Consider the following 144,179-nt stretch of genomic DNA (forward strand, 5'->3'; position numbering starts at 1 on the left):
GTTACAGTATTTGTATTCTTCTATAGTACTGTTTGGTGCAGTTTTAAGTAAAAACAGTGATTGATTGAGTTGCCTTATTAATGATTTTTAAAGTGGTAAAAAAAAAAAACAAAACACTTACCTGTGGCTTTGCGCTAAGATTTTTGTATTTGCTCCCAAAAATACTGCAGCTTCAGGCTTACTAACATTATGATTTAATAATATTCTGATAAGAATATCTTACATTGTATTTATTTCTTTTTTTGTAATTAATGATTATAGCAATGCACATACAATATGTTTATATTTCTTTAATAAAGGATTTTTTGTACCACTAATAACAGCAAATGTTTGTGCTCTTGAGCTTCACACATGCTAAGGAAGCATAGCCTTTTGAAATTATATTGTAAAATTCTGGCTTGTATTTACTTGGCCCTTTTGTCTTGGAAATTGGCAAACAGTTTGCCTATTGTCTTGGCTTCTGGGATGTTGCCTCTACCTGGAGTGAGTTGTTGATTTTTTTTTTTTTTTTTGTAGTCATTTTTATATTGAAGTTGTTTGCTCTTTAGATAGCTCCTGTTTAATACCACTCATTTTTGGCTTTGATGCATGCCTAAAGAGTAAATAAAGAGTAATAATTTGTATATCCTTAAGATTTTTTATGAAACCCAAAGAAATTAGAAACCAGTCAGTCATCGTCCAACCCGCTATATCCTAACACAGGGTCACAGGGGTCTGCTGGAGCCAATCCCAGCCAGCACAGGGTGCAAGGCAGGAACAAATCCTGGGCAGGGTGCCAGCCCACTGCAGGAAATCAGAAACCATTTAGATGATATAACTTTAAAGAATTTTCTGCTATACTATAGTATGTAGAAGATGCTTTTACTTAATGCAAGTTACACAATGTTTGCTTGCTTAGAATCCAGCAGTCAGGATAATTAAAACATGGTTGTCAAAGGTAATGTGAAAATAGCACTCTTTGGTAGATTGCTGCAGTGCTTGTAATAGATGATAAAGGGAATAAAATAGCACAGCTAGAATTAAAAAAAAAAAAACTGCTAAAAACTAGAGAAGACTTACAGAAAGTGCTTAAAGTAATTTTCTCAGACCCATTAAATCCAACTCAGAGTAGCAAGGAGAAAGAGGTATCTAAAAGGCAGCAAACGCAGAGATGCAGTGTAAAGGGAGCATCTGGTTTTACACCAAGTGCTCATTTTCTAACTACTTTTATACAAGTCAATGCATAGAGAGCTTTTTTTAATTTTTTTTTAGATTTTAGTCAATATTTTGTAAAATCCGCATTCCTAGTATATTCATGTTTTTTGCAAACTTAGATGACATTTTAAACTAGAAGAATTTAAAATTCAGTCTTACAGCCTGTGATTGTCTTCTAATCACCTTCTACCCCACACCCTTTTTCCACTTGTAAGATCACCTAGAGACCCAGCAGGAGCAGACATACAAGGATGAGAGTGATGCAGCCACATTGAGACAGACTCTGCCTGACCTGACTCCCGACGAGCCCTCAGAAGCCCTCGCCTTCCCAGTTTCAGTGGGGGAAGAGACAGAATGTCACCCAGAAGAGTCCGCCCAGAGTCAGACAGAGCAGCAGCTTCACGTTGACCCAAATGTTGAAGACAATGATTCCCACCCTCCACCTGCTGAACATGCCAGCTCCCCAACCACTGACGATCCAGCAGCGGCAGCCACTACTGCTGACCCAGGCAGTGATGAATCACCCAGCAAATCCCCTTCAAAGAAGAAGAAGAAGTTTCGTACCCCATCTTTCCTGAAAAAAAACAAGAAAAAGTCTGAATCTTAAAGGTCTCCTTATATACTTAATATTATACTGTTTTTTAAATACATAAACTATATATATTATTAAACAATAACATATTAACTTCATTTAGCCACTAAGAATGTATTGGATTATATTGACTTCGTCTTTAAAAAAAAAAAAAGTAGAAAGAAATGCAAAATAAACAAACGTTTCATTACATCATAACTGTTAATTCTTGTATCTCATGTGAAGAATTTTAAAAACAAAACGGTGCTATTCTGTTTTATTTGATAGCAGCTAACTATCTGTGTCATGTTGCTGAAAGCTTATTAATTATTCACCGCAATCAGTTTTCTTTTAATGATCATCTTTTTAAGAATTTATTATGATCCTGAAATATAGCTTACGCACAGTATAGTCGTAAATACCCTAACATTTTGACACTTCTCTCTACAATGTTTTTGCCGCAGGTAAGCATTCTCTACAATATATTACAATGTGAAGTTTTCCCGATGTAACAGTGTTAAGTTACAGTCATTATTATACATGAACGGTATATTTCATATTTAAATGAGCATGCATTTTAATTACCATCCTTTTTTCCATATTTACAATAATTATCACTGAAATTCCAAGTTTGAAAGTATAATTTATTTTTTAATGTGCAGGAAAAAACAAGCTTAATTACGCAGTGAACAAAATAGAGCCTGTGTTAGACGGTGGGGGGAAATCAAGAAAACCATACAAAGAAAAAACAATGTGTGTGTGCATGCATAACCGCATGTCAAAATGTATGTAACTATTACAATTTCTGGCGTATTGATTTAAAAAAGTGAACAATTAAGGTGCAAATGTATCTGAATGACAGGAGGTTTTGTTTGACCAGCTTACAGAAAAGCGTTTTGATTGCTTTGTTTTAATCACATGATCTCGAAAGGTGAGTTAAATCCACCTGTCGTAACTACAGAGGGCTTCTCATCAGCTGTCTTGTTATGTCGTGTATTTTGCTGGGATTATGAAGTTCATGTGCCAGAGATAAGCTGCTGTGGGTAGATGGTTGGATGTGGACATGCTCACTTTTATTACTTGTAAATTGGTATTTTGATTTAAACTGTTTGACATTAAAATTTGCCCAAACAAGTTATTTAAGTTTTATTTTGTTTCTCAGTAAATAAGTAAATGTTATAGACATGGTTAGCTAAAATATGATTTACTAAAAAATTGCAATAAGAGGCTCTTTGTATTTTTTAGTTACAACATTTTTATGAATTGCTCATTTTTTCACTGTTATTTTATGATCTAGCTCTTGACAAATTGTATCTTAAATAACATACTGGTCATTTTCCAGGTTAAAAATTGATTTAGTTAATCTGCTCTACACAATGTATATGGTGCAGATTTGATCTGAATGGCTTAGACATTTTAAGTGCGCTCACATTTTTACTGGGGAGGTAAAGGTGTGAAAGTGTAATATCATGTTCTTTATTTTTGGAGTAAGGTACCATTAGTCTTCATAAATCTGATGCTAAAAATTCTGAGAAGCTAGCTATATAAACTACAGTAAATCAGAAATAACCTGACGTACTAATTTCTTAAGTAAAAACCTAACTGAATAAAAAAACTAAAAAGTGGGACATTGTTCTGTGGACCACTTTTTAAACACGGCACAACTAGCTTAGGACTGTATGTGCAAAATCTTAGTAAAAACAACAATAATCACTATAAAGATATGTTTGATGGCCTGCATGCCATTTTATACATCTCCTTAAACTTTAATTTTCATTTTATTTCATTGGATTTCATTAGCCTTTGCATAGTGAAGTTGCTAAGCCATTACTGCATTTTATTTTATTTTTTATTAACTTTTGTCTAGGCTTGTACAGGTACATATGCAACAATTTGTAACTTCTCATTTGTACCTCTTCTATGAATTCTTTCTATGTGTTCAATATAGCTGTGTAATTTTGCACAATTTCAAAACAGAATTGTGGGATTTTATCATTATTTGTTTCACCTACCAATAAATATTTTCCTTTAAATATTTCTGTTATTCTTTTCTTTGTCTGTTTGTTGTCTTTTAATAAGAGGTGACCACACATTTTAGTTCTCCAGTTTAGCGCTTTGTTTTTAACCAAGTCACCGTACTGTCTTGTGCCACTTTTATGCTTTTCATGCAGCTTTTACACTCTTTATTTTTATTCTCATATACAGTAAATGGGAACTAAAAGGACTGATGTCTGATAATAGTATTGCAAATATTCTTTGAATCCAAGTAACTTAATTCTTGGGATTAATACTGTAGGTAGGATGCAGGTGCAAATCAGTTTATTCTGCAAACTAGAAGATAAGGCCATCACTATGGAGTTCATGGTGACTTGATGAACTTTTCTAAGGGTACTCTTTGAGTGAAATCCTGTAGTGCTGGATTTTTCTTCTTGTATTCTGTTTGTCTGGCCATCCCTTGAGATTAGGGTGTAATCAAAAGAAACCTTTGCTTTCGGAATAAATTCTGATTGTAACAGTTAAAACCTTTTTTATTTTATTTTTGTACAACACATTTTATATTGTAAAAATTAACAGCTCAACCCTTTTTACTACATGTTGCCTTAGGCCAGCATATTCAATAAAGAGGCTGGTTGAGGGAAAAAATACTACAGGCTGGGGCAAGTTTACAACCAAAGAATTGTAATATTTATAGTCTCACACAAGCTAGTAGTAATCCTTTTTTTTTATGCATTGGATCACACAATTAATAGAATTCTGTACTAATGATGTACTTGCGAACTGCACTGGTAATTTTAAACTCCCAATCAAGATGTGAAATAACAAAACAATGCAGGATAAAGAGTGACAGTGATCATTCTGAATTTTGTTTTTTAAGGGACATTGGTAAAGTAATCAGTTTAAATTATGAGATACAGATCAGGGAAACTGTAAGACAATAAAAGATGTTATACTAACAGACAATAAAATTGCATTAAATAAATGTAAATTTTATTGGATAACAACTGAAATAACGAGTAAAGGGTATTAATGTCTTTAACTTTCAAAACAATGTGGGACAATGTTCTTTAAAAAAAGAATTTTATAGCATGTTTTTCTATTATTAATGTAACTTGCATAGTGTTGATGATAATCTCTCTACAAATATTTTTGTGTACAAAACAATCATTTTTAAACAAGATGAAGGCAGAGCTCTAACCACTATACTGCAGACTTGCTGTGGCGTAAGCTTCTATCCGTTCTACATTGCAACCACGATAATGAGATTCAAATCATTGTGTTTTTTTTTTTTTTATTTAAATAAACTTTTCAGGGAGGTTGAATTTTTCTGGTCCTCAGTTTCATGAAACTGTTCCATCAGTGAACATTACTTTTCCCCTGGTTGTCTGCAGATAGACAAGAATTTTCAGTCAGTCAATCAGAGACATGTAGTTTTGTGTAAAGGTCGATATTGTTGGCACCCAAGCATTTTAGGTACCCCGCCAAATTATGAGTTTCAGCCATACACCTTGTTAACTTTTGCAAAAAAAATCTAACACATAGCGATATAATTTCCATTGGCAGCAGAATGGGTTGTACTCAGGAGCTCAGTGACTTTAAACTTGGCACTGTTGTAGGATGACACCTTTGCCACAAGTCATTCTGTTAATTCCTGCTCTGCTAGGTGTTCCCAGTCACCTTTAAGTGCTATTATTGTGAAGTGGGTTGTCTAGCAGGATCAATAGCTGAGCCACAAAGTGCAGATTCGGCGTGAGTGGGGCCACTGAATGCTGAAGCCCATAGTGAGTAAATATGACATATAATCTTTTATATTACTCAGTGCTGATTTGCAAAATGGGCCCAGAAACAACATCAGCACAAGAACTGTGTGTTAGCAGCTTAATAAAATGGGGATCCATGGCCAAGCAGCTGCACACTAACCTAAGATCAATATATATGCAATACCAAGTGCCAGCTGGAGAAGTGGAAATGTGTTCTCCGGATTGACAAATCACATTTCGTTATTTGGCAGTCTGATGAATGAATCTGGGCTTAATGGATGCCAGGAGGATGCTACCGTACGTAGTGCCTATTGTGATGTTTGAAGGAGGGAATGATGGTATGGGACTGTTTTTCAGGTGTAGGTTAGGCTCCTTGGTTTCTATTGAAGGGTATTATTAATGCTTACAAAGATATTTTAGACTGTTGTGTGCTTCCAAATTTGTGGCAACAATTTAAGGAAGGCCCTTTTCTGTTTCAGCATGACTGTGTCCCTGTACACAAAGCCATGTCCATAAAGAAAAGGACTCTAGTGGCCTGCACAGAGCCCTGACCTCAGACCTGCTGAACACCTTTGTGATGAACTCAAAATTCTGATTGTGAGTTAGGTCATCCAACCAACGTCAGTACCTCGCCTCATAAATGCTCTTTTTTCCATAGACGCACACTAAAAGCTTGTGGACAAGGTTTCCAGAAGAGTGATGTCTGCTATTGCTGCAAAGGGTTGACAGAGAACTCCATATTAATGCAGTTGGTTTTCAAATGTAGATCTCCAACAAGCTGATATAAGTGTGACTGTCTGGTATCCTCAAACTTTTGGCCAGTTTTCTGGTACTGGTAACATACTCTGCTTTAAAATGACCAGGTAGTCCTCTGATTTCACTATTTTAATATGTTCAAGATCTCCAGCACCAGAGGCAGAAAAACAGCCCCACAGCATTCTGGAACCTACACTATATTTAACTGACGGCATACAAGCTTAATTTCTGAGCATATAAACTAATCTCTGGTCTGCATTGTCAAAGAGTTTTACATTGGTATTATTCCACAGAACATTTTCCCAGATGGATTTGTGTCTCTCTAGGCAGGTTTGGGAAAAGTTCAACCACGATTTTTATGTTTGTCTTTCAACGGTGGGGTTCTTTTTAGCCTTCACTAAAACGGCCTTTCTTGGTTTAATGTTTGGTGCATATTGAAGCCATTGTTCCAGATTAGGTGTAAGAGCCCTTTGAGGGCTTTAATCAATTTTTCTCTTCCCAGCATCTCCTTGGAGGTGTGTGCCTGTTCCTTGAGCAGAAATCTTCTTAATAACTTGGTGAACTGTTAAAGTGGGCATGCCGTTTTCAGTGACGATAGTTTTCAGCACTGTCAATATGGAGTGTGAAATGAAAGTGACCCCTTTTTTAATGGATTAATCTCGTCATTCATTGGCGAATTGCTGACATGTAAGCACTGGCAGTTTATTGCAGGTGAGTCTAATTTTCCTATAGTGAGACCAGTTCTTCCAATCAAATTGATCTGAAGTGCCAATAATTGCCAGTTTTTACAACACTTCCAAATATTTCCTTTTTTTAACGCTATTATTTAATCCTTTGTTGCTCTGTGCCAAACAAATGAGTATAAAATATGCACACACATGCAGTATATTTGTAGAGTATATTTAAGATTAGGGGGCTTCACTCACCAACCCCCTGGCCTGCATACGTACCAGCCACTTCACGTCTCTGCCGCTCACAAAAGTGGATTTCACTTTCACCAAACAACAAATCTTTTAATTCTCGTGGAAACGCCTCTTCATTGGGAAGAAACACTACTTTTCCCTGATGACAACATGAATTAGATGATCTACAAGTCTTCCGACTTAAAGTTTAAATCCGAACAATATCTACATACTTCTGTCATATCACCGATGTCCATTTATTCGATCTGTTTTCACTGTTCCGTTATTTCACCGAGTAGTTTTTGTTTGTGCTAATATGGTCTGTACTATCTTTTTTTTTTTTTTTGTTGATACTTTCAAATTTTAGTACTTTCATTATCTCTTACTGGCTCTGCATGTGTATCATACCAACATTTTTGAATTTTTTATGACGTTCTACTTTGACATTTACTCTTTTTGTCTTATTTCTGGCCCTGGACGGGGTTAAATCTCTTGGCACAAAGTCTTGTCTCGCGGGACATTAAATTATCTCTCTGAAAAAGTCTTGCCTTGTCTTAGGATTTTTTTATATAATAGAGAGACCGGACAATGCAGGACAATTCAGACAGGCATGCCATTGTGATCTCCTGAGTTGGAACATTGGTTAGTTCAGTAATAGTACTTCAGAGCCTATCAGTCATTCCCAAAAAGACGGTAACTTTTAAATGAATATTTTCACTTCATAAGCTTTCACAGCACTTCAGTACAAATTAAACCATATATTAAAATCAAATACTTTAGTATTTCATATGTTCCCAAAGCTAACATTTGGAATGGAAAATGCCAAATCTTGCATTGCTCTTTATCAGCACAGGCTCTCAGATTGCATGATTGCTTGCAGAGTAACAGTAGCCAAGTTCAGCTTCGGTCCATCTGAGTGTTCCCAAAATATCTTCAGTATTACCTGAACATTTGTAAAATAAAGATATGGATAACAAAAAAATCATTATTTAGTAATCTATAATTTGAAAGGCCATGATACACTTTAAGAATACTGTATGAGATCTTTATATAGACAACGTCTTTGCATCCTATGAACAATTACAGTCCAAATTTAACATTCCAGCTACAAATTTCTTTCACTATCTTCAAATCAGGAACTTTGTTAAACAGAACCTTCCAGATTTTCCTCATCTTGCACCCTCATCCACGCTGGAAAAAGTATTGCTCAATTTCAAGGAGTTAGACTCCATCTCTACAATATATAAAATCCTTTTACAATCCCTTCCTTTCAAAGATCCAAGAGGAGACTGGGAAAATGACCTCTCAATTAATATATCAGAAAAGGAGTGGAAAGTAGCAATGCAGAGAATTCACTCAAGCTCCATATGCGCAAAGCATACAATTATACAACTCAAAATTATATATCGAGCACAACTGTCTCGACTAAAACTCTCCAAAATGTTTCCAGGGCATGATCCAACCTGCGAACGTTGCAACCAAGCCCCAGCCTCACTGGGTCACATGTTCTGGGCCTGCACCAAATTAACATTATTCTGGACAAAAATTTTTAATTACCTCTCAGACAGTCTTGGACTCACAATCCCTCCTAACCCATTAACAGCTGTGTTTGGGGTTCTTCCAGAGGGTCTTAAGGTGGAGAAAGACAAACAAATTGTGATTGCATTCACTACACTGTTGGCACGCAGACTTATTCTGATAAACTGGAAGAACCCAAACTCTCCTCTTTAAGTCAGTGGGAAACCGATGTGTTATACTATTTGAAATTGGAAAAAATCAAATACTCAGTTAGAGGATCTGTGCAGACTTTTTTCAAAACATGGCAGGATCTAATCAGTAATATTTTGAAATGATTTTATAAAGCACAGAGAATTTGTTGATTTAGGTATTTTTAAAAGCCTTAAATTTTACACCGTTTGGCTTGCTCTCTCTCTCAAGGGTGGGGATCGATCTGTTCTTAGCATAATTCTTTTTTTTTTTTTTGTAAAAACTTGATTGCTATGTATTGATTATAATAAAATTAATAAATAAAAAAAAAAAAGATTACTGTATGCTGTCATGGAAAACATTTCTGTTAATCAAAAACCCTTCCGATTATACCAACCAAAGAACAGCCAGGTCATTTATCAGAAATTGTTTAGGTTCACCCAACCTCCAGTTCACAAAAATGTTTTCTTTGTCTAAGCATAAAGATTTCCAACACTATTACATAAGCACCAAGGCTTCCAACATGCTAGACATTTTAAAAATATGGGCAGGTCAGGTAATCAACCCTTAATTCTAAGTAAAAACACCCAGAAGGTCAATCTAGCCAATCGTATCCAGAAATTAAAACTTCAGTCAATGAATATTCACACTGTTGTCCATCAGGCCGACAAACTGGAAACTAAAGATAAGTAACTATCACATTTCATTAAGACATTACATAATCGATATGAATACACACTCTGAAACGGGTATTCACAATAAAGTCTTACCACAGATAGACATTTTTGATAAATTACCTGGCTGTTTGTTTTTTGGTTTGTATCTTTATTTAAGAAACTTCAACAGAAGTATTAGTCTTTGACAGAGGTATAAAAGCAGCTTTGCTTAAAAATTACAGCACCTAAGTTCTATTTTTTGTGTTACTCACCCCATGTTGTTTGATGTGATTGCAGATGAAAATGTTAATCCTGTTTTCATTGAGAATGAGCATAACATTTCTGATAAAACGAGAGCCTGTAGTGACCCAACTTGAAGAACAAAATACAATTTCAATGATCTTTAATGAAATTTGAAGTTACTTGGGTCACACATCCAATTGTATGCTAACAATGCCTTACCCGCAGATTGGATAAAAATTGTTAAATAAACCACTTCCAGAAAATGCTTCTGTGCAGGACATAGAGGTGTGTTCTTACTTGGCCAACACTACAAACAAAATAGGGTAAGCAGCAGATACAAAATCTTGATTTTTTTTTTTTTTTTTGCATAGCATATTCCTTTAATGATTCAGAAGATATATACAGTATAAAAAAAAATACATGTCACTGAATATCACTTGAAATGTGTAAGCCCATTGGGGAGAAATTAAAAGAACTTCTAGGCCTTCGATCATCTGATCTGGCTTTATAAGTGTTGTCTGCTTGTATGAATACACTCTGTATACAAATAATCCTTGGTTTTGTGTAAGTGTATTTGGCACTCTGGAATTGGCGATAGGACCCTGCGCTGTTACTTGGACCTTTTTGAGCTTAGTTTAGTGAAAGGATGCAATGTATCTTTTTAAAATGTGACACTGGAGTTTAATTCAAGTGTTTGAGGAAAAAAGTGGCTTTCATTTCCTAATCTGGAGATTCTGATATGGAAAAATACAATTTATAGTTTTAATGGAGATCAAAGGTGTATGTCATTAAATGATATACCTATTTGTTAATTTAAAGAGCATTTTAAAAAGCCAAATTTTCCTATGGGGACAAATAAAGGTCTATTCTGTCTGTCTGTCTGTCTGTATATCTAAACAACATATGAAGTCATTAGTTACTACCATGTAGAAGCAGACTATCTTGGACTGAGCTGCAACAAGGCATGGAATTTTTTTTTTTTTGTAGCAACTCAAATTTTTCTGTGTTATCAAAATTGTTTTTTAATTGGGATTCTGGATGTTGTTTTCTTCTTCAGGGTTCTATTGATGAGGTCTTTGTATTCTGCCTTCTTGATACACCTCTTACACTCTCCATCTCAAAGTATTTGAAAATTGTTCAATTCACATAAAATGGCATGGCGGTATGCAGAGTGCCCGGCAGAACAGCTGTGGATTCCTTGTCCCTCGCTGTGAATGTTCAAGCCTATTTTTAGTCACAAAGAGCCCGTTGCAAACATGAAGTTCAAACAAAGCTGCCTTCAGCTACTCGCACAAATTCAGTGTTGCTCAGGTGCCCTTGTCTTATGAGCAAACCCCATGGCAGCCAGCAAAGGCCCTGTAAATCTGTCCAACAAAGCCAGTAGTCTACATTGTTACTCAGAATAGGCTAAAATTGTGTTCGAGGTGTTCCTAGATATATAATTTAAAAGTCTGCATAGTGAATTTCTACTTTCATTTCTGCAAGGGTTTATTTTGGTATATACTGTACAGTTTAATAAGGTCTTGGGCCATCAGTCCAGGACTAACACCCTATACACAGGTACAGTGGACAACAAGGAGGTAGTTTTGGTATTCCCATTATTATGGACCATTCCCCATACCAAAACTTTACTTGGTGTAACATAAGCTACAGTGTGTAATGTAAGTAGTCACACTGGGTAGCCAGACCTGAACTGGATGAATTGCCATAAAAAATAGATTGGTGAAAGCTGATCTTTATTTTTCAACAGTGGAATATTCATTTGGTCATATGTGATACAAAATAAAAAAAAGACAATAAAAAAGTGTCTTTTTTTTCAGCATTGTACTTCCCTGGCACAGCTGCTTGATAAACTAGACTTCTAGTAATAGATATTTAATTTGTATGTATGAGGTTTCTTTGTCAACAAAAGGCACTATATTCTGAAAACACATGAGAGTCAAGTTTTAAACCCCAAACGAGCTTGTATTCAAGTGACTCCGGTTGGCACCACCCTGGCATAGAATTCATCAAAGTGTGATATGAAGGCGTTGTTTTCCACCACAGGAAAGCAAGACATAGATGAGTGCCACAGGTCCAAGTAAAGAAACCCCAATGAGCTGCCCTTGCATGCTGCCATCATGGGTTGTATGTTAGGGCAGTGAATTCTCATTTAACCTGAGGAAAAAAGTAAATTTCAATTAATGTTCACAATGGGTTCATTTACAATACAAAAGGAACAAATTAGTAAGTTTTTCCTGTCACACTGGTTAACAAAATCAGTTTAATGTTATTTTACACTATGTGCAAACCATAGATTTTGTGTAAAGTAAGTTCTCACTTAGACGTACCGTTTTCTTTGATGCCTGATAACACTGAAGCCTCACTTCATTTTAGTCTGTTTGACATGCCTCAGTAGTAAAAGAGGAGCAACAAATAAGACGGAGCTGGTGAGGAAGCACACCTCTGCGCCCAACAGCCAGTACACTGCAAAGGTATTCAAAGAATAAATATGTTAATTATCAAGAGAAATATAAACAACAGAGTAAAGCTTATGACACCTTTTGTAAGCAACCATTTTCGCTTTAGCTGGAAATACGTTGCTACCGGCAGTCGTCTTCCACTATATTTATATCTACTAACAATGGCAGAACCCCAATTTCTGCCAATAAGACAGACAGAGGCAGTTTTTTCTTTTTTTTTATTAATTCCCCAAAAATAACACTGATCTGCTATGTGTTGTTAAATCCAAAAAGTACAAGAAAATTAAACTGTGATGGAGGGGCACCGTGTCTGAGCTTGAAAGCGTTTAGGCCTGGTATGAGTTAATGTCCCCTAGTCCTAGTATGAATATCTGCACCGTCCAGGAATGGTTCATGTCTTGTTCCCTGTTTAATCAGAACTCTAATAATGTCCCTCTTAACAGAAATTGCAAGTTCAGGAAACAGATGGCTCCTGGGCCTGTCTAACTATGCTTACCAAAATTATAATTTGTGAAAGTGTATGATATATGAGCTGTGCCCATCAGGCTTGTTGCACAGCAAGCATCAACAATTGGAGAGACTCACAATTTCTGGTGGAGTTGTGCTATATGCTGCTAGATATCCTGTGGCTATTAAGTCTGGGTAATCAGTCCAGCCAGTGCCATTAGGCCGAGTTGTTCAAGTGCGTATCTGTGGCATTTATTTAACAATCACACGGGTGACTTTGCTGATTTTTTTTTTTCCCCTCATCCAAGCCACCAGGGCAGATTTTCAAGAGACAATGATGATCTGACATTGATGGATGTTCGTAAAGAGTTTGACTGTTAATAAAGGACATTACATTGAACTGCTGAGGTGTCTTTGGGAAAGCATAAAAAAAATACCTCAGGAGCAGTGGCACATGCAGAACTGCATTTTGCACCATGACAGCGGACCTGCACACACCATGTAGTCTGTCAAAGAGTTTTAGACCAAAAACAATGTGTGGTGGTGGCCACGCGGCCCCTGTACTCGCCAGAGCTCACTCTCTGTGACTTCTTTTAGTTCCCAAAGTTTAAATTGAGATTGAAGTGAAAGGGAAGATTTGCTACCAAAGAAGTAATCCAGGAAAAAAAAAACTCTGGAGGCTGTAGACAAGATAATAAAAGAGGAGTACAGGAAATATTTTTGCAACAAGTTTTATAATAAAGGTGTTTTTTTTTTTTTTTTTTAAATATCAATTCCAGGAACTTTTGGGTCTCTTCTCGTACTTGTTTATGAAGCTGTGCCCAAAGTTAAACTACCCCTGAAGCATCAATGCCTTTGAAATACTGCTGATTTGATCTCTTTTGTGCACTATATAAAAAAAAGTAAAGTTTGACTCCATTTATTATGTGAATAGTAATTTATGTCATACTCTCCTTGAGCTAAGGTATCAGAAGAATTCTGTATATATGATTTGATTTTGTAAGTCGCCTTAAATTAAGAAAAAAAAAAATAGTAATGGTAATGAGTGACATACACTGTCTACTACAATCATCATAGCTGGACATGGCCATCTATTACATTATGGGTGTTTTATTACAATACTAACCTTTAAAAAAAATTGTAATAAAATTGTCTGAAAGTGCTTTTGGGGTGCTATAAAAGTCTGCTGAAATTTAAAAGTGTTGAAAACGCCCCAATCAAGCCGAACCTAAACCCAATATAATGTGACAGTAAAGCCAATCATCAATAACTTTTATTACATCCATGAAGCCGTTACTCGGTGGTAAAAAGATCATTCTCAGAGACCATGTAATGCTAAGGTTAAAAAAAAAAAAAAGGCCTAACTCTGACAGGCTGAAAGTACTCGCCCTCCCATTTTCTGGACATTTTCTACGAGATGAGATACAAAAATAACCAGACTGGGCATGGGGATTTCCTGGAAAACCGCCTGGAGGTCAGCCGGACGTGAATCATAGACTTACTGTATATCCCCTCCTACACGCTCTCTCAAACCGCCGAATGGCTAGGTATATCCTGTGAACAGCCCAGTCAATACTTGCACAACAATCGCTACACGAGTTGCCACGATAATGTCGGTTGAAAATCAACGAATCAACGTCGTGTTTCTCACTAATTTTCTTGTTTTCCGTCAAGCAGTTTTTGACTGACAAAAACATTCCTCTCCTTGATGATCCTCACTATTTGCCAGATTTAGCTCCCTGTGATTTTTTACTTGTTCCCAAAAATCAAAAGTGACCTGAAGGGAACATATTTTTCTTCAATGGATGAAGTGAAGATGGAAACAGCATGCCTGTTGAAGAGCCTCAAGCAAGAAGACTTCCAGCACTGTTTCAATCAATGGAAGAAATAAATGGAGCGGTGTAGAGATCGGCAGGGGGAGTATATAGAAGATGACAATGTTTAGAATGCTGTAATTCATCGATAAATATGTTTTTTTCTACCAATCTGGATATATTTAAGTCTCGCCTTGTATATTGTGTTGAGGAGTTTGGAAGTTTATTAAAGTGTTGCACTCTGGGCAGAAGAGCAATCTTGGCCGAGAAAACGCTTCAAGCATACAGCAGGCCAATATCAGCTTTTGTACCTTCAGTACTTGTAGCAAAGCAAACATTATTAGAGCCCTCTAGACATGAAATAACACCCTTTAGTCACCAATACACTCGTATTACCCAATATATTAGACAAAATAAGAGAAAATAAGACATATTAGACGTTACAAATATCATATTACTAGGCGCACTCGCCTTTTAAGGCGACCGACTTTTATCTTCAATTATTGTACGCTCCATGTGTACATCAGGCATGTAAGTGTAGAGAATGAGAACATCAAAGTGTCCATTCATAACATCTTTTTTTTTTATTCCCTCAAGTGCCTGTCCAAAGTCGTACAATGTCAGCCCGAATCTGTACCGCTAAAGACGGAGTTTCATGCACTAAATAAGCTATAGATGAGAATAAGCAAGCACCATCTCCCCTGATATTTACTACGCGGTGAGGCATTTGTACTCCATCAACATTAATTATTTCCAGAGACATAATTTTTTCTATTTTTCCAGCGCATCGCGCACAAAAGCAAGGGAACGATGAGAGCACCAGAACTCTGCTCACATCGCGTCACTTCGTACCTCAAGTCGCAAGTAGTGAGTCTGTAATAAGCGGAATACCACTACGCTTTGCACTCATGGGACGGAAGGACAATCCCGAACGCTTTTCTATAGTAGATTATTGTACTGTACATTTAATTGCACACAACCACTAACCTATGAAGGCACGACCTCCGTAGGAGAGTCTTCAGAGGTGGTGCAGTATCTTCAGCAGGTGCGTTGTTGTCTTCTTCTGCTAAAGAAGTACTAGGAGTAGGCAGTGGGTGTCTGGGTGCGCGGCTGAAGAACATCTTGATAGGCAGTTTCTGGCGCTGTCTTTTCACATGCGTGAGGAGGCTTTTGTAGGGTATTGCCATTTTTAATCATATACAAGAGTTTCACCTTCTTCTGGATAGTAAGCATCTTCCTCCGGCACTTAGTTTTATTCTCAGAAGGCTTAGAAAAAGCAGCACGTTTAGGAGCCATCATAGGGCTTAGATAAAAATTCTCAGAAAGCACATGCGTAGTGACGTAAGCGTGTATGAGAAAAAAATCGCGATAGAGTGAAGCCGCAAAAGTCGAAGCGTGAAATAGCGAGGGATCACTGTACAGCACTTCCATGTTGTGCCACATAAACTCGCACCTGTCTATCTTGCTGCAAACCTCACTTTCACTTTTGAATTTTCCAGCACGACGAAAGCTGTGAAGTTGCATCGTTGAATTTCCAGCACGTCAAGAAGTGGAGGACCAAACCACTGAGCACATCGTCTTTTAAACGTACTATTTATTTCCGGTATCAAAAGTACTGAACTACTGCTGCCATACCATTTTAAAAATTGGGTTTTTGATACTTTTATTAGTACCGGTATCATGCACACTCCTATTTTATACAAATTATTATTTACTTAGTTTTAAGAGTTTAAGTGTAGGTATTTGAAACCATCCTAATGCACAAGGTGGAGTCAAGTCTCAAATCTTCTTAATCTAGATCAGGAGCACTGTGTGCTATCCGCCACAAGACAAGGATCAACTTTGGATGTGCCATTCCACTGCTGGACATGCTCACACTGGACCAATTTAGAATGACCAGTTAATCTAAAACACGTGGGTACGCCACAGTAATGCTGCTGCAAGGCTTAAAATATCCATCCACCCATTTTCTGAACAACATTTACCAGACTGTAATCACACATTTTTGAGATAAAACTTCTCTCTCCGCCAAATATGGGAAGTGACAGCAAAAATACTCCACCTGTGCCTTTGCAATATGAGGGCCTACAGTACTTACTACACTTCACTGTGTAATATTGTAAGCAATACTGTACTGAACAAACTTTTAACGTTTCCTCACAAAGCTAGCTCAAAGGGTCTTCCTGTTTCTTCTTCTTTCTCTTCTATATGCCAACAAGATGTCAAGATAATGTTGAGTTCAGTCCCGCAGTTGCTTCTCATTTATCTTTATCACATTTACATTTATCACTTTACCACAGTAAGTTTTAGGTTTTTTTTCTGACCCTACACCTTTCTCTGGAAAACTTAATCTAAACTAATACCTAGTAGAAAAGAAAGCAATCTGATCCAAGAAAGATCCCAGACCCAAAGAAGACCTAATATGGTATTGTAACAGTTGCTTTGGTACATATAACAACTGTCTCTTTATTTTCTTGCTTAGTCGCCTGTACTGAGCATAGAAACTTCTTACAAAGGTAATAGTCTCAGACAATTATTTTGCTGAATTCTTTTTATGTCTACTGTAATTTCAAACAAACATTTACTGGTTGGGTTGGTCTCAAAATTCGAATGCTAATAAACCTGGTCTGGAACATCCAAGCAGGGAATTGCTGGTAAGCAAGCCGCTTTTCAGAATTGCTCATTCACCAGTCTGTGATTTCTTTTTTCTCCAACTGCTGGAGGTTGGCTCCAAAATGGAAAACTGATCACACAATGTTGAAGATCTTTAATATTTCAATTCTTAGAACACCAGGGCATTCTGCACTTGAGAAGTTGTGAAGCACAAGTCAAGTCAACAGATACAGTAAGTTATTAAGCTGACTTCAGACTCCTGCCCAGCAAAACCTGAACATTAAAATATGTCCTGGACTCTTGTGGTAGTAGGTCCCAATGGTTAGTTGTGTTTTGATACATCAAGACAGATTTTGTCAATTGATGTGCTTACTTTTCAGGTGAATACGTGTATATCCTTATCCACACATGTGGACAAATTCATTGGTACCCCAACACAAAAAAAGAAGAACCCAGAATTGTCTCTAAAGTAGCTTGAAACTGACCAAACTAATTGGCACCCATCATTGTTTATTCCATATTTAACAAAAGTCAGACTTTGCTTTAGAGTTCTGATTCAACACAATGTCAAATGAAAATGGCATGAACAAAAATGATGCAACCCATGCCTTAATATTTGGTTGCACAACTTTTATAGGCAATCGCTGCAAACAAAAGATTCCTGGAGCTCTCAATGAAATTTCTGCAGCTGTCAACAGGTAGTTTGGCCCACTCTTCTTGATCAAACTGCTCCAGCTATGTCAGGTTTGACGTTCACCTTCTAAAGACTGCATGGTTCAGTTCTTTCCATAGATGTTCGATGTTAACTGTGTATTTTGGGTGAAGAATCCTTTATCTGCAGCTGAAACAGCTTTCGGACACTGGGTAGTACAGTTTGCTTCAGAATGTCTGGATAGTTTTGGACTCAATGCACCCCATGTCAGTTGCAGCAAAGGAGACCCAAAATCACTGAGACTCCTCCATGTTTCACAGTAGGTATGGTGTTCTTTTATTTGAAAAGTTCATTTTTTTGTTTGTGGGCATACAACTGATCTGACTTGCCGTAAAGCTCCTGCTTTCCCCCATCTGTCCAAAGGACATTCTCCCAGAAGCATTGTGGCTTGTTCATATGCATTTTAGCAAATTTCAAGCTGGCATTTTTTGTTTTTCTTTCAATAGTTGAGTCCTCCTGGGTCTTCTTCCATTGAGCCTGCAATGAATTGTGCAATCAGACACTGACGGATCTCATCTGAGGAGTTCAGCTTGTATCTCTGGAAGTTTTCCTTAGATTTTTGTCTACCATTCTACCTTCTACCCATTCTGGGGTCGATTTTCCTCTTAAGGCTGTGTTCATTGAACCTGGCTACAGTCTTATGGGCTTTAAACTTAATAATATTCTGATATCCTTTGACAACTCTCTCCTTTGCTTTCTCTGATTCATGTTCAGTGTAGGACACACGATAATACCAAACAGCAGGGTGACTACTTTTCTCCATTTAAACAGGCTGAATGACTGATGGCAGAATTGGAGACCCTAATTAAAGAAAACAGCTAGTTTGAAAAATCACTTTAATCCAATTATTTATGATCTTTTCTAGGTGTACCAAGAAATGTGTCCAGGCCATTTCGAATATCTTTGTAGAATAAGCCATAATGTTATCTCTTTTCACACTTTTTCAATGAGCTGTAAGGGTTCCAACACATTTGTCCACATCTGCAGTTCATATGCACAGGATTAATAAAGTATCTATCTATCTATTGTTTTATGATACTGTGATATGCATTACTACTATTTGACATAATAACAGAAAATAGTAAATAAAATCATGAATGTCAATATCCATACCACTGGATGCTATAATTGGGCCAAAAACTCTTGCAAGTGCTCCCAAGCTTCGGAGGATGCCCATCAATGTGCCCTTCTGGCTGACATTTCCTGAAAAAAAAAACATAAAATAGCATGTGGGACAACTTTATTAAGATTTGTGGGGTTTTTTTTTTTGGTTAAATTGCTGAAATGAAATGATTTCAGCACAAAGACACCCAAATCAACAAATGAAAATGTGTAAGCCAAATTTTATTTATAATCACTATAAAGATTTCTACTATCAAATAATAGCATACCACCATGTGATGAAGAAACATAAGAAATGTCCTGGAACTTAATTTGAAAGATTTAAATCCAACACCAGGCCGAGGTGGTGCGGTCCCACTGCCAAAACCCTCACTAAACTGTGCTATTCCTTAAAGTCACTGTGGGTTTTCATTTTTATTTGTTTTTCTTTAGCTACTTATTTTTTGAACAGGGTTTCCTCCCACAGTCCAAAGACATGCAGGTTTGGTGCATTGGTGATCCTAAATTGTCCCTAGTGTCTGCTTGGTGTGTGGGGGGGTGTGTCCTGCCCGGGATTTGTTCCTGCCATGTGCCCTGTGTTGGCTAGGATTGGCTCCAGCAGACCCCCATGACCCTGTGTTAGCGGGTTAGAAAATGACTGACTGCCATGCAGGGCTGGATTAAGACCCTTAGATGCACTAAGTAATTTTGGTGCCCCTTACACTATTAATTCAAAATAGTAAAACAATAACAAACTAGAAAATAAAATTTTATTATCGAAAATTTGAAATTAAACAAAACATTCTGACATGAAAACCGTAGATTTACCATTTTGATTATTTAATTTATTTATGGTTTTTGTGTCAATTTAGCAAATCTATTTACACATATTCTTACTACAAGATTTGAAGAATATTTTGTGAAAATTTTGTTAATCTTTATTAGTAAAAAAGTTATAAAAAATTTTGTCCAATAGTAATCAGCTGTACGATTTTCACTTTTACGTAATGTAAATGAATTTTAAAATATCCAAGAACAGAATTAAATAGACTTACCAGAATATTTTTTCCTCAAACTGGGACAATTTTTTGTTTTGGTTTAAAACAGAAAATAACACTTTCTACGCACTACAAATTTATTTTAAGTTAAATAACAGATAATTCATGAAACACAACAATTACGTGATAATAATTTTTAATCAACTATTAACTAAAAATATATTGTTTTGAATCGAATTATTTTCACAATATTTTGACATAACATGGCGTTTAAGGGAATCACCATGAAACGGGAATTCCCCATCGTAGATGGCACCAGTATGCAGAACGCACTGTGTAAGGCGCCATCTACGAACAGTGACGGCATAGGGAGGTACAGGGAGGCATTATTCATTTTTCATTAAATTCTGAAAATGGTTATAAATTTTATTAATTTAATAATGCGATAAATTCGGCCATGAAAAATTTTTGTGGTGCCCCCTTTACCCTTGATGCCCTAAGCATGTGCTTACTTTGTTTATATAGTTAATCCAGCAGTGCTGACATGACTGAACTCCATTTCGTCTCCGAGTATACCATTCAAACTTACTAGTTATGTTGTGCCATGCAAATAATTTTGTATTAATTGTGGATTGTGCCTGCACAAATGGCATCTATGTATTTATGGAGCCGTGCGAAAATGTTGTGCATCTCAAGCTTGCAAGCCAATTAAAAAAAAAAGAAAAAACACTTTGTAGAGTTCAGGTTTAGAACTGAATAAAAATAAAGATTGCTAAGCAGCATTACAAATGGATGCACCAGTCTAATGTGTATTCCATGAAATTTAAAAGAGCCACTTCTTGAACCATTAAGTGGTACTTAAGTAGCCTTAATTCAGTTATTCTCTGGATCATCTCAAACAAAATATGTCAAAAGATATTTAGTATGTTCTACTTGCTATGGGCACAAAAAAGAATTCTGTCACATGAAAACATTTTCATGAAGCATGCATGCGGTATTGTGATAGTACAATGCTTGCTTTGCCATTTATGACGGTAATCATGGGAACTTCAATTTTAAAGATGAGTCAGAGACACTAATGTTATTGGGTATAGTCCTCCACCGTGTCTGGGCAGGTGAGTGCCAGGCGTCATCTGTAGGAAAGCAGAAAGGGCAGTTGATAAGGAACAGCAGGAGTTGGGCTTCCAGTGTAGTACAAAAATGCACTTGTGCACATTCCTGTACATTCAAAGTGTGGAAAATATGCAGCATATCACGTTTTATAAAAATGTGCTGTGCTGCTCCCCAGACCTATGAAGGTGGCCATAAAATATAATTCGAATTTGCTGCTGCACTGTGGATTACTTGTGTTGTGTATGCAGAAATACGAACACAAGGAGGACTGAACATGACCTGAGGGCAGTGAGAAGCAATGCGGATTTCACATTAACTTTGGAACAGTAGATGAATTATTGGTCTTTCCACACATATTCAAGGCGGCACCTGAGTTTGACAATTGTTTCTGCTTGTCATTTATTAAATTTGAAAAATCCCATGACATTATACTCTTGGTGTCTTTGTGGAAGGTTCTTTTTTTATCTCATCCATTTATAGATCATATTTACCTCATTAAACTGTGATCTATACAGTACACAATTTAACGGTTCCATCTGAATTTGTTATAAGCAGTCAAATCACAACCTCTAAATCTGGGGTTATGTTTCTATCTATAAAATATTTGCTTGCATTCTATAGAATAAAGAATGGAAGAGTCTGATTAACTTGCAGCTCAGTTCATGAGTGAAAATGGAGGTGATTATGAGGATGACCAAAGTATAGATGAAGCAGCAGTAAAGGTCTTGTTAAAGTGGGAGCCAAGTTCTTGCACAGAACTTTAGTTTACTGGACAGCAATGATGAATGAGAACTACAAGAAATAAGGTTCTTGCTCAGGGATTTTATGCTCATTTGCCGTGATAGGCGAGGATTTTAATAATGCAGTGGGACTCCATTTAACTCAAGTAAAACCATTGAGCCTATTAAAGGGACTTGGAAGAAGACTCAAAACACACTAGAGCCATTCATAGGCAGGTATCAGGTTATGACAGTCTTAACTTACAGCAGTTATCATGAACGAGCACATAGAACTCAAAAAATGTTTCTTTTTGTTATGAGCGCTCAACGTCTGTAACTTCCGAAAATGCTCACTTTGGAGAGTATATAGAGCACAGAGTACACACTCCTTGGGAATGGGTTAGTTAATGATTGCAGCATGGTACTAACCTAAGTCTATATAGATATAAATTAAATGGCGAGATCCCTCCGCAGTGATACGACGGTCATGTTAACTGATAATCAGTTTAGCGGAATACACTTAGCTTGAGTTTAATGCTGCCTTACATTGCAGATAGTACAAGGATGAATGAAGCCAGTGACAAAACGAGGATTGGAGTCTGTTGGTATCGTCTTCAATGCAGGTGCCGAAGGCATCCTTAGGAATAGGTGACAACGTCATCCATCCATCCATCGGCTTCAAGGTGTGCTGGGCAATTTTCCAAGGTTTTGTAATGTTTTTCCAAGTCCAGGGCCCCCTCAGACAAACATGCAAGTCCATAAAAGGCCACAATGCTCTCCAAACAAGGACACAGGTTTGTGCTAACTGAACACACATAGAAAGTAGCACATGGTTACAGCATCCCACAGTCTGAATGAATGGTTTCCAGTTGTCCCAGTTCATCTTTTTATCACATTGCTTGCATGGCAGTTCTCTGTGTCAACTTGTGTGCTTAATCTGGCTATGTGTCTGCTGTACCGCATCAATCCATCCATCCATTTTCCAACCCGCTGAATCCGAACACAGGGTCACGGGGGTCTGCTGGAGCCAATCCTAGCCAACACAGGGCACAAGGCAGGAGCCAATCCTGGGCAGGGTGCCAACTCACTGCAGGACACACACAAACACATCCACACACCAAGCACACAGTAGGGCCAATTTAGAATCGCATGTGAGTCAAAATTAGGTGCTATAAGATCACAATGATATATTATGCCTGCAGGGAGACACAGTCAAAAAATACCCTTGCTAGACACAAAAAGAGCCTGAAAGAATTTTTATAAAATAAAAGATTAATTTTTAACAAAAAAAAAGCCTAAACAATAAGGCAACACACAGCAAACAAAATCTTAAAGCAGTTCATCCAAAGCGAAGTCAAAAAACAGCACAGCGTCAACAATCCAGTAATTACATTTTAAGACAGAAGAATCACAAATTTCACCGAACACTCCCAACAGCATTCAAAATGAACCACCAGGATCTGTGGGAGACCCGGCAGATTTATAGCGCGGATGGCGGTGATTGACAGGTAGCCCCACCCATTGGGGCTCCCCCACAAATCACACTGTAAAAAAACACATAATAAATGAATGTAACATTAACACAAAACAATGTCCCAAAAGTGAACACAAAAGATAGATTAAACATGGATATGAAATCAGCTAGGAGAGGAACCCTGGCCTAAATATAACCTTTGACAACTGAATTTCACTTTTTATCAGAAGACTTCCATTTTTTGTTTATGAAGGAAGAAAACAAGTTTTAATTCAGATAAATATGCACAAGCCATCACTACCACTGAGGTACACTGTCTGCTTTGTCACCATTTTCAGTCACTTAATGCTTTGCGCACACGTCACTGAATGTCACTGTCATGCTGGCTGCCTAACTCAGTAGTAGAACACCTTGCTTGTGATTCCCGGCATACGGAGCACACATTCTACCTGTGCCATCTCCCAGTATGTTAGCTGCTGGGACAGGGAATCCAGTTCATCTGGACCAAGAGTATGTGAGCATTTTGAATTACTTCTATTGCATAAAGCTGTTTTCTTTATTAATATACATGTACACAGTAAGTATAATCCTCCGTGGAGTAAGGACTTGTATAAACCAGATGACAGAGGTGTTTTAAATTTATTTGAACCTATTTGTATATTTTTTTTATTACTGCAGTCAAAATAAAAAATGGAAAAACAGAAGGTGCCTTGATGATATTCACATTGTGTTAGTGAAGTCTTACCATAAGCAGACACAAGTGTAGATAAGCAGGGGACAACTATAGCAGCAGCTGCAACACAACAAACAGAATAACGTTAATCCTACATTCAGTTCAATGTATTCAGATAGAGTTCTCTTACACTTATAAGCTGTTCACAATATTGTATCCTCCATTTGCCTTTCTCAATCATCAGCAGTCCCCCAGACAAAGTAACCTGCTCCACTCGATCACTTCCTGAGGCCACTTAACTCCAATACAGAGACGTGTGGAGCCCCTGGCAGCACTGAGCACAAGGCAGCAGCCATTCCTAGGTAGAATGCCTGTCCATAGCAGAGCAAATTTACAGGCACACCTAAACTCTTTCTGAAGTTGGGCTGAATTACATGTGTCTGTCAAATCAAGCCTGCATATCTTTGAGATGCAAGGTGAAATTTTTAGACACCAAAGATAACAACTTTCCAGCTCCCCACAGTCCATGAGTGTGTGTTTACATTCACACACATAACCGGATTAAGCTGAAGGCATGAAGTTGGTTTCTTAATAATCCATGTTTAGAATTGGCAAGTAGTCTTCTGGAATTCTCCTGTGTTAAAATGATCCAATGTCATTAAAGTGCACAAAAAAAAAAAAGTTAAACGTCATCAGGTACCGTGAATCTGAAAATAAGTATGACGCCTGTGATAAATTTCTTGTGTTTTTTAAAATAATTTTAGTCAAATTAATACTTTATTTATAGGTTTCTGTTACCTTGATTGCAAGCAGCCTCTTTTGACTGTGCAATGGAGCCTTGTGAAGGGCCGGAGTACTGATATGTGTCCTAAAATAATTTTGTTGTTCGGTTATTCGTTATTTTAAAAAGTAATTGGACTACTCAACACTTGTTACTTTTAATGTGTTACCCTGCAGATCTCAAGATTGTGTTGCTAGGTTTAACACTGTACTTTCAGCACATTAACAAGTTTAGCTATTTCTAAAATATTGAGACAGATTATTTCAGCCAGGAGAAGGAGTAATGCGATCACCCGAGCATTTGCCTCTGGCCAATTCTTTACCATACAATTTTTAATTGTCTTTATTCTGATACAGTTCATCATTTTGATGATTGATACTTGAGGCTTTTGATTGAGCTCCATAAATTAAATATAAACTCATATTGTGCTGAAATTAATGCACAATTGTTGTTTAATGTCCAGCAGCTTTAAATATTGAAAATGAACTCCAAAGAGAAAGCCAGTTGTGTTCTGTTGCAGTAGAATTGTTCTTGCCCCAACATTTAACTTCATTCTGCTTATTAATGTGCTCATTCTTAATGTTGTATGTGCTGTTCATTCTTTTAAGACTTCATTCCTACCACATCTTTCACAAGGTTTAAAAAAATATCAGACATTTAATGGCATTTTATGGAAAAGCACAGATGGCGACATATGCCCAGAAAAGTAATGACGATGAAAACTTATTTTCAGTTTGTTGTAATATACATACAGCTGAACCACACAAAAATGTCCTTTTATAATTCTGAAGTTCTGTGTTTTGTAAAATACAATAACTTAATGGAGTTACACTAAAGGAACTTTGAACTTGTATTTTTATTAATTACATGTATGCATTTTGTTGCATATGCCACAGTGTGTTACCATCACTATTAATACAAAATGCTGTATGTGTCATAGTGTAGCTGCAGCTTAACGTCCACCATTTCTTCTTATCACAGCATAGTAACTCCCATCCATTTACAGAGAAGCCTAGTCTAGACAGACAAGATCAAGCGGTGGTCCCCGGAGCTGAGAGTCCCCTCCATGTAACCTGTGCTGTGCTTGTACCCATGCACTATCCCCTAGTCTTGAGTAGCACACAAGACCACTCATACACACTCACAGACTGCCTTAATTTACCCATCCAAATAAATACAGAGCCTCCAAGTGGAACAAAGCATTGTTTTAACTGGACTGCCGCAAATTTTTACCTACAGATTTAAAAAATACAACATTTAATCTCTGAACTCTTACCAAAGGAGTACAGGAGCAAGCCAACATACAGCATAGTCACACTCCACGCCAAGCCAATTAAAACAAATGCAGGGATCAAAAGGATTATTGCCTAAAAAAGGAAAGAATGACTTAAGAATCTTATAGTTAAAAATTAGCACAAAGATTTCTCAATCTGTATCCACTATACCCCAGTCTTTCCCTCCAACTGTGATTGTTAATCGGTCTTCTGTGGTACTGAAAATATACCGACATGTTCAAAATGCTGTATCACCCTAAATATGCCAAGAAGCGAGTCTTTACAGAATGTAATAAAATCTATAAAATGTCTACACAAGAAAAAGCCATTCATCTCTTGGTGCTGTTACATTGTACTTCTTCAGGGTGTTATAATGTATATTACAGTCCTCTGTGTAGAGAAATACTTCCCAACATCTGTATGATATTTGCTCTTAATCTGCTTCTATTGCTGCTCATTGTGTTCTTCTAAACAACAAATTAAACTGACAGGTAGTGGGCATCTCTGTCTGTGTAAGGTAAAAAAATGCAACTTTTTAAATCTTTCCTCAGCTCATTTCATGTAATTCTGAAGACTACACAAGAACACTGTATTCCAAAAAAAAAAAAACCTTGTAAGTATTTTTGATGCAAATTAGGAATGACTTGTAATTTGCCCACACCTAACATCTTACTTGGTTTTCTATTTGCTCGTGCAATTTTTCTCGGTGTGCACCATTTTTAATTGGGCATACTATATAGCTGCAAAGTCCATACTGCAACATTGTGTCTAATATTTATAGGTGCTTTACCACAGCAAGAACTTTTTTCAGGAATCTCAGGAACTTTGTAGCATTCCCACCACAAGATTTTAGACCATTTGTAATTCCTGGTACTCTTCAAATCTGCCACTATGGTGCGTTGCGCCATGCACCACACAGAATCAATAATCTCAACTATGAACTTCAGAACGTGGTTCACTTCATACACCATCACTCCTCATAGCTGGCTCTTCACCATGCATGTCACAGAAACAAAGAGATTGTGACCCCATGAAGTCATAATCACTTCAAAGCAATGGTGGAGAGGTCCCCTGTGCAGTCCCAATCTCATCGCTCTTCTAAGCCACTTCCCTGTTGTGCCATGCTATGCAACGCATTGAAGTAATAATCCCTCTCATGAAGTCTTGATCTATTCAAAGCAACGAGGTGGGGGTGTCCCTTGTAAACTCCCAAACGCACCTCACTTCATAACACGTCACTCTTCTTTGCATGTCACATGTTCTACAAAATGGTTTTCAATTGTTGTTGTGCAGTGGGAATGCAACACATGAATGTGGCCAGGGATTGCAAGTGGCCCAGGGCCTGTCTCATACAGGAACAAAGTTCCTGTGGTGGGAAAACACCATATAACCTTACCTTTTTTTTTTTCTAAAATATCTTTTGTCACCTATCTACCCAAATCCTAAGTTTGTCTAAATCAGGGGTGCCCACACTTTTTTGGCTTGCAAGCTACTTTTAAAATGACCAGGTTGAAATGATCTACATGTACCTACATTAAAAATTATATATATATATATATATACTGCTCAAAAGAATTAAAGGAACACTTTTAATCAGAGTATAGCATAAAGTCAATGAAACTTATGGGATATTAATCTGGTCAGTTAAGTAGCAGAGGGGTTGTTAATCAGTTTCAGCTGCTGTGGTGTTAATGAAATTAACAACAGATGCACTAGAGGGCAACAATGAGATGACCCCCAAAACAGGAATGGTTTAACAGGTGGAGGCCACTGACATTTTTCCCTCCTCATCTTTTCTGACTGTTTCTTCACTAGTTTTGCATTTGGCTACAGTCAGTGTCACTACTGGTAGTATGAGGTGATACCTGGACCCTACAGAGGTTGCACAGGTAGTCCAACTTCTCCAGGATGGCACATCAATACGTGTCATTGCCAGAAGGTTTGCTGTGTCTCCCTGCACAGTCTCAAGGGCATGGAGGAGATTCTAGGAGACAAGCAGTTACTCTAGGAGAGCTGGAGAGGGCCATAGAAGGTCCATAACCCATCAGCAGGACCAGTATCTGCTCCTTTGGGCAAGGAGGAACAGGATGAGCACTGCCAGAGCCCTACAAAATGACCTCCAGCAGGCCACTGGTGTGAATATCTCTGACCAAACAACCAGAAAGACTTCATGAGTGTGATCCAAGGGCCCCATGTCCTCTAATGGGCCCTGAGCTCACTGCCCAGCAGCATGCAGCTCGATTGGCATTCGCCATAGAATACCAGAATTGGCAGATGCACCACTTATGCCCTGTGCTTTTTACAGATGAGAGCAGGTTCACCCTGAGCACGTGACAGAAGTGAAAGGGTCTGGAGAAGCCATGGAGAACATTATGGTGCCTGTAACATCATTCAGCATGAGCAGTTCGGTGGTGGGTTAATGATTGTCTGGGGAGGCATATCCATGGAGGGTCACACAGACCGTATGCAGGCAGTTCCTGGAGGATGAAGGAATTGATACCATTGACTGGCCACCACACTTTCCTGACCTAAATCCAATAGAACACCTCTGGGACATTATGTTTTGGTCCATCCAATGCCACCAGGTTGCACCTCAGACTGTCCAGAAGCTCAGTGATGCCCTGGTCCAGATCTGGGAGGAGATCCCCACAACACCATCTGTCATCTCATTAGAAGCATGCACCGATGTTGTCAGGCATGTATATAAGAACACAGGGGCCATACAAAGTGCTGCGTACAATTTTGAGTTGCTGCAATTAAATTTTGGCAAAATGGACTAGCCTGCCACATAATTTTTCACTCTGATTTTTGGGGCATCTTTGAATTCAGGGCTCTGTAGGTTGATCATTTTCATTTCCATCAAACGATGTGGCATCCTTTCGTTCCTAACACATTACCCAGTCTATATCAGTATAGATATCCAGGAGGATTTCTTTTCCCATTGAGATCTGATGTGTTTTCAAAGTGTTCCTTTAATTTTTTTGAGCAGTTTATATATATATATATATATATATAGTGGGTACGGAAAGTATTCAGACCCCCTTCAATTTTTCACTCTGTGTTATATTGCAGCCAATTGCTAAAATCATTTAAATAATTTTTTTTCCTCATTAATGTACACACAGCACCCCATATTAACAGACAAAAAAAATAATTTTTGAAATTGTTGCAGATTTATTAAAAAAGAAAAACTGAAATATCACATGGTCCTAAGTATTCAGACCCTTTGCTCAGTATTTAGAAGCAGCACCCTTTTGAGCTAATACAGCCATGAGTCTTCTTGGGAAAGATGCAACAAGTTTTTCACACCTGGATTTGGGGATCCTCTGCCATTCCTTCTTGCAGATCCTCTCCAGTTCTGTCAGGTTGGATGGTAAACGTTGGTGGACAGCCATTTTTAGGTCTCTCCAGAGATGCTCAATTGGGTTTAAGTCAGGGCTCTGGCTGGGCCATTCAAGAACAGTCACAGAGTTGTTGTGAAGCCATTCCTTCGTTATTTTAGCTGTGTGCTTAGTGTCATTGTCTTGTTGGAAGGTAAACCTTCGGCCCAGTCTGAGGTCCTTAGCACTCTGGAGAAGGTTTTTGTCCAGGATATCCCTGTACTTGGCTGCATTATCCTTTCCCTCGATTGCAACCTGTCGTCCTGTCCGTGCAGCTGAAAAGCACCCCCACAGCATGATGCTGCCACCGCCATGCTTCACTGTGGGAACTGTATTGAACAAGTGATGAGCAGTACCTGGTTGTCTCCACACACTGAGGAGAGGCAATACACATGACAGCCCGCATGGAGTTTGCTAAAAGACACCTGAAGGACTCTGAAACGGTGAGAAATAAGATTCTCTGGTCTGATGAGACCAAGATAGAACTTTTTGGCCTTAATTCTAAGTTGTATGTGTGGCATACCGGTATGACTTTCAATATGGGGTGCTGTGTGTACATTAATGAGGAAAAAATTAATTTAAATGATTTTAGCAAATGGCTGCAATATAACAAAGAGTGAAAAATTGAAGGAGGTCTGAATACTTTCCGTACCCACTGTATATAATATAGTGAGTATACCTTATACATAAAATATATGTTGTCGTATCTTGCATAACTGAATAACCTTTATGGCACAATAACAATTCAATACATTTATGGTCACTACAGTATTTGGATTTAATAATCTTCATGTGGGAAAAGGCTGACTCGCATAAATAAGTAGAGCTGAATAATGCAGTCAAGGAGCTTTTGAATTCAGCCGAGTCAAAAATGATGGCTATCTGATTAACTGTGATTTTAGTTCCCTCTCCTTTCTCTTTCCCAGATCACTTTTCAGAAGGAAGTCAGTATCTTAGTTTTTATGAACACTTTGAAAGTGCCTTTCCACATTTTCCTTCTTTGGCATAGCAATGATAGATTGACAGATCAGACAAACGCACTTTGATTGTGACATTGTGAGAAAAAAAATCCTCTTCCAATTCCACATCCAGCCCATACCCTCCCCAAACAAAATTTTTTTTAAAATCCCTTCTTTAGTCGATATAAATTGGAAGGCTAACTAGATCACAGGCGGAGTTTTGCAGTAGCTTGCACGTTTCATTGTGCGAGCGAGATGACCAGTGTGTTAGAAAAAAAGAGATCTCAGACTGGCCGCCCTGTATGTCAATCAAGTGGCAAATGCCATAGGGAGGATATATGATAGACTAACGTTTAAAAAAATTATTTTTGGAATGAAGCGCGATCTACCTGCACTACCTTTGTGATCTACAGGTCGATCACGATCAACGAATTGGGCACCCCTGGTCTAAATCTATCTATGGAAAGTTTGCCATCTCAAGGGTATTTACCAATCTACTTGTATTCAACCTATTTTTTACATCATTACACAAATGATTTCTGTTGATTGCAAAGAATAGAAGCCTCAATATACAGTAGATGCCCAGATGACACCATAATTTGTTTAACTGATTCATAACGATGGTGAGGCCGTAACTTATTTTCTCAGCTTATGAAGTTAATGTGCACCCCGTTGCACAAATTCCTAATGCTATCAGTTGGATGATTAGCGTGTCATATGGCACACCTCCTATGGTACTGCACGCTTTGTTTTTTAAAAGTCAAAGTGAACAATATGTTTCAATGTTAAACTCCAGTATATTAGTTAAACACAATCTCTCCTGTATAAACCCATGCTGACTGTTCACTGTATTGCACAAATATGTCTCTATAAGTTGCTAGGAATTACCTACACTGGCCTTTTTTACACTATATGACAATGTTGACTAATCTACTCCTCAGTTGTTTCCCGGAATTATGGTATCCTCAGAAAAAAAGATGTTAAATGCATGTTGTGAATACTGTCTGATTCTAGTGAATTACTTTTTTTTTTTTTTAGTCTTTTTAAACTCCTTGGTCTTTGGAATTTGTATATTGTTTGAAATTATCTGAATATTCCATGTAGCCTGTGTCATGTTACTTCACTAGTTAAAGCTTCATTAAACATTAATAATAAAGTGCACCAGCTACTTTGTTTTCTAAATATTTGATATTCTTCTCACTGCCTTTAATATTAGTAGAAGACAGTGGCAGTGTTTCACAGTATTCATTCAATCAATCAATCAATCAATCAACATTTATTTATATAGCACATATTCATACAACAAAATGTAGCTCAAAGTGCTTTACAAAATGAATAGAAAAATAGAAGACACAATAAAAAATAAACATAAGTCAACATTAATTAACATAGAATAAGTAATGTCGGACTGGGTTTAGATTCCTATATATTCTCCTGTGTTTGTTTAGGTATTCTATGCTGCATTCCAGTTTTGCCATCACATCCATATTTCACCATGCGTTTTTAACACAAAACTTTGGGATGAAGGTTACGCAGAATCAGAAAATGAAGTGGCAATGGTGAGACTGATGAAGTGTGACTAAAACTGAGAAGTGGTCAATTCTGTGTAGCTCAGTGGCTAAGGTGCTGAACTGTAAACAACAAGATCCACCATTCAAGCCAGACATCTTGGTCAGTGGGATCCCAAGCAAGTCATTTAACTATTTGTGTAAAGTATAATGAAACACAGTTCTGCAAAAGTATGCACCACATAAAATAAATAATTCTAATGTTTTGATGAATGTTTTGTTACTTAGAACTTTCAGTAATAGAACTGAAAGCTAAAAAATGGCTACTGGTATATCTGGGCCTCATCCAGATCTGTTCACTTCAGGCAGCCAGGTGCAACATGTGCTGCTGTGCTGTATGGACAACTGCTGCCTGCTCCAATTTTAACTAGCAAATAAATATTTTTCTAATCTTTAAACTGCATTTTCACTTACTTGTTTGATGGCTTTTATTTCTCTCCCAGGCTCAATTCTTCTAGCATAACCTCCTTGGATGACAGCCATTGTAATGCCAATGAAGAAAAACATCTTTCCTTGCTGCATGCTGGTAACAACAGAAAGAAATTGGCTTAGTGGTGTTAGAAATGGAGACATAAAGCATATTCCTCAATCTTAATATTCTATGAATATTGTATTAATATGTTTCAATGTATAGCAAGACAGAGAAGTTTAAAGGCTAAAAGCATTCATCCCAAATGACACGTTTGGTATTTTTCAAGTCTAAGTTATTTCTTCACAAACATACTACATATGCATTGTCTACACAAAATTGTGTTCCAAAGTCTGGTGTTTTCTATAATTAAAAAAATATATCTGTTGTCCACACTGATGCTTTGCAATGGTTGCAATGGGGCACAAAGTACCACCTGAAAATAAATGCCTAAAACATCAAATTCATCTTCTTCAAGTTTTGATTAAAGAAAACATGCCTTCTGAGTTTCCAGCGTATGTTTCTGACAACAAAAGCGGTTTAGAAATTATCGTTTTGCAGCATATTTCTGGCACAGTTTTACTAGAGATAAGGATACAACTTCTGTTTGCTAGTGTGAGTTCTCACATAAATACAGAAGTAAATCAAAACGAAGCCAACCAGGTGGCACAAACACTTTACTGTGATTTGGTCTGTCAAGAGGAAACCACGCCCCCAAGGGGGGAGGGGGTGACATGTTATTGCAGAAGATTAAATGCTGAGCTATCACACACAGCAGCTAGTCTTTTAAAATGTCTAAATCTCAAAATACTGGTGATTTGTTGTTTAGAAATAACATGTATAAGCTATTTTACAATGTTTTTGTAATCACAAGACATGGATCAGTACTTGACAACTTTGTTGGCTTGAAAAAAAATGAACATATTTGATGGCTTTTGTTTTCCAGCTTTACCCATGCCCAAGTAATTCCAATCTGAAATGCCAGTGCAGGCAAGATAGATGTTTTTTTTATTATTTATAGAACGAGCTTAACTTTAGGAAACAAATTCACGTGGGAAAGGCATTTCTACCATGTTTGTGAAGAAATAACTTTAAATTGAAAAATACGAAACTTTTCCTTTCCTGTTGTTTAAACATTTGGTCATTACCTACTTTAATACTAATAATAATACATTTTATTTATTTGTAGGCGCCTTTCTAAATACTCAAGGACACCGAACAATAGACAAAACACAGATTATAAAAAAAAAAGTAAAATACAGAAATTACAGTCAGACATAGCAATTGTAATCAAAGAGAAAAAGAAGAACTTTACTGTCAAAGTCTATAAAAAAAATGTCAAACTGAATTGTAATGCATTTTTAAATATTGTAAAAAGAGTGCAGTGTCTCAATTATTTATATACAACTTTTTAAACATTTTAAAGAGCTAGATGACAGTGGAATGTGGTAACTTATGTGATAGTTCTCAAATGCAAATGATAATATGTTACATTAGTTTGCATCCAATGTATTACATTACATGTCAGTTAAATCCAAAAAGATTCATCTTAATTTCAAAGGTAAATCTCCGATATTCAACTACAACGGTTTTTTTAGTGTTTTTAAACCAGCAATCCAGGTGGATATTCTTCTTTAGCTGTTTCAATTTTGTAATTTTCTAAGAAAAAAAATGTTTTTATTATGAAACTAAAGTATTTAAGAAGAACTACGAGCAATTTTACAAAAGTAAGTATTTACTTATTCCTATGATTGTCATCATGAAAGGACAGATGCATTCAATTCAAATAATTAACAAACTGTCAAACATCATAGTTAAGAACCTGTAAATTTTCAGTGAAACAGTTCATACTGAAATGTGACAAAATGGATGCACTTCTCTCATTGCTGGACATTCTTAGATTTCCAGAACACTATTTCATTTATTAGAAAATGTTTTAGAGGATTATGGTTGTCCTGTGTTACTTTTTTACTACACAGAGGAGATTATTTTGTGATTGCAGAAAGCCGTTTTGCATTCTGGGATATCCGTCCTTTGACTTCCAGGTACCACCCTGAAATGCAATTATCTGCTTTACTAAATATCTCAATTTCAAGACAGATTGAGTCATTTGTTGCCCGTAGAAGAGAATTGAAGAAAAAATGCATTAGAATTAACTGGTACTGGAATTTTCTTAATTTGAATGTCTATGAATGCTTATAAACCATTCTATCAGTAACATTCAAGTTTTTGTTTTTTTGGTAATGCATGAAAACGTTAATATACAAAAAATGTTTAGCAGATCATAGTTTTATATATCACAAGTGTAAACCTGAAGGAGACAGCTTTGGGAGAAAGAACTTTTAGGATTCAAAAATGTTGCAAATGACAATGTAAATGGTTTGGCTCTCCGTAGGGAATTTCAAATTGTGTGCACCATAATGAAAGCTTGGCAAGTCTTCCTCTTTCATTGGCATAAGCAGTGTCACTTAGTAGGTCTAACCAGCAGGTTAGAGTACCTCATTCTAGTTTTCTCCGAGTCCAACTGCTCTTTCATTTCTCCTTCCTGAAGCTTGTGGTTTTTAGTGCCTTGCCACCCTGCACTCCTGCTCCCCTCATTATAAGGGACAGTTCTCACCAAATGGAGAGAAGCACATGTCATTTGGTGCGCAGACGCAGGCACAATGCTGACAAAAAAAAAATCTTGTCTATCTGACTGTGTCTTCTATGCAGCATGGCCTTGTTAAGTGGCTTCTGTAAACCAGAAGGAGACTGTTTTTGGAGAAAGAACTTTTAGGATTCAATGATGTGGAAATCAGTATGCATAACACATAATAGATTCTAATTATTCAAATTAATCTTGCACTTATTTAAAGCCTCCATGTAAACATGTATAGTTGCATCCTTGACGTGATGTCATGTCAGCTGCTTTGGCAACAGCAACAAGCTTACAACCTTTGCTGCAAAATAAAAGCACAAGTATGCATTTTAGTTTTTGTTATTGAAAGAATGGATGCAATTTTGGACTGCTCGGCTATGAATTTTGATATAGTAATACTGGGCCGTGTACAGAAAAAACAGCCCTGTATGTAGTAAGGTGTTTCACACCAAATGTAGCAATACTGTATAATCCTGGTGAGGTTACTGTGCACATTATCTTTTATTATGTATTATGGGTGCATGCCCAGGGGCCCGTGATGGTAAGCCTTTTAACCAAACAAACATTTGATGAACAGATCCAGTATCCACACGCTGAAATGACAGAAGTAGGTAAAACTTGATGAAATGATTATCTGCCTGCCAAAATAATCAAGGAGGAGTCCCCCCCAACCCGTACTAGGGGTGAGTCAAGCGCAGAAATCACAAGTGAAAAATAACACGTGCAGTAAATGATGTGTGTCTCCGCCTGCTACATTTTTAAAAGTATGATCAAGAGTCTGTTCAGAGGCAAAAGTCACTGGGGAGCCTGTGTGGGGCTTAATTTCATTATCCGGAATTGTCATCATGTTAATTCTGTTGTGTTTGAGAGAAGATGTGCCTTACTCTTTGAGACAATTTATGAAGCTATGGCCTTGGTCAAACTGAGCAGTATCCTGTTGAGAATGTTTCTGCAAAATGGACAATTCAGTAACTGGCAACAAAAGAGTCATACTTGTGGTTCGGTGATCAATGCACCAAAACTAAAAAAAACCTTTTATCTGTACCCCAGTGTTATATACCGATATTTTGGATCATATGTAAAGATTATCACAACACACGTGTGTAATGAAGGTCAGCTCAGCATGAGCTCAATGGTCTGTAGGCTACTTATTCACACAACACTCAAGAGAAGCTCCATCTTCTGCTACTTGGAATTCAAACTTTGAGGTATTGGAGAGATGTTTTTAGTTTTATTGTGAATTACGTTTCCAGAACAGGAAAGGGAGTGCAATCTGCAGTAGTCATGATTCAAACGAGAATTTCAATAAAATCTAATGGTAGTTTTTTTTGAGTGCACAGCAGTGCTATTATTGTCTTTGCCATAAGGCAAATTTATATCTCAGCTGGTTTATTTGTCTGGAAGATCTTGGGGTAATTTTAAGTAGTGATTTGTAATTTTATGGAAAAAGCATTAAAATGTAAAAAATATATTTTATTCTTGTACTAAGATTCTGTTGGTCATATGTGACTAAAAGTAAAATTGTGGGGTGCCCATAAAATAATCCATTTAATTCAATTAAAATGCATAGATTCCTTAAGCGATTCCAAAGAATAACTCTTACAATTTCAGAATGTCTCCAATTATAACCATTATCATCCTACATACTTTAATCACCTTTTATATGATGTGTCATTTTCTTTCCATTGTTAAGCTGGTTATACATTTCAGTTTAAGAATGCAAATTTTCATATATACGTGTGTTGGCTAAAAGCACTATATATGTGTAATTGCTAAAATTATAATATAAGGAAAAGAGAAATTTAAATTTGATGCAATTAATGTACAGATCCTGGGTCAAAACTGATGAAATATTACATTGTCACCGGAGACCAATATGCATGCAAAGTTTGAAGGAAATCGGTTTAGTAAAAGTGGGTAAAAAAAACTGATTGCAAAATTTGACCCAGACAAACAGAGAGGACAAGTTGAATTAAACTGTGTAAATAATAATAATAATAATAATAATAATAATATAGCAGAGACACAGCATCTAAACACAAAAGTTAAAAACATCAATAGAGATGTTCTCCAAACATAATACTTTGGAAAGTACAAAAACAATAAAGAGGCACTGTGGCCAAAAGGCTTCCCAAGAAAAGAAGTTTGAAGCTTTAACCTGGATTTCACAGAGAGTCACAATCCATCTGTTTCACCAACCAATTGCTTCTTAATAATTTTTATGGTTCTCCACAAGTTTGAAGGGCTCTAACTCGAATGATTTGGGAGAAGCTAATGAAAATAGTGTTGGATGTAATCTTGGTAATAAATCTTCTACTATATAATGAAACACTAAGGCCTGTGTGTCCAGTCCCTTGGAGCAATATGATTGGTCAGTCTGGCTTCGGTGACACAATGAAAGAGGAAGTGCAAGTGTGAGAAGCATGAGGAGGAGTAAAGACACAAGCGGGGAGAGTCACCTTTAAAGACAGAAAGTATAAAACCAGATCAGAGGAAAGAAAGGCGCTTTAAAAAATAATGACAGAGCCTGAGAGGCATGCTTTATGGGAACATGCTCGAGAAAAGGAGCGCCAGTGAAGAGACATTGAAACACATTCCTCAAGATGCCACTAGGTTGCTCTGCAGTCTCCGATGAATGGGCACCAAGCTACGGCTCTTTAAAACTCCGATATTCTTTTTGGGACACCCGTATATAAAAATAAAATGTCAATCAAGAAGCCTTATAAATTCATGTGTATTAATGCATTATTAAAACTATGTACTGTATTATTTTATTCCCATCTGCATTTTTGTGAATTACCTGTTAAACTGGAAGCGCTGATGAGTAAGGAAGCTGAGGGTATATTCAAGTCCAGAAAACAAAAACAAGTATAAGAAATACACAAGTCCCAAGATCTTAAGGTTCTGTAGACCTAAATAACATATTAAAAGAAAAAACATTAGTGTAATTGGCAAATTTTGTATTGATTCCATTTTCTGGCTTTTTTTCCTGAACGAAACTAGAAAACGCTAGAGAAAAAAATGCAAACAGTTTGTAGAAGCAAGTATGTAGATGATCTCTGAAGTAAATAGTTTTAATCACTGCAATATTAGAAAGAAACAATAACCCTAGGAGGACTTTTTTGCAATTAATGCAAATTACGTGATGCAAGAACTTTTTATAATGTCCATACATTAAATTATTAATCCTTCTTTCTTTTTTTTAAACCCGTTTAATACACAAGAGAAAGGTTTACCTCAATGTACCAGCCACTTGGCCTAGCGCACAGTAAGCTGCAGGCATCCATATTCTGATCAAGAATTTCCTGAATTGTCGGCTTCCACGTGTCTTTTATGCTGTGTTTACATGAAACTGATTCTGAATTTTTTCACTTACGACGTTGATCAGATTTTGGCGTAAACACCCAAAACCACATAATCAATGATTATTAGAGATCAGATACAAGTCACTTTTGTAAGTGGTACTGAATTCTGATTCAATTCAGATCACTCTATCAGACGTCATGTCAGAATATATTTTGTTTTAAAATAAAAAAGGTGCACTTAAGACACAGCAAAAAACACTGATAATGCAAGACAAATAAAATTAATTCTAAAAAAAAAACTACTGCTATGAAAATTAGATATGGAATATGGCATAAATATTATATGCTATAATATAAACATCTGAGCATAATAATTATAAGCATATAACTTGTCATGCGTATAATAAAATACAAAAATAACATCGGCTGAAGACACAGAAAAAAAAAGATAATGTAAGATAATTAAAATGAATATAAAAAACTACTGCTATGAAAATTAGACAGGTAACATGACCAAAATATTATTTTTGCTATTATATAAACATCTGAACAAAATAATATAAGCCTGTAACTCATCCATGCTATTCACAACACTGCCGTTCTACAAGGCTGCTCCCACAGCCCACTGCTATACAGTGTGTCCACCTCTGTGTCCAAAGCACGAAGGCCACACTACTGTGATTGGCCTCATGAGTGACAGGTGTGAGGTAAAAGACTTGACTGTATGATGTCATAACAACAGCCTCCACCTAAATGTCAACAAAACAAAGGGGATCATTGTTGACTTCAGAAGGAACAGAGGCAGGCAGACTTCCATGGTCATTCAACACCACCTGCATACTCAAAAAGACTCACCAAAGGCTAAAGGGCTTTACCAAAACACTAGTGAACTTTTACTGCTGCGCTACTGAAAGTATGCTGACCACAGACATCACAGTGTTGTTTGTTAACCTGACTTGCAAGAACTGCAAAAACTTCTCCAAAAGACTGTATGTACAGCTTCTAAAATATGCTTCATACCATCTACCCAATCACATATTTGAGGAGAGATGAATGAATCCATCATCTCTGATGACAGCCACTTGGTCTTTCTGTGAAGCACTCCTAAAGTCTCACCACTCACTCCACCAGCCTCAACAACAGCTTCTTCCTGAAGGTCACAAAGTCATTGCACTCTCATTAACCTGATCCTCCTTGCCCTGCACTGTGTACTGTACCCACCTGCTGGTTTATGTGTAATGGTTCATTTTATTTTTTGAACTGTCATTTCACCAACACAACAGTAGCACAAGAACGTCACTATGTTCTCACAGTATAGAAACCACAAAGATCTCTATTATAATGTAATCTAATTTAAAATAAATATTTACTCCTCCTTTAATAGCCCTCTGTTTTTAGAATCCCCTTAAACTTGTCATCATAATCTTACATTGTCACCCTCATTGTCAGGTTATTTCCATGTTAGAAAGCACATATGCCTGTGCTAAACGCGTAGCTATAACCCTTTCAAACATGCAATATCCTACATTTTGTTTCTTTGTATTGCAAGGATAGCTATTAGAAAAAATGTATACAAACTGAAATGACTTTGAAAAAGGGGGACTCTGTCTACCTGTCCATACCAAGGAAGAAACTGTTGAACCTGATTACCCCCAAATGCTGTCATATGTCATCTACTTCCCAGCCACTTGCATTGTGACAAACTGAGAAAGGACTTCACCAGTACAGTATATGAAGGAACACACCTGGGCAGTAATAATGAAACAGTAAAAATGGAGCAGCTAGTGTTTTCAGATTTTTGGTGCTTTGGGTTGGCCGTCAGATTTTTCAGTTTCTCATTCACGCCTTTGCATGTTTATGAATGGATTTTGATCATTTGAGTACTTGAGTAAAACTGTAGTAGACCAAATATAGCACTTCTCTCTTCCTACTCATCAATTTGTTTTTAATTAAACAAAAACACAATTAGCTGTGATAACAACAGATTTAGATATTTAGCACACTTCATTTTTTAAATGGGATCATCATCTGTCAATACTCAGCAAGTCAACAGTTAAACGGCGTTACATTTCTGGAATGGTTTAAAAAATATTTTGCATTTTCTATGGGTGGAAGAGGATACTAAAACAGAATATAAACTAAGGATTGTTTTTCTAAGTATATTTGGAAAATAATTTTAAAACAATTGTCATTTCAAGAAATTTCCCTTTCGTGGTAAGAAATTTTTGGAAGTGTGTGTACTGTTTTCACAATTATGAAGGTTTATTTTTCATTCAAAGATTGTACATCTTATTGTCCAGGTAAATATGTGCTCCTAATATGTGTAATACTTACTTTCTTTGTGATGAGCATCCTTTTTTGAATTTAAAGCAGAGAACTGAAACAAGGATAATGGGCTCAGGAGATTGAGAGACTGCTGAAAACCAGAAGTTACTGAAGCCACCTATAATGAAGAAAAAAGGTGAGTTTGAAGAGTGATGAATAAAGGAAATGTCAGAAACTAAGTGCCAAAGAAACCTGAGGAAACTATTCATCCATCTACAGCCATTCATTTCCCACTGACCTTGGCCAGAGGCAGCAGGTACCTACAGTACACAACTACTAAACTATACTGGAATATTGAAACACTTAGTAAATTAGCAAGTACAAGTAGGGCTGGGCATTATGGACTTAAACTGATACTGCAATAAATCTGACCCAAAAATGCGATATTTGATATTGTATGTTCTCAAATCGCCTTGCAGACTGAAGAGCAGCTCCATATAGACATAGTATTTTTAGAAATCTTCCATTTAGAGACCAAAACAATACAATACAATACAATAATATTCACAGATAGTAGAGAAGGAAACGTTTATTTTTCAACATGTAACAATTTCATTTATACTGTAGCTGTGCCTAAAGAGAACATATTTTTTCCAACCATTTTTGTTTTACTAGCTGTGCTACCCATCTAAGACAGGGTGAAATCTAATCATCATAGACCCCAGTGTTAACGTTTGCAGTGCATCATGCTATGCATCCGTCTCTGTTTTACGCCATTTGCTATGGGATTCATAAAGGCAGTGTTAATGTTTGTGATGTGCCATCTATTCGAATGATATATTACTAAATTCTAATCAAAAAAAGCAACATGGTTTTTTATTTAATTTTCCTTCAATTTACAATAACCTTAATAGACTAATAAATCACTAGGGTTTCCATCCATCCATTATCCAACCCATTATATGCTAACTACAGGGTCACGGGGGTCTGCTGGAGCCAATCCCAGCCCACAGGGCGCAAGGCAGGAAACAAACCCCGGGCAGGGTGCCATCCCTCCGCAGGGCACGCACACACACACACACACCACACTAAGGACAATTTTTAGAATCACCAATGCACCTAACCGAACCCGGATCTCCTAACTGTGAGGCAGCAGCGCTACCACTGCGCCACTGTGCCGCCCACTCACTAGGATTTATACTAGTAATTATAAATGTTAATGTAATGTGCTATATATGGAATATCCACAACTGTTGCAATTTGGAAACATGGCTCACGTGCTAAATGAAAAATCCAACTCAAAATGAAAGTAAAATGACTGGTAAAGCAGTTCACCCCATGAATGACACATGAACACCGAATTATAAACACAAAAGACAATATGAAAGCTGTTTTCATACCTCCTTCTAATGTTCCAGTACAGAGCGGAAGCCACAAGCTAACAATGCATGGATGTGTCACTTTTTGTGTGAATTACTGGTTAGTGTAGTTATCTGACCATTCACAAAGTACAAGTATTTTTAGTGTGCAAGTTAATGTGACAGTCCGGGTCAGCTCCACCCTCCCTGGTCACTTCCAGGAGCCTCTTGAACCTGGAACTGTCGATAGTTGTAAACCGACATGAGTCGGGCAAATTAGGACACACACGGTCAGCAAGGGGTTGGTGCAAAGTGATAGAGTGCTTTTTTTTTTTAAAAAAAAGCAAGTGTTCCAAAGTGCAGTGCAAATTCTGCAAATAGTCCATCAATAAATAAATAATCAATAAATCCAGAGTTTTCAGGTGAAGGTTAAAATCACTCAATAACTAATTCCATTAAAATGAGGTTAAAATTCTAGGCAGGTTTCTCTGTTGAAACAGTTAGGGGCCCCAGTGCGTCTTTCTAAAATCTGGTATCTCCTCAGCTTATCCCATCAGGTCCTTGCAGCATGATGAGACGTCCACTGACAAGTGCAGTCAATCAATTGATTCCGTGGTCGGGTTCCTACCGCCTGTCCATCGGTGTCCGTAGGACTCCCCACTGATCCCCACTCGCATCTCCCTCAGCCAGTCCGTCTGCGTCAAAAGGAAGACAGCATTCAACAGGGCCATTCCTACCCCTCTGCACTGCTGTAAAAAGCACCTCTTCTCCAGCCTCCACACTCAAGTGCAGGCCTGCCGTTCGCTTCCACGGGGCATACTCCCAACCACCTGCCTCCATTCTTTACTGTACAGGCTCTCCCCTTGTTTCTTTCTCATGTTTCTTTTTGATTCTCCTTTTTGTTTTGATCTGACCTGATCTGCATTCTACCATGCAGGCATCTTTTATACTGCCCATTTACTATACAGTACTTTTATACTGAATTGGTTTCAGTCTTACTTAGCAGACAGAAAATTCTTTGTGAGTTGTAGCGATTGTACTTTGGAGACCCATGATATTGTGTATGGTGTACCACAAGGATCTATTCTGGGTCCATTGCTTTTTTTTCAAGCAATATGCTTTCATTAGGTCAGATTATCTCAAAGCACAAGATGGGCTACCACAGCTATGCAGATGATACACAGCTTTATTTATCTATAACGCCTGATGACCCTGATGCTCTTGGCTCTCTGATCCAATGTCTTAGCTGTATTTCCAAATTGGATGACTAGAAACTTCCTCAAATTAAATAAGGAAAAAACAGAAAATTTAGTGATTGGAAAACATGGAAATAGCAAAGGTATTAGAAATGTCCTCACAGGTGGCGCAGTGGTAGTGCTGCTGCTTTGCAGTAAGGAGACTGTGGAAGATTGTGGTTCGCTTCCCGGTTCCTCTCTGTGTGGATAGCGCTTTGAGTACTGAGAAAAGCACTATATAAATGTAATGAATTATTATTATTATTATAAACTTGATCCCTTAGGTTTAAAAGCCAAGGCGGGGGTAAAGAATTTGGGATAATCATTGACTCTGACCTAAACTTTAAATCACGCTTTGTGTTTAGTCGGTTAGGTTACTGTAATGCACTACTAAGAGGACTACTTAAGACAGATAATCAATTAGTTAGTGCAAAATAAAGCAGCCAGAATCTCACCTAGAAAAAGAAAATTTGAGGACATCTCACCAGTTTTACTGTCATTACATCGGTTGCCTGTGTCATTAAGAATTAACTTTAAAAAATTATTAATGGTTTATAAAGCCATAAATAATCTTGCTCTGTCCTATATTTTAGAATGCCTGTCCCCGTACACTCCAAGTCGTAACCTTAGATCTTCGAATGGAGGTCTTCTTATAATTCCAAGAGCCAAGCTTTAAAGAAATGGTGAGGCGGCCTTTTGCTGTTATGCATCTAAACTCTGGAATAATTTACCAACAGAAATTCACCAGCCTAATACTGTAACATTCTAAACATTCGAAAAACTACTGAAAACCCATTATTTTCATTTGGATTTAAAAGCATTAAAAACATGCAGAAAAATAACTAAAATCCACAAAGATGAATCTGCTGATACTGTACTGGGGAGAAGATCCAAATTTTATTCACAGAATTCTCTTTGAAGATGTACATTGCAGTATGTACAGATACATACCCTGTTTTTTTCAGGCAGTGTCTCTGGAAGCATGAGGAAGATGAATGCCAAGTCAGCGGTGGAAAACAGGACAGCCAAGAGTGCGGGGCCCACATAGAAAATTTCTCCTTGCGTGGCTCTGATGGCAAAGTAGGCGCCAATCATTGGTCCAAAAGTAAAACCAAGTGAAAAGGCAACACCAATCATTGCCTGCAACAAAATAAAAAAACAGGAGGTCGTACCTAGTAATTTTGGAACCTAAAAACAACTTAACAGTAATTTTCTACAAACAGTTGGGTTAAAACGAGAAAAAGAGGTCTGGTTTTGATGGTCGATATGAAATACAAGGAGTCAGCAAATCAGGTAGAAGTTACCTGTACTCTGCATCATCCTTGACATAAAACTGGAACCATCTCAACATGTTCAACACTGGTGAGCTACAAGATTCCGCCATCTGAAAAGCCTGCTGCTCCAGCTGTGGAACGGATATGCGCACACTTTTCCCTTTGCAAGCCTTTCCAAAATGGTGATTGGTCAGTCCTTCGTTGACTAGGGGAATTGCTAATTCTGAGTTTTTTGGAAAGAACCTGTTTTACCAAAGAAAAGTTCCCTCTAGCTGTCATCTTTTTTGTCTGCTTGCTGTATCGCCCCATTTAAAGGGCTTCTGGATGTACCAAAAACCACTGTCCATAGCAACCCCTGAAGTCCGCCCAGGAACAATCACGGTAAGGACTATTGTTATACGTTTCCCATATTGAAACAAAAAAAAACTAAATGACAGGAGAAAAAGAAAACAAAATGCACTGCATGGCAGTGCTACCCTCTCTCCTGTCTGTGACCCCCAACTCACCTTTATACCACTAAAAATTATAAACGAGGTCACCCTGGACCTCACCATGTCAGTGGGCCTCTGTATGAGTTTATTGCAGCACCGTTGGGCATGGTCACAAGGTCCACCCAAATCTGCACCAACACATGTGCCTCAGGTTGCCTCCCGTGACATCCCCTCTACCCATACATCACCACAGAGCCAAAAGCAGCAAAGCTCACTGCCACCACACTGGGAAACCAGGTCATTTGTTTTTACCTATTTTTATGGTCCTACCAACTAATTACAGAGGACTTGGTGCTTTTTATTATCCTTTCAACAGAGTGCCAAATATGAAAAAGGCCTATTGTGAAAAAATGTCTCAACTAGAGCTTCTTGTAGAAAACATATCCAACATAAAGAACTTACCATTCCTTTACTTCGCTGGCTAGGAGAGGGCAAATCTGCAATGATAGCTGTACAAAGACTAACATTCCCTTTGCAGATTCCACCAATCACTCGTGAAAGGAGAAAAATACTGAAGCTCCTGGAAACTGCCCATAGTGCATAGGAAGCCATCAGTCCTATCTGCAAATATAACATTGGAAAACATGCCAGGAAAGGTCAAAACTTATTAAAAGACCTAATAAAAGATACAACAGTAAACCCTTGCCCTTGTCAAGGCTTGGATGTGTTCCTGGGGTGCCCCAAAAAAAACAAAAAACACATCCCCATTTTAGATCAGTGAGAATCTGAGAAAAACAAAAAATGTCTAGTAAGTTATACTGCATAAAATATATGTAAATGTAATCAATTTTAGTATTCACTACCATAAATACACACACAAATTTATTATAAGTTAAATTTTGTAAAACATTACAGTTCACTAAAGAACTGCAAAGCCTCACACACGTGATTTGCTTGCGCAGTGATTGTTTTATTTTGTGTTGAGTTTTTGCATCTAATTTAGTGCAGTAAACTTAAAATTTAAGTTGACATTCACGGATATTTGCATTTGATGGTTTGCTTTTTTTTAAAGTCACATTGAACAAAGGTGTCTGGTCGATTAAATAAATATTAATGATAAAAATGAATCATAATTAAATGATCTACTTTTTCATTATTTGTAACTTTAAACTCATTGGGGATCACACTTCAATTCAGTAACTTTCTGGAAGTTCACTGTAGAAGTGTAATAACTTAAAAATGTACATAATTAAGGTCTTGTTTTAATTACCGAAATCTTACCGTTAAAGCCGTCATTACAAGCCTTCGTCCAAAATAGTCTGAAGCTGCGCCTGTGAGTGGTGAGGAAAGGAACTGCAGCAGTGAGAATAAGGATCCAATCAGGCCTAGGGTTCAAGGAAAACAAAAGATACCACAGAGGACACAACATGAAAGCTTGCATATGGCTTAAGTGTTCATTTTACAGTATAAATGAGGGGAAACCAAGTCACTTATCAGTAGTAGTTGTAAACGTAAAGTAGGGAAGTAAACGGTTTGGTAATGAGCGTGCTTCACAATAAACTGTTATTCCATTCGGTTATATCCTAGATCCTGGTGATTCGTATCACGAAAAACCCTTCATCCACTTAAGTCAAATTTAGTCCATTTTCACTCACTCATATCGATGACTTGTATGTCTGTCTGAAGTAAGCTGAAAGAGTTCCTGGAAAAAAACTGCCATGCAAACCTTATTGCAAAAGTGGCCGAGCTGTGAAATGAACCGAAATCCTGAAGACTGTGAGAGCCAACCACTGTTTCACCCTGAGTGAGTGGACGCTAGTTCCTAGCGGTGATTGTCAGGTGGTCCTACCTTTTGGAGGACCACTCGCAAAATACATGCAACATAATCCAGATAGACAGACTCGGACATGATGAAAAGCAAGGAATAATGCATATAATCAGCAAAAGTAGCATTAACAGAAACAAAAGAATAAAAAATGAACAAAACAGACCTAAAAGATGACGTGGAACCCCAGCTGGAGGGGAAATCTGGCTGAAATACAACGTTAAGTATGGAGTGGAGAACGAAAAAGAGAGAGAATGTTTTTGGTCATTTTAAAGGCTGTCCTGAAAAAATGGTATCCACTGGCAGTAATAGAAACATGTTTATGCTGATATGACTATCGTGACACATCAATCTGTTCTAACAATCCTTGTGTTTACTTATGAGGTCTTCTTTCCTTAAAATCTATAATTCTGGTACCAACCTCTAGGGTTGAGATGGAAGGGATTTTTGGCGTTGGTACATTGTTCACAGAACCAGGAATACACAACTTTCTTGTTTTACCAGTTGACAGGTTGTGCATTTCACGGCCGCACTTGCAAGGGGAAATTGTTTTAAGGGTCCTTTACATTGTACCGCTCCCCGAGCTGGCACAATTACAATATGCCCTGCCGTCCTAGAGTGACCAACACTACTCCCTTACTAAACCACCACAAGTACAGAAGCACACGAGTGGAAGCAAAAGTTGAGTTAAATGAGAATTGTTAGTATACAGTAAAATAAGGAATTATACAAAACAAACAAACAAACCCCCACTATACACAGTCCAGCGCTGCAGCCCTTCGACCCCCATACGAATCACGAAACAAAACACTCAACAAAATACACCACTAATACACAAATGTGAGAAAAAAAATGAATGAAATCAGAGTCCTTTAAATATCCCTTGTTATGCATAATCTTCTACAGTCCATAATGGTAAAGGATGCACCGAGTGGTACCTCATGTCCTGGGAATCATAAACATACACAGTCCCATACGATGGCTGTCAGGTCCTCTCCCGAATAACTCCACCTCATCCAAAAGACAAGGAAGACGATACATACTAAAATGAACCCGGGTTAGGGTTCTAGCGAGTTGAGTAGCTTTCCCTCTTGCCTTTTTTTGTGGCGTCTGATTTCTTCTTCTGGTCTGGCTCTCTCTTCTCCTCCTTCACCTTTCTCTCGCCACAGATTGACATATGGCCGGCTCCTCCCCTTACAGTTTGTTTGGCCCTCCGAGCCAGGTGCTCCCTTCCCCAAGAACCACTGGCTGGCACAGCACATTCTGCAATTCCGCCATTAACAGGAAGATGGAAAGGTGCCAGTGACACCCACACATATCCAAGACAACCGTTACAACATGTCAACCTGACAATTGCTCAAACATACGGCTCCTCAGTTAAATTAAACTCTTTCAATGAAAATGTTTTATTCTTTCCTGGCAGGCTGACAGATAACAGAACTAACTAATGCAATGCTGTGCTTGGGGACTTGCCGTTAGCTTTACCTGACAATGTCTGCTGCAGGTAAAACCAGGGCCTGACTCCTTACCATATGCGGGGCTTCTGTTTTTGCATGCCACCCTGTAATTTCACCTTGAGGTGCCCAACTACATTGTCATCCTTAATGGAGCCAAAAGATAGTCATCCATCCATCATCCAACCCGCTATATCCTAACTACAGGGTCACGGGGGTCTGCTGGAGCCAATCCCAGCCAACACAGGGCTTCACCAATGTCAGATCTTGGATTTCATTTCATGGCTTGTTAGTCTTTTAATATTATTATGTTAGTTCTTTCTTAAATCATCGATTTTTTTTTCCTTTTTAATGATACACGTATCATCCAAGTAATTTGAAGCCTAAAACTGTGTAATTTTCAGTTCTTCAACTTCTCTTCAGTTTCCTTCCGAGTACTTAATTAAGCCAAATATTGAATGATGAATACACACGAGTGGAAATGGAGACAAGCTAGATATAGAAGTGCTGGTTATTGCTAAAAATGACCATTTAAAACAATGAATGTATCCATTTAAGACTAAAATAAGCAATTCAAGGTTCAAAATCTTAACAAGCGAGACAACTAAAATGACTTGAGCAAGAAGTGCCTCATCAACAATGAATGACTTCTCATGAAGTAAATGAGTTAGAAGAAAGACCTGAAGCCACTGTGGCCCTCCAGGACCGACACTGCTCAGCCATGATTTAAAGGGTCTAAGTCTTAAATAGCAAATAAATTAAATGAAGTTAATTAGTAGCCAAACTAGTCACTAATTAAGAAAATAGAATGGAAACCTGTAGCCACTGTGGCTCCAGGATTGTAGTTGGCCAAATTAACATTTGACTCTGTTTAGATTTTTTTCCACTTCTTAATGCTTCCCCTTTCTGTATGTAAAGCACTCTTTAAACTCTCTTGCAAAATAATCAGTACAGGTAGTCCCCAGGTTATGGACATCCGACCTATGACTTACGAACAGGCTGCAGCTGCGACGCATGCACCTCAGTAACTGCCGCTCCGTCATCTTTGGCCTGGGGATGCTGCAAGCGGTGGCTGGACGGAGGCTGGAGGGGGGCGATTTTGCTGCCTACTCAGTGTAGTGTACCTCGGGCGGCTCCCGACAGCAAGCGGTTTCACTGCCCGCCCACTACACATGACTGCCCCGTTCCTTCTCGGTGGGCAGCAGGTAATACTGCAAGCGGTGACCCAGTTGTGGCTGAACAGAGGCCATTGAGGGTGAACAAGGTGGCTTAGCATTGTAGTGTGCATCGGATGGCTGCCTATTGAATGGGGGCGATTCACTACCCGCCTTTGGCCGCACCATGTTCGTTCTTGATGGCCGGACACTGCAGGCAGCATACTGTAGTGGAGGTGACTGTGAGGTGGGCTGGTGATGAACCGTCTGTCGATGCCCCCATTCATCTTCAATAGCAAGTCTGCTGGTACTGTTACGCACATAGCAGGAAGTTGTCTCTTGTTCAGTATGCCAGACGTGTTGACGACTGGTGCCTTCCTGCTGTGATAGCGTGTATAGCGCTGTACAGAAGAGCTCATCTTAACCTTTTGTCTTCACCCTTCAAGGATGTCTCTGAAACACAAATCTGATGCAAGTGCTGGTGATGCAGTAAAGAAGAGAAAAACCAGCACCATTGAAAATAAAGTAGAAATAATAAAAAGGTCAGAGAGAGGTGAAACTCCATCATTCATTGGCAGAGCACTTGGTTACAGTCGGTCAACAATAGCATTTATTAAATTTATGTACTTGTTCCGAGTTACATACAAATTCAACTTAAGTACAAACCTACAGTCCCTGTCTCGTACGTAACCCGGGGACTGCCTGTATTTTAAAGCCCTCTTGTTACAGTACTCTATATAAAAGGTCCACTCATGTATTTTCTGATCTGTTTTCCATTATAGCATCATGGGAAGCTAGAGTCTTTCCAAGGAGCAACAAGCAAAAGGAAAGAACCATTCCTAGACCATACATCAGTCCACAGCAGGGCACACACACTCTCACTTATACCTGGGGGTCCTTTCTCACACCGCACACACCCACTCACATCGCAGAGTCAACAAATGACCGAACCTGCAAGTATATGAAATGTGGAAGGTAAACGGAAGTACCCAGAGAAAAATTCACAAACATGGAAAGAACACAGAAACTTCACACTGGTAGTGCCCAGGATGGGAGTGTAGTAACAGAACAAAATATGCTAACAATATACAGTAGCAAAAGCCAGTGTCACACTAGATGAGTTCTCCATCTAATTCAGCTTCATTTAACTAATCTCACAGTGATTCAAGGACAGTCACAGTGTACGCTTGTGAGTGTCAGTTGAGCAGAATGGCCAGCAAACACAATCCTACTGTGTGCAGATGGAGTATAAAATGGATGATACCTAGCATATAAGTTGATAAATATTTTTTATGCCTTAATTTGTAAAGTAAAACAGTCAAGAAGCTGGACAAACTAAATGTAATATTAAATAGTGTTTCAGTAAGCATGTTTTACTTTACTGGTAAGAAAATCTGTATTTTGATGTTTACCTAACCAACACCAACCAAAACCCCATCACCCCCCCGATGCCTGCAACAGTACTTCAGGTGATAATATTAAGTACGGACTTGGGATGTGGAATTTATGGCAGGAGGGATGGGAGAATGCATGAAACTGGTTTGGATATTACCTGATATCCCTTATGAAGGCCATAAACTGCCTAGCTGCCAGGGACAGGCTACACCTAAACAAAGCATGTGAGAGATGGGCTGTGTCTGAGTTTTTCCATTGGTGAATGGCCCAGGAAGGTGTGTGTTTGTCCGGAGCTGCAGGGAGACAATAAACAGGGTGGCTTACAAAGATATGCCCTATCTCTCTCTCTCGCCATTCCTTAATGAAGAGAAGACAATTCAGTCTCAGCAGCCATTTTGAGACAGGCCTGTACAGATGATGAGCTGACCAGAAAGAATCAAATGCAACTAGAAGCTTTTGGGCTGCCTGAAAACTGCACATCTAGCATTATCAGGTTGTATGGTTTTGATTTGCAAAGCCACATTCTACTTGCTTATATGGCACTAGTTTTAATAACATTTATTATCTATAATACATAGTTACAAGTGTAACTCTTTCTCCCACTTGTTCCATTACTCAGTCTAACTGCCTGAAGTTACAGACATAGAAGGGAAAGAGGAGAAATGCTGAACTGTTGTGAAGAATGGAATGAGGAGAAGTGTTGAACTGGTGTAAGTGAGCAAGAGTAGTAAATGTATGGGATTTGTGGCAATCTGATAATATCTACATAATAAAGAATATAAATGGGAAAACCATAGGACACTAAAAGCAAAATACTACTCAACAATTCACTCCAAAAAAAATCTTTCTGGTTTGATTTGCTCCTAGCAAGTCACCAGTCATCAGAGTGGTCTCTTGTGTGAGCAACAGCTGATAGTCAATGAACATTCAGTAGAAAGTGCAATGCATACAAAGACTACAAACAGGGAAAGTGAAGAGCATTTTCCGCAGAAGAAGGAAGCAAGTGTTCTGAGCTGCACACACAGAAGAGAGGCTCATCAAACTTTGGAGCCTGTACATATGACTGTTTGTTCAAAGTTAGAGACACACCTTGCAATTCCTAATTGTACAGTTTGCCCTCCTCAAAGGCCACACCACCTTAATATAAGCATAATGAGAAGGAAGGCAAACTCCTATTCCCCAGTGCCAAAAACCATACAAGTCACTTTTTTCTCTTTAGATGCATTATGGTAGAAACTCACATGTACATTTTGAAAACACCCCATCTATAATACCCATTAAATGGCACTAAAGAAATTTTTCAAAATAACTGAACACAGAAATACTTTATTTCAACCAGTTCTTTGTTGATTTTGATGTGTTTCTGGTCATTTTCTTGTTCAAAGACCCAACCACTGCCCACTTTCAGCCTTCTCACAGAGGCAACCAGATGTTCGGCTAAAATGTTCTGGTGTTTAATGGAATTCACTATGCCACTGACCTTAACAAGAGCCCCTGGATCACTGGCAGCAAAAACAGCCCCAAAATATCAAATAGCCACCACCATATTCTACCGTGGGTATGAGGTGCCCTACATCGTATGCAGTTAACTTTATTTGCAGAACATGGTGATGGTGTACATGGGCAAAAAGCTCAATTTTTGTCTCATCTGACCACAACACACGATTTCAGTTGTTTCTTCAATGTTGCTTGACAAAGTTGAGACACTAGGATTTGTGTCTTGGATTCAGGAGAGGCTTCTTTTGTGCCACTCGTCCATAAAGCTTCTGGTCATGGAGGTTTTGTCTCATAGTTGACTTTGAAACAGTGAATCCCAAAGATTCAACTAAACTTTGCAGTTCTGAAGCTGTGATCTTTGGGCTCCTCTTTGCCTCTCTTAGAATCCTCCTCACTGTGCATAGAGGAAATATGCAGATGTGCCTCCCTTCCTGGCAAATTTTCGACAGTTTGAACAGTGTACCTTTCAAAGTTCTTTATTATGGCCCTGATTGTGCTTATTGCTAATTTCAACTGAATACTTATTCTTTGTAGCCATTCCCCAAACTATGCAGCTCAACCACTTTTTTTTCTCATTTGAGTTGAGAAATCTTTAGTTTTACCCATGTTGATGGATGACAAAAGGATTTTGTTCTGGGTGCTACCTCATATTTATACCCCAGTGAAACAGGAAATGACAATAGACAACAGTTCCTAAATATTAAAAGTTCCTAGACACTAAAAGTAACATCAAGAAATATTTTTCCCCCAAAGATGCACATTTATTTGGTCTTATTTATAGTATTCTTCAAGGGTGCCAATAATTTTGCCACATACGTTTTTAACAAGATAAACTATACACTTTTACATGAATTGTTTTTATTAAATAAATAGGCAACAATTTCTCTACTCTTTTAAGGAATTTTAGAATCATTGTATGTATTATCTAGATTATATTACTTTTTTTTATATTTTTTTTAGATTTTTTAAATCACTTTTTGAGGGGTGCCAATAGCTCCGGAGTTAACTGTATATGGTCTTGACGCTACAATATGGGAAAGATTTGAATAAAACTTGGTAAAGAGAGGAAACAAATTTCAAATACTGTAACTTTAATAACTATATCATTGTTTCACAAATAACTGCCTTTGTCTTACCTCCGAAGAGAACACTATTATATTTCCTTTCTTCTGGAACACCAACTTTTTCACTGAACCAATCCACTGTGTTTTGTAGTGACCTATATATACCATCCTGTAAAAAGAAAGAAGGCCAAAAGCTGAATGACATGAATACTCAGGTGTACATGAGATGATACTTCCTCCACATTGAATCAACCCAGAGGTCCTCAAAGTATAGTCTGAAAGCCTGAGTCGAGTGGTCTACAAGATGATAGCTACTTAATCTTAGTAAAATGACATTTAAGTCGCTTGGATACCTTGGTCCACTATACACTTACACACTTTCAGAACTTAAAAAATGCCTGCTGTTCTCACTGACATAAAAACCCTTCCTTACTAACCTATCTCATAGCGTGACAATTTTTACACCGCATTGCCATATTTAGCATTCCTTCAAATGTTTCTGCAGCTCTTCTAATTTACTTTTTTTTGTATGGTGTTATTATTATGGTCTTTGTACTGTACTGTATGTTTCTGTAAAATACTGTACAGATTGTGTAATAGGGAACATGAGATGTGGGTGGACGGGTATCCTGACCTGGTTGCTTAGTGGTAGCTTTCCTGGTCGAGAGGCCGTTAGGGGGAGCAACTGGAGGCAGACTCTCCTATAATGGCGAGGTTCTGCCTGACACAGAAGTGCTTCATGGATGCAATGTGATTGCACTGGAAGTACTCACGGATTCAGTATAATGGAAGCTGCTCCCTTCACCCAGGGAGTCAGAGTTTGGAGAGTAGTCAGATGAAGCTCTCCTGGGTGGAGTGGAGAATGGAAAAGTCATATTGCTTTTGCTAGGTGTTTGTGGCAATACATTTCTTTATTGGAACCTGAAATTGTGTCAGGGCAGTTTTGTCTGGGGTTTAGGGTGCTGCAACGCCCCAATGGTGGTTCACAACTGAAAAATAGGGCAGCACACCGTTTTTACAGTTCAACCCTTATTTACACTTTTATTAAAATCAGGCTGCTTGCCACTGGCATGATTTTGTAGGATTATTTATTTCATGCACTTATCCATTTGTAAAAAAATTGCATGTGAACATTTTTAATCCTCTTGATATGATGGTGACGTTATTGTGCCTCCAATTTGATATGAACATTTGTTGTGAGTGCCACCATTTTACGAGAAGAACACCAGTTGCTACTACATGAATGACAGTATTGTGACACATGTTATCATAACTTGATGAATATTTAAGATGGTTCTGTCTCCAAGTTTGTCAATAAATATTAAAAGCAATCAAAATTGTGTTAGTGTTACTTATATAGGAAAAGTATCCTTAGATAGTGTGTTTTGTTTTCTTTGAATTTCACTTTTTTGACTGGTGTTATGGTTTTCATTCTCAGTTTTTTCACTTACTGGTTTTAACCTTTTCTCAAAGCGCCAGTGACTGCAAGAAATATTTTTAAAAATTACAGAAAATGCTTAACTTTAGAACACAATTTTGTAAGGCAAATGGATACATACCATGTTTGGGGAGAAATAACTTTGATTTGAAAACTGCCAAACTTTGCATTCTTTAAATGCAATATGACACTGAAGATGTATTTGCAGCATAAGTAAGATCTGATTTGATTTGACATATTATATTATAATCCCTGAGGGGAAATTGTCTTTTTGCACAGAGGTCAGAGCACGGGCTCAGCCACTGTATAGCACCCTTGGAGTAATTTTCAGGTCAAAGGCCTTACTTAAGGGCCCAATGGAGGAAGATCCCTTTTGGCAGTAATAGGATTTGAACTATCAACCAGTGCAGATCCTTAGATGTACATGATGCCACTTGATTTCACAGTCCATTTGGACATGGTGTGGTTCTAAATATTATACTTGTTTTGAAACACTTAAATAAAAAACTGGAAAAATGAAGTAACCAATGTCATTTAATAATCAATTAAATTGCCATTAAAGCCACTGCATACAAGTACTCAAAGCTGGTTTCCTCATCTTATCAAAAAACGTTCTTGTTAAATAAATACTATGGTAATATGAAACAATACACGGTACTTGTATCCTAACTGTATTTGTCAAATACACAAGAGCACAATGCATCTGTCTAATTAATAGCCATCAAAGAGCACTCACATCAGTTTTGCCATAATAATCCATTATAGAGGGAAGCAGTGGCAAAATAAGCGTGAATCCAAGTAAGTCAATGAGGAGCGCCAAGAACACCACAGTTATAACACGAGAGGAGCCATCATCTGCTTGGCCTTTACTTTCTGCTCTGCCCACTTTGTCATGTTTTGCTGTATCTCCTTTCATCTTTCCTCCTCTTGGGGTTTCCTGAAACATATTAAAGATTTCATCAAAGCACCGTGAAGATGTTACACTTAACAATGCTGCTGTCAAGTAATCCTCTTGCTTTGCCAAGGGGTTTATAAATTGTTTCCTTATTTTTTGAGAAAAAAAAAACATATAATCCGTTACACAGCAGAATCACAAACTAACATTTGAAAGTGTATATGTAGAAACTATGGTCCCTATGCACATTTTGCTGATATACTATAGAGCAGGAGTGGGAAGTGTTGATCCTGGAGGGCCACAGTGGCTGTAGGTTTTTGTTCCAACCCATTTTCTTAATGAGAAGTCAATTATTGTTGATGAAGCACTTAATGCTCAAGTGACATTTTGCTGCTTCATTTTAGTGGTCTCGCTTGTTAAGATTCCCCACCCTCAATTGCTTATTTCAGTCTTAAACAGCTGCATTCATTGTTTTTAATGGCAACTTATCACCAATAAGATGCAGATGACAAAGGAGCCAGCCAGGAGCGGTTCTCCATGTACCTTGTTTCAATTTACACCCTTGTGGATTCATCATGCACTATTTGGTTCAATAAAACACTTACGAGAAAAATGTGACAGACTGAAAATGTCCTGTTTTAGACTTCAAATCATTTGGATAATATGCTGGGAAAAGAAAGAAATCTAAAATAAGGTCTGAGATTGGGAAGGGTCAGTTTCCAATTAAGCAATTGAGTTGGACCGAAAACCTACAGCCACTGCGGCCTTCCAGGGTTGACATTGCCCACCCCTGCTATAGGGTATTAATGGATATAAGAATATTTCTTGACAATCGCTGGCACTGTTGCTTCGTACATCCAGTGTCCTGAATCTGAATCCCACGCCCAGGTTTTCCCATGTGGAGCTTGCATGTTCTCCCTGGTTGCGAATGAATTTTCCTTCACGTACTGGAGGAGCCTTTTCAGGAGTTTTTCTCCTACAGCCACAAAGATGTAAACCAGAGGTGTCCAACTACAGTCATAGAGGGCTGCAGTGGCTGTAGGTTTTCATTCTAACCCTCTTCTTAATTAGTGATCTGTTTTAACTGCTAATTAACTTCTGTTGAATTAATTTTAATTGACTTGGTTTTAAAGGAATGTTTCCCAGAATTTCTTCATCGTTCCTCTGAATTGCTTCATTTCTTTCCTTAAATAGCACCCAAACAGAAGTGAAATGTGACGTGAGCGAGCCAACAGAGCACCAACCAAGTCAGGGCCTGAAACTCCAACCAATTTCACTCAAACCAGTTGCTTAATGAGGCGCAGAGTCTTGTGGTTAATTAAACCCGTTCTTTAATTCCATGGCTTGTTGCTGCTCTCATTGTGCAATAGCAGACATTTCCGAAGCTGTGGGTTTTCTCTTTTCTAAGAACAGATCAGCATTCCTGACACCTTTCTTTATTTTCAGATATTGTATGATGGTCACAGTTTGCTGGTCCTGTTTTGGCTCATTTTGTTTCTCATTATTGTTTGGCTGCTAATTAAGGAAAAAGAAACAATTGAGGGGTCTGAGTCTTCAAAAGCAAGTCAAATAAAATGAATTAAAAAGATGTTAATTAGCAGCAAAAACAGGTCACTAATGATGAAAAGGGTTAGAATGAAAACTTGCAGCCACTGCGGCCCTCCAGGACTGGAGTTGGGCACTATCCCTAGGCCTACTGCATCCATTCGTTCATAGATTATAAATGAATTAAAACAGGTTCTGTGGTTTCTGTACTTACCGTATATACTCATGTACAAGTCGGGTCTTGAAACATGAAAAATCGATCATAAAATCAGACCCGACTTATACGTCCATTCAAAAATAAGACTTTTTATTTTTTTTTTCCATCTTTTTCCTTCATCCAATCATGCACCAGTTTCTCAGACACATCGAATTTTGTTGTGGCAGCGCAGTTACCGATTTCTTTCACCACTTGTACGACTTTTAATTTAAAACCAGCTTCATATTTTCTTCTGATCGAACGCTCCATTGTAGATAAGGGACGCTGTTACGATATAGATGTATGAGAGTGTTAGAGACAAAAAAAACACAAAACAGTGCAAACGTCGCTTCAGATTAGTTCGGGTATTACCGTGTGGTTACATAGGCACAATACAAAAGAAAAAAGGTAGTGTGCTCCGTGGTTACTCTCTTAGGTTACGGAAGTGTATTAGGGCCACGGAGAAGAAAAAAAATATGGACACAGTGAAGAACAAAAAGTGTATGTTGAGAATAAAATCGAGGAGAGGAAGAGCAGAAGTCAGTTTAAGAAGCATATACCGAGTAACATGGGTCAGGCAACACTTAACACAAAGCATTTAATGTGCTACATTACTTATGACGGGGTTTGAGAAAATCTAGTAAATTAAACATTGACTTTAAAATGACATTTACGACGTTCTACTTTAATGACAAAATAAACTACGAGAATAAAGTCAACATGTCGACTTAAATCTCAATATAAACATCGAAATTAAAGTGGAAATGCCAAGAATAAAGTTGGCATGTTGTATTTATTCTCGACATACACTCATACACTTTTTTTTTTTCTTCACTGTGTCCATTTTTTTTGTTCTTCTCCGTGGCTCTAATACGCTTCTGTACTCAGGTGGGCGTTAGCATATCATAATCCCTTGGACAAATAGCATGAGTTTTCTGCATTCGACTTATATGACTGACATTATAAAATACCGGAAATTATACGGTAAAATCAAGCCTCAACTTATCCGCAGGAGAACTTAAATGCGAGTATATACGGTATTTCACATTCCCAGGTCATAAAGTAATTGGAAAAGAAACCGATTGGAACAAATGTATAAATTACTAGTACAATACAAAAATATCCTTGCAATGCCTGTAACTAAATTCCTGTAAATTCACTTCATCCTGGTTCATTTCAGTAAAATAATTAAAATTTAATGTAAACCGTACGCAGTTTAAAAATTTAAGATTTTCCACACCAGGACAGACATATGTGAGTCAAAAACCCAGTATTTTGACCAAAAATCATGCGTTTTAAATAAAAATTGCAGAGTTTATTAAACCTGCTCTTTGTGAAAAAAATATAACTTTGAAATAAAATATTTGTCAAAATAACAGTGGCTTACAATTTAGTTGTGTCAACTACAATTGAAACAGTTTTTTTTTGTTGCATAGTTTAAAAGATACACGTTTTAATGAGACCAAAGTAACTATTGGTTGCTAGTTTTGGGCGAGAGTTTGGAGATGTTTAGATAAGAAATCAGAGTTAAGTAACATTTTTCTTAGATAAACATGGAGAACTTCTTGTAGGATGATAGCTACCTGAAGCACAGACATTCATATGAGAGTCTAGCAGTGACTTGCAGATGTCTCTTAAGCAGTCGGTTCTAGGACTTTTGCTGCCCTAGGTGTCATCACTGCCAGACCTGTACATTGAGGCCTGGAGTCAGAACTGGGGACAGTGATGTATTTAGGACCTCAAATTCATAATTTGAGAATGCCGAGTTATAGCAACATCTGTTTATAAGACTGCCTCAGTAAAATACACTCTTCAAGGGTGCATTTCAGAAAATAAGTAGGCATCAGGCTGTATTAGTAGTCTTTATTGCTTTTAACATTTCGTTAAAGAAAATTAAGAAAATAACACTTAGGTTACTGCTAAAACTACAGTTTAATTTCTATAGTTATTTATTTAAACCACCAGCTAAACATGTGCCATTTGATGATGGTGGCATTCTACATATGATTTTTTTTTTTAACTAAGACATTACATTAAAAACTTAGCATAATGACAACATTCAGTGAAACTGAGAATATAATTATTTCTTTAAATAGGATTATCTTTTAAATAGGAATCTTTAAACGCAATTTCGTATATACAAATAATGCAATGCACTATCCAAAAAAACACACAATTGCTTTAGTGTGCCCAGAGCAAATCTCACAAATGGTGGTGAGCAACAGAGGATGAGATTTGCTAAATTTTAACACAAGTTTTAATTTATGTCCATTTGGGAGACAATCATAGTTTGGGTTAAATCAGCTTTTAGCAATTAACTCAAGAGCTACAATCCTGTTGCTGTTTTGATCGTTTAATTTTATTCCACCATGTCTGTCTCTTATAATAATAATAATAATAATTCTTTGCATTTATATAGCACTTTTCTCACTACTTGAAGCGCTCAGCAATTGCAGGTTAAAGGCCTTGCTCAAGGGCCCAACAGAGCAGAGTCCCTTTTGGCATTTATGGGATTCGAACTGGCAACCTTCCGATTGCCAGTGCAAATCCCTAGCCTCAGAGCCACCACTCAACACTCTTCTCTGCTACAGTTTGATGATTATTATTATTGGCAATATCATCATTATTGTTGTTGTTGTTTGTATTATTGTTGGACTATGTAGATCATCAGAAGTTAAAACCGAACATTGCTATTATGCAAAAATAGTATAAAACAATATAATCTGACATTCACTTTGAGTCCGAGTGTTTGCAGATCTGTATTGTTTAAACAAAATGTCAGGTTGCTCCGGGACGTTTCTGGGCAATAGATTGTGCTGTATAGTGCGGACAGTGCAGGTGCTGCGGCTGCACACAGCATAAACATTTCTTTGTGTTCCAGTCTGGACATTTTTTTCTAAACAAAATAAAGATAGGAATCCCTACATGGGGCTGTAGTAATGTGCCCTGACCACTAGAGGGCAGGTAGGTGCTTGCCTAGATCACCTATGCACAGAAACGGCCCTGCTCTGAGATAGTCAAGATATGACTGGCGTTTAAAGATATTTAGGCCTGAAGCTGTTCCTGACTACAGGCTTCTGGGTGTACTTTTCTTGTCTATGATCTCCATCTCAGCTTCTATGCAGTTTTAACTCATCTCACTCTTCAACTTTCTTTGTATTGAAGGGTACAGAGTCAAGCTTCAGGTTGACCAGAAAATCTGTTCATTAATAAGGCATCGATTCAAAAGCTCAGTTATTCAGTGAATAATCTGAAATTCTGTAAGCCTTTAAATGTGTTCTGTAAAAGAAAAAAAAATAAATCCGCACAAATTCTTTTACTGATAACAGCAAGGTGTAATACACATATGGAGATAGTATGCAAATTGTAATGCAATAATATTAAGGAAAATGATAGCACGATGTCCAAGTAATTTTGAAGTTAATACTGTAGGTCATAACTAAGGAGAGCCTGTAACATTTCATTTGAATTTTTTGCCGAAAGTCTGTTTTATTTTAAAGGTACATTTTTACCCAGCTTTCTCTGTCTAGTCTCCTTTTTTCTAAACATTCTCAGTTTTTTCAAGGTATTCACCTTAACAAAACAATACAGTTCTGTGCCTCCATCTTTGTGTCAATCCAGTTGCTATGTCTCTGTCATTCCAGAAGACAGCACAGACATTTTAGCAATAAAATGCAATGCGTTTGTCATTCCAATTTACAGATCTTCACAAACACTGCTTTTATGAACCCCACACCAAATATGACATACACATTGCATGGTGCTCTGTAAACATTAACACTGAGGTCTACTTGGATTACTTAGACTTCAACCCGTTTTACGGGAAGCACAAAAATGGCGCCGGCCTTATGATGAGATGTAAAACCGAGGTCCTGACTCTCTGTGGTCATAAAAGATCCCTGGGCATCCTTTGTAAAGAACAGGGTGTATCCTGATGTCCTGGCCCCCTAATCATCCGCTGTCTGCAACTGGCTAACTATCCCTAACCCCTTCACCACCTAACAGCCAATGTGGGGTGAGCGAACTAGAGCATAAACGGTGGCTGTCCCATCATCCAGGTGGATGCTACACATTAGTGGTGGTTGAAGTAGCTCCACATTCACTATGAAAAGTGCTTTGAGTAGTGAGAAAAAACAATATATAACTGTAAATAATTATTTTATTATTATTAAATGCGACTTTGGCAGTGATCTTCAGTCATTTAAATTGACATGGACTGGCGAGGAGAGCAGCAACTGCAGTAAGCAAATTTGACATGGAACACAACTATAAGCTGTGTAATGTGAGATGAGCCTTATTTAAAAAAACAAAAATACGTTGCAAGCAGGACTCTTTCGACATCTGTGATTCATCTACTGGTGGCTTTGAAAATTACAATATATATAAAACAAAATATGCCTATAACTCCACTGCGAACAAAGATCAGCACAAGGGCAAATTTAATAGGAGGGCACTGGATTTTAATGAGGAGGCCAATGTGTGATTACAATTCAAATAAAGTTCACATTATTTTCAGTTCATAACAAATATGCCTGAGAGCGTATAAGCAACAGATTACAGCAAACAGAACTTCATCTTGTACGATACAATACTGCACCATCGCAACAAAGCAAGTCAACTGCATATTGTACCAATCAAACAACAGCAGTTTTCCCTTTTTGTAGGCAAGACATTGTTATCTACAAAGAAATATTCAATTCTTGAGCAGCAATGATGCACTGGTGAGTAGAAGGAATATGCTCTTGAGTTTGGGTTTCGAAATCTCCAGGGGTCTGATAAGTTGTGGTCAGTCACAAACTGTGTAATGTCTTTGCGGTGTTAGATGTCATCCCCCCTGTGGCAGGATACCTATTTAGGTCTGGATATAAAACACAATTAAAGTCCCCATCCATTATAATTTTATGAGTGTTCACATTGGGATTGGATGCAGATACATTTTGGATGAAGTCCCTATCATGGACATTGGGTACATAGATATTTATCAAAATCACTTTACAGTTAAATAAATTACCCAAGACAATCACATATTTCCCTTCAGGTTCAGATACTACATCTGATACTACAAATGAGACTGTTCTATGTATGAGAATTTCCACACCTCTAGTTTTCTTTGTAAAGCTGGAATGGAATATTTGGCCAGTCCAGTCTCTGCACAGCCAAAACTGATCCTTAATTAATAAGTGGGTCTCCTTTAAAAATACTATTTTAGTGTTTAGACCTGTTAGGTTATTACTTTCTTTCTCTTTAATTTGTGATTCAGACCTTGAACATTCCAGCTCACAAAGTTAACTGTTCAGTCATGGAGACATTGCTTCTGAACTTTGTTGTTGTCATTTGGTAGTCTGAATTGAAAATAAGACAGCTTTGACATTAATTTCCAATTTTTCCAGGTGTTATTGCCATGAAGCCTTCTGTTACATTGGCACTTATAATTATAAGGATTAAAAGTATACAGTACAGGCCAAAAGTTTGGACACACCTCCTCATTCAATGTGTTTTCTTTATTTTCATTTACATTGGTAGATTCTCACTGAAGGCATCAAAACTATGAATGAACACATGTGGAGTTATGTACTTAACAAAAAAAGGTGAAATAACTGAAAACATGTTTTATATTCTAGTTTCTTCAGAATAGCCACCCTTTGCTCTGATTACTGCTTTGCACACTCTTGGCATTCTCTCGATGAGCTTCAACAGGTAGTCACCTGAAATGGTTTTCACTTCACAGGTGTGCCTTATCAGGGTTATTTAGTGGAATTTCTTGCTTTATCAGTGGGGTTGGGACCAGCAGTTGTGTTGTGCAGAGGTCAGGTTACTTGGACGATCATTTATTTTTCAACAGGACAATGACCCCAAACACACCTCCAGGCTGTGTAAGGGCTATTTGACCAAGAAGGAGAGTGATGGAGTGCTGTAAATGATCAGGAAAATAAAGAAAACACATTGAATGAGGATGTGTGTCCAAACTTTTGGCATGTACTGTAGATTAGAGATAGCTTGCTCTCTTTCTAATCCATTTTGCCTCCCCATGTGAGGCTGAACCACATTTCACAGTCTCAGTCCTCTGACATACCAAGAGACAGAGCGTGTCCAAAACAAAACAAACCCCCCAGCAGCAGCTTGAGGATTAAAATTGAAATATCAATTGACAATACAGTCCAAATATATTAAGCATAAAATATGATCTTAAACAATCTTGAGTTAGTAAACTCGGTGAATTATGTTAAAAAGTAGCTCTGGATAAGCAGGGGATAGATAGATAGATAGATAGATAGATAGATAGATAGATAGATAGATAGATAGATAGATAGATAGATAGATAGATAGATAGATAGATAGATAGATAGATAGATAGATAGATAGATACTTTATTAATCCCAAGGGGAAATTCACATAATCCAGCAGCAGTATACTGATACAAAAAACAATATTAAAGAGTAACAAAAATGCATGTAAAAACCGACAATAACTGAGTAATGTTAGCATTTACTCCCCCGGGTGGAATTCAAGAGTTGCATAGTGTGGGGGAGGAACGATCTCCTCAGTCTGTCAGTGGAGCAGGACAGTGACAGAAGTCGGTTGCTGAAGCTACTCCTCTGCCTGGAGATGACACTGTTAAGTGGATGCAGTGGACTCTTCATGATTGACAGGAGTTTGCTTAGCGCCCGTCGCTCTGCCACATATGTTAAACTGTCCAGCTTCATTCCTACAATAAAGCCTGCCCTCCTAACAAGTTTGTCCAGGTGTGAGACGTCCTTCATCTTTATGCTGCCTCCCCAGCCCACCACTGCGTAGAAGAGGGCACTCGCCACAACCGTCTGGTAGAACATCTGCAGCATCTTATTGCATATGTTGAAGAACGCCAACCTTCTAAGGAAGTATAGTCAGCTCTGACCTTTCTTACACAGAGCATCAGTATTAGCAGTCCAGTCCAATTTATCATCCAGCTGCACTCCCAAGTATTTATAGGTCTGCACCTCTGCAGACATTCTCCTCTGATGATCACAGGGTCCATGAGGGGCCTGGGCCTCCTAAAATCTACTACCAGTTCCTTGGTCTTGCTGGTGTTCAGGGGTAAGTGGTTTGAGTCATACCATTTAACAAAGTCTTTGATTAGCTTCATATACTCCTCCTTCTGCCCACTCCTGATGCAGCCCACAATAGTAGTGTCATCAGTGAACTTTTGCACATGGCAGGGCTCCAAGTTGTATTGGAAGTTCGTTGTATATAGGCTGAATAGAACCGGAGAAAGTACAGTCCCTTGCGGTGTTCCTGTGTTGCTGACCACAATGTCAGACCTGCAGTTCCCAAGACGCACATACTGAGGTTTGTCCGTGAGATAGTCCACAATCCATGCCATCAGGTGTGAATCTACTCCCATCTCTGGAAGCTTGTCTTTAAGGAGCAGAGGTGTAGCATATAGATGATGGCATCCTCCGCTCCCACCTTCTCCTGTTATGCGAACTGCAGAGGGTTGAGGGCGTGGCGGACCTGTGGCCTCAGGTGGTGAAGCAGCAGCCGCTCCATGGTCTTCATCACATGTGACGTTAGAGTAACAGGCCAGAAGTCATTCAGCTCACTAGGACGTGAAACCTTTGGGACTGGGGTGACACAAGATGTTTTCCAAAGCCTCGGGACTCTCCCCTGTTCCAGGCTAAGGTTGAAGATGCACTGTAGAGGACTCCCCACTTCCAGCGCACAGACCTTCAGCAGTCGTGGCGATACTCCATCTGGACCCACTGCTTTGCTGGCACAAAGTCTCCTCAGCTCTCTGCTCACATGGGCTGCTGTAATTGTATTTGTGGGTGAGGATGTCTCTGCTATGCTGGTATCAGCAGAAGAATGGTTGGAGGATGCAGTACTCCGTGTCGAAAGTAGGTTAGGGTGGTCACACCTATTAAAGAAGTTGTTCATTTGGTTTGCTCTCTCCACGTCTTGCTCGATGGTGGCACCCCGCTTCGAGCTGCAGCCAGTGATGATCTTCATCCCATCCCACACTTCCTTCATTCTGTTGTTCTGCAACTTCTGCTCCGGCTTTCTCCTGTACTGCTTTTTCGCCGCCCTGAGCTGGACTCGGAGTTCCTTCTGCACGCACTTGAGCTCATGCTGATCATTGTCTTTAAAGGCCCTTTCTTCTGGTTCAAAAGGCCTTTGATGTCACTTGTAATCCATGGCTTGTTGTTAGCATAGCAGCGTACTGTTCTTACTGGAACTACAATGTCCATACAGAAGTTGATGTAATCAGTTGTGCAGTCAACAGCCTCTTCAATGTTCTCACTATGTGACCCCAGCAGTATATCCCAGTCTGTAGTTCCAAAGCAGTCACTCAGAGCCTGCTCTGCCTCAGGGGACCACTTCCTGAATGAGCGTGTGATTGTAGGTAGCTCCCTCACTCTTGGTTTGTAGTGAGGCTGAAGCAGAACCAGGTTATGATCTGCCATCCCAAGCGCAGGCAGCGGGGTGGTGCTGTATGCGTCTTTAATGTTTGCATACAGTAGGTCAATAGTAAGCCATCCATCCATCCCTCCTCTTCCGCTTATTAGGGCATAGTAAGCCCTAATAAAATAAACCAAGGGTATGATGTTAAACAGTCCCCATAAAAAAAAAAAATGTACACATACGTACATATACACATATAATTGTAATTCAATCATAAACAAAAAGTGGCTAATAAGAGAAAATGACGTATAATTATAGTACCAGTATCACTGCAAGAGGATCAAACAGCCAGTAAGATCTTCTTTGCCATGCCATGGCAGGATACGACTCAATATCGTATTTTCAAAAAAGGTGTCTAGATCAGTTTTCTTAGCTCTTTTTCTGCTTTCTTCGTAGTGGTAAAGATATAATGCTTGCCTTGAATGTCCACTTTCAGTTTGGCAGGATACAATAGGCTGTATCTGATCTCGGCTTGATGCCTGTCTAGGCTTGGATGAAGCTTTAGCTTTCTTTTCCATTTCTTTCTGAGCTCCTTAGCTGCCACTCATGTTTACATATGCTTGCATATACTGTAATAGAACCTCCTCATGTTGGGTAAATACAGGATACCTCGGGATGATAAAAATAACAGAAAAATGAACACCGCTGCTAACAGAGTTCTGTTTCACATGTCCATCTCCCGTAATGGACAAGACCAAATGTCTAACCCTTTTCATATGACCTTTCCATATATGGCCATGTTCATAATTTTGAATGAGCTCCTGACTAGCACGTCTCTGGACTTGCAGTATTTTTGTTAGAAACTCAATGAAAAAGATTGTACCAGTGAAAAGGGTTCACATCAATTTCACATTAAATGTCCATGAACAAAGAACAAACAGATACAAAATGTATTACAACATAGTATTTCATATGAAAGACCCTACAGAACAAAGAATATAGAGATGAAAACAATTCATTTTTAAATGATATAAAGGCAGACAGATAAGCATGTCTCCAGTTACAGGCACCATGCAAGAAAGAATTCTAGATGGAGATGCATCCTTCCATTCTTCTTCCTGAGTAAGCATACCAGCCTCTCAGCTCCAGGGACTCAGATTCAATTGTGTCTCTTGCCACTGTCTTATAGAGACTGCGTGATATTCCCTTACCAACAAGGATTAGTAAACATGCAGGAGCAACTTCTGCATATTGACAGCAAAGTGCAAAGGTCCAGTATCTTTTTCAGTTCTAGGCTCTGCCTTGCATCTGATGCTGGTAGCTTCAGCTTTGTCTTCTAATTACCCCTTATTGGGCAGAAGGGGTTAAAATGATTTAAAAAACTGTTAGATAACTTGTCTAAAATGGCTTATAGAAAAATGTATTAATATGATAATAAAAAGATGTAGGTGGTATAGTGGTTAGCAATGCTGTCTCCCAGCTCCAGGAGGCTCAGTTTGACTCCTGAATCAGTCAGTCTGCATGAAGTTCACATGTGTGCCCATGTCTGTGTGAAGGAGTTATAACTAAATAGCCAGTTTTGCACCCTAAAGACATGCATGGTGTGTTGATAGACAACTTTAAACTGGCAAAATATAAGTGGGTGTGGGTGTACGAGTGTGCCATACTATGGACTGGAAGCCTTTCAAAGAATGTTTCCTGCGAAGCTCCTGATCTTTTTGGAGTAGGAGCTGGTAATCCTAAATTGAACAGATCAAAAACTGAACAGATATACAGAAAATATCTAATTGCATTAGAAAATAAACAAAAAGCTATTGTTGTTCATTAACTTTCAGAATTATTAAAGTATACTGATTTTATCTCATGGGGCGGCACGGTGGCGCAGTGGTAGCGCTGCTGCCTCGCAGTTAGGAGACCCGGGTTCACTTCCCGGGTCCTCCCTCGTGGAGCTTGCATGTTCTCCCGTGTCTGTGTGGGTTTCCTCCGGCGCTCGGTTTCCTCCCACAATCCAAAGACATGCAGGTTAGGTGGATTGGCGATTCTAAATTGGCCCTAGTGTGTGCTTGGTGTGTGGGTGTGTTTGTGTGTGTGTCCTGCGGTGGGTTGGCACCCTGCCCAGGATTGGTTCCTGCCTTGTGCCCTGTGTTGGCTGGGATTGGCTCCAGCGGACCCCCGTGACCCTGTATTCGGATTCAGCGGGTTAGCAAATGGATGGATGGATGGATTTTATCTCTATATTTGTATGAAATAGTTTATTCTGCTTTATTGATAGACAGGGAAAAATACTACCTTGAAATTTCTAAATCACGTTTTTATTTGTTTTGAGCATGAAGCAAGTGTTTGTCTGAATAGCACATCTAACCTTTCCATCAGAGAGGGCAGAGTAAGCAAACATCATTGGAGTTCGTCTATCAGTAGTTTGAGTCAAGTTGACCTACACAACTCCCACCAGCTCACGAATTGTCATTCTACAGGAGGGTTGCATAAAAGTATTAATCAGAAACAGGACTTTGTAATCTGGTAATGGAACTTGTAATATTTAATAAAAGATGTTTGACATGTTCCACAAAAGAAATTTTGAAAGCACATTTGCCATAATAGTATAACAAATGACATCTAAAAAGTTACATAACTCAACTAGTTATTATTAATTATAAATAAAACAAATGATTACAATATGAAAAATATTACATTATTATTACTATAATTACTCCATTTTCACATTTTAGAGGTATAAGTATGAGTACAGGATAGGAGGATGGATAATAATTCAATCTGAAAGTTCATTTTTATATTCATATACTTCTTAATTTAATCAGCTTCTGGGTCACACTACACTAGTATGACATATAATGTTTATATAGTTAATATGAAAAATAAGTAGTATTTTAAGATGCAAATATTTAATTTCACACAGATAAACAGCTAATCCCAGCAGCACTTGGTGCAAGCAGGGCTGTGGACTCAGAGTCGTGGAGTTGGTGTCAAAAGCAATTATTGGGTTACTGGTTTCGGTAAAAATATACAGACTCCCTACTAAATATAAATTGTAATATAATATGTTATATTTTTCCAGTTTCATATATACTTTTAGTATTTTGATAAAAAAAATATAGCTACTTTTTAATTTTGTAAGTTTTGTCTTTTGTTTAATATTGCTCAATGTTTGTAATGTTTTTAATAAATAATATAAAAATGCCACAACGGCATTGCTACAGCCCCTAAACCCAAAATTTAACAGGTTAGGGTGCTAAAAAGTAGCCTTTTACGAAACTGGATAACTTTTATGCAAGTTTTGCCAGCATAGCATAGACTGGACACAAAAAGATATTTGCAATGACCACGTCAAATCTAAAACTCATCTCAAAAACAAGGAGAAATTAAGATCAAAAAGTGTTCTCCTTCAGGTAACAGAGGAAACAACAAAATCATCAGATACAAGACGCCAGTTTGTGTCCATGTGAGTCAGACATACCGCTTGAAACAAATGATGAAGATGTGTCCTTTCTTTATTAAGTATTGTAAACAAGGAGGCGCACTCCCAGAAAATGGGAGCAGTCTTCGTCAAACTCATTTGCTCCGTGTCTTTGAACAACATATGGACGCTGTTCTTGGAAAGATTCATGGCCTCAAAATACATGTTGTAGTTGATGAAACCACTGATAGCCGAGGACACATAGTTCTCATCATAGCAATAGGTGAATAAACATTTGGCTCTATGGTAATTCTTATGTAGGCAATTCTAATTGTATGTGATGTATTTACTGTGAATCACTTAACCAATTAGATTATACAATTATTTAACCAGTATTAACAGTCTTTCCCATAGAAAAACATTATTAGTGAACAGCACTCGTTGTTAACGGTTCCCTTTCAAAAATTAACAAAGATGTTTTGGGATTTAATAAATGTTTTGCTTCGCAGTGACGAGGCATGCAAGGTCCACATTTGACTCTTTCGTTATAAACTCGCCACCTACAAACCTGGGCAGAAGAGCAGGCTTTTCCTCTGATGCAACGAGCCCTTAAAAGCAGGTCACTCTTTCTTTTAGTTAACCTTCATCTCATAAGGATACATCAAACGAGTAAGAGCTCTTACAATTCTGGAGGGCACTCGGTATCCTACTGCAATCTCAGCATACAGCATCATGGAGGATCTGGGCTCCTACCTGATGAATGGAACTGTTGTGCTAATGTGCTGTTTCATTAAAAGGAATGTAAAGGGCAATTTCATTATTGTTTGTTTTGTTGAAGCTGTTACTACTTTCTTACAGGTTAAAAAAAATCTGAATCAAGTAAAAATAAAACAGTTGAAACTGAAAATCAAAAAAAATGGAATTTATGAAAAAATAAAACAGATTCCATAAGGACCTATACTACCATCATTTCTCTAAATGTTTAAAGGCTCTTGTTCATACAACTGCTGAACTCTTTACGTTGTTTGACTGGGATGCATTCTTGTGTGATTTGTATGTGCTTTGTGACAGTGTGCATTGTGAAAAGTGCAATCAAGCAATAAAGTTGATTGACCGATTGACCGATTGTCTGCCACATCTAAGATACAATAGGAGTGCCTGCATATATTGATGTATGTTTTCAATTAGGATTTTCTTAGGGCAGAAAAAAAAAAAATTGCCATTATGAAATGCATTTTTTTTAATTTACCTTTATCTCCATCATAAGGCAGTACTAAATTTTCCCATTATAAACAAGTAAGGATGTGTTGGTGAAGGTGTGCCTTGAGATAAATGGCTTTCTGAGCAGGACTGGTCTACTACCCCTTACAGCTGATGGTACCCAGATAAACTTGAGCCTTTGGAGACCATGTTCTGGTGTGAGGGAACACATACTCGAAACTGCCTGCTTGTTTAACTAGGGCATCCGGACGTTTGTAGTAGCACATTTAAATTAGAAAAGGAGATCATTTGTAACATTTAACTTAATATTTTGTTCTGTAAAAACAGCTGACATATAAAAAGTCTTATTTCTTTGAACCAGATAATTACTTAAGACTGTTAAAGATTATTTATTATGAGAAATTGAATGGTATGTAATGGCAGTGGGGTATTACTAGAATATACTGTACCATTTATTTGTATGCTGATTGGTGTAGCTGAAATGCTTCCTAGGTATTATACTGTATGTAAAGAAACCTAATTGGTAAAGGAAGCTATTCTGTTTGATTTCTTCAATCTGCCATGTCGCATGAACAAGAGCACACGGGGCTCCACCAGTTGATGTAATATAAGGATGTCCATCTTGGAACTCATTTTGGTCAAGACTTTTCTTTATCTACTAAGTATTTCTGCAAAAACTGGATGAAACAGAATCAGAAAATTAATTCAGTGAGAGCTCACAGAGCACCACGTGTTTAAGGTTTGGATTATGAAGTCTTGTGCAATTGCTTCTTTTTTTTTTGAAATTCAACAAAGCCTTTTAGGAATCAGTTTTGCAAATTAAAAATTGCCATATTTGTTACATTATACCATATAGTGTCACTTCACAAACGTTTTGGTATAAGATTCAGTGATAGTCCGTACAGCCAAACAGCAACAAAATACTTTGTTACGTTAGGCTTTGTTATGCTTTTAGGTTTTTTACATTTTAGGAGCTAAGAGATAATCTTAAAAATGCACTTAAGTGTCCATAATGCAATAAACGAGAATCCTGCAGTACTGGGATTAAGCTGTCTTGTTCATGGAGTATTCAACTTCTTCATTTGAAGAAGGAATGATACTCTGGAATTTTTCTGTGTCTATTCAGCCTGAACTCTTGTATTTTTCTGTAATATACAAACATTTGCCTGCTTTGTTAATATACAGTTTGGTTCAATGGTTTTTCTTTATTGATCTCACTTCAACTTGAAATGGGTCTTATTTGTGGCCTTGTTAAAATGTACCGTTACAACTTTAAGCAGATTGTTCTACACATTTAGCATTTTTTAGCTTTCATTGGTAACACTTTAGTTTAGGTACTGCAGAAATGCATCTCTTATTCATTTACTATTATATAGCAAGACCTTAACAAACACCTTTTTGGGTCTTCATAACACTTACAAAGGATCAGTAAAGTGCTTACTCATCTGTGCTATGTGAACTTGAACAAAAGTTCTCTTTGGAGTTGTCTGAGGTGGCTTAACTGAGACACATTTCCCTTTATGTTACACTAGCAGGAGTACCCAGCGTCACCCGGGAATCTATAATCGGTGTATGTCCCTAATAAAAGAAACAGAACCTAGAAATAGAACAAACAATTTTCTGATGGACATTTTATTGTAAGTTCCTCCACTCTTGATTTTGTGTGGTGTGGTGTTTCAGATGCCCTCACTCAGATCGTCATCTGCAGCTCAAGTTTCTGTACCACACATCAAACTGTGTGCTATGGGAGCTCGAGCGTCTCTCATAGTGCTCGTCAACTTGGGAATTCTCTTCCCTCTCATATTCGTACAGCACTATCAATGCGTGTGGGAGTGTGACGTGCGAAAACGCGAGTGTGTCAGCCAGGGTTGTTCACGTTTTACATCTATACGGCGGTTCCTCTTCATGCACAGAGACCAAAGCCGACACAAGATGGCGCCGCGGTGACCATCTGTTGCAACGTGTGGCCATCTTAAGTACGGGGACATGTGCCGAACATGGTGTCGGTGAAAAGGTGCCCTGCACTTGACCACGAACATTTTTCCCAACCAAACCTACCCAATGACCTTCTCCTGGTCACAAAGGAGCCCCATGCCCAGTTTGGTGGCGATCGGACACCCGTTGCAGATTTGTATGGCGGACAGACAAACATACATCTACTCTGCGTTATATATTAGATATTCAGCATAAGACCTGTGAATCCTTCATATTAACAAGCAATGGCACCATCACGTCAATTTGCCACACTGCATAAAGCATCTACTGATGATTTATAAGTGTAATGAAGACCAAAATAAGCCTTTTTAAGGTCTTGTTACATAACAGCAAATTAGTAACATTATTTTTGTAGTACTTTAATCTTTGTTTAAAAATGATTACAACAGTTTTAGTTTATCTGTACTCTGGGTTTATGAACATGCAATGCTCAGAAATTTAAATGGATATCAATAGTTTACAATTACTGTAAGTCCATTTTGTACAAATGACCTTTTTGTACTATTATATATTGTACATCCACTGATACAGAGAAGGAAATTTAGACAGTTTGGTATTAGTATGGTTGGTTGGCTTTATTTAAACACAAACATATAATGTATTAAAAGGCCAAGGACAACCAAGAAGCAAAAATGAATTTTTGTGTTTTCCAATCCTATTCATGCTATAGCATATTTTGCAGGATGAGAGTCTCTTGTCACTCATTTTCCAGTAAAGCAAACAATTTTTTTATGCTGGAGTCTTTAACATTCTATCTCTCACTGTGTCCAGTGCTGTCCAGACTATTTGCAGTGTCACATGCATGAGCACGGGAGACAGCTGAAAAGCCTACCTACCAGCTGTGTACTAATACCTTTGATTCTTCTACTTATGCAAAACCTAAGATTGACAGCCACTTCATCTCTGATGTCACTTCCTTGTTCACCTGCCTGAACCCTCCCCTTCCTGCCACTCATAACCTGGAAATTGGCCATCTTGTTTCAACTCCCATCCAGAATTCCAGTCTGAAAAGAGTACATATAATCGTCGTCTTACAACCTATGCGTCTTACGACCATTCAACATGCGACCTCTACCGCGTCTCACAGGCAAAAGGCAGTTTTCGCCATGCCAGCTCTGTATACCGTTACTCTTTCATCTCAATCTCAGTTTATTATTGGCAGCACTTTCAACTCTGTTAAGTTACATTTGTCTTACAATTATAGGAAAAAAGGCAATTGATCTCGACACAAAAATAAAAGTAATCAAGCAGTATGAGGGAGTAAAAAATTGACTGCAGTTGCACGTGACTTTAAGTTATCCTACTGTACCAGTATGTGCTGTACTGCTGCGCTCTGGCTTTGAATCTAGTTAACCTCCAAAGCTTCTGCATTGTGACTCACGATGTGCCGCTTCGTGTGAACCACTATGAATGGGTAATGAAACCACACTGAACTCCTTTATCTGTTAATGTTTAGTATTACCAGGCTGAAATGTTAAAAAAGAAAAACGAGTGCTCAAACTCTGCCAGTACAATACCTCCTCTTACAGTTAACACAATGAACACTGGGAGAGGCTCACACTGATGACATAGCATAACACAGAGAAAGAAAGGACTTGTGAAGGTGTTAAAGGTTCAGCACCCATGCGGGCCACAGTAATAATGAAACAAAACAATAAAATAAAACAAATTACAAAAAAGAAAACATTAGAAAATGTACACAATATGCTAAGTATGATGATAAAAAAGGATATAAAACAAAGTGGGTTGGCGATTCTAAATTGGCCCTAGCGTGTGCTTGGTGTGTGGGTGTGTTTGTGTGTGTCCTGCGGTGGGTTGGCACCCTGCCCAGGATTGGTTCCTGCCTTGTGCCCTGTGTTGGCTGGGATTGGCTCCAGCAGACCCCCGTGACCCTATTCGGGTTAGAAAATGGATGGATGGAAAACAAAATATGACTTAATGGACTTATTATGCAGTACTATACTTACTGTCTGGTTTGAATACTGTACATATACTGGTCCGTCTTATGACCAGATCTACTTATGACCAGTTTATCGGAACCAAACATGGTTGTAAGTCGACGACTACTTGTACTCAATATTTACTGCAGATTTTCTTTCTTTTGTAATATACAGGGTCCCCAAGGAGGTGCCCTGACTCTTTACCTTTGGTTGTGCCCTATTTTATAGAAACCATAACAGGCATGTTTTTACTTTATTCAGTCCCACATGTCTCACTTTATTCTAATCCAATTTTAATATAATTAATTTTTAATTTTATGTCCAATTTTAAGCCCGTACATGCATGCAACTACATCCCTTACACCTTCCCAGAATTTTCCCAAATGGACAAGCATAGTTTATATATATTGTGAACAACAGTGGGAGCACAGAGATGTTTATTATAACATGATGTCTTGACAAACTTTAAACACAGTCCAACACTGTCAAGTCAGATCAGGATGGGGAGCATGCATTTGTACAGCACATTGCCGCACCCACCACACAACAAAACAGCTTGGGATCCTGGTCCAGTCCCAACCTCTTGAAATGACTATCTATTTGCCACGGCTAGGTGTTACATGGTTATCCCTTTGGCCTGGTCCAGCTACTGTAAGCTGGATCACCCTCGAGCAATCGTTACACATTGGCCATAGTACGGTATCTGACACTCCCTCAAAATGCAAGTACTGTGCCTCATTCGGGAATATATGAACTGCTCGTTCAACACAAATTCAAACCAGAGCTACCCAAGAATTCTCCAATGAGACACAGTACTGAAGGAATCCAGTCGTCATCTCAGGTCACTGAATACCATCCATGTCTCACAACCATATAGCAAAACAGGAAGCACCAGGACTGTAAAGACAGACACACTGCTGATGGCTGTGCCTAAGAGGTTATTAAAAACCTGGATCTTGATTTATAGCCAGGACACTCGCAAGCCCAGACACTCAGACTCCTCACTCAGTCTCTCAAAAGCCCCGATCAGAGCCTCCACTGAGTCTGCAAAGATTATAGCATCGTCGGCAAAGTCAAGATCAGTGAATGCTTCTTCACCAACAGTTGATTGGTTGTTGGTTTGGTTGGTCAGCAGTGTACCATATAATAATGGCAACTTTCCCACTTCCTTCCACTCCTCTTTGTTATGAGGTGTTTTCCACCTCTCGACTCTGACTTATTAAATGAGGCAGAGTGGTTTCTTTTATTTGGGACCTGGGAGTAGTTCTGATGTCATGACATTGCCTACTGGAAGCATTCTCTCCCCACAACACCCACTGGTGTCACCGAAGGACCCTGACAGGACCACCGTTCTACATTACACATCCTGGGAAACTCTGCAGATGTCCAGACTGGAACCAAGCCAGATGAATACTGCCACCTATCACACTGGGGGATGAATTGCATTTGACAGTATATGCCCACCAACACATCCATTATCTTTTCTATCTGACTGGGGCAAGGCCTGAATCTCAACCAGGCCTTGTTGCACTGTCCACCACTTTGACCATAATGGCCTCCTGGCTGTGGAAGGAATTGGCCTCCATCCCAATTGGGATGTCTGTCCATCCATTATGGTGTTCATAGTATTTATACAGTAAGTGGATGCCTTCTTTGACATCTAAGCACTGCATAGAGACACACTATACAGATAACAGAACTAAATATTTTGTGTTTATATTTAATTAACATGAAAATGTTTGCAGTGCTCTGTCAACAGGTAAAGGTCTATATAAAAATGTTAAGGGATCTGAATGCCCACATTATGTTATGTACCCTTTTTTAGCAAATATAAGAATATGAGAATGTGCTTTCCTGCAGTCCGTTAAGTTCAAAACTGCATGCTGTATACAAAAAAAGAAGTTAGTTGTAGTGGAAACAGATGTTCTACAGCTTGACTGTGCATATACAGCATAAATAGGGATAAGAATCGGATGAGGAAATCACCGCAGAGCTTACTTTGAAAAAACAGGAAATGCAAGCTTGAATCTGAAATCAATGGTGTGGCAAAACTAGTCTATGTGTCAGGTATGATCTACAAACATCAGCTTCAAGATCTTGGTGTTTCTACATTGAGGCTTTAATTAGGTATAATCACACAGAACAAGGTTTGGAACAATGTTTTCCTGCAGCAATGTTAATCAAGGTAACCTCTCTCTTGGTCAAAGATAATAGTACACAACAAGTCTGATCAAACTGGTCATTTAGAACAGTCAGTAGGCCTCAAAGTATGGATTTCATGCTCCAAAAAAAATGATGATAGTCCATGCTGTGAAGCTTAATACTATCCTTTAAAAATCATTGCCAAGCACAGTTTTAGTTTTTTTTCAACCAAGAAACATTTCTGGAGCTCTTCTTACTCTCTCCAAAGATGCAGCTGTGAACTAAAAGGTTCAACAAAACATAACTACGAAGGGGCATTTGGTGCTTCTACTTAAGCAGAGATGAAAATCTAACCTCAGTTAAGAATATTGGAGGTGCAAAGCATAGAGACAGACCAAAATGGCAACATGTTAGTCAAGCTGAAAGACTGCATTATCTTAAACAAGAATGATGTATAGTAGCAAAAGCAGATCACTCTATGAGACCTCAAAAAAGGACAACAAAAACTAACAGACAATGAACTACAGAATGTACCTTTTCCATTTATGCCATTTAAAGCCCACTGTTGGACCTTGATGTATTTATAAGAAAAGGTCATCTACTGCTTTGGAATGACAGAAATGACACAAAGGCTAATTTTCATTACTATTTTATACTTACAGTTAAAAACATGATTAAAATGATAGCGAGAATGAAAAGCCATCAAAAGTACTGGTACATATTATTCGTGATTACAGATGCCGCTGTGTACTGAAAAGAACATAATGCAGTATTTCTGTTGTTTTTACCAACCTTATATTAGCTTCACCTGTCTGTTGTCTGGTACAAATCTTGTAATCGATATTTAACCCACTTCCTATTGTCCAAATGACATAAAATTTTGCACACTTACTCATTTTCAATGACAATACATGAATCAATAATCAGTTTCCCTAATTGATCGATTAATCCATGTTAATTAAGAAATTAAATTTTCATATTAAGAATTGTTCAAGATTTCACCAACAGATGGCGCTAGTAACTGCATCTTGTATGAAGATGTGTGCATATACACTGGAACCTTGGTTCACGAACATCTCGGAACACGTACAAATCGGTTTACAACCAAAAAGTTTGGCAAACTTTTGCATCTGTTCACGACCACAGACTTGGTATACGAACAAGCCAGTTTCCCTTTCGGTTCATGCGTACCGATGATTTCCGCTCATGTTCAGTCTCTACCTGTGCAGTGAGCAAGAGAGAGAGAAATACACACACACACTCATACACGAGAGAGAGACGACTGGACGCATAAGGCCAAGAAGGCAGTTAAAGAATGCACCAGGCTTGTTTTTAAAGAGACAGATCCGAGCACTGTTTTAACCTCGTTGTATTTAATAAAGACTTTTTTCTATTGGATTTTAACCTCTACTTCACTTCTATTTACAGCGATCGGTTCGTAGCATGCATTGTTGCAATGTTACTTTTCTTGGTGGTTTATTAAATTACGGATTTTTTAAATGTTCATTTTTTTCCCTGTGCTTAAAACTCATTAAAAAAAAGTTTTTAGTGAGCGGTTCGTATCGCTACAGCGCAAACTCTTGCAGTGTTAGTTTTCTCTGTTGTTCAAGGTTTTCTCAGTGTTATTCAATGTTTTTACATTTAGTTTACTATTACGCTGTGCATTCTATGGTATAGTTGACTATATTTGTGCTTAAAAATCATTAAAAAAATATATTTACATACAGTTCATACGGTCTGGAATGGATTAATTGTATTTACATACAATCCTATGGGGGAAATTACTTCAGTTCACGACCAAATCGGGTTACGACCAGAGTTTTGGAACGAATTATGGTCGTGAAAGGAAAGGAAGTGTTAAAATATTGATTACAAAATTATACTAAAACAAACCCTAGACTAAAAAGTTGAAAATAATATATATATATAAAAATACTTTTTAAAAACCACACTTATATTAAGTTAAAAAGTGTACTAAAAAGTAAAAAATAAGTCTCTCATACATCACTCGTAAAATAAAAGCGTAGGTGCTTTTCATCAATCAACATTCAAAAAAGCGCCCACGCTTTTATTTGTTTTTTACGAGTGATGTATGAGAGACTTATTTTTTACTTTTTAGTACACTTTTTAACTTAATATAAGCATGGTTTTTAAAAAGTATTTTTTACACATATATTAGTTTACTTACTGCAAGATTTTCATTATCTAATATAAACCTAGGGAGGTTAACATCAAATTCTACAAAAATCCACTAAATCTGTTTTGTTCAATTTTAGATTTCATGCTTAAAAGAAAAACAGAACAGTAGCCAGGGAATTTGTGGATTCATGTGCATGGCCTCCAGCATCCCTGTACCCTCAATCCTGATCGATATTAACTTAACCCAGATGTTTCAGAAAAAATCTCTCATGGATATTAATGAGAATGAAGTTTAACGGCAAAAATATAAGAATCAATAGTATACACGGCACAGTCACATTGCTGATGTGGAGACTTGTAATATTTTGAGAACCTACTAAAGTAAATACTGGGAAAAAAACACCTGTGTATTTGTGTACACTAATCTCTGCTTATTGATACATTTTCATTTTATTTTTTTCTTTAAATTGACAAGACATTCTATTAAGAGACTATGCTTAATCAAATATAAACTCTTTTCACAGCTATGCTTAATCCTGCCTCCAGCATGGCTTAATCCCTCAAATCTCTTGAGACAGCCTCCAGACTTGCTTACTAAAAGGTGTTTTCGGTTTCACACAACACCATGTTGTATGTGCATCAGTGACAGTTCAGTCTTGAACAGTAAAGCCTGTCTCACCAAAAAACTTGCCCTAGCTATGCATCATACCAACTTTCTGATAAAATAATCAATGGTGTAAAGCAATAAAGTATATTTTCTGTGCATAATTAGTGGTGGGGTAGTACGGCAGCAAAGTGGTTAGCACGCTTGCCACACAGCTCCAGGGTTGTGATTTTGAATCCTAGCTTGAGGGCTTTCTGTATACAGTTTGCACGTTCACCCCATATCTGTTTGGTACGCCACATTTCCTCCTACATTCCAAAAGAAGAGAACATTAAACAGTAAAACTGGGACCCTAAAAAAACTCCATCTAAATGAGTATGGGTCTGTGAATGTGTAGGCCCTGTGATAGACTGGCACACCATACACGTCTGATGCTCACCTTTCAAACAATCCACCTTAATAAAAAAGTAAGTGTCTGTGTTTCCATCTCTGTGTCTGTCTGATTGCTATGCCTCTGTCATTTAAAAAGATGTTGCATCACAAATACTTTTTGTAATAAAATGAACTGCATTTGCCAATCCACTCAATGGTTCACCCTGCGGTGGACTGGCGCCTGCCCAGGGTTTGTTTTCTGCCTTGTGCCCTGTGTTGGCTGGGATTTGATCCAGCAGATCACCATGACCCTTTAGTTAGGATAGCGGGTTGGATAATGGAGGGATAAATGGTTGCACAAACATTAATCACACACCAAATGGTATATAACAGAGACACAAGCATTGCATGGTGCACTGCAAACATTATCACTGAAGATTATGTTGATTACTTAGATTTCAAACCATCTTAGACAGGTAGCAAAACTAGTGCCAAAATAAAGGACACTGGCTCCATATGGCCCTGAAGTAGGTAAGTGGGTTGGAAAACTGGGAAAGAGCCATTTAGATAGCATATGCTCTACAGTTGCCACATTTCACACTCACACTCACTGCGAACAACTGACATATCACCAGTGTCCTTTGCTCTGCTTCTTGTCCTGTATGCACGGTTGGCCTGGCTGCCATCTCCAGCGCTGAATGAGCAGAAAGCCAAAGCATGCAATGGCTTTGTTCACAATGCCTTTGTTCACTCTTAAATGCAAACACAGCTGTACTCATATTGTCTAGTATGGCATGGTATGTTCATCCTTTGACCAGTTTGTCCATTTTAATATTTTCTCTATTCCTTATGCATTTCAACATGCTTACAAGCTGGAATTGCCAACCAAAATGACACAACAGCAGCAAACTGGTTGAGGAAGGCAGGGCCAAGTAGTTAGGTGTTCATCCTGCTTCTCACAGATATGTATGTAAGGTTTAGTGGCCAATTCTATCTTAGTCCCGTGAGTACTTGTGTGTATGTGTGCTTGCATGCAAGAATCCCACACTTTAGTGTCCTAAACTTTGGCAACTGCGATTCCCTGTGATATTAAATAGGTTTGATAATACAGTACTATAATGGAATATGGGTGAATATCTGAGTGTGAATTGGTGTCCTGCCCAAGTTGATTTCCTGCCTCATACCTTATATTGTACTGACAAGCTCTCTTTAATGGGAAATGCATGAACTGACATGTGGGTGTGTGTAAATACTCATTACTGACTAGGCAGTATACAGTATACAAATTTAACTGATATTCTAAACATGGAGATCTTTGACTCCCAATCCCAGAAGTGACAGGCACAATCCCTGCAATATTAAGTTTTAAAATAGAAACAGAATTTGAACACTGCTAAGCAAAACAGGCTGAGATTTCAGTCCATGTACCTTAAGCTTTGTGGCATCAGCGCTAAAATCACTGCTTCATCCTTATAATTTCAAAAGTTACAAAATAACAGAAAAACATATTAGCAGTATAACAAACAGCGTGGTCTAAATTCTTCATGATTAAAGATAAGGTTAGGCTTTTTTGGCAGATATTACAAGCCTTAAATCTGTTACATATAAATATATCGATCTATCTTTATATTGTATTATACTTCATACATCCACCGAAGTCAAAATATGCTGGACAGTCAATCACAATTTTGATTTAAAAAAAGCAAAAAAAACAACTGTTTAGATTATAATAACTACGAAGTAATAATAAGTACGTTTAGACCGTAATTTTATGGTGTTGGTCATTTAAAAAAAAACATTGCAGGGTTCAAAATGATATATTCCAGATACATAAAAGAAACGAAGGCATGCTTAGTGTTTCTTTAGGCAAACTTAATCATTTATCCAGGCGCTCCTCAGATTTACAATACTAAAGAACACACGTAAACTTTCGGACAAACATACATCTTATTCATTTCATAGTGCGCCTAAACTACCCAGGTAAACAGGCGAAAGAATAGCCGTTTGTCTCATAATGTGATAAAGAGCAATAATTTCACTTTACCGTTAAAAAAAAAACCCTGCGGCACTCCGGATAGTCTTCCGAGATTAAGCTAGAACTGGATGCTGATTGCCATCAACGATCTTGAATTGGCTTTACGCTACTTCTTTTTTTTCAACATCATGACATACACGACTGGACCAGGAAGAGGTTTCATATTTCACTGGCGAAGATTCCCAACCAAATTGAACTGCGCATGTGTGAACGGACCGCGTGCAACGTATTTTGGATCTTCTTTCCGCGTCTGCTGCGCAACTTTCCTATTTGAAACGGTAACTCCAAAACTTGTTATGTATTACAAAACTTTTCGGGCGTCTCCCAGAAATTCGTGTTTTTTTTTTCTTTGACTTCCTTGTTCATTGTGAATAACATAGCTGTGTAAAATATGAAAGTAGGGTAGCGTGGGGGTTAACACTGTTGTTCCTTCATAGCGCCTGGGATGAGGTGTAACTCCGAGGTCTCATACTGTGTGAGGTGTGCAGGTCCACAGATACCCACACTTCCATGTGTTCGGTTTGTTTGCAGCGCAGAATTTGTAAGAAGAGTTGCTTTACACGTAAACCAGGCAAGATAGTTTGCAGCTTGTGTCTAATGTAAAAAAAAAAGGGTAAAAAATGGCTCGATAAGTAAAATGAAAGGGATTTATTACTTGATGGGTTTCAGAAAGTGAGTATTATTGAGTATTAGTGAGTGAGTTTTACATGTATAATAAATACATGTTTAGCACATTTTAGTTTATTAATACAGTAAAACTGACAGGAACACAAAATTGGACGCTGTATATAATATCGCAAAAAAAGTTGTTTAGATGTAAATATGAACAGTAATATTTGTAAGGATTAAAGAGTGAAACAGATGCAAAATACACTTTTTACTTAATAATGGAAAACATCACTGCAGAGATTAATGGACAACGCACTATAAAACAGAGTGAGTCAGACAGGTGTGTACAGTATGTATCAGTAAAGTTAGTTTAAACCCTAAAGAATGCATCTGTGGAAAGGATACTAATATACTTTGTGAAAGATAAGTACAGACAGGTAATAAAAACAGATAAAAAAAGACGCCATGCATAAAATAAGTTACATATATGGCAGCAGAACTAGCAGCACAATTACCTAAAGTAAGGCTAGAAAAGAATGTGCTGGCAGCAAGAATGAAACATTGGCTGGCGTTTCACCAGAACAGAAAGTGGTTGTGTTACTAAGTGATTACTCGCACAGGCCATTCTGCCTTAGAATTACACAGCGTGTGGTTTTAAAGCGGATTACCCACTTATGATGCCCATTGGAAGAAGATCATTCTAAAAAGGAAGTTTCTTTTAAAAAAAAAATCCTAGCATGTACCAGGAATCAAATGAACGTTTTTGTGACAACCACCACAAAGTACTAGGAAGAGATACGTTTCCCATCAAAACAAACCAAGGGATGCCTAATGTGCAGCATTTCAGGCAAGCAGGTGAATGAATGACCATTTATCTCACAATGCGATAAAGAGCAGAAATCTCACTTTACCAGGACACAAAATGACACAGAGATATACCACATATTGTACATACTGTAGGCTTTACACGGTGGACTGGACATAACTAATAACTATGAATGACAAAGCACATTAAGACTCCATGTTCTCATCTCATCTTCTGTTGACTTTTCTTGATTTGATTCAGAAGTAGCAGAATGTTGCACATAGAAGACTGCTCCCTTTTTACATGGAATGTCTGTAGTTCCTGCTTGGGGAGGTGCCAGGCACTCCCAGGCTAGCCAAGAGATAGAGACTATCCAGCAATTCCTGAATACGTGCTTAGCTCTCGTTTTACTGGAGTTTGCCCAATTATACTTCTCATGTAAGGTGTGGCAGTGGCATTTCTTTAGATACCCAGTATGCTTTAGTTTGTCTTGGTCAAGAGCAGCAGTGGCTCAAGGTACTCATCCTCATGCAAAGAGTCAGCAAAGCAATGCTGCATAGGAGCTTCAGTTTAGTCACAGTCTCGTTCTTTTGAGCCATAAGCCGAGTTTGTCACCATTGGAATAAATGGGAATTTAGATTAACTGGTATGTCAAGAGTTTCATTAACATCATCCATGAGCACAACTTCCCAAATGCTTCTGCCTCTGCTGTATCAATTTGTCAGTTTCACAGTACCCTCTACTCTCACTCCTGAACAAAATCCCGAGATACTTAATAAAGTTGGTAACAATACACCCCTCTCACCTGTAAACAGCAAGCCATTCTTTTTAGGAAGTGAACCATGATCCCGGATTTGAAGTTGCTCATTTTTATTCTCACCATTTCTACCTGGGTGGCATGCCACTCCAGTATTCTGGTAATTGCATTATTCTTATTCTCACAACCAAACCTTGTTGAGTATGATATTCTACTCATGCTCACCTTACTGGATAACATTCTATTCAGAATCAGCCTCACATGCATATTTTTGGAATTGGGAGAAAAATGAAGAAGGTGGAGAATATCAGTCAGATGAGCTGTGAGATGGCAGCGGCAATTAACACTGTGAAACTATACTGTTCAAAACAGTACCAACAACCTCCCACTAAAATAAAACATTCAAAACCTATGTAATGATAAAGCACAAAATTATATAATTCTTATAAATTATTTTGATACATTTGTTATTCCCTGGATCTACAGTGTGCGCACAAAGTCCATATACCCCTCTCTTTAGGAGCATTTACAGGAATAACCATGACAATTTGGTTCCTGTGGACATTAGCCCAAGTCTTCCCGGTATTTCGAGGTGTGTTTCCGATATCCTGTCTGGTGCTGACACCTATGCCGCTCAAGAAATCGCAACAACGTTCCAAGACGAAGCGATGGGTGACACAAGTGTTTTCACAATCGCGGAGCATTTGGATGCTGGCTTGGACAGACGTCAGGAAGCTTGTGATCTGATGCTGCACCAATTTCCCACAAATGCTGAGAAGGAAAAGGTTATGTTCTCTGGCGAGTGCACAATTTATCGCAGCTCCCACAATCGAAACGTGTTTTTCTGGGAAAAAGAAAATCCACATTTCTTTTAAGAAATTGAGCATAACCCACCACGTGATGATCTGGGCCGGAATGACAGCACAGCATTTGTTTGGCCCTTATGTTTTTTTGATGGTTCTGTTAACCAAATCAGTTATCTGGAAATGCTGAATGGCTGGCTCATCCCACAACTGAGAAACCAGGGCGTCCTTGACAGTGTTTGGTTTCAACAAGACGGGGCCCCTGCCCATTTCGCAATCACTGTGTGTGATCGCCTCAACAAAGTTTTTTGGGAATCATTGGATCGGATGAGGATCATGAACTGAAACATGCGGTTCGCGCAGTGTTCCAGAAAGTCACCCCGCAAATGTTGCAGAACATGAGCAGGAGAACCTGGCGGCACATTCAGCTATGCAGAGATCATGGAGGAACCCATACAAATGTTTTGGATTCCTAAGAGGTAACTTTTAGCTTTCAAAATCCTCCAAAAGGTAGGGGTATATGGACTTTGGGCGCACCCTGTAGATCTTAACTAATTATACTTTAAACTGTTTTTTTTAAGGTCTGCAATGTTTCCACAAATATATCTGCTGTTTTACGCTGCTAAATGCAGGAGAATACCTGTACAGTGGTGGCCAAAAGTTTTCGCATTGACACAAATTTGCAGCTTCAGTTTTTGTGGTGGCAATTCACATTGTTTTTATATTATTGTGCAGTGTGATCAGATATTAATTCATTGCAAAGATTATTAGCATAAAAAGTTAACTTTATCACAAAAAAACATTTTTACTTATTTTGGCCCTTGCACAAAATGATCAGCTAAAAGTGTCCAGCAAGCACCAGGACCGTCTCCTCCTGAGGAGTCAGCTACAGAATCGTGTTGTCACCAGTGCAGGGCTTGCTCAGTATTGGCAGTAGGTGGGTGTGAGTGCATCTGCATGCTCAGCGAGGGGAAGACTTTTGGACAACGGCCAAAAAAGCCACTTCTATCGGAGAGAAACGTCAAGGACAGACTGAAATTCTTTAGGAAGTACGAGGATTGGACAGCAGAAGACTGGTGCAAAGTCATTTTTTGGATGACTCCTCCTTGGAACTGTTCGAGGCACGTGGAAAATCAATTGTCTGGAGAAGGGAAAGGTGCACACTACCATGAGCCCTGTGTCGTGCCAACAGTGAAGCATCCTGAGACAATCCATGTGTAGGTTTGCTTCTCATCCAACGGAGTGGGCCCACTCTCAATTCTGCCTAAGAACACTGCCATGAATAAATAATGGTGTCAAAACATCCTCCAAGAGCAAGAAGAAAATACTGACTCTTTACATAAATGTGATGTACTTGCCAGTAAAAGCCTTTGAAACATATAAAATGTTTATAATTGTTCTTTAGTATAACATAGAAACATGTGAAAAAAATCTGAAAATGCTGAAGCAGCAAAGTTTGCAAAACACAACATTTGTGTCATTGCCAAAACCTTTGGCTGCTATTGTATACCGTGATTATTTTATATAAGGCCCCCTCACTCTAAATAAAAGTGCATGTAAAGTAACTGGAATTGGAAAGTTTTGTGGATGGTGATCTTTGTGAAATCAATAAGCTGCTAAATATTAGAAAGCTTTTCCTTTTTTCCTTTTTTATCCTAATTCCCTAAATTGCACTTAGTTTTCTATTTTTTTTTCATGTCATAAATTAAAAGTCAGATACACTCCGGGATTTGTGGTTCCTTGTAGAACAATTGCTTGACAAAGAAGAGTTTCATTCAGGGAAGGGCTCTTTGGTTATGAATTTGGTGATGCAGACTTTGAAAAGGGTCCTAATATGTGGACAAAAATACAAATCTTTAAGGTATAATTGACATATCAAGAAAATCTAAACCTAACCTGCGTTATTGTAGGCAGCAAGAGTCCTTTTGTAAAATCAGGAATCCTTTGATTAACCACAAATTTGCAATCACCCATAGTTATTTATGGAGCCTTTTATCGAAAAAAATAAAAGTTCTTGCTGGAACCTTCACGCTGATGGCTCTTTTGGGACCACTCTGGCATCACTCTTAAGAACCACTTTGGCCCTTTTATTTTCAAGTGTGTACATCGGTATGCAGAGCTGAGAATTATACAGTGTAAGGGGCCAGGGGATGGAAATGGCAGAAAATCCTGCAAGAAGTTCACTGTTTACTTTAAAAGACTATGAATAAAAGTACAGAAAAAAGCAAAAAGATGTCTTCAACTAAATAAATGAATCAACTCAAAGTTGATTTAATGTAACTAAAATGTAATGTGCAGTATTTATTTTCAGCTAGCAGTATTCACAGTTAAGCACATTATCAAACTGTGCAACTCTTGCTGGTTCAGTTCCCTAGGAAACTGACTGTGCTGAAATTCTAAAAAGTATATGTGTGAATAATCGAACTTAGTATTGATCTTGTTAATCATTTAAAATGATAAAAGTACCCTATAAATAAAAAAAAATCTAAAAAAGAACAGCTACCAAATACATTTTATAGCTTATATTTGCATGTGGATAATACACAACTAATTGAAAAGAATATTAATACAGAAATAAAAAATTATAATAATGATAATACTAATCCATGCACACACAAGTCAAGCAAATACATAATTTCTATATTCATACATTTTCTAAGCCTTCTTCATCCAAGTGTTGGGTTGTAGAAGGCTGGAGCAGCACAATACCAGGCTCAGTCCTGAGTAGGGTTTGTAAGTGCCATAGACAGCAGATTGGCATCTTGGCTGGATGAGAGAACAACGTCTTGCTTGGTTGGATGGATATAAGGGATGGACCAGCAGAAGCAATTCTATCCTCCATCCATGAAAGGTGGCAGTGGTCCTCTTGAGGCATCCCGGTTTGGACATTCTCAAGAGTGCATGAGAGTTTGGAGTCCGAAAGATGCACTTTTGGGGTCCTGGGTATAATGAGAGGGCACTGTTTGGGGAGGACCTCGCTGGTTCCCACAAAATCTAGGAGATCTTTAAATAGGACACACCACGGTACCAAAAGCATTCCCAGGTCCTGCTTAAGAGTGGTCCACTGCCTCCCGACTCTGACCGACACTCACCAGAAGGGCGGAAGAGGAAAAAAGAGTCTACTTCTCATGTAATTGTGTGTATGTGACTGTGCACACTTTGAAAAATATTGGTGATCAATAAAGATCCATTATTTGTACCCAGAATTGTACTGGGCATTACTGTGTCTGGGGTTTGGTGGCTCTGTGACTGCCCCTACTGGTTATAAGTGCTACACATTAACAACACAATAATCTATGTATGTATATGTGATACTTGCTCAGAAATGAAGCCTCTGCCTAACAAATAATAAATAAAAATAGGTGGATGGAGTTTTACTCCACATAACAGAAAATTAAATTTGGAAGGTTAACACTAATAATGTTGTGAGAACTCTTGCAGTTCATTTACAAAATGGTGCTACATCTGTAAATACAAAATAAAATAGAAAAAAATAATCTCAAAGCAGAACGTGTTTTATATAATGTGTTTATGGCTTGAAAAAAAAAATAAAAGTTGTGACACCATATACATTGTCTAGCTACATAAATTGACCACCTACCTACCAATCAAACATAACTGTAGGCTTGGCTGCTACTAAGCTACTGGTAAAGCGCGGTTATAAAATGAAGTACCTAAATTATTTTTGTTCCATAATGTGCATTTTGGAATGTCTTATCTACAGTATTTCTCTGTTCTCTTTGTGTGTGCATGCAAAATAAACAAGGAAAAAATACTTGTTATTAAACTTGTATTACATAATTAGGAATTGATTTAACTTATGCTTAATCCTTTTTGCATACTAACAGAGTCCCAGGAATTTCCCATTGGTCTTGACAGTAGAAAATAGTCACATAAAATAATCAGCCGTACATGTTTTTCTAATGCATGATCTAGGACTCCTCCTCCAGGAAAAAACAAACATAAAAAGGCAGGGTGAATGAAGGGAGAACCACAACCAGCATTTTATTATATGATTAATACTGCATATTTGACATATGCCTTCATTCAAGGTAAATTACAAGCCAAGTATAAAGTACAATGTTAATCTTTAAACAGCAGGAACACAGGCGGGTTAAGTGAATCTCACACTGTGTCCACAAACCTCAAGGTTGTTGGTTTAATTCTTCACCTCAGCCTCTCTACTTAATTCAGAATTGGTCCATTTCTAATTAATTAATTACTTGATTAAGAATATACTAGACCACTCTTCAAGCCATCATGGCACAGGGATGCCAAGTGTAACACAGTGTGGAAAGCGTACCCCCAGACACAGACAGACCAACACCAGAATGTCCAAAACACACTTCTTTTATTTTTATTCTTAGCACCACAATGCCTTCTCTCACCAACTCTCTTCCTTTCTTCTTCTTTCTCTTCTTCTTTCTCTCCTTCTCTCACCAACTCTCTTCCTTTCTTCTTCTTTCTCTCTTTACCTCCTGTCCCCTCCTCACAAGATTCATCTCCTTCCTCCCAACTCTGGCTCGTCTACTGGAAGGAGGCGGCCCCTTTTATTATGACCCAGATGAGCCCCAAGTGCTCCCCCTGACGTCACCTCCTGGTGTGGCGGAAGTGTCAGAAAAGCACCTGGAACCACTCCGGGTCTTCTTGGAATTACTTCTGGCAGCACTTCCTGGTGTGGCGGAAGTGCTGCCATCCAGGATTCCCTAACTGTCCGGGAGCCCCCTGGCGGTGGCCACGTCCTCTCACGAGTGTCCCAGCTCTGTCCTTGTGGCTCCCAAATAGACCCGGGTGGCTGCCCTCTCGTGGCCGAGGAGAAGTATTGCCCAAGTCGGGGACTATCCAGGCGTCCCGGCCAGACAGTGTCCCCGGACATCTGTGACAACAGTTAAAACACAACTGCAGGAGACTGAGTTCAGATCCCAACCCATACACTGTCTGTGTGAAGTTTGCACATCCTTATCATGTCTACTTCAGACTTTCTCCAGTTAATCCTAATTTCGTCCCACATAACCAAAGATCTGCCTGTTACACAATTTTGCAACTATAAATTTGTGTCATATAAACAATAATTCCCTGTGTAATATCCTGGTGCCCTATCCAGGGTTGGTTCCTGCCACGGGTTCAAGGCTGCCAGAACAAATTCTGGCCCCATGACTTGGCACCTGACCAAGTGATTATTAGACAAATGACAGCACAGTGGTAAGCTTAAACACATGACTACGAGATGCTGTTCATTGACTGCAACACCAGCTAAGCACTGAAAATTACAGCATTTTGAAATGTCCGTCTTGTGTTTTGGTGTATTTGAGATGATTTTTTTTTTATGGTATTGGCTCTATTCAAAAACACTTTTAAAAATAACCTAATCATAATAATTAGCCAGTGGACTTTGTGTAGAGATTGCTACACAGTTGATGTTCATTCATTACTTATGCCTACTGCTTCCAATTCCGTGTCAAAGCCTATTCTGGCGGCATTAAAAAACTGAATACAGATAGTTATCAAATTTATATGTTAATATATGTTCTCCTTCATGTGTATTTATATTCAGTTTACTTGGTAGAAACAAAAAAAACAAACATACAGAAACACCTTATGTAGTGTTCTCTGTGCCTTGTGTCCAGCGCTGCAGCAATAGCGTCCAGCAACCTGCAACTTTAAACTGAGTAATTGGGTCCTAAAATGGATAGTTGGATGAAAATAATAAGTTAAAAAACATTTAGTTGATTATTTCCGGCTTACTAGTTTCTTCAAGGCCCTCCTACAGGTGTACTCTTAGCTATTGCAGTGATTTAATGACGTTGAATACATTGATTTAAAGGCAATTCAGTTGCAGGTTACTTGCCAATGTGTGGACTCCTTTTTTATTGAATTTATTAAAAGCAAGTAAAATTTCATACAAGCAAGTCAAACCTGACAAAACAAAGTTCAAATTCAAATCAACACCACCCATGAGAAGGAGAGCAAGGCCAACAGCCAAGAGGGAGGAATTTTTTTTCCCCAATTTTAATCCTTATTCTAAAATGTTATTGATTAGATCCTGCCAGGTTTTGAAAATGTTTTGAACAGATCCTCTAAGTGTGAATTTGATTTCTTAAATTTCCAATTCCACTGACTTAAAATAGGAGAGTTAGGATTCTTCCAGTTGAGCAAGATAAGTCTGCATGCCAGTAGTGTAGTAAAGGCAATTACAGTTTGTTTGTCCTTCTCCACTTTAGGCCCATCTGGAAGTACACCAAACAGAGCTGTTAATGGGTTAGGAGGGATTGTGACACCAAGGCTGTCTGAAAAGCATTTAAAGATTTTGGTCTAAAATTATGTTAATTTGGTGCATGCCCAAAACATATGGCCTAGTGAGGCTGGAGCTCGATTGCAGCATTCGCAGATTGGATCTTGCCCTGGGAACATTTTGGACAATTTTAAACAAGACAGATGTACTCGATAAAAGATTTTAAGTTGAATAATTGTATGCTTTGTGCATATGGAGTTCGAGTGAATTTTGTGCTTCTGAAATGTTGAGTAAGAGATCCTTTTCCCACTGTACTCTGGGATCTTTGAAAGGAAGGGACTTTAAAATGTTTTTATGTATTATAGAAATGCTGTCTGAGCCCTCAAGACTGATCAATAATATTCCTTCCGGAATAGAAGCAGGTGACAGATGAGGAAAAATGGGCAGATTCTGTTTAGCAAAGTTTCTAATTTGGGGGTAGTGGAAGGTGTGGAGTCTTTTTTTAAGGTGGTGCATAGATGAGAAGAGGTTCTGAGGGGCAACAAGCACCCCCAATATGGCCCAGGGTTGGAGGATCCCCTACAAAATGAAAGCGTGGCAACACAGAAGTTAAGTTGCTGTGCTTTGTATGTGTACTGTGGACTCCAGAAAGACATTAGGAAGCACCTGTATCAGCATCAGAGAGTAGTGGACTGGGCTGAAGCAAGCATTGTTGTCTGTCTGTCCAAAGAGACAGTGTGTGAGGGAGAAAACAGATGAGGAAGGGAATGCCAGAAGTGACAACACCTCCTGTCTGCTACAAGGTAGACAGTCTCAGATAGGATCAAGATGTCCCTTGAACAAGACAGGCATCTGAGAAACTGGCACCTCTTTAAGAGCAGCTAAGTGCAGAGACACCAGGGAAGTTCTAATCTGCTGTACGTGGCCTTCCCTGACGCTGGAACTGATTACACTCGCCTTATTGCCAGATGCTTATTAAAGGCTAAATCAAAAGGTGAGTTGAGTTACAACAAACATTCAACAGGTGGGAGGAAGAAAAACTAGAATATACAGAGTGAGAAAAAGAGACAGAAAGGAAAGATGGGACAAAGGAGTGCTTGCTCAGGGTTCAAGATCTCTTCAGTTAGACCAAGGGGCACATCAAGGGTTATTGCTTTACCCCATTTATTTGGTAATTTTTGTTCTTCCTTTTGTGTATCCTCTTGGATATTTTCGTTAATAAAAGTATTATTTTGTTTACTTTAGCCTACTTAGTGTTTACTTTAGTGTAGAGGAATGCCACAAGGACCATCACTTATCACAAGACATACTAATTCTTTCTAAGTCATATCAAAGTCAGACATGTACATATTTGGGATGCAGATGGACAGATCTGCAGCAAACCTAAACAAACACAATAAACAAATTGCAAAAACCATACAGACAGTGCATAGGCTGGGAATCAAAAGTAGGGCCCTGGACCTGTGGCTAATCATGGTGTCACTTCAGGTACTAATTTATTTATCCATTCAGTCATTTTCTGAATCTACCTAGTCCACTACAAGGTCATATGGAAAGCATAAGACAAGAATTAACCTTGGATGACCATCTTGTGCGCAACACACATCTCCCTCCTTTAAGGTTGACTTAGGTTCATCAATCAGACTTTCCTGCTTGTTATTGACATTGTGGGAGGAAACCAAAGTATTTGAGAAAGACCAAACGAACACAAGCAGAATATGCAAACACCTCACAGACAATAACTGTCCTGAGGTTTCTGATCAGGACTCTAATTTTGGATTTTAAAGTGTCCAGGATCATTGCATAGTGGCGGTGGAGTGCACTGTACTTTCTGAAATTCCCAAAGGACCATAACAGTTGTCTTTATTTAAAAAATACATATGCAAAACTGGAAAATATTTTAATAAGGTATTTATGAAAAGGGTTGACTAGTTTCATAAAATAACATCACAAATGGATGGACAGACTGGCATTGTGATAGGTGGTGATGTTTCTTAGGCAGGTATGTGGTGCAGTGGTTATGGGTTCAAACCCTAAGGTTCTGGGTTCAAATCCTCCCACTGACATTGTGTGAACCTTAGCAAGTCATTTATACACCACCCAATGCTCCAACCTAAAAAGAAATCTAATCAATTGTATCTCAAATGTTGTAAGTTTCTTTGGATAAAGGCATCTGCCGAATAAGTCAATATTCTTACTACAGTTTACTTGCTTGTTATACAGATTAGAAATTGCCACTAGGAGGCACTGTTTACACAGGTTGACGTTTAAGGAGATGAAGCCTGCAAGCGAATAGCGGTGGGGTTAAAATGATCAACGTGTGTTTTACGCCCTGTACTATAGCCATGCAACAATAACAGTCTGTCTTTCAAGAAATCTTATAAAAATACATAATATGAACTTGGCAACACTTTAAGTACTGCAAAATCCTTGTATTACTTATATACTGCTATACAATAAGACGTTAACAAACAATTCGTTGGGTCTTGCGTCAGTGAAGTGTTTATTTATCTCTGCCATGTGACCTGCTAACAAAACTTCCCTTTGGAGTGGTCTGAAGTGGTTTCACATTTCTGTTTATGTTACCCATTCAGTAAGACCTGTGAATCCTACACATTAACAAGTAATTTTACTAACATGTCAATATGCCACGCTGCACAGAGATGAATTACCAATCAACTCCTGTTTTATAAGTGCTATGATAAGACCCAAAGATGCCTTTGTTAAGGTCCTGTTTCATAAGAGTAAATGAGTCAGTCATTGTCCAACCCGCTATATCCTAACACAGGGGTCTGCTGGAGCCAGTCCCAGCTAGCACAGGGCGCAAGGCAGAAACAAACCCCAGGCAGGGCACCAGTCCACCACAGGGCATACACACCCACACACCAAGCACACACTAGGGACAATTGAGGATCGCCAATCCACCTAACCTGCATGTCTTTGGATTGTGGGAGGAAACCGGAGCGCCCGGAGGAAACCCACGCAGACACGGGAGAACATGCAAACTCCACACAGGGAGGACCCGGGAAGCGAACCCGGGTCCCCTAACTGCGAGGCAGCAGCGCTACCACTGCGCCACCGTGCCGCCCTACTCGGTTTATTGAATTTTTCAATGTAAACCGGGATATGCTGAACTTTTTGCAAACGCATTTACAGATACCGCCATATTAATGGCGGCACTCTTTTGAAAAATGTTATTTAAAAAAAATGCTATTTAAGACAAAGATGATAAACTGCTATAATTAAGTATTTTTGGATTATTTTATTCCATATCTGGCGCCATTACTAAAGCGACTAAGTTAAATGACTATTCATATTGTCCTTTCAAAATCGTCAGATCTGCACCCCACATTTTTCTCTTAGCTTTGCTAAAGCCTAAGCATTTATACTAACACTGATAGACAACAGGAATATATTCTCTGTTTAGAAGTATAATTATTGTTTCATTAACAAAACGATTTATTCTTGAAATAAAAAAAATAGTCATTATTAGTAGTACTCTATTTATAGCTCTGCTGTCGTTTCGGTAGTAATACTCTTCTTGGGTCCATGTGTAGACTTTCTTATTTGGGTCAGTCAGTCATCGATTTTCCAACCCTCTATATCCTAACACAGGGGTCTGCTGGAGCCAATCCCAGCCCGCACACCGTGCAAGGCAGGAACAAATTCCAGGTAGGGTGCCAACCCACCGCAGCTTATTTGGGTCCTGAGATTAAAAAGTTTAAAACCGCTGCATTAAATGACAGCTCCAAACTGCAGGCGTCATTGAACCAATTCTCTGTATTAAAAAAAGAAAGAGCCAAAAAATAATCATTAGACGTCTGGTCAAGTGATTTGCCAATATGAAATCTAGAAAGAAAAAAGTTAACTAGCATGATTGTATAAAACATTTTCTATAATCAGTTTTCCTATATGATTAGCATTACTGTGGACAATTTTCTAGTTTTTATTGTATATTCAAGATATCAATTGTGAACATTAACATTTAACAAGGAATTTTTAGTTTGTGTGATATTACAGTTACATTTTCATATATTGTAAATCACACCATGTGAAATATAGAAAATAATAAAATGACCTAATATAATTCAATTCAATATGTTCATTCTGTTATTAATATTACCATACACATGAATAAAAACATCATATAAAACAATAATGCATCCATTTCTTCTGAAATGCCCACTCAATAAAAAATCAATGCAGCAGTAGCTTTAAATTACTTTGCATTAAAGGTAAATTCAGTTAAATACATAACCTTCAAACATTGTACACAGTATTTTAATTTATGCTTCTAAAATAATATACTTACAGTGTCATCATCTTACACAAAAAGGGAGTATTTGGCGTACAAAAACGTATTATAAAGAAACCTCTGTATTCAATTAAATATACCTGCATTTTATTAAACTTTTTTTCTTGAAGTCTTTATATTTCTCTTTCTTAATATTATATTTTTTCCCATGGACCCGTGATCTAGTAGCTATGTCACCGCCCGTAGAGCTCATCAATCAAGTTCCAAGACATTGTCTTTAATAGCTTTTTCAGGTACTGTATAGTGCCTCCTGTCTTCAGAACACAAAAGCATCTGCCATTAGTGGCTTTACAAAACATCTGAAGGAGCTGTTCTGACAATTTAGTTATTACGTAAGTAAGCAAGCTTCTAGACTTAATGGTATCCTACTGTATTGTTGTGTTCAAAATTAAAGGTGCTATGTTACAATATTATTATGATTATTATTGTTGTTGATGTTAATAATAATTTTGGAAACTAAAAAAATGTAAGAAAATGTCAATGAACTTGGGGTAGTGAAGATAAGAGGAACGCAAAAATATGTTTTACTTTTGTAGGAAGTAAAATATTTACTTGCTGAAATGGGAAGAATGTGCAAACTCCAAAGAGTAAGTGACATGCTAAGAGTTCTTGAGCAAAGGAAGCCCTGCCTTAAAAGTCTGACAGACAATACAGTATATCTTTAGCAGGAGCTGCAAACAACCCTGCACAATCGAGCGCCATTGATTGCACAGCTTCACATAACATTCTTAAACTACTTCATCAAATGAAAAGGTAGCATTCTGACACAAGACAGGAAGTAACTGCGTTTAAGTCCATAGTACATTCACACTCACATGCACAGGACATGGAAAAACACACACACACAGCAACAACAACAGGAGAACTCAACAGCAACTGTATACAAAATCCAAATTCAAGGCAATAGAGCCCTCAGCAGCAGTTATAACCGTCTAACCCCAGACATCTGAAGCAAAATTAGGCTTGTAAAGGTCATGAAGTGAAGAAATTTGGAGAACAATAATAAAGTAAGGACCATTTGTGATTTTCTTAACAAAATATGAACATATCCTTGTATTTGGAATATTCATAAAATTCTAAGTGCTCACCTGCATCTTTCTCAGATAGGTTTATAAATTAATGTTGATGGCCCCATTGAACAGTGCAAATAAGAACAACGTAATGATTAAGGAAAAAACTACCCTGTCTTTAGAGTGACCCAAAAAGCATATACATCACTCCACAGTTTGACATCCTGTTCAATTTTACTTTCAGAAGTGAATCTCGGAAGCGGGTATTCACAAAAAACAAACAAACAAAAAAAAAAAAACTCAAGAGAATTTGAAACAAGGTGTTCAGTCACGCTAAACTCGACGCCCTTTAAAAGTATGCGAATGAGATGTTGTGGCAAGTTGGCAATTAGCTAACCAAACAAGCGTGATGGACAAAGTCAGGGGTGTCAAACCCAAAGTTCGCCTCAACCATATTCAAAAAATGTTACCGCCCATAATGACGGGTTGGTTTTCTTAAAGGACCATCCTTAATATTCGTTTCATATTTTCTATCCATATATAAAATCAAATTTACACCAAATATCAAAATACATGTTCAGTGCCCGGCTGCGTTTATCTAAGCAGAAACAGAACATTAAAGACAGAGAGCAGAGACTCAAAGCAGTTAGAACTGAATTAGTGTAATGTGTCCCAACAGTAAAATGCGAAAATAAAGCGACACGCCTCACTGCCTTAAAGAATGGTATTGCTTTACCACAAACTTGTCATAGTCTCATGAAGAAAACATACAGATAGTCACTCTGCTCATTTTTTAAGACACACGGGTTTCAGGGCTGGCCACTCTTTCGCAGAACTGATAGGTCTGTGAGTTTGAAAAAAAAAAGGGTTCAGGCTTTTAAACTCGCACGTATTTGTGTTGTTGATGTCAGATGTGTTCACGATACTAAAGTTATTCCTTTCTGTGAATAGGAAGGTATTCTTCTGCGTGAGGACTTGGCTGTTTGTTCCGATAGTAAAGTCCTTAACTCATTGACCCCCTTCTTTTGACACCTACTGCACGCCCAACCTACCTGGAAAGGGGTCTCTCTTTGAACTGCCTTTCCCGAGGTTTCTTCCATTTTTTTCTCTACTGGGAATAAAGTGGAAATGTCAAGATTAAAGTCGACATTTACACTTTATTCTATTGTTTATTTTGTCAGTAGAATGTCGCAAACTAAACTTCATCTTTAAATGGATGTTCAATTTACTCGATTTTCTCAAACCCCTTCATTAATTAATGTAGCACATTAAATGCTTTATATTAAGTGTTCCCCGACCCAGTTTTTAATCTCTATGCGCTTCTTCAACTGACTTCCTCTTGCACTGTGAGGCGCAGACAGCGATCGCCGCACATTGACTTCATGATGTTCCTGCTCTAAGAACATTCAGAATACTAAGAGAAATACTTGATATCTTCTTCACGATGAAATGCAATAAAGCATGTATTAAACATGGGTGGCGGGGGGCACGGTGGCGTGGCTATAGAGCTGCTCCCTTGCATTAAGGGGTTCCCAGTTGTATGTTCTGTGTAGTGAACTTTATGGCAAGTGTGATGAGGCTCCAAAAAACTGGATACTGTATATAAATGGGTATCGCACAGGTTTAACTGGAATATCGTGTAAATGTTGGGTTCGTGATGTGGTGGTCGGAGACACGAACGTAGAATTCAATGGATGTTCTTCTGAGCGGGCTTTCTTTATTACATGCGCGCTGTCTCTATCTAGCGTACTAAACTTCCAGTTCCAATCCTTGTTTTTTCTTTCTGCACATAACCAATCACCACACGATAAACGTCTTTGTGAAATTAAAACAAGTTATAAACCTAGACCCCAGAGTTTTCAAAACTTAAAATGTACAGAACTTAAAATGTATTAAAGCATATGGGGCACGGTGGCGTGGTGGTTGCACTGCTGCTTCGCAGCAAGGGTGTCCCGGGTGTTCCCTGCCTTGAGTTTGCATGTTTTTCTGGTGGGTCTACTCGGCGTGTTTCAGTTTCCTTTCAAAGACATGTAGGATGTGGGGTTTTGTTATGTAGTATTGACCCTGCTACTTTATATGTTGCACGTATTCACCCTGCGATGTGTTGGCGTCTCATTCAGGATTTACTCCTGCCTCGCACAGGATGCTTGCTGGGATGGGCGCAACCCTGAATGGATGGCATAATTAAGCATGTATAATGAAGATTTTTTTAATTTCTGAAAACTCCATCCCAGCAAGCACCGTGCCCCCACATGCTTTAATAATTTAAAGTTCTGAAAACTCCGAGGTATAAGTTTATAACTTGTTTTAATTTCACAAAGACGTTTATCTTGTGGTGATTGGTTATGTGCAGAAAGAAAAAGCAAGGATAGAAACTGGAGGTTTAGTACGTCAGATAGAGACAGCACGCATGCAATAAAGAAAGCCCGCTCAGAAGAACATCCATTTAATCCTGTGTTCGTGTCTCTGACCCACCAAGCCCAATATTTACACAATATTTAAGTTAAACCTGTGCGATACCCATTCATATATCCAGTTTTTGGGACTTTGTACTACACTGAACATACAACTTGGGACCCCTTAATGCAAGGGAGCAGCTCTATAGCCACGCCACCGTGCCCCCCGCCACCCATGTTTAATACATGCTTTAATGCATTTCATCGTGAAGAAGTATTTCTCTTAGTATTCTGAATGTTCTTAGAGCAGGAACATCATGAAGTCAATGTGCGGCGATCGCTGTCTGCGCCTCTCAGTGCAAGAGGAAGTCAGTTGAAGAAGCGCATAGAGATTAAAAACTGGATCGGGGAACACTTAATATAAAGCATTTAATGTGCTATATTAATTAATGAAGGGGTTTGAGAAAATCTAGTAAATTGAACATTCATTTAAAGATGAAGTTTAGTTTGCGACATTCTACTGACAAAATAAACAATAGAATAAAGTGTAAATGTCGACTTTAATCTCGACATAAATGGCGAGAATAAAGTGGAAATGTCGAGAATAAAGTCAACATGTCGATTTTAATCTCGACGTAAATGTCGAGAATAAAGTCAGCATGTCGACTTTAATCTCGACATTTAGTCTTTTTTTTTTTCGCTGTGTCCGTATGGAAGTGCATGAAACGGGAATCGAAAAACGAAACAAGGAGAAAAACAAAGGCGCATGGAGAAATGTTCTTTTAAAATTGATTTTCAGCTATAGGCTTCTGGTTAAAGATGTGTCTAAAGCACATACAGAAACCAAAGCTGCGTGTGTTACTTGTAGTAGTGATGACATAAAAGCCTATTACCGTTATTATGAGTATCTTGCGAATGGCTGCGCTACGCACTTGCAGTAAAAAAGTCAAAAATTGCTTACCTTCCACTGTAAGTTTACTGAGATCGGCATCTCTGTTGACTGAATGTTCTGCTCTTCAATGTATTAATAAAGCAGTCGACAGTTCCTGCACAATAAATATAAAGGGTATGTTCTGTGTGTTATTATTTCGATGTGTATCAGACGATAAAGATACTGTATAGGGAAGAAAAAAGTACTGCATAAGTAAAATTCATTTTCATAATTATGACTCAAGAATTAGGAATGGCTATTAGCAAAATGTAATTGGATAGTATATCTAAACAGTAAAAACTGGAGTACAATTAATAGTTTAAAAATATTTAAAACAAATGCTTGTGAATATTTACGTTTAAGCACTGTTTTAGCTATCAATATCAATTGTTTCAATGTGCAACTGAAAAATTTTGTTAATACTTTAGGAAAATGTAGGGTTGCCAGATTAGAAAATTAGAAATACGGGACACTCTTAAAATCTCTCTCTATATTACTATATATATAAATTTATACATGCCCCCTATACACCCAGACCAATACAGTATATAAAAGTAGAGACATAAGTTAAAAACATAAAACAAGGATTTTAATGGGTTAAGAGGAAAACAAAAGTTAAATCATTTGAAAATATGTATTTAATATAGACTACAGAAAAATATTATTTAATACATGCAGTTAGAAAAAAAGTGGGCTGTGGCAAGTAGTAACAACACACTTTGTTGACGCTGTATGTTGCAATGCTGATACAGAACTGCACAGCATCGCGGCTGGAAAGCAAAACCGTAACAGTGCCGCTTTCCTCAGTCAACCATAGCAACTGAACACATTGCAAACACTAGTTTTCTCGTTACATTTGGGTTATTTCATCAAGAGAATCTGAGAAAAGAAAGTATAATTACTTATAAAGTTACAACTATGTAAGAAGGTAGTAAAATATATTTTATTATGAAATTTGAAAATGAACTAAATACGGGACATTTTGGGTGTCCCTGAAAGGCCAGTACTGGACAGGGGACATCATTATCAAATATGAGACATGTCCCATATAAAAGGGACGTATGGCAACCCTAGGAAAGTGCCTCACAGGGACGTGAGGTCTGGGGAGGCAGGCATCATGAAAAGTAAATAAAAAACTAATAATGATATCATAAAATAAATTTGTCCACTGGTCCGTGCTATAAATTAGTTTTCTGTATGATTCCAATAATTGTGATCATTTTGATAGTCAAAATCGCTAAATTTGCGCATTTCCTGGTCAAACAGAGGAGAGAAATGAGAGGTGCGGTAGCGACGAGTGGAACCTCACCTCGGACTGCGCTATCCCTCTCACATTGGGTTGATGCACGCAATTGGCTCGTGCCTGTTGAGGTCTCTCTGTATGTCGCCAATATAATGTTTGCAGACACGTTTATTATACACCCCGACTTTCCACAGTCTAGCAAATATCTTTAATGAATGTGTATGATGGGATATGAAAACGCAGTGAAAAGGCACAAGGTGAGGCAGACTGTACCGTGCTAATGAGAGCTCAACAGGTGCTTGTTGCTGCTGTTCTTCTAAGCAGAGGCTCTGGGCGTCAATAAGGTAGCGATATCAGAAAGTCAAGTGCACTGCAGCGGGCCTCTTATTTTTATTTTTTGTTCTGACTGATTGCCAAAGTACAAGATTAAGATTTTTAAAACTAAATTAAAATAATGAGGGACTTTTAGAAGAACGGAGACTTTCGTGGAGAAATAGGTGGATGGACTTCATTTACAAATAAAGGTAAGACCATAAATGGTTTTCAATTTTATAAAAATAAATGGGATCAAACTAAAAGAAAAAAAAAACAATCCAATATTTAAAAACTAAATTTTGTCCTTAAATAATATATTCTTTTGTTTTACTTGTTATCCTTTTGTTGAACAGTCTCTATTAAAATTGCTTAAAGCATCAGAACAAAAAAACAAGAAAACCTAAGTATTTCAATTAAGGTCAAATTAAAATCCGTTTTTTGTATATCACTCAATACTTTCATTTCTATTGAATGAGTACGAATTGTGGAATTGCAATGGCAAATTTAGAACACATGGAGGGTGCAGCGCAAATGCACTCTCGCCGCTATGAACGTAACGTTCTTTCTCAGCCAAATATGTACCTTACCAATGTGTGTGTAAATAATGCTGATGAAATATGAAACATAACCAGTAGTCAGTGTGCATACTGCCAGTTGAATTGTGAATGAGCTACTCTTTTAGGTTCATATATTTGTAAATCTGACTTGTGCCTCACCAGCCATGAATCTCACCGTACGTCACTGGTGTCTCAAGTGTGAGATTCATTGTGGAGACAGTTTTGGTTGTGCAATCTTTCAGTGAAGGAAAAAATAATATTGCTAAGCCTTTGCAGATTTATTTTTAATTCTGCTGTATAGAACAGGGAGGAGAAATGACTTGAATGTCAGTGGACGTCCGTCTACAGAGGAACTGCATTTGGAGAGAATATGACTTGACAATGGGAAAGAACAAATTACACCAGTAAAAGATTTGTTATGCAAAATTTAATAACAAAAATTACGTTGTCACTTAAATTTCATGGTAACACTTTAGTCTAGGCACTGCAAAAATGCATCTGGTTAAGTAAAAATAAGAACCGTTGGAAAAATGTTTTGGGGGTTAAGGCGCTTCAGAAATGGTTTTTATCCAACATGAAGTCATGCTATATTTAATATGTTTTATAAACGGAAAGATTAAATTATATCAAATGACTTTTGTGCACCACCTTGCACGGTTCAGCCATGGCTCAACACACTTCAGTGTCACTTAGTAAATTAGTTCATAAAAGCCTTGCAAAGTTGCACACTGTTAAAGGTTTGTATATAAAACTAATTTTCAAATTCAGTCTACAATGTAGAGCAGCAGTATATTCTATATAATACGCAGTGGATGGAAACAGTGTAATTGGATTAAATGGTCATAAGATAAGCACACCAACATTGAATCTCATGTGACTGCAGGTTTTCGTTCCAACCAGTTCCTGTTTGTAAATGACATTTTATATAATCACAAACGCTATTTGGATAGTTCCCAATTTCTGTCTTACCGTGTCAATTCTAAAATTTTCACTTAGGAATTTGGCAAACACCTAAATGAAATACATATTGTAAATGACTTTCTTATCACGCTTAAGATTTACTTCCTATATTTAATTTGAAAAGTTTTGGATATTTAATATGCTTCTTGCTAATGATCACAAAGTTAGGAAATGGGACTGAAGGAACTCCACTTTAATATTTTTTTTATCATTTAAGCTCATGTCTGCTTTACTTTTTATCACCACACTTTATATGTAATTAAGGAATCAAGTGCCACACTTACACAAGACACTTCAGATGCAAATTCATAATCATACCTTTGGAGTTTCTTGAGGTAAATTAGCCACTCCGCACAGTAATTCTGCCCACTCGTATCTAGTCACACGTTTGAGCAAGCGAATGACCCACAGGATTCAAACAAATAGCATACCACGATTCAGCAATAAAAAACAGTATTTTGCTGATGATTGAAAGTGAGAATGTTCGTTTCAGGGCATATTTCGTGTTGCGACGCGTCACTGAAATAAATCAATGAACAAATAATTAAATACGTAACAAAAATAAATTTCATGACATTTAATTTCTATTTTAATTTCGTGCTGTTATTATTATTAAATGTTACTTTTACAGCACTTTTATTTATTTGCGTATTTACGTATTATTTACTTTGTCCATAAATACGAATATATCCAGTATATAATTTTAAAAAGAAGTTATAAAAAATGGCAGCTTAGTCTGTATCTCGCGACGACTTAAAAAGAAACATCTTGATATGATGCTGAGTCTAGTCGTTTGTTTTGCTTATCTGTTTTTTTACTCAACTTAAAACCAGACTGGATTAAAATACAGAAGTGTAAAATCAGTCAGTTTTTAGCCAGACCTTATTCTCCTCTGAGTTGGGCATCGTGTGTGCGTCTATGTGAGAGAGAAAGAGAAAGAGAAAAAGAAAGAGAAAAAGAGAGAGAAAATGAGAATCAGTGGAGGACTTCCAGCAGGCTGTGAGCAGGCTGTGATGTGCTTGGCTTGCGCAGGCGGTTGTTTCACCTTTCACCCCGGATGTAGTTCTCTCCTGCAACTTTGTTGGTGGCGGCATGTGTCTTGTTTAGTTGAATAGCGTGAGCGGTTTCTGAACTTTATGGAAGGGGTTTTGTGACAAACATTTCAAGGAAAAACTTTATTTTTTGCACTTTGCCAGTGTAAGTATATATATATATATATATCGCTTTTTTTATTTACACGTGTCAAGTTCAATCAGCATTTTCAGATTTATTTCCAGTGCTCATTTCGCCGCCAGAATATGCTATACTATATCATTTGGTAAACTAGGTTAAACCTAAACAAGGTCGCTGAGGTGCTGGAGCCTCAACTGGCAAGCATAGCGTCTAGGAAGGAACAACCCTTGGGGAGGGCGCCAATCCATTGCTGTGTGAACGAACACACACGGCCAGTTTTGCGTCATCAGCCCACATAAACTGCATTTCTTTGGACTGTTGAAGGAAACCAGAGCGCCTGGAGAAAAGCTATGCAGGCAAGACACGGTGACACATCGAAGATGTGAATAATATATACATTGTATTTTCCCAGCATACTCCTGTTGCATTAAGAATCTGGTATTCTGCAGATGCCTTGTTGCTATCAACCAGTACGGCTAATGTGCTTGTTCGTGCTCCTTTAGTCAGGAGTTTGTCATTTTATTAGCCAGCATTGCGCCAAAATCCTTTGTTTTGTGTTACAGAATATCTGAAAATGGGCAAATTTCGACAGAAAAAGAACCTCTCGGACAAAGTACGAAAATTGAAGACTACAAGTGATATTAAAAACAATCCATTTGAAGTGAAGATCAACAGACAGAAGTTTGACATTTTAGGCCGAAAGTCCAAGCATGATGTTGGTCTGCCTGGGGTGTCGAGATCGAAAGCTATACGAAGGGTAAGTACCTAATCGATGAAACATTTAGTTGAAGCAAATAACCATCAACATCACCACCACCCAAAAATAATTTCAGCCTTTAACTCAATGATACAGGCTTCTTGGATTTTCATGTAGATATTTAACCTGAGACTGCTCAGATTCTTCTCATTTATAGTATATGCTGATTTATTGATGTTATAATAATTTTTAAGTTTGTTTCAGTACTGTACTTTTATATTCTTGTGAAGGATCTAAGCATGAAGAAGGGTGAGGCAAGTTTAAAACATGTAGCTTAATTAATGTTTATTTTATTTCAGCGTAAAGAAACACTTCTGAAAGAATACAGACTAAAAGACAAATCGAATAAACTTATTGACAAGCGCATTGGCGAATATGACTCAAAGATGGCATCTGAAGACAAAATTCTGAAAAGATTTGCCCTTGAGAGACAGGTAATTAATAGTAAACCTAAATAGCAAAGCACATTTAATTATTATTTTTGTTATGTTGGAATTTTTCATTTTACTTAAGAGCACAGTATACATGTCAGTCTATAAAGAACAGTATATATTACCAATTTTTGGGAATACTGTACTGTTTTCACCTTTAGCTGTCAATATTTTGGTTAAAATTTACATACTGTGTATTTCTTACAATTGCTACCTAGCATAAATGTGGTTTAATTGATATTTACATCGTGCAAAAATATCAAAAATGTTCAAATGTCCTTGAACAAAATTGCTGAGTAATGCATCCTACCTTACAATTGGATGTGTCAGTTTAATTCAAGGGCATTGTTCCATAAAACGAGTAAAACAGATTTTTTTTTTGTCATATTTTACTAAAGGGTTCAAAGTATTCTTGGTATGTGACATGATGTGCCTAGTTTAACTACTTACATGTTGGCTAATATTAAATAGGCTGTTCAGCTAAGTCATTCTTACCAGATGTAAAGTTTCCATGTTCTACCAAAGTGTAATTCGTGGGTTGTGACTGCTGGTCAAAAGAGAAACAGCTGGCATCTACTTCTCTTCTGTTTGTGTGCCTACTAACATTGTTCTGGTTCACTTAATCTATCTTCACTGTGTAATTTCATTATTGGAGTTTGCTATGAAGCAATCTTTAAAGAAAATTACTGAGCATATCAGCTTAATGCACTATTCATGTGTTTGCTCCTAACCTTTAAGGTCTTTATGGTTTTGTATCCCTAATCAAAATGATTTCTTTTGATATGATGTTACCAGCCCAGCACACCTTAGCATTGAAAATTATACTGTCCATCACAGAGTTGTTGAAGACTTATTATATAGTCCAGAACCAGGCTCTCAAAGGTCTTCATGATGTGAGATGTAAGTACCACTGGTCTGTGTTCATTACATGAAGTGTTGCCTGCCTTCTTTTGAACAGCAACAATGCAAGATGGTTTCCACAGCAGTGGCACTCTCTGGACAGACAGCACAGGTGACAGAGGACACCACAGATTTGGTCAGGACAGCTTAAGAACTCGAAGACTGACTCCATCTAGTCCTTCAGCTTTTCATGTGTGTAGTTTTCTCCTTTCTTGGTATTTAGTTATGAGAGGCCAATACTAATGGTCAGAGGTTTTTCCATTGTTTATATGGTACATCCCTCTCCCTGTAGCCCAAAAATATAAGGTTTAGTTTAATTATAAAGTACTAGACATTAAGCCCTTTACAATAACTGGAGCTAGAACAATAGTACATAAACATTAGTAGGAACAGTCTATATTAAATGGCAAGGGACCCTGACCTCATTCTGTTTCTTGTCTTAATTTTGTTTTTGTCAAAAATATTTTTGCAAGAAGCCTAAAGTAAAATAGTAATCAAAATAAAATAGAAACGTATGTCAATACAGTAAATATAATTAATATTGCCTTAGTGTAAATCTTTGTAACAATCTGTAATACACAAAATCTGAAGAAGATATTTAGGAAAAATTTTCTATTTTTTTACCTCATGAAATTTTTCTATAAAATTTCATTATAGACAACATTTCTTGTAAATATTCTGTCTGAGTTTGGCAAGAGTTTGCCTTGTTCAGGACCATCTACAACCTTCACAACAACATCTGGAAAACTTCTAACTCTTGATAATGCAACATATAACTGACCATGGCTGAATACTGGTTCTGGCAAGTAAATGGCAACTTTTTGTAAATTGATGTAATGTGTGGCGTGCAGTTGATAATCGTAACTGTGTCGTCTCCCCAGCAAGTATTTTAATCTGTGCTGGCGTGTAGCTGATTATTGTATGTGTGGCGTCTCCCCAGCAACGGATTTTATGTGCGCGGTCGCGACTACCTAATCAGCACTCTCCCCAGCAATGATGTCTTATTTGCTTATCATGAGCTGCCACGGCAAGGCCATTCACTGTGTGCCCAGCTTCCAGTGTGTGTGCGACCACACATGCGACCTGCGCATGGGCAGGGCACGGTGCAATGTGCGTCGCGGCCCCGCGCATGCGCATTTCACCAGAAGACACACACACATGGACACCTAGACGCATACAGGGCTTTTATTAAAGAGGATATGTGTTTATGGATGAATGTGGTTTGTAATTAATGGTGCCAAGTACTGTGTTGGTTCCTGCCTTACAAGTGATACAGTTGGGGAGGGCTCTGGCTTTTCTGACCGTGAACTGGATTGAGTAGGTTTGATAGTGAATGTCTTGATATTACATAAACTTATTTTGTAGGTACAATACCAAACATGATAGTCATGTACAGTTTATTTGCTAAGCATTACTTAATTTAATCAGTTCTAATTTTAGTTAGCACTCTTTAGAGAAATAACTTAAAGAAGGTGCTTTACAGATTAAATATTATACATTATAGTATCAAACTAAACTGTTGATGAAGATTAAATTTGTTCATAGTCTTATCCTTTTATCCCCATGTATTTAACCCGACTGTCGCAGCTTGTTGTGCATTTAATCTTTAAGTCTGATACAGTAAGTATCATATGCAGATTAACATATCTGTTCTGTTGCGGAGTACTATTAAGAAGCCTTTTGTATACATATTATATCACAATCCTGAAGGCTTCTGGACCATCAGTCAATAAGCCAGTCATTAAAAAAATACAACTTGGAATCTTGTGAATAGATCTATATTTTCCCAAAATTTATGGACCTGTTTAATTTTTAATATGTCTTGGTCCAGATATGTACTTGAATCTTTTTCTAGCCTATAGAAATACTTCTGCTTTTGTATAATTTAGTTTCTGTACCTTTTTAACACTAGAATTACCAGAGCCTACGAAAAAACTCGTAATTCCGTCCCACCTTAAATCGCTTCTTAAAATCGTTCACAGCTTTCCACCAGCGTCTTTTGTCATCTAAATGTGCTGATAAAAATCAGGCTGCAAGCAGCCGGCTATTCCATCCCCCCACCGACTTAGAACGTGCACAAACTTCTCCCAGCTCATGCCTTGATTGATTATCTGGGAGTGAAGTGGAGTTTTAGAGTGGAAAGAATAGATCATTATTTGGAATACACGCATTTCACGTGTGTTCCGTTTCTACAGTAATCCATGTAAACACATTTTTAAAACAGAAACGTTTTTCATATTGTAGTAGTAAATAACAAAATGTAAGCATAAACTATATAATGTATGAAGCCTGAAGTCCAAATATCAAACACTTCCAAAAAAGGTACACATATAATAGAACAAGTATGCTTTTATTCAAAAATATAACTGCAGAAAAAAGCCACCTTAGCATGCCACATTTACACATACTTACTACACGATAGCATAATGGTATCAGCAACTGACTAGTATCCAAAAGGTCATGAGTTCGATCCCACGTGGTTCAGTTTTGAGAAGTAAACTGCTCTTGTTCTTACTATTTTAGAATAAAACACGCATTTGATTTCAGTGTGTAACAGCCAATGTAATTTATGATACTTGTAAAGGTTAGTTTGGTTTTTTTATTCACTTTTCATTCTCAGTCGTGTTCAGGATCCTTCCCTACCCCCCATCTGAGAATGATCTTTTCACATAAAGATGCGCTGTAGCTCTGCAGCGTACTTGTGACTGCATTCTCGTACCAATGCTTGCGAACTGAAGTGCCTGCGTGCACTTTTCGTGGCATTACACGTCTATTTTTTTGAGCATGCCCGTGTCGCTCAAACACAGGAACATATGTTGGTGTACAAGAATAAAAACAAGTGCACTTTTATTCTAGACTATAAGTGAAGAAAAATAAAGCAAGTTACAGTAGGCGGTTGATCGACAGCTTGCGTGGTGCAATGCTAAGAACTGCTGATTTCCGATCCGTGCTATATAAAATCATCACATTCAAATATTAACAATTTCCACACACCCTTCCTACATTCACGACATGTGTACTTGTTGCAGTGTACACATCTCTCTGGGCTATGGTTCCTATTACACTGAATGAGCACCTGACATTGTACTTTCTTCCCTATATAAATCACATTCGAGTATAGCGCGTCTCCAAATAAATCACATTTGAGTTATAGCGTCTTTATGTGAAAACAGCATTGTCAGATTTGGGGGATCGTGAACAACTGAGAGAATGGAACTGAATAAAAAAAAGACTGAAATCAAATGTATGTTTTTATTCTAAAATAGTTAAGTACATGCAATATTATTTGAAAGCGAACAGCGTCAGATCGGGTTTGAATACACGCTGACGCTGAACTCCCTGTCTATCTACATAGTAATAACAGTAATTTTATTATTATATAGGAGCTTCCCTGTCTGCCTATCATATAGTGCCTTTCCTTCCTACCTATCTATATATCTATCCCCTTAGCTGTTTTTTATATCTATTATACAGTGCCTTCCCTGTTTATTTATATATCTAGTGCCTTCTCTGCCTGTTTGTCTGTCTGATTGCATATAGCGCTGAACTTACTGCTCTGTACTATTCTGTCCTCTGCATGTCATGGAGTACAAAAGAAACAGCACCATACAGCAACATGTGCGAACTGGCAAGATCGGGGAAAAAAAACACGCGGTCACTGATTACAAACCGCAAGATGAATGAAAGAGACAATATATGTAAAAACATCATCGCACTAATGCAATATTATTTGAAAACGAACAGCGTCAGATCGGGTTTGAATACACGCTGACGCTATTACAGAAGGCGTCAGCTTATTCAGTGCAGCAGTTTCAACGCACAGTACATGCAATATTATTTGAAAACGAACAGCGTCAGATCGGGCGCATATTCAAACCCGATCTGACGCTGTTCGTTTCAAATAATATTGCATGTACTTAACTATTTTAGAATAAAACATACATTTGATTTCAGTCTTTTTTTTTATTCAGTTCCATTCTCTCAGTCGCGTTCACGATTCCCCCCCATCATCAATCTGGCAATGCTGTTTTCACATAAAGAAGCGCTATAACTCAAATGTGATTTATTTGGAGACGCGCTATACTCGAATGTTATTTATATAGGGAAGAAAGTACAATGTCAGGTGCTCATTCAGTGTAATAGGAACCATAGCACAGAGAGATGTGTACACTGCAACAAGTACACATGTCGTGAATGTAGGAAGGGTGTGTGGAAATTGTTAATATTTGAATGTGATGATTTTATATAGCACGGATCGAAATCAGCAGTTCTTAGTATTGCACCACGCAAGCTGTCGTATCAACCGCCTACTGTAACTTGCTTTATTTTTTCCTCACTTATAGTCTAGAATAAAAGTGCACTTGTTTTTTATTCTTGTACACCAACATATGTTCCTGTGTTTGAGCGACACAGGCATGCTCAAAAAAATAGACGTATAATGCCACGAAAAGTGCACGCAGGCACTTCAGTTCGCAAGCATTGGTAAGAGAATGCAGTCACAAGTACGCTGCAGAGCATCTTTATGTGAAAAGATCATTCTCAGATGGGTGGTAGGGAAGGATCCTGAACACGACTGAGACTGAGAATGAAAAGTGAATAAAAAAAAACAAACTAACCTTTACAAGTATCATAAATTACATTGGCTGTTACACACTGAAATCAAATGCGTGTTTTATTCTAAAATAGTAAGAATAAGAGCAGTTTACTTCTCAAAACTGAACCATGTGGGATCGAACTCATGACCTTTTGGATACTAGTCCGTTGCTGATACCATTATGCTATCGTGTAGTAAGTATGTGTAAATGTGGCATGCTAAGGTGGCTTTTTTCTGCAGTTATATTTTTGAATAAAAGCATACTTGTTCTATTATATGTGTACCTTTTTTGGAAGTGTTTGATATTTGGACTTCAGGCTTCATACATTATATAGTTTATGCTTACATTTTGTTATTTACTACTACAATATGAAAAACGTTTCTGTTTTAAAAATGTGTTTACACGGATTACTGTAGAAACGGAACACACGTGAAATGCATGTATTCCAAATAATCTATTATTTCCACTCTAAAACTCCACTTCACTCCTAGATAATCAATCAAGGCATGAACTGGGAGAAGTTTGTGCACGTTCTAAGTCGGTGGGGGGATGGAATAGCCGGCTGCTTGCAGCCTGATTTTTATCAGCACATTTAGATGACAAAAGACGGTGGTGGAGAGCTGTAAACGATTTTAAGAAGCGATTTAAGGTGGGACGGAATTACGAGTTTTTTCGTAGGCTCTGGTAATTCTAGTGTTAAAAAGGTTTTGACACAGTAAGATCTGATATAGGGGTGTTCTTCACAGTTCTTATCAAATATTAAGTTAATTCATTCTGTTAATTATTCACTATTCTGTGCTGTGAGTTTACACTAATCTCTTGAGTACAGCATGATGGAACCCTCCACCGAATTTGACAGTAGGTAGCAAGTGTTTTTCTTGGAATGCGGTGTTGTTCTTCTGCCATGCAAAGCGCTTTTTGTTATGACCAAATAACTCAATTTTTGTCTCAGCAGTCCAAAGCACTTTGTTCCAAAATTAATCTGGCTTGTCTAAATGAGCATTTGCATACAACAAGTGACTCTGTTTGTGGCGTGAGTGCAGAAAGGGCTTCTTTCTCATCACCCTGCCATGCAAATTGAGCTGAATTGTAGAACGATGTACAGATGCACCATCTGCAGCAAGATGTTCTTGCTGGTCTTTGGAGGTGATCTGTGGGTTGTCTGTAACTATTCTCACAATCCTGCCCATATGCCGCTCCTGTAGTTTTCTTGGCCTGCCAGACCTGCTGGGTTTAACAGCAGCTGTGCCTGTGGCCTTCCATTTCCTGATTACATTCCTTACAGTTGAAACTGACAGTTTAAACCTCTGAGATAGCTTTTTGTAGCTCTCCTATAAACCATGATACTGAACAATCTTTGTTTTCAGATCTTTTGAGAGTTGCTTTGAGGATCCCATGCCATCACTCTTTAGAGGAGAGTCAAAGGGAAGCACAACTTGCAATTGACCACCTTAAATACCTTTTCTCATGATTGGACACACCTGTCTATGAAGTTCAAGGCTTAACGAGCTAATCCAACCAGTTTGATGTTTCAAGTAATCAGCATTGAGCAGTTACATGCATTCAAATCAGCAAAATTACAATGGGACCAAAATATTTGCACAGCCAGTTTTTCACATTTAATTTAATTTCATACAACTAAATACTGCTTCACTAAACATCTTTGTTCGGAAACACCTCAGTACTCCGATGTTCCTAGGAAATGAAAGACATACCACTGTTATAATTTTTGTTGAAAGTAGAGGAAAATATGCAGGCTGGAAACTTTTTCATGTGACTGTATGTAGTAAAAACTGTTGAGCATTATTGTATGTATGTATGTGTGTGTGTGTGTGTATATATGTATATATATGTATGTATGTATTATGTATGTATATATATATGTATGTATATATATATGTATGTATATATATATGTATGTATATATATATGTATATGTATGTATGTGTATATATATTCATTATTATATATTTATGTTTGTGCTGTCTTAACATGGTGTGTAACCAATAATTTGTAGAAAAACTGGCACTTAAATAAATAGTCCACATTAGTCTGATCCTAGTTGTACATAAAGATTCAATGCATTTTACAAGAATTAGAATGCAGAAAATTGACTGCAAGAATTTCTAATAATTAATTTTCCTGTGAACACTGTAGTAATAATGTAAGGTTTGTTAATCATAATCAGACATCAGCTATCACTAAAGAAGCTTTTTTGAAAGTGACCTAACAAAACTGAAAGCTATATGTTTGTGTGTATCAAAATATATAGTTTATTCAAGGATAGCTGGTGCTGCTTAGAGTGAAATAAAGTGCAGCTGCCGTCACTAAACACATTCCCTGGGGGGCAAAATTGTGTCCCTAAATCAAAATATGACTGAGTGAACCTGACTCTGGAGAACATCTTTGCGTTATTGTGCCAAGTCCCAAAAATTTCTCCTAGGGGTATATCCGTAATAAAGCACAGGTTTGGTAATGTTCGTCAAGGGGAAAAACTTCAGAATAAAACATAACTTATAATCTTCCACTACACAAGAGAAATTTGTGCAAAATGTGATGGAGACAAGTTCAACCAAAAACCAGTTCAGATTTATGTGTTAGATGTTGAGAACTTAAAACTTAGTAGGAAAGCATCTCATTTAAGGAAAGTTTGAAATATTACAGAAGTCAATAAGTTTGTTAGTCTAGGTAAATATTTGACACTAGTGTGAACATTGCTATATTTGTAGCAACTATATAAATATTTTCTAACATACTTTATTTGTTGAATTGGTTTTAAACATTTTAGCATGTTAAGGAAATGGCTTTTAGAAAATTATTTTTTGATTTGCTTCATAGCAAGACATTTTTGTTTTAGCTTATTTGTCAATTTTTACTTAATACAGCGCATTTATGAAAAGAAAGATATTTACAACTTGAATGAAGAGGAGGAACTGACACATTTCGGCCAGTCCTTAGCAGACATTGAGAAGCTAAATGACCGTGTGGATAGTGACAGTGATAGCGAAGAGAAAGGACTTCTCTCAGGTATGAAAAACAAATAACCTTGTAAGTTCTTCTTTTTTTTTTTTTAAGCTTTAAAGGATGCATGTTTTAATCCTAATTACTCTAACAGAACAGTGTATATTTATATTTATACTGTATATGTATATTTATTTCTCCCAAGTAATATGTTTGTTAGATGTAAATACTGTACTAAGTTAATCCTATATACTGTTGGCAGATCTAGTGTTAGGAAACTGAGTGTGTAAACAAGTTAATGTTTTGAAATTTATTCACTAAGTTCTTGGTTCCAACATAAACAATTTCAGATATGTCACAGTTATGATTCCCAAAGATGCACTGCATCCTGTTTGAGATTTATTGTGTGAAATATTGGAGTCATGATAAGGTAATTGGTTTATACTTTAATAAAGTGTGTTCTTGCTAAACATATGCGGAGTAATATCAGATGATGATGCACAGAAAGAGATGTAAAAGAAGTTGGGATCCACTGTGAACTATAGCACTTTGCTACCTGACCAAAAAGAGACAAAAAATTATCACTGGCTGCAGCTCGAAGCGGGGTGCCGCCATCGAGACAGACATGGAGAGAGCAAACCAAATGAACAACTTCTTTAATAGGTTTGATCACAGTAACCCACTCTCACCTCAGAGTACTGCATCCTCCAACCATCCTTCTGCTGATACCAGCATAGGTGAGACATCCCCACCCACAATTACAGCAGCCCAGGTGAGCAGAGAGCTGAAAAGACTTTGTGCCAGCAAAGCAGCAGGTCCAGATGGTGTATCGCTACAATTGCTGAAGGCCTGTGCGTTGGAACTGGGGAGTCCTCTACAGCGCATCTTCAACCTGAGCCTGGAACAGGGGAGAGTCCCAAGGCTTTGGAAAACATCTTGTATCACTCCTGTCCCAAAGGTATCACGTCCTAGTGAGCTGAATGACTTCCGGCCTGTTGCTCTGACGCCACATCTGATGAAGACCATGGAGCGGCTGCTGCTTCACCACCTGAGGCCACAGGTCCGCCACACCCTCGACCCTCTGCAGTTTGCATACCAGGAGAAGGTGGGAGCGGAGGATGCCATCATCTATATGCTTCATCGATCCCTCTCCCACCTGGACAGAGGCAGTGGTGCTGTAAGAATTATGTTTTTGGACTTCTCTAGCGCCTTCAACACCATCCAACCTCTGCTCCTTAGGGATAAGCTGACTGAGATGGGAGTAGATTCACACCTTGTGGCATGGATTGTGGACTATCTTACAGACAGACCTCAATATGTGCGCCTTGGGAACTGCAGGTCTGACATTGTGTGCAGCAATACAGGGGCCGAGGGGACTGTACTTTCTCCGTCCTGTTCAATCTATATACATCAGACTTCCAATATGACTCGGAGTCCTGCCACGTGCAAAAGTTCGCTGATGACACTGCTATTGTGGGCTGCATCAGGAGTGGGCAGGAGGAGGAGTACAGAAAGTTAATCAAAGACTTTGTTAAATGGTGCGACTCAAACCACTTACACCTTAACACCAGCAAGACCAAGGAGCTGGTGGTGGATTTTAGGAGGCCTAGGCCCCTCATGGACCCTGTGATCATCAGAGGTGACTGTGTGCAGAGGGTGCAGACCTTTAAATATCTGGGAGTGCAGCTGGATGACAAATTGGACTGGACTGCCAATACTGATGCTCTATGTAAGAAAGGTCAAAGCAGACTATACTTTCTGAGAAGGTTGGCATCCTTCAACATCTGCAGTAAGATGCTGCAGATGTTCTACCAGACGGTTGTGGCGAGTGCCCTCTTCTACGCGGTGGTGTGCTGGGGTGGCAGCATAAAGATGAAAACGCCTCACGCCTGGACAAACTTGTTAAGAAGGCAGGCTCCATTGTAGGATTAAAGTTGGACAGTTTAACATCTGTGGCAGAGCGATGGGCACTAAGCAAACTCCTGTCAATCATGAATAATCCACTGCATCCACTTAACAGTGTCATCTCCAGGCAGAGGAGTAGCTTCAGTGACAGACTTTTGTCACTGTCCTGCTCCACTGACAGACTGAGGAGATCGTTCCTCCCCACACTATGCGACTCTTCAATTCCACCCGGGGAAGTAAATGCGAACATTAATTTTATTTTATTTCATATTATTTTCATATTTTTTTTCATTTTTATTACTATTTAATTTAATATTGTTTCTTTGTATCAGTATACTGCTGCTGGATTATGTGAATTTCCCCTTGGGATTAATAAAGTATCTATCTCTATCTCTATCTCTATCTCTCTAAAAAAGGTTACTTGTTTTTTTGCATTGGTTATACCTGTGTGCAGTCTGCACATGCTGGTTTAATCAGGTGGGTATTCCTGATATCTTCTGAGCTGTATTCCCTGGCGACTGGAAGAAGTGGATTGTCAGGTTTACAGGAGCTGTTCCTCCTTGTCGACCTTCTTCCTTTAGAAGCAGATGAGAAATATGAACTGCAGTGCAAACTTCAGATCCTTTACCACTGTTTCCTTTAAATCCATCTTTGTAAGTTTTGCTTCAGTGTCTCGCAGAAGCCAGTGGTGCACCATTATTAAGTACCATAACTTGCCATTTTCTAAGCCCTTTTAACCTTATTGCCTGTAATCCCAAGCGTGCCTCAGGCTGAGAATTCTATTTTAAATATGGTTAATCCTGAGTCAGACATGGGGGTCATGTGCAATGATGCACTTTACAGTGTTAATCCCAAATAACCCTTAGGACAGTGTTCTGCTCCAATCTAGTATGTGGTATAACATCATGCTGCAAAAAAATCATTAATATTTTCATGCATTCTGCCACTTTATGGTAACTCATCAATATTCATAAGTGGGGTAGAGCCTTTAATCAAAAACACAATTGCAAATAAAAAGCCAGTTTTAAAACAGACTGAAACAGAACCAATGTGCGACTAGAAAGATCCTAATAAGGATGTGAATGGGTCATCTTGAACAGTGAGACTGACACTTGTTTGTTAGATTCTGAACTCCCACATTTCAGAGATGTTTGTGTTTGGTGTCCGCTAAAAACTATTGCTGAAAATTCTGCAATTTTTATTTATTTATTTTTTAAATAGGTAACCCCCCTCCTCTCCCTTAGTTGGTCGAGCATAATCTTTGGGGGTGGGGTGGTGTCAACTTTCATGAGCTGGATGTGGATTTAGTGCGTTTGTAAGACTTGTGACCCACTTTTAATATGAACAGTAGCAACTTGTAACCAACTAGCAGCAGCCCAACATCCAAAATTGGGTTGTGACCCAGTGCATGAAAAACACAGATCTGGAATATTCATGATTTGCCAATGATAGTCTAGTGAAGAAAACAGTTGTTGAAATGAAATGCGCTGAGCATTGCAAGAAAAGTTGCAGTATACCATTTTGCTAAACCGTATACACTTTGGGATGTATATCAGGTGATAATCAAAAATATGCAAAAGGTGGATATTCACGATTGTGACAGAAGTATTGATGAAAGTCTTATGGGTTAAAAGGGAAGGCTGTCGTGGATATAGTACATATGGGGGCCATTTGCTTTCATATTTTACATGCTCTATGAAGCAAGCTCTGGATTCATTTGGAACTTGATACTTTGTAATGATAAAGGGAAAGGTAGGATGACAAGTACAGTCAATAAGGTGTCGCTACATCATCTGTGCTGTCACTAACAGATTCTAGACCTCACCAGAACTGCTTGAGATTTTACTTCAAAGAAAAACTTTTATGTATACAGCACTGTATGGCAGAATCACCATAATATAACTGGCAACTGTGGTTGTATGAGCACATCAAGCTGACGTGGTGCAGTAGGTGCATTGCAAAAGAGCAAAATGATTGTGATCAAGTGGAAGAACAAGAAAAACTTCTGCCTCCTAAGCACTGTTTATAACTGTTTTATAATTTAGTTAGGGAAATGACGAAGTCATTGTGCTTTGCACTGTGGTAGGCTAGAATAACACAATGGGTGTTTAAATAAAATTAATTCTATTGTACTATTTTTATTTATTTTTATTTTTTTATAAAAAGCACAAGATTTCAAAACAAATGAGCAGCAAAGATGCCGATGTACTTATTGATCAAGCATTAGTTTAAAGAGATGATTTGTAATGAGAGGTTGGTGCCACTTTGGGATGAGGTCACATCAACAGAACAGACCCCAGACACAGCACAACCAAGTTAACTGAAAAACAGCATTAAGCCAAGGCCTCAAAAAAATTATGAAACCGGCCAATGAGTGTATTGTATGGCTTAAAAATATTAATCAAGTATGACATGCTGTATCAGTAATATGCTAGACATCAGAATAGTGCAGCACCACCCAGATAACACATATGTATAAAGCAATAGAGACAACAAGGAGGCTGGAAAACTCACGTGGCGCTAAGCACAGAAAGAGATCAAAGTAAAAACTTGACTCAGATTGTCCATTACCAGGTGATGTAAACTGATAGAATTTGGCACATGTTATTCAGTCCAGTTCTAGTTGGCACCTTCGCTCATACCATTTGATAGCTGAATTCTGTTGCCAATATGAGGATCATCTGGTGAAATATGAGATACTTTAAATAGCCATGTAATTAGTATTTGGCATTCTGCAATATGTATAATGTAATTTTTTGAAATTGATGTGCTATGCTTTAGAATTATTAACAACCCCCATTGATGACTTTGGACATACACACAACCTCCATCCGAAGATAATGCTATATGTGATTATACACGCTAGAAGGACACCTATCAAAACAAATATCACGTATTTGGTTCTTTGTGCATCTACAAGTACATACAGTATGTACATTTTATACAAAAGCGTATTTTTTTCCTTATTAAAAAAAATTATTAATGGATGGCCCTAGCAGTCTGATTGGACAGGCATGGCGACCTGAGACTCGCCCACAGTGATGCTTCTGATTTGTGGCTCAAAGAGGATTGCTGTGGGGCTGAAAAAAAGTCTGACCGTGGGAGTCAAGTGCAAATATAGATCTACAAACTAATGCAGCTTTGCACAGCACATCTGAAGTAACTCCATGCTTAAATAAGTGCAGGTAAAATAACACCTTTAGCAATTGGATGTCAGCTTTTGTGTTTGAGTAAGAACTTTGTTTAAATGAATTTTACTTACTTTCAAATGGCAAAGTTCAATCCGACAGCCCTATTGGTCAGACATGCTACCAGACATATGTCCTAAATCGCAGCTATTGTAATTTACTAATCACATTGTTTCAAAGTGCGATTTCAATTTGAAATCAATCGTTCAGCCTTATTTAAAATCAGTACTAAAAAATAAAACATGATTATATTTGTACTGTTAGTGAATTCCAAGATAAATGTTGTAATTTAAACAAATTCTTTAAATCTGTTTTTCAAACATCATTCTTTTAAAATCGGGCCTGTCAGAGAATTCCTCCGTTAGGTTTGTATAATTTTGCTATTGTAAAATGTATTTATATTTGCAGTTTTAGCTGGTTAAAGACCTTACTAAAGAGTAATATTTAACAGGCAGTGTCAAGTCGATTCAACTTTCAAATGTTGCAAAATCCTGATAGTATCATTTTCTAGATCTATCTCAGCATTTTTTTTTAAATTTCTCCAAACTTTAATCCTGTAAAATACCCTTTTGTCTTGTAATCATCCGCTGCACTAATCCAGAATTACAATACTAACTATGCCTGCAGTTTGACTGATGGGCTATATTATGTTTGTCAATGTACCTTTCCAACATAGGACATATATGCTCTCACTATGTTTTTCACATTTTAAAGGTTATACTAATTAACCTTTGTTTGGCTTTAAAAACATAATGTATTACACAAATTTAGCATTTGCGTTTTTATATTTATCAATGAAGTAGGCCATTTGCCCATTCTGATTAACTGGCCAATTGCAGTACTTTGTGCTTTGAAGCAATAATACATTTTAATTTGGTATTATCAAATATAGCAGCTCATTTCATTACCAATATAAACAAGCTAAGTAAACCACTTCATCTGAAATGTGCCTTGATTTTTATTAGCAACAACTGTTGTTTGCACTGCTAATGCGAAGTTTCCTGCAGTCCTGAATTCATAACAATGTATGAGGTTTCACTGTGACCCTGTCCTATATAAACCAGTTAGAAAATGGATGGATGCTTAAACGAACATCTGTAAACGTGCTTGATGGAAGCAGCAAATGAATGTGAAGTCTCTGTTCCTTTTTATGGACTGTGTAGGATGCAGTATTAAAATCGATTTATCACACCATCATTTTGTTTCCTTTTAAAAATTTGTAACTATACAAATTGAGTGATTAAAACTTACATCTGGTTGATCAATTCATTGCACTTTTAAAGCACACACAAATCCATTTCTGAACTAAATCTATTATTGGATAAAAGATGCAATAAAGAAACCCATGTGTGGCTATTTTGTTTTTATTTTATTTAATAATAATAAATATGATTCCTGCAGTTGCGTGTTGAAGTTATCCTGCCTTTTACACAAAGCATTTTGAGACATGACCTTTGCAGTTTTTCTTGTCCTGTATCATCACCATTGTGAACCATTTTCATATGTAGTTTTTTTTACTTGTTTTTCTCATGTATTATTGTACCTTCCAGAGTAATTATTTTACTTGCAGTCACATATAAGTACAGCATCGACTTCTACTTAATACTACGTATACTGTATGAAACCTAGTAAAGTTATGTTTTCAGGACTTGGTACTAAAGTATTAGCTCTTATGGAGGAGTATATTACCTAACATATTGACAGTATATTTTCCACAGTATTGGGATACTTTTGTTTTGCATCCATAACAGTATTGCATGCATATTGATATGTTCTGTATTTACAGTATATTTGTAGTCTTGAGATTTGTATATCAACTGTAATGTAAAAATTGTTCTGCAGTATTCTTCATGTAGCAATATGTTATTATCAATGCACAGGCTCAGAAAATTGAATAGATTTCCAAGTGTAACACAGTAACAATGGAATAACAAATATCTACAGTATGTTCTTCAGATATGAATAATTATAATGTTAATTAGAAGGGTCACTCAAAAACCTAAATCAAACATGCATACAGTATATTTCTAATACAATACAAGAGTAGAATGAAAGAAGTGAAGACCATGTATCAGAATTAATTAGAGCCTAAGTTAATAGTTACTTGTCCCTGCCCATCAGCTGTGGTGTCTTTTCCACGTTTCTTATTGGCATCAAAAATACTATAGCTCTAAACTTTCATGTTCCTCCACCCACCCTCTGGCATACCATCCTTCTCCTCCTGACTGTACACGGGAGAACAACTTTTAAAACCCATGTGGAGTTTGCTTCCAGGGAAGTCCTGAAATTACTTTTGAGGTCAAGGTGACCCTCTTTGAGTTATACTAGTGCTAATAACCTAAACGTTTCTTTAGAAATCCATGATGACTCTGCTTCTATAAGACTTCAACTGCCTTTTGAAGACCAGTTCTCTATACCTCCTTGCTGTATTTCTGGGACTGTAGTGCCCATCCTAGTGTTCAAAGTTTGGTTCACTGTCCTTCAAGTACAAGGGGACGATGAAATGCTGGAAGCACAATGGAGTACGCAGGCAGCCAATCCTAGTAGCATAAATGTTCTGTCCTATTGGCCCATAGGTTGATGGCTCCAGAGCGACTACAAGAAAGTTTGTCTTCAGACACGCATCACACTTGTAACCCTGGGTAAAGTAACCTTCTTCCAGCAAGTGGCTCACAAGTTGATTCTTGGCGCTAGCACACTGTTGCTCCTTGCTTCACCGCTTGATGTCTGTGTGTGTGTCTCTCTCTCTCTCGGTTAAATGGTCTTCAGCCCAATGGTTCTGTCTGCACTGTTTCTTCTCTTTAGAGGCGCAATTTCTCATTTTCAGGTGAACCCTCAGCAACCCATTTCTTGAGGTACACCTTAAGGAGACACAAACTAACAAACCAACAATAGTACATGTGGCACCTACATATTTAAACATGAGTAGATTTGGTCATTTCAGGCTGTTTAATATAATGATTGTTTGCGGATGTGGGTAGATCCCAAGATGCATCACGACACACAACCAAAATATACAGTTGAAATTTGTAGTTAACATTTTTTTTAATGAATGTGCCTTTGGTTGTAGGTCTCCTGCATTTTTATTTTATTTTGTCAGGCCATAGCCAATACACAATAAAGATAAAATAGTTGAAATTTAGAGTTGACCTCAAAAAAACAAATGTACAAAATAGATATTAAAATGTTTTTGGAGCCAGTATCTATATTGACTGTGCTTATATCACACAATATTTTGTGTCGTGACTTCCTGTCTCTTCTATAGTCCATAGCTCCTTCAATTTCTTACTCCATTTTCACTAGCACCTTTGAATTTAAAGTCGCTAGCTAACTTATAACAAGCTAAATTAATCCATGTTTTTCTTATTTGCTTGGCAACTTTAGCCCAGAAACAGGTCTTTATTTTTTTTTTCTTCCATATCCCATTGGCATGTGCACTAGCTGGCATGTCAGTTCTGAATTAGCACTGTGTATGAAGTATAGACTATGTGATGTTTTAGTGGATGCTTCTGGGATCTTAAAGTTCAGTTAAGCAAGTTCTGAAAATTTTGGAAGATACTGTAGCATATGCATGTTACTTAAGTACTGCATGGGCTTGTTGTTTGTAGTTCTCTCTGATGATGCCATGGTCAAATATAAGCAAATTTATGCATTTTGTGTACACTTTGCAAGCACATTCTTCATGGTGTGCAAGATGTACAGCCATGAGTGTATAACACAGGTAGAAAAGAACATGTCTGCATATGCTGTCTTTATACTAATCATCCAGTTGATTGGTTCTCGTTTTGCTATGTTGCAAATTTGAATTAAAATGTGATTTGTTTTTCTACTCCTGTTAAAGTAATTATGTATAATGCTAAATGACATAAAGTGTTTAGAATAGTATATAAAAATCTGAAATTTACAAATATGATAAGTATTGTACCACTTTGTTTTAATAATCTAAATTGGGTGAGGTATTGAGTTTTCTTAAATCATCACCCTTAGTACATTAACAGGTACAAGCTTGTTCATTTTGAATCCATCCGTGCTTAGTTGTATGAGTGCACATTCACTAACATTTGGAGTCTCATAAGTCATATATCAGCTTCGATCAGCCCTGTTGTCATGCAGACCAAGGGGCTACCTGTGAAAATTTGAAATGAAGATTTTTGCAGGAAAAAAGATGGAAAAGGTTATATAAAGGTTGTTAAAGCTTTGGAGCTTCTTAGAGGCTCTGTGAAGGCAATTGTAACAAAATGAAAATAATATGGCACAACTCCGAAATCAGGCTTTCCATGTAAAGCTAAGCAACCAGACAGAAAAGAGGTAACTGTCAGAGAAGTAACTAGGAGACCAACTATAACACTTGACTTCTTTAGATACAATGGGAGAAACTGTCTAGATATCAACAGTCTTTTAAGTATTTCACAGATTGGCCTGTTTAGGAGAGTGGCTAGAATTAGTCCACTTCTGAAAAAGGTCAACATTAAGTCACACCTGGAATTTGTTAGTAGCCATATTTCAAATATAGAAAAATCCTGGAAAAGAATCTGTTTCATTCAGCTAGAGATCTGTGCTAAGAGCGAAAATTCCATTTCCAGCAGGACAATGGCCTCAAGCACAAAAGCTACTAAATAAGGGCTTGAATAAAAAGTTAAGTATTCCAAAATTGACTCAGCCAAAGCCAAACTTGAAATAAAACAAATTTTCTTTGAAGAATGGGGGGAATTCCCACACAAACACAGATAAATTTGAAAAGGCAATTTTGTTCTGTCCTTCTGTTCCAAACTAAAATGGCATTTTCAACCACTAAAAATAATACATTTGGAAACACTGTAAATTTAAATATGGCAGATCTCAACAGAGGGGTTGAAATGGAGATTTTAAACAATTCTGATGTATATTTGTCATGTGATCAGGTACTAACTTCACTTTTGTTCCTTGTGATCTTATCTTCAATATGAGGATAGTCATTTCCTAACTTCTCTGCATTAGCTGATGGGTACTGGGTACTGTTGTATTAAAACTCTTCAATATTTTATTTTTACAAGACTCCACATCTATATTTTCCAAGGCTTTTTCAATGTTATACTTGTTTGTAATCTTTTAAAAGCAGTTGTACTTTTTTGTCTGTCCTCCCAAAATCCAATTTGTTGTTTTCTTTGTTCTTTTGCTATTTTCTCCATAATGAAAAAATATATCTTGACTGACTGAGCCATGCTTGTCCAATAATAAACAAAAAAGGCCCACAGTTGTAATAGCTACTAAAGGACAATATACAGTGTGTCGGCTGTGGGTGGTTTTTGGGGAGGGTGGGTGTACCTTTGGAAAATGAGAAATATAAGTCTTTAATTCAAGAGAAACCAAATTTTCTTGAGTAAAAAAAGATGAATTCATAAGTGTGTTGAATGTATTGTTTTAGGCAAAAAAATAATTTCAATGCATCACAAAAATGAACACAATATGAAACAATTAATGGAGTTGATTGCATTCTAAGAGAAAACTGCACACCGTTATAGTGCCCTTGTCATGTTGTCAGTTCTCCCTTTTGAAAAAATTAATCAAACAGCAGATGTTGCCAACAGTCTTTTTTTTTTATGAAGTACATGTTAAATTTTAAAGTTTAAATGTTAGTTTATTTTAAAGCATGTTTTAGCTGTTACTTTAATGAAGTGATTTTTTAGTTTACTTTGTGTATGTACTTATAAAACTTGATTAATGTAAAATATGTTCTCTCTCTTTTGTGTAAAGCTGAGCTAACTGCTGCTCACTTTGGAGGTGGAGTAGGGAACCTGCTGCGGAACAAGACTTCCCCAGGAGAGAAGGGCACAGTTGAGGAACCAAAACAAAAATCACGCAAGGAGCTCATTGATGAGTTGATAGCAAAATCAAAGCTAGATAAGGTACTTTGTCTAAAAATGAATTATTAACACATTACAAGGCAAAAATTAAATGTTAGGAAACAATAGAAAGTCATAAACCATTTGCTCTTATAGTAAAGGTCTGTTTAAATGCATGTATTTATGAAAATATAGTGCTCTGTCAGGAAAAGTGATATTTTTTATTTATTGTTTTTTTTTTTATTTTATTATACTTTATTAATCCCAAAGGAAATTACTTGGTTTTTCACATACCTCTTGGGGTCAGAGTGCAGGGTCAGCCATTGTACAGCACCTCTGGAGCAATTGAAGGTTAAGGGCCTTGCTCAAGGGCTCGGCAGAGTAGGATCTCTTTTGGCAGTGATGGAGATTCAAACCGGCAACCTTTGGGATACCAGCGCAGATCCTTAGCCTCAGAGCCACCACTCAGCCCAACTAATAGTATATACTGTACATGCTTATTAGTTGTTAATCTGAGCCTTGTGAAATCTACCCCTTTAGTTTTGAATATTTATGCTTTACTCACTTTATTTTTATTTTCCTTCACATTTAGTTAGAATGTATAATTAGGCTAGAAATCATATATAATTGCATTATTTTTTCTCTGTGTCCACTTGATAAACAATGCTGTGACTTCTTTGTATTTATATTTTCCATCCTTTAAAATTATACTGTACTTGGAAGAGAATTTTATGTTGAACTACTAATTCTAAGACCCATGAGTAATAGTGTTACAAACAATATTTGTGTTGGTTTATAGGTGCAACCCTCTAATATGTTATAGGGGCATTAGAAACCTGATCTGCAGAGCTCCTATTTTATCTGCTAGGTGGACTAAACATGTTTATGCTCCTTGTCCACCATTTTATATGAACTAGACATATGACATTAAAAATAGGGCTGCCGTTTACTTAGGCCTGACAAATTTGTGAAACACTTCAGACAAATAGGTTTATAGGGTATTTACTGTCACATGTACAGCTGAGTATAGTGAAATTTCCTAATTACCACTCTCCGGTGCCATGATTAGTGATTATAACAATCTTACCTCAAAAACTCTGTCTCCATTACCTAAAAAAATTTAGAACACATTTGTCATTATCAGAAAATCAAGAATAGTATTTGTATTATACATATTAGATACATATCAAGATAAACAAAATATATTTTGAAGTTAACATCACTCATACTTTGGCAGATTTATGGTGGACAGTAAACTTTATTAAAATGGTATAGATAAATGCAATGTAGACAGTGTTCTAATTTCACATTTAATGTACCTCTCCATACCATCCACCTTTGGAGACACTAATTTTCCACATCTGAGCCTTTGTTGTTGAAATTTTCATTTGTTTATAAAATGAACACTGGACAGCTAAAATTGAGCTATATCTATTTAAAAGAATCTAGAAAGTCTTTTGTCACTTTCCCCCCCCCACTGTGCCCTTTTGTCCTATCCATTGGAAGGGACACTTATTGCCTCAGCTGGACTAGAGTTTCAAAATGTGTGCCTCCTGTCTGCTGCTTACAGAATGAACAGTGGACAGCTAAAATTCTTTAAAATGTATTTTAAAAGTCTGAAAAAAAGTCTTGTTTATCACTTTTTTGTCTACAGTGGCTTTTTATCTCATCCATTGGAGGGGGGTGGGGTCTGGGCACTTATTTCCATGGCTAGAACAGAGTTATAGAAAATTATTGTACAAACAGAATTGAGATTGCTAAAATTTTTAATCAAAGGCCATCTCTCAGACAAGTCTTGGAGGATTTAGTCACAATCGGCATATAAGTCCCATCTCTTGAGCAGTTTCCTGAGCCCTGTGTCAAACGCTGGCTCACTTCAAACATGAGTAAAAGAAGACAAAATTACGCTGGCTACCCCTTGACATTCTAATAGTCAGTGACACAGACTTCAAGCTTGAGTTCTTAATAATTAATGTTCTTAATGTTTAATGTTCTTAATGACTGTACATAGTTTGAAAGTTATAATGCCATTCAGTTACCTAAATCATCAAGACAAGCACAAAAGCATGAGGGAAGGATGCACTGCACAGGACAAGAAAAAGAATTAGACACACATACATGGAGGTTAGAAAGGTAAAAGACTGAATGATTAATATTTTACACATTTGTTATTTGACATGTAATTCAGTTATTGGCTCCTCATTTTTTTCTTTTAGGAGCCACTGCTCCTTCAGGTGAATTTTTGTCTGGAGCACCGCTGGATAGACTTGTTTTTGATGAAAAATCTGTCATAGATACCAGATTCCAATTCAGTTGATATAAAAAATCCTCAAATTGCATTGATTGGTGTGCTGTTGTTTTTGATATATTTTTTTACTTATACACAGTAGGTGGAATGAGTTGGTGTGGCAGAGGAACACACAGAATCTTGTAATGTGATAGTGAGATATCTTCTGTACACTTAACTCTATCTGCATTTCTATAACTTTTACTGGCCATTTGTTTGGATGAGGAGCGGGTATAGGGTGGTTATTGGATGCGAAAAAAATTATAATATACTAGCTGAAATAATCTGTCTCATGTTATGTTTAAAAGAATAAATTATAAGTTATTCACTTCTAATAAAATGGATCTCTGTTTTAAGGTAGGTAATTTGGAAAATACACTAATGCTTTTTAAAGAGTTCTTGAAGTTTCTAAAAATTGTACAGCATGATCTATTTGAAATATCTTAACACAAACTGAACTTTCCCAAAATTTTACCTTTACGAATAAGTGAGTTTCTACATGTAGACAAACAGACAGATACAATCACAATTTAGATGCTTGTTATTTTCTGAGCATGGATCTAAGTATAGACTGGTTAATTGATTTACACGTAATAAACATGAAATAAGTTTGGGTGTCTTAACAAGTGTTACAGTGAGCCCATGTATCAAAAAGGATAACTTTGATATTAAAAATATCTGCAGATCTTCCTGCTATAAACTGTTTAAACTTCATTATCAGATTTCCATGTATTTTGTGTTTATCCTTTACAGCATGAACGGCAGACACAGAAAGAAGAGTCTCAAATCCTGACAGAAAAATTGGATAGTGAGTGGAAGTCTATTCAAAGTTTGGTGTCTCGTAGAAATCTTAATGCTGCAATGAGTAAAGAAGATGAAAAAAGCAAGGTATCTGTGGGTCTAATAAAACACATGTTTATGTATATGTTAGTTAAATTATATTGATTGTATAAGCGTGATTTTTTAGTAATGATCCTTTTGTGGTGTTTGCAGTCAAAATGTAATAATCTGTTGAAGAATTAATTAATCAAAATACATTTAAAGATGTATGGTTTTTGCATTTTGAACCCCAGTAGTTATTTTATGTCAATTCCATCACATGCTGTACAGAACATTAAATAGATAATATATATATTAACTTACAGGTTCACAAATTATTTGGGATGGGTACCTCTTTTTAAATTTATCAGACCTTTCATTGACAGAATTTAATATTATCATTTAAGTTTTTATTGCTTAATACAGAAAATGTGCAGTCTGATGCAATATTAAATAAATCAGTAAAGTACAAATATTGTTCTCTGAATTATAGACATAATACATGCATTCATGATTTATTTTCATTTCAGCCAGACGAGTATGACATGTTGGTGCGAGAGTTGGGTTTTGAGATGAAAGCAAAGCCTTCTGATAGAATGAAGTCTGAAGAAGAATTGGCCAGAGAAGAACGTGAACGTCTTGAAAAATTAGAGGTTCGTAATCAGCTTTTTTTTTTCTATTAAATACAGTAACAAAATTATCTATACAGGCATTGTTATATATAATTAGGCAAGACAACCATGGAAAGCACGCTGGAAGGGGCATGGATTCACTAAACCGCCGACAAGTGAGACACCTATGGCGCACGCAGGAAAGAACAACGCCCACCAACTCCAAGACCATTGGATACGACGACAACTCGCAGGGCCACGCCCACCAACTCGGACGCGACGACACAGAAAAAATGGCGTCATTTGTATTCGTCTGTTGTAGAGGCCACATGCAGGGCAGGTCAGGTTAATGTCATGTGCATGTCACGCACCTCCGCGCTACGTTGACTGTTCATAGAGGCATGTTTCTCACGGAGGTGAATCGCCATATGCAGCGTGTGAAACGGTTTGCGAGGGGTATCCCATGGGATCCTTAAAACAATCCTTTACAACTGAGGATAAAGCACAATGAAGTAAGCAGTCTTTAAAAACCAACTTTTCGGTTACGACGCACGACCGCGTGCCTCATAGCAAACTGTTCTACACACTACATACAGCTATTCGCTTCCGCGACAAACATGCGTCTTCTTAGATGCTCCTGCAGGAACACGGAAAACGTGTTCATGCCCACCAACGCTCCTTTTTCACCGGCCGGCGTCTACCCTCGCTCTCTAGGCATTCACACTGCCTGCCCATTTGCCTGGATGCAAAAACTCACTGACCACCCAGTTAGTCCCTTTCGTCTGTGGTAAGAGTCAGTCACGGACGATTGTGTATTGGTTTGTTCCGTGCATTGTTGCAATGTTGCTTTTCTTGCTGATTTATTACATTACCGATTTTTCAAATGTTAATTTTCTCCCTCTGCTTAAAAATCATTAAAAAACCGGCCTGATTATGCGGCGTATGGTACCCCGCGGGTTGGCTAGTTTTATATATTTAGTAAGTTAGCAATCATTCTTGCTGTTCAGTATTCACAGATAGTTCAATATACAATATCATGATGCTACAAAAATTTTTAGGTTACCTGTTGTAATGCTTAGCATAGAATCTCCACTTTCAATTCAAAAAGGCCAAGATTGTATGTTTATAGTAAATGATTATTTAATATTAAAGATCATTATGGTTTTATTTTGAGATAAATCATTCTTTGTAAAATATCTATCACTTCCACAAGAATAACTTAATGACTTGTTTTACTTTATTTGGCACTTTTCTTGAAGCACAGAGGTAGTCAAAAAGGCAGTTTATAAATAGCTCAAACACACTGAAGAAATTTATAAATATAACTTCTGTCTGGGTTTAGTATGTCATTTTAAAATTTTCTTTAATGAAGCATTTTCCATTTATTGCTTTTGTCGTAGTCGCATGTTACTCCGGGTAGGTTTGTATGATTTGTAATATTGGGTTCCTTGAACTAAAAGAAAATAACAAAATATATACAGAAAAAAACTTTCCTGTACTAACAGTAGTTGTGTACTAAACACCACAAGTTGAAGGTTAATAAAGTTTGGTAATCTAAATATTTGCAATTACCTTTTACCCTTCCACTTTCTTACTGAGGTAATGCTGTATAACTCATCTAGAATAAAATTTGGGTCAGTCTGCGGGAAGCACAGCCTGTTTTCAGGGGTTTAAATTAAGCAAACATTTTTAAAGTTCCACATAAAGCTGATAATCATTTAAATTGTGAAGGTTAATTGTAAATGCTTTGAGAAGTCAAGCAAGATGACATCTTTAATTGCCTAACTGAACAGATTACAGAGGCAGCTCAGGCCCCTTCTTCAGGCTGATTCTGTTGCCTCAAAAGGTATAATTTTGCTTGACTTCTCATTGCATCTGTAATGGCTAACACAGTACAGCACTCTACTATTATAAAAACTTTAAAATGTATGTTAAAGTATGTTAATGCTTACATTGTGTTATGCACTAGTGAGAATACAACTGTAGTACTGTGCATAGTTTTGGCCACCATTCTATAAAAACAGCATAGCAGCTCTGGAAGCTGTTCAAAGAAGAGTAACAAATTGCATCCCTGTACTAAATTGTCCAGTATATCCTGCTATGTAAGACTATGGGAGTTAAGGATTTGTATTCTTGATTAGAGAAAGCTATATAGGAACCATATCTAGATTTTTCTTAAATGCATCAGTTAATTTGATACAAGAGAATGCTTTAAACAGTGAATCAAACAGTGTATGCCAATGGTGATAATTCATGATAGAAACTTGGAAGTGTTTCTTCATATAAGTTGTCTTACAAATCTAGAACAAATTTGTTGAAACTTGACAACATTTAGTTGGTGTGAAGGGATTCAGGGATTGGAGCATGTTATGTAATAAATGTAGCGTACTGGTGTTTCATTGATTAAATGTAAGTAGTTTGGGCTTATTATATTGGGTTCCTTTCAGACATTTATATGGAAAATGATGTATATATACACATTACTCACAATGTTGCTCTTAATCTTGACATTTCAAAACAGGTTTGCATCCACTTTTAAATATAATTCTTGATATGCAATCAATAATCCATTAAATGGAATATGCAACTCTAGCAGTGTAATTAACAAAAACATTTCTATATGTATTTCTTAATGTTCTTTCCAGAAATGCAGTCATTCCATTTCTTCATTTTCAATTTTATTTTACAGAGTGATAGATTAAGACGAATGCAAGGAGACTTTGAAGAGAGCAATGCTAAGAAGCTTGTACATTTCTCAGCTGATGATCTAAATGATGGCTTTATTCTCACCAAGGAAGATCGACAGTTACTTACATATAAGGTTTGCATTTTATTGACAAATACATTTTTTGTGAAAATCTTTAATAGTATGATAGCAGTTTTTACTACAGCATGCTTAGATGAAATGTCTTCTATTTATATCAGTTTCTCTATAATGGTGTTTGTGGAATCAGTAGTATTTGTTTAAAGTTAAGTGGGTGGCACTGTAACATTAATGCTAACAAGTAATTTTATTGTAATATTCTTCTAACTTATTTTAATGAGATAAGAAAGCATGTATCACTTTTTCGATTAGTTTATCAATATATTTAGTAGTCTATTTCCTTTACATGATTGTGTCATGCTACATGATTATGATAGCTGATTTACCTGTTTAAAGTTTTAGTTATCCATTCATAATACAGTATCTGTTTACTGCAAATATTCAGTGCTAAAAAAGTTTATTCTTTTTAGGATGGAAAATTGTGTGTGGAATTACCTGAAAAATCAAATCAAGAATGTGATGAAGAGCAAAACGAGAGTGACAATGAGGAGGAGAATGAAGAGGAAGAAGATGAAGAAGTAGAGGATAGTGATTCTGAAGACCATCATTCAGATTTAGAATCTAATGAAGACAGTGAAGGAGAGAGTGAAGACCAAACCACTGAGGAAAACAAACCAAAGGCAATGATGAGTCTGAGTGAAACAGAGAAATTTGCACAGAAAGAAGCTGCTAGTGCTGAACTTCCATATACCTTTGCAGGTACAATAATACCATTTGCAATAATGTAATTTGTTTGTTTTGGAAGATATTACTTGTTTGTAATCTGTATTTATATTTACACAAGATATTTCTAAAATAATGGCCATTATTTCCATCTTTTTTCAGTTCTTCTTTATTTCTCTTAAGGAGTCACGTATGCTGTTCTGGCAGTAAGAGACTCAAGGCAGAAACTGCAAAAAACTGGACTTGTAGTTCCCTACAATTTTTGAATTGCGGTACACCCCCAAAATTCGCAGGGGTTATGTTCCTAGAGCATCCGCAAATTTTGGATGTGGTTAGAAAAATGCCTATTTTTATAGTTTAAACTCTAACTATTCCCCAAAACACTTCAATTTAATTTCAAACTCCGCTTACTACATTACCTAAAAAAATGTAAAGGTAAACCTGTATACTGTACTGCTATGTCACCGGCAGTGGTTGAATATAAAATACAGATGTTACCTCTAAATGTACTGTAATTCATGCAAGTGTGTTTTCATTCCAGAAGCCTTAGAAGGTGCAGAGTGTTTCGGTGGCATCTTGGGGCTTTAATCCTTAAACTGCCACATACTTGGGGGTTAATGCATCACTGGACGCCAAATACTTTTTTGCTGCACTTTTTAAGTAAACGTCACAATTCACAAAGAAAAAAGTGAAATTTTAATGGAACACATTTTTTTTCATATAAAGAGCATCACAATTACTGCAACACTGATCATTTTACACACTGCCAACAAACTGTAAAAACTATTTAAAAAAAAAAAAAAACTACTGGAACAATATGTACGAGGTGCAACTGACGTCGTGGATGAAATTCAGTAAATCACAGAGCCAACTGCGCTTGAACTGGCTGCAAGCAGGCATACAGAGGTAAGCGCTGATGCTTGCAGGCTGGTCTTAGTGCCGGCAGTGGTCATGAGCTGGCTGCTCAATGAATGTACGGCACTGACTGATCAGCTCCTGCGTGCTGGCAAATGGCACTGGGAAACGACTAAAGTCGGTTGCAGTGGTTTAAGGGTTAAGAGGAACAAAACGGAAAACACAAGAACACTCCGCTGGAAATGCATCACAATCAATCAGCACCAAGGTGAAATGAATAATGCTGTAGTGGTCCAGTGCTGCTAAGATTCACACCATCGAGAAGACATTGATTTATTTATTTTTGTGATGGAGATTCCAGGGATGCACCCAGCCTTGGCCCGACCCGCATGCACTCACAAACAAGGACAAAAACAAAGCAAACCGGTAATCAAACAGCAAATAAAGAATAATGAAAACAAATGAAATAAATGAAAACGATAATACCCTTGTTACCCTTACTGTGATTTTACACATTAAATACAACAAAGCTCAAACAGAACACACATAGTCCTCATGTACATAGGCAGAGGGCAGACAATCCAGACGCCAACCACGAAACGATCCAGGACAAAACGAATAAGTACAGGTGACCCAACAGAAGGCAGGCAGACAGACAGGAACTTGAAACACAAATTACAAATTTTTTATTTATTTTTTTGCTCTTGGTCACCGGCCTCCTTTTTAAAAGCCGCGCTGATATCCTTTGACCCCAGCAGCCCCTGCACCCTCAGCAGAAGACCAATCAGAGCCACTGCAGAGACTGCTGGGAGTTGCAGTTTCATATTCTGTTAGCTACTTTTACCATCCCAAGCCGCGTTTTTATCTACAGTTGCTTCCTTTTCTCTCTACAGTACAGTATTGCCATGAAAAAGCCATAAACATTGCAGCAGATATTTGCAAACCGTTGTGATATAATAACAGTTGTAGCAAGATATTATACCATGAATGTAAATTATAACATTTTTGTAGAAGGTCATATTTGGATTTTGCAAATAATGCGTCTATAGGTGCCGGTCATAAAATTAGAATATCATGACAAAGTTGATTTATTTCAGTAATTTCATTCAAAAAGTGAAACTTGTATATTAGATTCATTCATTACACACAGACTTTCTTTTAATTTTGATGATTCTAACTGACAACTAATGAAAGTCCCAAATTCAGTATCTCGGAAAATTAGAATATTGTGAAAAGGTTCAATATTGAAGACACCTGGTGCCACACTCTAATCAGCTAATTAACTCAAAACACCTGCAAAAGCCTTTAAATGGTCTCTCAGTCTAGTTCTGTAGGCTACACAATCATGGGGAAGACTGCTGACTTGACAGTTGTCCAAAAGACGACCATTGACACCTTGCACAAGGAGGGCAAGACACAAAAGGTCATTGTTAAAGAGGCTGGCTGTTCACAGAGCTCTGTGTCCAAGCATATTAATAGAGAGGGGAAGGGAAGGACAAGATGTGGTAGAAAAAAGTGTACAAGCAATAGGGATAACCACATTCTGGAGTGGATTGTGAAACAAAACCCATTAAAAACTGTGGGGGAGATTCACAAAGAGTAGACTGCAGCTGGAGTCAGTGCTTCAAGAAACACCACGCACAGACGTATGCAAGACATGGGTTTTAGCTGTCGCATTCCTTGTGTCAAGCCACTCTTGAACAAGAGACCGCGTCAGAAGCATCTCGCCTGGGCTAAAGACAGAAAGGACTGGACTGCTGCCGAGTGGTCCAAAGTTATGTTCTCTGATGAAAGTAAATTTTGCATTTCCTTTGGAAATCAAGGTCCCAGAGTCTGGAGGAAGAGAGGAGAGGCACAGAATCCACGTTGCTTGAGGTCCAGTGTAAAGTTTCCACAGTCAGTGATGGTTTGGGGTGCCATGTCATCTGCTGGTGTTGGTCCATTGTGTTTTCTGAGGTCCAAGGTCAATGCAGCCGTCTACCAGGAAGTTTTAGAGCACTTCATGCTTCCTGCTGCTGACAAACTTTATGGAGATGCAGATTTCATTTTCCAACAGGACCTGGCACCTGCACAAAGTGCCAAAACTACCAGTACCTGGTTTAAGGACCATGGTATCCCTGTTCTTGATTGGCCAGCAAACTCGCCTGACCTTAACCCCATAGAAAATCTATGGGGTATTGTGAAGAGGAAGATGCAATACGCCAGACCCAACAATTCAGAAGAGCTGAAGGCCACTATCAGAGCAACATGGGCTCTCATAACACCTGAGCAGTGCCACAGACTGATCGACTCCATGCCACGCCACATTGCTGCAGTAATCCAGGCCAAAGGAGCCCCAACTAAATATTGAGTGCTGTACATGCTCATACTTTTCATGTTCATACCTTTCAGTTGGCCAACATTTCTAAAAATCCTTTTTTTGCATTGGTCTTAATTGATATTCTAATTTTCCGAGATACTGAATTTGGGACTTTCATTAGTTGTCAGTTATAATCATCAAAATTAAAAGAAATAAACATTTGAAATACATCAGTCTGTGTGTAATGAATGAATCTAATATACAAGTTTCACTTTTTGAATAGAATTACTGAAATAAATCAACTTTGTCAAGATATTCTAATTTTATGACCGGCACCTATATGTCATGCAAAAATTATACTCATTTAATTGTTTTGGTATGCTTTGAAATTGAGTATAATTTATCATAAAATATTTATTTTATTGCTTTGTTTTGTCAATAAATCTAAAGTACAGTAGTAACTGCCAAAATAAAAGCTAAAATAGAAATAACTGCAAAACTTAAGAAGAAACAGAAGTTAAAACTAAATGTTAAAGCAAATTTAAGTTTACAAAGCAAGATTTATGTGTTTTGCATTATAATTTTATATATCATATTCTCATCACAGTATTTGGGATTCATTCAGATATTGAGTAGAATGGTATATTTTTATTGGTGTATGTTTGTCTAATGAGTTTGATTGATAGATAGATAGATAGATACTTTATTAATCCCAAGGGGAAATTCACATAATCCAGCAGCAGTATACTGATACAAAGAAACAACATTAAATTAAATAGTAATAAAAATGAAAAGAATTAAAATAAAATTAATGTTCGCATTTACTCCCCCGGGTGGAATTGAAGAGTCGCATAGTGTGGGGGAGGAACGATCTCCTCAGTCTGTCAGTGGAACAGGACAGTGACAAAAGTCTGTCACTGAAGCTACTCCTCTGCCTGGAGATGATCCTGTTAAGTGGATGCAATGGATTCTTCATGATTGACAGGAGTTTGCTTAGTGCCCGTCGCTCTGCCACAGATGTTAAACTGTCCAACTTTAATCCTACAATGGAGCCGGCCTTCTTAACAAGTTTGTCCAGGCGTGAGGCGTCTTTCATCTTTATGCTGCCACCTCAGCACACCACCGCATAGAAGAGGGCACTCACCACAGCCGTCTGGTAGGATGCCAACCTTCTCAGAAAGTAAAGTCTGCTCTGAGCTTTCTTACATAGAGCATCAGTATTGGCAGTCCAGTCCAATTTGTCATCCAGCTGCACTCCCAGATATTTATAGGTCTGCACCCTCTGCAGTTTGTGAAAATGCATTAATAAATTGACTTCTTCCTGTAGCTTAGAGAAATACATCTAGGTTGTACAGCAAATTTAAATTGCTTCTGGTGATTATGCCATATGTTGTCCAGTCCAGGTGTCATGCTCCTGCAGTATTATTAATTTCCTTGGCTTTTTATTTTTAAGTATACAATGAATTAAATTTTACTTTTATTCCACTTTTCTTTTACTTCTTAGGATGTAAATTATACAGAGTTGCTAAATTTGATTGTTTTTCATCAGCTGTTTATAAAATTACTATCGGGACACTAAGTTCCCCAAGCAAAACCGTTTTTAAATGTAACATCACCAGTGGTCTTCCCCATTATAAACTGGGAAACTGTTTAAAGTTTGGCAGACATAGTCTTAAAAGGTATGCATTTAAACGGCAGACAGACACACAAATTGACATTCAGCTTTATACAGTATATTAGATAAATTGATAATTATTTTTAAGTGGGAATGTTCTAGTAAATGGTTCAAATATAGTGTTTGTTCCTATCAAGTTGGTTAATTAAAAGAAGATCATTTTGAAATTTTTATTTTATTTTCTAGTTAGTATATTCATTGACAAGTCATTCTTATATTGTAATTTTTTCTTTTACAAGAATATCATCCAGATGGTTTGTGGACTAACATGACATGCAGTTTTTTTATTTTTGTCGAGGAGCAAAACACACTTTTACAAAATAAACAAGGGATTTGCTGTTTGAGGAATACAGTTATTGCGTGCATAGCATAGTTGTAAATAAGGCTGTGTTCTTCAGGCACTAATGGTTTGTTTGCCAGAGATATTGAGGTTAATGCAAGTTATATTAGAAGAAATCCCAAGAAACATGTGGAGACCTGTGAATAATCCATACCCTTTTGACAAGTATTTATAGCCAAGATCTTTGATTTTAATTAAGAATATATATGTACTAGTAAAATATATTTATTTATGTTACAGCTCCTGAAAGCTACAGTGACTTGAAATCTTTACTTTTGCGATATTCCTCAGAAAAACAGTCCCTCATAATACAGAGAATTAAAAAATGCAACCATCCAAGCCTTGCAGTAGGAAATAAAACAAAACTTGAGGTAAGTTTGTTTTTGAGTGATTTGTGATCAAATATTTTATACAATTTATATGATTAAGTGTTGAAACCCATTTTATGTTTGTTTTATGTTACAGAAGTTATTTGGTTTTCTTTTTGAGTATGTCGGAGACCTGGCAATAAGGGAACAACCAGATTTTGGCACAATCAATTTGCTTGTTCCGTGAGTGTAGATTTTTCTTGTGATTCTATTAATAATAGTAATAATGTTGTGCAAAAGCATGCCTCATAAGTGTTCAGTGATCTCTGTCGTATGTATGTATGTATGTGTGTGTGTATGTATCTGTGTATGTATTTATGTACAGTGGTGTGAAGAACTATTTGCCCCCTTCCTGATTTCTTATTCTTTTGCATGTTTGTCACACAAAATGTTTCTGATCATCAAACACATTTAACCATTAGTCAAATATAACACAAGTAAACACAAAATGCAGTTTTTAAATGATGTTTTTTATTATTTAGGGAGAAAAAAAAATCCAAACCTACATGGCCCTGTGTGAAAAAGTAATTGCCCCCTGAACCTAATAACTGGTTGGGCCACCCTTAGCAGCAATAACTGCAATCAAGCGTTTGCGATAACTTGCAATGAGTCTTTTACAGCGCTCTGGAGGAATTTTGGCCCACTCATCTTTGCAGAATTGTTGTAATTCAGCTTTATTTGAGGGTTTTCTAGCATGAACCGCCTTTTTAAGGTCATGCCATAGCATCTCAATTGGATTCAGGTCAGGACTTTGACTAGGCCACTCCAAAGTCTTCATTTTGCTTTTCTTCAGCCATTCGGAGGTGGATTTGCTGGTGTGTTTTGGGTTATTGTCCTGTTGCAGCACCCAAGATCGCTTCAGCTTGAGTTGACGAACAGATGGCCGGACATTCTCCTTCAGGATTTTTTGGTAGACAGTAGAATTCATGGTTCCATCTATCACAGCAAGCCTTCCAGGTCCTGAAGCAGCAAAACAACCCCAGACCATCACACTACCACCACCATATTTTACTGTTGGTATGATGTTCTTTTCTGAAATGCTGTGTTCCTTTTACGCCAGATGTAACGGGACATTTGCCTTCCAAAAAGTTCAACTTTTGTCTCGTCAGCCCACAAGGTATTTTCCCAAAAGTCTTGGCAATCATTGAGATGTTTCTTAGCAAAATTGAGACGAGCCCTAATGTTCTTTTGCTTAACAGTGGTTTGCGTCTTGGAAATTTGCCATGCAGGCCGTTTTTGCCCAGTCTCTTTCTTATGGTGGAGTCGTGAACACTGACCTTAATTGAGGCAAGTGAGGCCTGCAGTTCTTTAGACGTCGTCCTGGGGTCTTTTGTGACCTCTCGGATGAGTCGTCTCTGCGCTCTTGGGGTAATTTTGCTCAGCTGGCCACTCCTGGGAAGGTTCACCACTGTTCCATGTTTTTGCCATTTGTGAATAATGGCTCTCACTGTGGTTTGCTGGAGTCCCAAAGCTTTAGAAATGGCTTTATAACCTTTACCAGACTGATAGATCTCAATTACTTCTGTTCTCATTTGTTCCTGAATTTCTTTGGATCTTGGCATGATGTCTAGCTTTTGAGGTGCTTTTGGTCTACTTCTCTGTGTCCGGCAGCTCCTATTTAAGTGATTTCTTGATTGAAACAGGTGTGGTAGTAATCAGGCCTGGGGGTGGCTACGGAAATTGAACTCAGGTACAATACACCACAGTTATGTTATTTTTTAACAAGGGGGCAATTACTTTTTCACACAGAGCCATGTAGGTTTGGATTTTTTTTCTCCCTAAATAATAAAAACCATCATTTAAAAACTGCATTTTGTGTTTATATATATATATATATATATATATATATATATATATATATATATATATATATATATATATATATATATATATATATATATGCACTGTATATACAGTGCATCCGGAAAGTATACACAGCACATCACTTTTTCCACATTTTGTTATGTTACAAGCTTATTCCAAAATGAATTTGAATTCTTCACACAACACCCCATAATGTCAACGTGAAAAAATTTTGCTTGAGGTTTTTTGCAAATAAAAAACTGAGATCACATGTACATAAGTATTCACAGCCTGTGCTCAATACTTTGTCAATGCACCTTTGGCAGCAATTACTAAACTTTTTCCACAATGTCATTATGGGGTGTTGTGTGTAGAATTCTGAGGAAAAAAAATGAATTTAATCCATTTTGGAATAAGGCTGTAACATAACAAAATGTGGAAAAAGTGATGCGCTGTGAATAGTTTCCAGATGCACTGTACTTCATACTGTATGTGCAAGATGATGTACAGGAATGTACATATATATATATATATATATATATATATATATATATATATATATATATATTGCACTGTTACACAAAAATCTTGTTTTACACTGGTAACATTTTGTGTTTCTGTTGATATGTACATGAATATATGTAAATAATTTTTTTTTTTTTTAGTCACCTATATGATCTATGCCAACTTTTCCCAGAAGCAGCTTGTAAATGTGTTCAGTCGATATTTAGAGACTCTGCTCATGACATTGAGGAGGTAGTAGAAGTTAAAGGCAAAGCACCATTACCAGGGCTTCCTGTAGTAAGTTGTATTTTTTTTTTTGTAGTTTATAATTCAGAAATCCTTTGTTTCTTTTCTTCATGCTCATAATATAATCAGTATTTAATTCAATTGTAGTAATAGCAGCAAGTGCAAGTCAGATGCCTACCTACTTTGTGTTGGTCAACAGTTAATAGGAGGACACACACACTTTAGAAATGTAATTAAATAATCATGTGCATTTATAATTTCCCAAAAAAGATATAAAAATAGTATTGATAAATTCTTCCATTAATTTGTAACTTGACCAACCTACTTATTTATGACCCACACACTGCAGATCGGCATAAGAACAAGCATTAAAGCGATGAAAGGAAAAAAAAAATAAAAAGTATATTTACATATTAACAAACAAGACAGTTTAAGTAATTCTCCAAAAAAGTACACAACAAGAATCAAAGGCAGACTTTTACAGATTAGGGTGCTAGATGTTCTCGCCTGAGTTTCCCCAGTTTCCCCAATTTGGATCATTGTCATTACAGTTCATGAGTATGGTGAAATACAGGAAGCCAATAACCAAACATTCTGTCCTACCGGTCTCAAAGATCAATTGCTCCAGTAATGCTACAAAAAAAACTTCATCTTCAGAGATGCGTCTCCTTTGTACCCCTCCCAAGTAAAATAAAACCTTCTTCTAGCAGGGGTTACACAGGTGGATTTTTTGGCGCTATCTCACTGATTCTCCTTGTTTCACTGCTCTCTCTCTCTCTCTCTCTCTCTCTCTCTCTCTCTCTCTCTCTCTCTCTCTCATCTTCAGCCCCAACCGTCTGCTCTGTGTCTTCCCCTTAAAGGTGTAGTTCCCCATTTTTTGGGGAACCCTCAGCAACCCATTTCCTGATGTACACCCTAAAGAGATGCAAAACGACTACGCAACAATAGTACAGGTGGCAATTGCTACATATTTTTGTAGTTGCAAAGGAAAATTTGATAGGTTCACTGCAATTCATGTGAACTATTATTTTTTCTTTGATACTACTTATGCATTACATCACACCAAATCCACCCATCTACATCATCAGAAATGCAAATTTAATTAGTTCTAATTAACCCTTTCCATTTCTTTTTCTAAATCATTCAAGCATTGAATAGAAGAATTATTGAAAGTGCAAAGATCTTTTTGCTGCATTTGAGTTTTATCAGTTGTCTGACTGCAAAAAATGTATAGTGGAAGGGATTAGCAGGATTATTAGGAACTTAATTATCAACATTTTTATCACATCTGCATACAGCTGTTCCACAGATGTACACTTGACTGAAATTATTCTGCTTTAATAATACTGCATAGTGTAACTTTATCTTGAACACTTGTTTATAACAACACCAATCAGACCAAAAGAACACTGTATGTAACAGATATATAGAATATTTGTAAAATAATGCAAGTAATATAGAGAGTGAAAAATATTTTTGTAGACATTTCCTAACTGTCGTCAAGGCATATGTATTTGTGTGTGTGTTATATATACAGGTGGGATCCTGTTGTAACGAAATTCTTGGGACCATGAAAATATCTCTTTATAGTAGAAATTTCTTTATCACGTAAATTTCGTTATAATGAATATGGGGAAAATACATATGTGTACTATTGTGACTGGGGTCACCAGTGATTTGCCATCTCTAACGACAGTGGCTGAAGGACAGCATCATAGCTTCTCTGCTGTATCTAGTAAACCAAGGGCAAAGTGTTTGTCCTCTGCATAATCAGGCTTTACCGCGTAATGTGTGTTTAAAACATTTAACAAATTTAACAATTGACCTGCTCTTCCTCACACTTAACTGGTCTGCTACAGCGCTGACTCTGAGCCTCTGGTGGTGTTCTAATGTGAAGATAGGGGTTAAAACATGACAGTTGCCTGCGTTACGATCCCTATCATGTGTGCTTAAGTAATGAAATAGCAGCTCCTATTTTGAATGAAGTCTTAAGCCTGTACTTGCCTTCTCTATCTACATATATAAAAAGATTAGCTAAATCGTGCAACATTTTCATGCAGTGCTCATGTTTCTTCAAAACTGTACACTATATGCTATACATCTATATATATATTTTTTTTTTTTTCATCTTAATTAGGAGAATACAACAATGATACTCGTTTATTAGTAAAACCAATTTAACATTATTATGTAAAAAAATACTATTCTTAGCAGAGCACATGTATATAGTGGTTCAGTTGTGTGTAAGTATTTGACAAGCCACACATGTGGCGCAATGGTAACACAGCTGTCTTGCATTAAGGAGATTGTGAATTCGTGTCCCAGGTCCATGCTGTTTGAAATATCGTAAAAAAGTTTAGTTATTTATTTGTATTTAACAAAAAAATTCTATTGTGCACTGATAGTGAAAGAAGCAAGCTATCGATGGGGGCGTTGGGCCTCCATAGGCAGCCAGTGGGGCACATCCCTAGTACAGTAATAAAGTGCTTGTATGTTCCTTGGAAACTTGGACTCGCCTTTCTGTCTCTCATGCAACTAACTCTGTGACCCAAACTTGATAATACCTGCTTAAAAAAACAGCACTTCTTAAACTGCAAAAAAAATATATTTTGAAAATGAGACATTAGAAATTCAGACATGAATACAGAATGAAAATAAGACTTAGATGGAACTTTTTTTTTTTATAGAAATACAAATGCGCTTGTAATTTTTTTCCGTTCAGGTCTCAATGTCTGATTGTTAACTTTGTCTTCTACTTCTTTTTCGATCTTTCACAATTGTTGGTAACGTTGAAGGTGTGATTCCAAATGCTTTTGTAACATAATTTTTCTTCATTCCAAAATCAACTTTTCCTAGGATTGTTAATTTTTCTTTCAGTGTAAACTGACACCGTTTCTCGCTTTCTTTGTTGATTGCAGAGAAAACTTTGACTCAAACAGTACAGTAGCTGTACACAAATCAACTACCTACGCAGACACTCGGTGGAGCACTGATTCAGAATTTGGCTATTTGTATGATGTCACGCCTAAATTCTTGCAGAGACTGCCTGAGAGGGGAAATTTTGCAGCAGACTGTCACTTTTCATTTGGTCTAACAAGAAAGAGACAGCCAGTTGCAGGATTTCTGTGACTCGGCGATTGTGTAGGCAAAGCATTAAGTATTTTTTGCTTCGCATTAATATCTTCGGTGGTCATTTTTGGTTGAAAAAATCTTGTTTATCCTGAAGTTTACATCTCATTTAAACAAAATCTGTTAAATATGACGTTGTATGAACGTTTGTCCGGTATTTGCTCTAACGGGATTTGACTTGTATATGGTTACTATCTTTAAAAGCAGGTTAATGTTTATTTTATATTTAGATCGTTTACCATTGTCTGTGAGTTTAAGTTATTCAAGTAAATATGTTTTACCCCTACTAAACAGTCCTAAGATATAGTGTGGTTTATATTTTGTCTTACAATTTGCTATCTGTGGGCTTTCCTTTTAGATGGTGTATCTGAAAATCAGTGCTATGTTATTTCCTACTTCTGACTTCCGACACCCTGTAGTGACCCCAGTACTTGTGTATATGAGCCAGTTGCTTACCAAGGTAGGCATTTTTTATTATACATTTATTCATATTTCTATGCCTATCAGATTTTATTATTGTTAAAGAGTCTTTGAAAGTTTAGTTCAGAGTAATTACAAGTATTAGCAAGTCTAACTTGTGCTATTTGCTATTATTCGTTAAATATTATGGAAATCTAATTAATATACCATATATTTTTTTTCCAAATAATGTTTACAAGCAGCCTTTAGATTAAGTGAGTTTCATTCCTGCTAACATTTGTTTCTCAATTTTGTATGTAATACGGGACTGAAAATGTCAGTTAATGGAAGTATCACCAAAAATGTATAATGTCTTAATCCTTATTTTACAAAAAGACATTTCAGACTTCTTACTAAAATTATAATGAATAAATATTACGGTGTTTTAAGTCACAAAATACATTATTTAAATGAAAATGAACTTTGGTTATATACAATCATCAGGTTTAAAATCACAATTGTTGTCATCACTAATTTCAATAAACAGATAAATCTAACCTCAAGTGACAAATAAAATATAATAGACTTCAGTGTGGTGTTTTTTTCCCCAAAGAGTAAGCAAATATTTTGAAAGCAATAGGGAAAAATAGTATTTTAGAGCAATCAGTGTTGTGTTCACATCACCGATATTCTCAGAAAAGCAATTGGTGCTTCTCAATGATTGTTTAAGGCAATTAGAAATTCACCATTCTATAGGAGGAAGGTTGTTTTTAAATATAGGACTTTCAAGATGGTTGCATATCTTTCCAAAAGTGGAAGTCCCTGCAAATAGAGCCAAAGGTCAGACTGTTTAATGCTCTGAGAAACGAAGAAAAGCCCAAAAACTACATCATGTGACCTACAGACCTTGGTGAGCTTGGAAATGTTCAGGTTTATGATTGAACAGTTAGAAAAAACACTGAGCATGTATGGTTTTCATGAAGGGGTGTGTAACAGAGCGGGTCCTGCTCCATGCTCCCACTTCCAGTTTTGGTTGCCCTTGAACCCAGCACCTTCGGTAATGTAACCAGATGAACTGGTCTGATGGAGACAAGACAAACTGAGCAAGGGAAGGTTGCAAAAGACGCACAAGTGCTTTTATTCAAAAAAAAAACAAAACCTAAACAGTGTCCAAAGTGTAGTGCTTCATATTTCAAT

At 37.5% G+C, this 144,179-nt stretch overlaps 3 protein-coding genes and 1 long non-coding RNA gene across 12 annotated transcripts in view; 2 read left to right on the forward strand and 2 right to left on the reverse strand.

Moving 5' to 3' along the window:
• Window positions 1-3,800, forward strand: part of add1 (adducin 1 (alpha)) — a 121,444-nt gene extending 117,644 nt beyond the window's left edge. For 5 of the 7 annotated variants that reach the window (XM_039750860.1, XM_039750861.1, XM_039750862.1 and 2 more), the window contains one exon: window positions 1,410-3,800. In XM_039750860.1, the coding sequence (XP_039606794.1) occupies window positions 1,410-1,801 (392 nt within the window). In that variant the 3' untranslated portion in view covers window positions 1,802-3,800. The remainder of the gene's footprint in view (window positions 1-1,409) is intronic. The other 2 variants (XM_039750866.1, XM_039750867.1) reach the window with 2 other exon arrangements.
• A 6,412-nt stretch (window positions 3,801-10,212) lies between these two features.
• mfsd10 (major facilitator superfamily domain containing 10) lies at window positions 10,213-81,659 on the reverse strand. Its single transcript, XM_039750868.1, has 14 exons — window positions 81,505-81,659; window positions 55,354-55,554; window positions 53,252-53,348; window positions 46,072-46,175; window positions 45,253-45,411; window positions 44,037-44,225; window positions 40,562-40,670; window positions 37,723-37,834; window positions 32,290-32,398; window positions 25,971-26,061; window positions 23,986-24,033; window positions 18,949-19,038; window positions 12,118-12,253; window positions 10,213-11,944 (listed from the first exon to the last, which is right to left on the reverse strand). The coding sequence occupies exons 2-13, from the start codon at window positions 55,531-55,533 to the stop codon at window positions 12,150-12,152; spliced, it is 1,392 nt and encodes a 463-aa protein (XP_039606802.1). The 5' UTR covers window positions 55,534-55,554; window positions 81,505-81,659; the 3' UTR covers window positions 10,213-11,944; window positions 12,118-12,149.
• Window positions 81,660-93,718: 12,059 nt separating this feature from the next.
• LOC120527447 lies at window positions 93,719-103,412 on the reverse strand. 3 transcript variants are annotated; one of them, XR_005633334.1, is made up of 4 exons: window positions 103,310-103,412; window positions 102,747-102,947; window positions 99,384-99,468; window positions 93,719-94,479 (listed from the first exon to the last, which is right to left on the reverse strand). It is a non-coding gene; the product is annotated as an uncharacterized LOC120527447 (long non-coding RNA). The 3 variants fall into 3 exon arrangements; XR_005633335.1 differs by having other exon boundaries at window positions 99,384-99,536; XR_005633336.1 differs by lacking the exon at window positions 102,747-102,947 and having other exon boundaries at window positions 103,310-103,404.
• Window positions 103,413-103,492: 80 nt separating this feature from the next.
• Window positions 103,493-144,179, forward strand: part of nop14 (NOP14 nucleolar protein homolog (yeast)) — a 72,225-nt gene continuing 31,538 nt past the window's right edge. Inside the window, exons 1-13 of the mRNA XM_039750869.1 lie at window positions 103,493-103,625; window positions 104,165-104,358; window positions 104,658-104,792; window positions 113,170-113,311; window positions 124,072-124,223; window positions 127,201-127,335; window positions 127,797-127,919; window positions 130,567-130,698; window positions 131,112-131,400; window positions 136,774-136,904; window positions 136,999-137,084; window positions 139,370-139,505; window positions 142,942-143,043. Coding sequence (XP_039606803.1) covers window positions 104,176-104,358; window positions 104,658-104,792; window positions 113,170-113,311; window positions 124,072-124,223; window positions 127,201-127,335; window positions 127,797-127,919; window positions 130,567-130,698; window positions 131,112-131,400; window positions 136,774-136,904; window positions 136,999-137,084; window positions 139,370-139,505; window positions 142,942-143,043 — 1,746 coding nt within the window. The 5' untranslated portion in view covers window positions 103,493-103,625; window positions 104,165-104,175. The remainder of the gene's footprint in view (window positions 103,626-104,164; window positions 104,359-104,657; window positions 104,793-113,169; window positions 113,312-124,071; window positions 124,224-127,200; window positions 127,336-127,796; window positions 127,920-130,566; window positions 130,699-131,111; window positions 131,401-136,773; window positions 136,905-136,998; window positions 137,085-139,369; window positions 139,506-142,941; window positions 143,044-144,179) is intronic.

Source organism: Polypterus senegalus, chromosome 4 (assembly GCF_016835505.1).
Source record: "Polypterus senegalus isolate Bchr_013 chromosome 4, ASM1683550v1, whole genome shotgun sequence".
In the NCBI taxonomy this organism is placed as follows: domain Eukaryota; kingdom Metazoa; phylum Chordata; class Cladistia; order Polypteriformes; family Polypteridae; genus Polypterus; species Polypterus senegalus.

Coding starts and splice junctions, on each gene's coding strand:
- mfsd10 (XM_039750868.1), bottom strand. CDS start 55,533: ATGAAAGGAGATACAGCAAAACATGACAAAGTGGGCAGAGCAGAAAGT. Junction 45,412..46,071: donor TTGTAATGACGGCTTTAACG/GTAAGATTTCGG, acceptor TTATATTTGCAG/ATAGGACTGATGGCTTCCTA. Junction 24,034..25,970: donor CTTGCTCCTGTACTCCTTTG/GTAAGAGTTCAG, acceptor GTTGTGTTGCAG/CTGCTGCTATAGTTGTCCCC.